General features: G+C 46.4%; 2 protein-coding genes across 12 annotated transcripts; both read right to left on the bottom strand.

Annotated features, from left to right (window-relative positions):
• Positions 1-24,910: 24,910 nt before the first annotated feature.
• Positions 24,911-30,982, bottom strand: fgf19 (fibroblast growth factor 19; the record flags this gene model as incomplete). Its single annotated transcript, XM_080518942.1, has 3 exons — positions 24,911-25,192; positions 30,594-30,697; positions 30,772-30,982. The coding sequence occupies 3 exons, from the start codon at positions 30,980-30,982 to the stop codon at positions 24,911-24,913; spliced, it is 597 nt and encodes a 198-aa protein (XP_080375068.1).
• fgf4 (fibroblast growth factor 4) lies at positions 30,903-124,546 on the bottom strand. Of its 11 annotated transcripts, none has more exons than XR_013936680.1 (6): positions 124,416-124,546; positions 123,127-123,587; positions 122,861-122,924; positions 121,715-121,818; positions 120,852-120,951; positions 30,903-30,933 (listed from the first exon to the last, which is right to left on the bottom strand). XR_013936680.1 is itself a non-coding variant. In XM_080499125.1 (5 exons), the coding sequence occupies exons 2-5, from the start codon at positions 123,569-123,571 to the stop codon at positions 120,775-120,777; spliced, it is 786 nt and encodes a 261-aa protein (XP_080355251.1). In that variant the 5' UTR covers positions 123,572-123,587; positions 124,416-124,546; the 3' UTR covers positions 114,825-120,774. The 11 variants fall into 11 exon arrangements, 3 of the variants coding, with proteins under 3 accessions (XP_080355251.1, XP_080355252.1, XP_080355253.1); XR_013936681.1 differs by lacking the exon at positions 30,903-30,933 and adding an exon at positions 107,186-107,212; XR_013936682.1 differs by lacking the exon at positions 30,903-30,933 and adding an exon at positions 111,872-111,897.
• Positions 124,547-144,179: the final 19,633 nt, after the last annotated feature.

The following is a 144,179-nucleotide window of genomic DNA, read 5'->3' as shown; positions in this document are numbered from 1 at the left end:
CCCCCCAGCCTCCATCCAGCGGCCCCCCCAGCCTCAATCCAGCAGCCCCCCAGCCTCCATCCAGCAGCCCCCCAGCCTCCATCCAGCGGCCCCCCCAGCCTCCATCCAGCAGCCCCCCAGCCTCCATCCAGCGGCCCCCCAGCCTCCATCCAGCAACCCCCCAGGCCTCCATCCAGCGGCCCCCCAGCCTCCATCCAGCGGCCCCCCCAGCCTCCATCCAGCAGCCCCCCAGCCTCCATCCAGCGGCCCCCCAGCCTCCATCCAGCAACCCCCCAGGCCTCCATCCAGCGGCCCCCCAGCCTCCATCCAGCGGCCCCCCCAGCCTCCATCCAGCAGCCCCCCAGCCTCCATCCAGCGGCCCCCCAGCCTCCATCCAGCAACCCCCCAGGCCTCCATCCAGCGGCCCCCCCCAGCCTCCATCCAGCGGCCCCCCCAGCCTCCATCCAGCGGCCCCCCAGGCCTCCATCCAGCGGCCCCCAGGCCTCCATCCAGCGGCCCCCCAGCCTCCATCCAGCGGCCCCCCAGCCTCCATCCAGCTTCTTTTCTTGTGTCCGATTCAAAATGTATACACAACATCTGTCCACTAACCTCGCCATCCTGGTTCAGTAGCCACACAGAAAAATCCAAACTAACAATGTTCCATTTGTTTTCCAGCACACATTATCAAACCGTCCACATTCAATCAAATACCTTTTGTGGCGTGAATAAATACAGAACAATATTTTATTTGTAAGTGTCTCCGAGCTGCTGTCTCCTCTCTTTGAAGCTGATGCTTTCACTTGGACCTTAGTTTAGAAAATGAACTGAAAGCTGTGACGTCCTCTGTGCCAAACTTGGTTTTCAGGACACAAGATTTATGAACTTGCCTTCACTTTGGCTTCGATCCAAATGCTACAAGGTTAACTTTTAAATGAACGCTAACAAGGGTGTTTTGTGAGTTAAACTTTGGGAAGTGACATGCTTCATGGACCCCGATGACGCAGCAGCTAAGGAAGTGTGGTGGAAACATCTGGTTAGTTCAGGGTGTCTTCCTCCATGTGGACCCGTCTCCATGATGACTGCACGCTTTTACCAGGAAACTCAGTTTGTATGAACCAGCATAGTGGCCAGCAGCTTGCCGTGTGGCGTTGAAGCAGGCTTTATCTTGAAAAACTCTCCCTCTGATGAGTCATTTCCCCGCGGCCGGAGACCTCTCAGTATTTATGTCTCCAAATGAAAGAGCACATTAAAGGGGAATTCACACTATATGTAAATATATATTCTGTATTCTATATTTGATTGGACTTGGTTTCTGAATAAAATGTATTACAATACAATATTTGACTCACATTGTGTTACTCATTGAGCAACATGAGCCTCAGATTGCATTTGGGAATACGAAGTGATGAAAACTGCTATGTTCCTGTGAACCCTGTAACATGGCAGCAGCCCCTGTGCAGTGACTCTACAGCCCCTGTGTCGTGACTCTATAGTGCAGGGGTCCTCAATAGGCGGCCACATACGACCAACGGTCTGGCTGGCAGCAGCACATCAATGTGAAATAAAGTGGAATTTGTGTGGAAAAAATGCGCTGCTCTGCCTTGTTGGTACCTCATCCCGCATCGAAGTCGGACTGCATCTGACAATTACAGCAATGCTGCTCCGCTTGGAAGTCCGTGGATTTTAATTTCACAACCCGCGAAACCACCAGTCATCCAGCAGAAAGTCTAAATTAAACAAACAGCCTGACCTGCAGCGTGAAAAACAGCAAAGTCGACCAGGAAAAGCATCAGTTCAGCTCTGACTGGTCTGAACAGTTTAGTTTGATTTTACTGGCCCGTGCTTGATTTGCATGCAGACCAGAGCTGTCAGCAAAGTGAATCCTCTGAAGACTCACTTCAACTTCCTGCATGCCGCCAGCTTTAACGCCAACTACCCTCCAAAACTCCACAGCCACAAAACAGAAAACATAACACCATACAAGCACTCGGCATTGGTACAAGAGAGCAACAGTAGCATCATCGCTTGTTTCATGGAACCTTGCCAAAGCTAAGGAACTATTTTCTGATGCTGAGTTGAATAAGAAATGTGCAGTCGGTATGGTTGATGAAGTTTTAAGTAGTTTTAAGCATAAGAAAAGCAAGAAGCTAGTTTTAGAGCCGTTAAAGGTGTGTTTAACAACGACGTGTTTGGCATGAATCTCAATTCTTGACCGTATATCACCATTTTGACCTGAATTATATGATTCAGGGCCAAGGTGTCACGAACACTCACAACCTTTTATCATGGGTTACAAGTAAGAGCAGGAAGCTGTAACGAGTCGTTACGCACCATCACCATTGTTGTTCTGCAGTGTTGCAAATTACTGCACAAAGCTGCGCACTGCGGCGTGATGCATCGTCACTTTCTATTATTAATCCGTCAGGAACGTGTCGAATCGGGAGAATTTGTTATATTCAATTGTGGATTTTGCTCAGAGAGCTGTGTCCAACCGCCCAGGACGATGAGAGGAAATGAGAATTACTGCCCCAGGGGCGTCTCGCAAACTGTGTGGGTGTTCGCCCAGGGTGTAAAATAACTGGGCATGTCTATACCAGGGGTCGGCAACCTTTAATGCTCAAAGAGCCAGTTGGTCCCGTTTCCCATTGAAGACACACACCGACTCACTCATCTGAGCAAAATCCACAATTGTCACTCACAATATCATGTGATGTTATGGTGAGTAACGTCAAAGAAGCACTCTACAGGACAAGCTTATACTGTACATCAGACGTGCACATCAGTCTTTTATTTTGACAGTCCCACAGGAAGACCATGCCAGGATGACACTACACTCAAAACCTTCTTCACTGCTGGTTGACAACTTACAACTAATAAACTCAACTACATGAACTAAGCAACACAAACACAACACAACACAATTATTACCAACACTACAAACCTAACATAACCCCCAATAATTACATTTAAAACACCACAAACAGAAGCTCCCATAATGCATTGCAGCTCTCAGCTCCTTTATTGCTACACAATATTAAAATGGAAGATAAATGTGTGAGATGTGGATTGTTAGAACCATGAGTGTGATGGTGTGTCTTTAATGTCCTGTAGTTGTTGTGTAATTCACTATAATTTGCCGTCACTCTCAACAAGTCTGGAATGAACCTCCCAGAACTGTCGGCTTTTACTGTGAAAGGTACAGGAAGCTCCCAGCTTCAGACACCAGTTGAGCCGTGGAGCTGCAGCTCCGGCTGTCATGACCTGCAGCCGCAACTCTACGTTCTTCATCCATTATTGTTGTAATGACGTTACATCGCTGCGTCGTTCACGACCCTACATTTTACCACTCTTTGTAGGGGGACTGCGCAACGCAATTGGCTCTGGGTGCGCTTTGCCTTACCTCCCATACCACCCTTTGCCTTACCTCCCATACCACCCTTTGCCTTACCTCCCATACCACCCTTTGCCTTACCTCCCATACCACCCCCCTCCGGGATGACCTGCAGTGGGACCGAGGCTCAAGGAGCCACAGTGGAGGACCAAAGAGCTACGGGTTGCCGATCCCTGGTCTATACACTGTACAAAAATATAAACGCAACACTTTTATTTTTATTCCCATTTTTCATGATCCCAACTCAAAGATGTAAATCATTTTCTATATACGCAAAAGACTTATTTCTCTCAAATACTGTTCACAAATGTGTCTAAATGTGTGTTAGTGAGCACTTCTCTGCCGAGATGATCCATCCCTCCTCACAGGTGTGGCATATCAAGAATTAGACAGCATGAATATTGTACAGGCGTGCCTTAGGGTGGCCACAATAATAGGCCATTTTGAAATGTGCACTTTGATCACACAGCACAATGCCACAGTTGTCGCAATTTTGAGGGAGCGTTCAATTGGCATGCTGACTGCAGGAATGTCCACCAGAGCTGCTGCCCGTTAACTGAATGTTGGGTTCGGGGGTGTTCGGCTCCGAGCATCCCCCCGCGAATGCGTGCGACGGCCGTTTTGTTCATCTGGTCACAAGTCAAACACCTCTAGTGGCTGCGTGGGTCATTGCAATCTCTCTCTACGCCTACCTGGTCGTCACATTGAGTCATTGCGCTCTCCCTCCGCACGCTGCGTGCTCGTCACGGTCACCGCCTCGAACCAGACGCCTGCTTCCCTCTGGCGTCCGTTTGGGATCATTACACCCACTCACACTGACCCTCCAAGGTCCACCGCCACCTGGTGGACACTCGTGGTCACTACATCCCCAGACTTTCTCTCTCTCTCTCACACACACACACACACACACACACACACACACACACACACACACACACACACACACACACACACACACACACACACACACACACACACACCACACACACACACACACTCTGAACATAGCGTTTGCTGTTTAGTGGATTATAGCTCTGTGTTAGATGACGCTTGTTACTTGATTGTGTTGGTTTAATAAATTATTTCTGAATTATTTCTGAATTAATACATTTTTGTTCATAAACACCTGTTAGCTGATTTGATTGATTCCTGGTATTATTGTGTATTTATTGTTGACCATTCACTGGTTTGTAACAGTCTGTGCTCGACTCTCACACCTTCCTTGTTATTTAACATTGTTATATTTTGCACAGGAATAGTAACTAACTTAAATAACCTTTTGACAAACCAGACTGATATTCTGGTATTAGCCATTTCCAGTGTAGTCCAGTGGTTCCCCAATTTCATTAGTATTTGATAAATAATCAATTTATTCAAATAGATTTTTCATTAATAATTTATTTTTGATAATTGATTAACTTTTGAGTAATTACTCAATTTCTCTAGGAGTTGTTAGAGCAAATGACCGTATACTTCCATTAATGATTTAAAATTGTCCAAAATTACTTCCAGTGATTTATTACTTTCAGTAATCTATTACTTACAGTAATTTTTACAGTAGTTTTTACAGTAGTTTTTTAATTTTTTTACGTCATTTTGAATACATTTTTTTTTTTTTTACTGAATTAAGGTTCTTTTATTTAATCCTAAAGGCTTTAAATAGATTAATATCTGTGTTAGGGGTATTTTAAATGTTTAATACCTGTATTAGAAGGTGTTTTAAAACAGTTTAATGTTTAATTCTCGGTATACGTAATCTTAATCAGCCTGACGTTGGAGTAGGGCTCTGAGCGGCTCGTCTGAAGAATTTGGCCCCTGTTTTACAGATTCCCTAATTAGTTTATTGGGGTTCTGACGAGACCTTCAGAGGGGGGTTGATTTGTTAACAACAACAAATGCAGCTTACAGCCTAGACTTATGATTTTAGACGGAATTTAGATAAAGTGCTTTTCTCTCGCCAATAAGGTTAGTTAATCCTTGTAACTGCTGAAGTTAACATGGCTGAGAAGCGGTCTATGAAACAACTATATTACGATGCCGCGAATCCCGGCAGCTACGGGGTGATGACAGACTCCACAGAGCCGTTCAAAACAAGACGGGTAGAAAAGTGAAAGAATTTTTATTCTATTTTATACTCTGCATAAGCCGGCCAGGACACATTTAGCTAGGAATAGAGTTATAGTGACCAGACCTCTCAGGTCATTTCAGGCAGATCTTTGCGATATGAGGGAATTGTCCAGGGAAAACGATGGCTTTAACTACCTGCTGACCGTCAGAGATGTGTTTTCAAAAAAGGCCTACGCGTGTGTTTTAAAGAAGAAGTCCGGCAGTGAGGTCGCGCAGGCTTTTGCATCAGTGTTTAGCGAAAGCCAGATACCTGAAAAACTACAGACCGATGCCAGGAAGGGATTTTTTAATAGTAAATTTGAGATTCTGATGAAGAAACACGGCATCACACATTTCTCCACGGCCAGCGATCTATAAGCCTCTGTGGTCGAAAGATTCAACCGTACGCTGAAAACCAGGATCTGGAGATATTTCACGGCTCACAACACCAGACGTTACATCGAAGTATTGCAAGATTTTGTTAGAAGTTACAACAACACTTTTCACCGAAGCATAAAGATGACCCCCATGGAGGTGACGTCTGAAAATACACGCCAGGTTTTTCGCAACCTGTACGGCGAACCGACAACACGCAAACACCGGAAAAGAAAGTTAAAATTTAAGGAGGACGACCTCGTCAGGATATCTCAAGTGAGAGGAATATTTGATCAAAAATACGAGCAGAGTTTTACGGACGAAGTATTTACCGTGTCAGAATGCATCCTGCGTACTCCCCCCGTTTATAAACTCAGAGATTACGACGGAGAACTTATCGACGGTTCGTTCTACGAGGCGGAGCTGCAAAAAGTGGAAATGGCTAAAGACAAGGCTTACCTCGTTGAGGAAATTCTTGACCGTCGTACCGTGAGGGGAGAAAAACAGGCTCTGAGGAAATGTTTTTAAACAGTCTAATGTATAATTCTCTGTATACATGGTCTTAAACAGTTAGATGTTGTAGTCGACCTTTGAACAGCTACTTTGAAGAACTTAAATTTAACTCTTAAATACAACCTCCGCACATGTAAGTGAACAGATGTGGGCTTCTAGTGTAAGGTTTTAGTTTAAATGTTTAATTCAGGGGTAGTAGGTTTTTTTTTTATTGTTTGATTCTCTGAATACAGGGTTTAATGTTAGATTTAACTTTAACGTCAAAAAACAATGACAGCCTAGACTTAGGATTTTAGACGAAATTAAATGAAGTACTTCTTTCTCCCACAGAAGACCAGGTAAACCTTGAAGATAAGTCTGTGAAACAGCAATATTACAACTCCAAATCCTGGCAGCTATGGGGTGTAGACAGACTCAAAACAAGATGCTTTCTGGCTTTTGCGATTGCCAGAAACCAGAAAAACTACTAAATTATGTCGGGGGGAAGGAATTTCTTTAACAATAAATTTGAGATTCTGATGAAGAAACACGGCATCACACATTTCTCCACGGCCAGCGATCTCAAGGCCTCCGTGGTTGAAAGATTTAACCGTACGGTAAAAACGAGGATGTGGAGATATTTCAGGGCTCACAACACCAGGCATTACCTCGAGGTTTTGCAAGGCTTGGTTAGAAGTTACAACATTTTCACCAAAGCATAAAGATGACCCCCGGAGGTGACGTCTGGAAATACACGCCAACTTTTTGGGAATCTGTACGGTGCACCGACAGCTCGCAATGGTCGGAAAAGAAAGTTTAGATTTAAAGAGGGCGACCTCGCCAGAATATCCAGAGTGAGAGGAACATTAGATAAAGAAATCCGAGCAGAGTTTTAAGAACGAAGTATTTACCATGTCAGAATGCGTCGTCGTGGGACGTGGGAGTGCTCAGGCCTCTGTCTGTCTGTATTGCTTGTCTTCAGTTAGGTCCACTTTTTGTAGCTCTGCCTCGTAGAACGAACCGTTGATAAGTTCTCTGTCATGATCTTTGAGATTGTATACGGCGGGAGTACGGGACGACGCATTCTGACATGGTAAATACTTCCATTTATTCAAAATAAGACGTTCCCACGCTGCCAAACAAACGTTTCTTCAAAAACAACCATAAACTAATTATAACCTGTCAAAATAAGACGTTCCCACGCTGCCAAACAAACGTTTCTTCAAAAACAACCATAAACTGATTAGAACCTGTCAAAATAAGACGTTCCCACGCTGCCAAACAAACGTTTCTTCAAAAACAACCATAAACTGATTAGAACCTGTTAAAAGAACAGTAAAACTGATTACAGCCCTGTAAACAGTCATTAAAAAAACCATGAAACATAACTTTATGACCTCCACCCCCCTCCATCCCCCTCGACCACGCCCCTTTTTGAGCAGGACATCAAAGGGTTTAGGGTCATAAATAGATAAATAGCTAACTGACATATAGCACATGTTTACAATACTCACTTGTGCCTGAGTGTGTGATCGTCTTCACCTGGTGACAGCGGCACGTATTGGACCTGGGGTTTGTCTCTTTCAGCCTCAGGCCAAGTTTACATGTACTCGAGTATTTATTTTCTTTTCTTTTAAAGTATATTTCTCTACATTTGGGTCTTGCATTTAAACATAAAAGCAGCTCTGAGTCTCCACAAATGATGATTTCTGAAAACTCCGGGCACAGTGGAGACCTGCAAAAACTCTGCGTCTCTGTTTGCATCTAAAAGTGGGTTTATTTGAGTCCGAACCCTGTGGGAAACAGTTTGCGATATCCATAATCTGAATAGATGCACACCGATCCCGATAATTGCACACGTTTTGATATATCTGAAGCCCGTCTATTGCCTGCAAGCAGATAGAAATAGGGCCCTGAACTCGTTAGCATAAAAACAACAATAATATTAGTTTTGGATTGAAAATTAAGAGTACCAGGAAACAATCAATGGCAGCCGATGATGGTAAGTAGAGTTCAATGTTTTGCTTTTTCACCTTTAACCTCAAAACAATTCACAGCCAACAATATGACAAAGAAATCTTAGTAAAAGTTAACAAATAAGAGGCTACTTTATTACAACCAAAAAATACATTTCAACAACAAACAAACAATCATGAAAACCTCGGCTAAGCCGGCATAAAAGTCTTTCAAAGCAAAATAACCCGTTGCCAGTTAAGTGGGAGTTCATGGGGAGAAATAAACTCAGTCTCGTTCTCCTGAACAAGTGGAATCAAATTCCATGAAATACCTTCTAGAGGTGGTGAGGTGAGTCGGTGGTACAAGTTGGAGCTGGGGGCAGGAGCAGGATGCAGGAGGTGGTGACGAGGGGCGGCTGGGGGCAGGAGCAGGATGCAGGAGGTGGTGACGAGGGGCGGCTGGGGGCAGGAGCAGGATGCAGGAGGTGGTGACGAGGGGGGGGCAGGAGCAGGATGCAGGAGGTGGTGACGAGGGGGGGGCAGGAGCAGGATGCAGGAGGTGGTGACGAGGGGGGGGCAGGAGCAGGATGCAGGAGGTGGTGACGAGGGGCCGCTGGGGGCAGGAGCAGGATGCAGGAGGTGGTGACGAGGGGCGGCTGGGGGCAGGAGCAGGATGCAGGAGGTGGTGACGAGGGGCGGCTGGGGGCAGGAGCAGGATGCAGGAGGTGGTGCAAGTTGGAGCTGGGGGCAGGAGCAGGATGCAGGAGGTGGTGCAAGTTGGAGCTGGGAGCAGGAGCAGGATGCAGGAGGTGGTGACGAGGGGCCGCTGGGGGCAGGAGCAGGATGCAGGAGGTGGTGACGAGGGGCGGCTGGGGGCAGGAGCAGGATGCAGGAGGTGGTGACGAGGGGCGGCTGGGGGCAGGAGCAGGATGCAGGAGGTGGTGCAAGTTGGAGCTGGGGGCAGGAGCAGGATGCAGGAGGTGGTGCAAGTTGGAGCTGGGGGCAGGAGCAGGATGCAGGAGGTGGTGCAAGTTGGAGCTGGGGGCAGAAGCAGGATGCAGGAGGTGGAGACGAGGGGTGGCTGGGGGCAGGAGCAGGATGCAGGAGGTGGTGACGAGGGGCGGCTGGGGGCAGGAGCAGGATGCAGGAGGTGGTGACGAGGGGCGGCTGGGGGCAGGAGCAGGATGCAGGAGGTGGTGACGAGGGGCGGCTGGGGGCAGGAGCAGGATGCAGGAGGTGGTGACGAGGGGGGGGCAGGAGCAGGATGCAGGAGGTGGTGACGAGGGGGGGGCAGGAGCAGGATGCAGGAGGTGGTGACGAGGGGCCGCTGGGGGCAGGAGCAGGATGCAGGAGGTGGTGACGAGGGGCGGCTGGGGGCAGGAGCAGGATGCAGGAGGTGGTGACGAGGGGCGGCTGGGGGCAGGAGCAGGATGCAGGAGGTGGTGACGAGGGGCCGCTGGGGGCAGGAGCAGGATGCAGGAGGTGGTGACGAGGGGCGGCTGGGGGCAGGAGCAGGATGCAGGAGGTGGTGACGAGGGGCGGCTGGGGGCAGGAGCAGGATGCAGGAGGTGGTGCAAGTTGGAGCTGGGGGCAGGAGCAGGATGCAGGAGGTGGTGCAAGTTGGAGCTGGGAGCAGGAGCAGGATGCAGGAGGTGGTGACGAGGGGCCGCTGGGGGCAGGAGCAGGATGCAGGAGGTGGTGACGAGGGGCGGCTGGGGGCAGGAGCAGGATGCAGGAGGTGGTGACGAGGGGCGGCTGGGGGCAGGAGCAGGATGCAGGAGGTGGTGCAAGTTGGAGCTGGGGGCAGGAGCAGGATGCAGGAGGTGGTGCAAGTTGGAGCTGGGGGCAGGAGCAGGATGCAGGAGGTGGTGCAAGTTGGAGCTGGGGGCAGAAGCAGGATGCAGGAGGTGGAGACGAGGGGCGGCTGGGGGCAGGAGCAGGATGCAGGAGGTGGTGACGAGGGGCGGCTGGGGGCAGGAGCAGGATGCAGGAGGTGGTGCAAGTTGGAGCTGGGGGCAGGAGCAGGATGCAGGAGGTGGTGCAAGTTGGAGCTGGGGGCAGGAGCAGGATGCAGAAGGTGGTGCAAGTTGGAGCTGGGGGCAGAAGCAGGATGCAGGAGGTGGAGACGAGGGGCGGCTGGGGGCAGGAGCAGGATGCAGGAGGTGGTGACGAGGGGCCGCTGGGGGCAGGAGCAGGATGCAGGAGGTGGTGACGAGGGGCGGCTGGGGGCAGGAGCAGGATGCAGGAGGTGGTGACGAGGGGCGGCTGGGAGCAGGAGCAGGATGCGGGAGGTGGTGACGAAGAGCAGCTGGGGGAAGGAGCAGGATGCAGGAGGTGGTGACGAGGGGCGGCTGGGGGCAGGAGCAGGATGCAGGAGGTGGTGACGAAGAGCAGCTGGGGGCAGGAGCAGGATGCAGGAGGTGGTGACGAAGAGCAGCTGGGGGCAGGAGCAGGATGCAGGAGGTGGTGACGAGGGGCGGCTGGGGGCAGGAGCAGGATGCAGGAGGTGGAGACGAGGGGCGGCTGGGGGCAGGAGCAGGATGCAGGAGGTGGAGACGAGGGGCGGCTGGGGGCAGGAGCAGGATGCAGGAGGTGGTGACGAGGGGCGGCTGGGGGCAGGAGCAGGATGCAGGAGGTGGTGACGAGGGGCGGCTGGGGGCAGGAGCAGGATGCAGGAGGTGGTGCAAGTTGGAGCTGGGGGCAGGAGCAGGATGCAGGAGGTGGTGCAAGTTGGAGCTGGGGGCAGGAGCAGGATGCAGAAGGTGGTGCAAGTTGGAGCTGGGGGCAGAAGCAGGATGCAGGAGGTGGAGACGAGGGGCGGCTGGGGGCAGGAGCAGGATGCAGGAGGTGGTGACGAGGGGCCGCTGGGGGCAGGAGCAGGATGCAGGAGGTGGTGACGAGGGGCGGCTGGGAGCAGGAGCAGGATGCAGGAGGTGGAGACGAGGGGCGGCTGGGGGCAGGAGCAGGATGCAGGAGGTGGTGACGAGGGGCCGCTGGGGGCAGGAGCAGGATGCAGGAGGTGGTGACGAGGGGCGGCTGGGGGCAGGAGCAGGATGCAGGAGGTGGTGACGAGGGGCGGCTGGGGGCAGGAGCAGGATGCAGGAGGTGGTGACGAGGGGGGGGCAGGAGCAGGATGCAGGAGGTGGTGACGAGGGGGGGGCAGGAGCAGGATGCAGGAGGTGGTGACGAGGGGCCGCTGGGGGCAGGAGCAGGATGCAGGAGGTGGTGACGAGGGGCGGCTGGGGGCAGGAGCAGGATGCAGGAGGTGGTGACGAGGGGCGGCTGGGGGCAGGAGCAGGATGCAGGAGGTGGTGCAAGTTGGAGCTGGGGGCAGGAGCAGGATGCAGGAGGTGGTGCAAGTTGGAGCTGGGAGCAGGAGCAGGATGCAGGAGGTGGTGACGAGGGGCCGCTGGGGGCAGGAGCAGGATGCAGGAGGTGGTGACGAGGGGCGGCTGGGGGCAGGAGCAGGATGCAGGAGGTGGTGACGAGGGGCGGCTGGGGGCAGGAGCAGGATGCAGGAGGTGGTGCAAGTTGGAGCTGGGGGCAGAAGCAGGATGCAGGAGGTGGAGACGAGGGGCGGCTGGGGGCAGGAGCAGGATGCAGGAGGTGGTGACGAGGGGCGGCTGGGGGCAGGAGCAGGATGCAGGAGGTGGTGCAAGTTGGAGCTGGGGGCAGGAGCAGGATGCAGGAGGTGGTGCAAGTTGGAGCTGGGGGCAGGAGCAGGATGCAGAAGGTGGTGCAAGTTGGAGCTGGGGGCAGAAGCAGGATGCAGGAGGTGGAGACGAGGGGCGGCTGGGGGCAGGAGCAGGATGCAGGAGGTGGTGACGAGGGGCCGCTGGGGGCAGGAGCAGGATGCAGGAGGTGGTGACGAGGGGCGGCTGGGGGCAGGAGCAGGATGCAGGAGGTGGTGACGAGGGGCGGCTGGGAGCAGGAGCAGGATGCGGGAGGTGGTGACGAAGAGCAGCTGGGGGCAGGAGCAGGATGCAGGAGGTGGTGACGAGGGGCGGCTGGGGGCAGGAGCAGGATGCAGGAGGTGGTGACGAAGAGCAGCTGGGGGCAGGAGCAGGATGCAGGAGGTGGTGACGAAGAGCAGCTGGGGGCAGGAGCAGGATGCAGGAGGTGGTGACGAGGGGCGGCTGGGGGCAGGAGCAGGATGCAGGAGGTGGAGACGAGGGGCGGCTGGGGGCAGGAGCAGGATGCAGGAGGTGGTGACGAGGGGCGGCTGGGGGCAGGAGCAGGATGCAGGAGGTGGTGACGAGGGGCGGCTGGGGGCAGGAGCAGGATGCAGGAGGTGGTGCAAGTTGGAGCTGGGGGCAGGAGCAGGATGCAGGAGGTGGTGCAAGTTGGAGCTGGGGGCAGGAGCAGGATGCAGAAGGTGGTGCAAGTTGGAGCTGGGGGCAGAAGCAGGATGCAGGAGGTGGAGACGAGGGGCGGCTGGGGGCAGGAGCAGGATGCAGGAGGTGGTGACGAGGGGCCGCTGGGGGCAGGAGCAGGATGCAGGAGGTGGTGACGAGGGGCGGCTGGGAGCAGGAGCAGGATGCAGGAGGTGGAGACGAGGGGCGGCTGGGGGCAGGAGCAGGATGCAGGAGGTGGTGACGAGGGGCCGCTGGGGGCAGGAGCAGGATGCAGGAGGTGGTGACGAGGGGCGGCTGGGGGCAGGAGCAGGATGCAGGAGGTGGTGACGAGGGGCGGCTGGGAGCAGGAGCAGGATGCGGGAGGTGGTGACGAAGAGCAGCTGGGGGCAGGAGCAGGATGCAGGAGGTGGTGACGAGGGGCCGCTGGGGGCAGGAGCAGGATGCAGGAGGTGGTGACGAGGGGGGGGCAGGAGCAGGATGCAGGAGGTGGTGACGAGGGGCGGCTGGGGGCAGGAGCAGGATGCAGGAGGTGGTGACGAGGGGCCGCTGGGGTCCCACGTGGCCAGAGGAACTCAGAGCGCTATCTGGTGACGGCTGGTCGTCTTCGAGGGAAAACAGTTCAGGTGCAGTTGAGAGCTCGGACACACGCTGCGAGGAGTGGACGTCTGTTCCACCACTGCTCATTGGCTGATGTCAGTATATCTACTATGAAGTTCTGGGCTCAAACTTCAGCCGTAGTTCACTCAGTCCACACTTTGCTTGGTCAGCAAAACTCTCTCCCTCTGGCTGCTGTGTCTCCTTCTCTGCTCTCTCCCCCACTGGTGCAGCCACACACTCCTCACACCTGTTTCCCTGCACCCCCTCTGCTCACCTCAGCTTCCCAATTAACCAATGAGCAGCCATCAGGCTGCAGCCACGCCCACAGCCATCTCTCCACCCAGAAATATCACATTTAAGAAATACTGTGAGAAAGTGACAGCCCTTTCTCACGTTGAACACAGCTCACCTCACGCACTTCCGGGTCCTCGGCGGAGCGCGCGCCGCTGGAGGAGCTGTATTTCAGTGGGCAGACGGCAGGTGGAACAGTCCACTGGGTGTAGGGGTGCACTGTTTGTATTTTTGGGATGTAAATATGTATAGTGGGGACTGGGTGAGGTATCACATTATCATCCTCTCTCCCAACACCCGCCGACCACATCCCGAGTCGGGGGTCCGCCTTGGAACCTCACAAATACACAACATGAAGTACACAAATAAACAGTTGAATACACAAAATGAAATACATCAAACATTCAAATAAACTTTTACATGTTGTACCTTTTTTAACAAACTAAAATATATTAAAAGGTGATTTAAATACCTTTATTTTGAACTATTTATCCCACTACCAGGGACATATATTTAGCAATGTTTTAATATGTATTAATATTTTCCACTGGGCTACATATCATTGTGTACGTACTCCAAAAGTTTATGCGGCAGAGGAAGAATAATATTAAACAAACGGCGCTTTCCCAGGATTGTAATAATTGTGCGATGCCTCTTAAAGAGGCAGGCACAATTAAATATTAAAAAAAAACGGCGTTTTCCCAGGATTGTAATAATTGTGCGACGCCTCTTAAAGAGGCAGGCACAATTAATAAGTTAATTTATATGGCAGTTTTTATAATTCAAATAGAACAGACCACAATTAAAAACAAATGGATGAAATGAGAGAACAGAAACAAATGCAGCACACAAACATCTTATGTTATTTAAAATGTAACAAACTGTACATCTCTCCCTGTATTTCTGTCTCTGTCTCTTTCAGTGTGTAAATAATTAGAGAGCTGATTTTAATGCTTGCTTTTTTTTTGTTAATGGCAGAGGCTTTTATTGTGACATATTTATATTGGAGCACTGTGGCAGGAGGACATTGAGCATACATCACTTTTCACTCACATGTAAATTTACAGGTTTTTATGGCACTATTTTAGCAGTCCGGCCCACCGGTGAACCTGCACTATATGTGGCCCCTGAAGTAACATTATTTAGTATTCCCATTGTTGGAATTCGTACCCATGTTCTCCTGAATTCCTGCATGTTCGTTTGATCCGGGAGAGGCAGAAAGAGAGCATTAATTTCTTCAATAATGTATTTAATAATCACACAAACCAGAGATAAGAAAAATGCATATCAGATTATACAATGTTACAAAATTCCATATATCAGAGATTACATTTTACGAGCTCGGACCGTTCTTCCTTGCAGACCCAAGTATATAGGCTGGATCTACAGTGAAGAAGGGACCCGTTGCAACGCGGGGTTCATATTTATACATTTGCATATGACACCTCACCCTCACATTGGTCAGTTCCTCGTGATGTATGCATTGCTATGGTGAAGTTGTTATTCCTTTGTCTCTAAAACTGCTTAAAACTGGTTTTACTCAGAGCTTGACGTTCTGTGGGACCAAAGTGACCTCTGACCTCTTATCTGTTCCAACCTTACCTTAACCATACAATGTGCAGAGTGGAGCACTGAGGAGACATCGCCAACCAACTTGGAATGTCCCTGAACATTAATTTATAGCTTTGTTGTTCCCAACTTTAGCAGGGAGAAATCCCAGCTGTGTAGGAAGATAACAATACAATGTGTTCAGTTGTCTCACAGAAATCAAATGTTTAACTTGTATATTCCTTCACCATAGTGCATTGCAGCACAACAGAAGAGTCCCTGCAACTGGCTCGATGAATGCTACACATTTAGTTGACATCAAAGAATGCCATTGTTTAGTCTTAAAAACATGGAGATTGTACCTGATACTAGAGGTTGGTCTTCTTTGTGTCATTCAGGGAAAGTCGCAGCACTTGAACCATTTTGAGTTCTAGATTTAGTTTCACTGCCATTGCAATTTAATTTGTAGAGTTGTTCCTTTCATTAAGAACAACTACTTCCAGGTCTACGTATATTCCATTGTCTTTCTTGCGATCCCAATTTCCAAAAAGTAACTGAGCAACTTTTACTGTGAGTATATTTTATATGAGCTATTTTTACTTTTACTCAGTGGAATGCAGTCAGGGGGTAAAAAATTATATATTTTTTTTTAATAACTAAGAAGTGATTCTGAAATCTGTGTCTGGAATCAATTTGTGACTTTATCCAGTCGTTAATCAATTAGTGACTTCAATTAGAAGACAACTGGTTCTAGTTTGTGGAGCTCAAATTTCCTATGTTATCTCAACACATCACAACTCCATTTGCCTTCTTATATTCTTATATTCTTTGCAAGCAGTGGAAAGCATTGCTAACCTCTGATCGAAGCTGGACACTGCTATTGGGTTAAAATAATGACAGTATCATCAGCCAATCAAATTATTATATATTTTTATTTTTTTGCTTTTCATACCCTTGTCCTGTTCGGCAGCTTGGGCTACCATTATGATGTGATTGAGAGTTTTCTGGCGTCAGAACAGTTTTTTGCTCTTGCAACAGGGAGAGACATGGGATGGGTGGGGGACAACATACAATGCCCTTGTTAGTGCTACATATATTATTTACAATTACCACACTGATCCAAATATTTTCCAACTGTTATGAGATCAATCCAGCCTGAGCAGCTCTATCTAGACAGGAACATGATTTTCTAGGTTAAACCAGCCTGAGCTGCTCAATCTGAACAATGTGATTTTTAAGATTAAACCAACCTGAGCAGCTCTATCAGGGGTCCGTTTCACGAAGCAGGTTTATCGATTACCCCAGGTTAATTAACCCCGAGTTGAGGGAAATGCTGGGTTTTCCGTTTCACGACGGGAGGTAACTCCAACCAGAGGAAGAGGGGTAACTCCAGCCTGTTTCACAAAGCAGTGTAACGTCAACTCCCGGTCAGTTACCGGGGCAACAGACGCTCTAGAACTAACCTGGTCGGGAGCAGGTTTTTGTCAGTGAACCTGGAGTTTTGCTCTGGCTCCGCCCCCTTTCAGACGGACACGGGATTTCATTTCCTCATTCAGCGGGGGAGTTTTGGCAAAACAGTTCTGCAGTGCCTTATTCCAGAGGCAAATTAGACGTCAACTTTATTCCCTCAATATGGAATGTGCTTTTGATAATGATCCGATTGATGAAGGCGCAGCGTTACTTCGCCGAGAATGTAATATTGGCACACAGATCATCATCAGACCATAGATGTACTGGCATTTCCAGACACCTTCCTTTTTGAGCAGTACCGTTTTACTGTAGAGACCATTATGTACATCCACAGTTTAATCGCTCCGTACATTAGCAACGTCACCAGCTGAGCCTTGCCCTGACGTCATAGCACATATTGTGTGTTGCGCTGCGTTTCCTCGCAAATGGCAGAGCTGTCAGAGACACCATATGCCATCATCACTTCGGGGTCTGATCACCACCACCACCACCACCACCACCACCACCACCAAATAAAGACATGATGCACAATTCATTTGGTCTTCTTTATTTCCTACAAATACAAGAGCTAGTTTAGTTAATGTAGTTAGTAGTTAGCATAATTCACCTGGGACTGTACACCCACCCTTAACTTGTGCTCCAGTAGTTCTATTTCCAGATCTGCCTTTCTAATCTGGCGGTCCAACTACTGCATTTCCTTAGCAGTTTTTTCCATCTTCTGGAGCAGGTGGAGTCTATAGATCTGTTTTACAGATAACTGGGAGGACATTGAATTATTACAGTTGGACATGAATTCCACAGAATGAACCTCTGGTGTTTACTGAACATCTGTCTCACTGTCAGTCCTTGCAGTGGATGTTGAGGGACCCTCCTGCTGCTGCCCAGCCAGGCCCTGTTAAAAATAATGTGTCAATACTTCAGTGTAGACAAAATATCACTCTTTATTCCACCACAATGTTTCAGAAATGTAAACGGGATGAGAACTATCATACCTCTATAGGCCTTTGTGGATCCTCCTCTGTAAAGGCAGCAGACAGGGTTTCCTGTACTCTTCATCCTACATGAATATGTTTCAGTATATTTAAACTACCATTTTGCAAGATCTTTGGAGTGTTGCCTACTTACAAGGTCTGTTGTGGCATGAGGGGGTCCAGCAGGCAGAGAGCACCATCACAATCTGTTGGGTGACAAAAAACAAAGACATGATGGGGAAATAAAGATGAACAGAAATAGGCTTAAAGAGATATATAGGCCTCGGCATATTCTATATTATGAAGGAAGTGGTATCTTGAGGGGTGAGCTCTGAAGAGGAGCTCCTCCAGGGATTCCCTCAGCCACTGGCCTCCCAACATTCTGGCTTAGGGCTCCTCTGCCTCTGTTAAAGGTGGAGGTGCTGGGCCACCACCCGTTTTACATCTGCCTTCTTTCTGTTGGCTGAGTAAAGTCTGTCTTAGTTTAGCCTTAGTTATTTGACAGCACATGATATGGGTGAGAAGACATTTATGTGTTTGAAAACAACATTATGTTGGAATAAAACACCTCACAGTCAAATGGCCACTTGATATTTACTGTACAATGTCACACATGATCGAAATTACGTTAAGAAATGTATTGATTAACAATTAAATGAGCAGCGGTCTTACCCGATTGGACAATGTTTTTATATTTCACTTTCAGCTGCTGCCAAGAGGCTTCTCCCCCGCGGAATTGCACCTTAAAGAAATAAATTAATAAGCTACCATCAAGCAGTATTCCCTTGCTATAATATCGCGATGACAAAGACGTTTGAACTTACGCATTCACTTGAGCAGCAATCTTCTTCCACGCCGCCTCCCTCTCTTTAGCAGCCGCTGCAACGTTGCATTTTTTTTTTTTATATGTTCATATTTACTATATGATGGGATCAATACTTCCTGCTCCACTGGCGTAAAAAACTCCGCCCTCCGCGTCTCAGTTGTCATGGTGACTGGTTGAATCGGGGCTCCATTGATGCGGTCTTTTTAGAGTCGTGGTGCACTCGCTTAACTCCAGGTGAAACTACTCTGAGTTCATCAAACTGGTCATAATCCGGTGTTGTGGAACCGAAAACTCAGTGTTTTCTGTCTCAGTGTAACTCAACTCAGAGCTCGGTGTTAAGCTCATGGCTTGTTAAACCTGCTTCGTGAAACGGACCTCTGGACAATAGCATGATTTTCAAGCAGGAGTATAAATGAGCAAGTAGGCAATTCAACAAAACAAAAACAAACAACAAAAACAAAAACATGATTTTGATAATCGAAAGAGCAGCAAATGGGGGAGGGTTGTCCACTGGGTGTGGTTAGAACTGTTGTGGGGGGCCTACAACACCACGAGGCCATCGGGCCCGGACACCGCCCCCCAGGCCCTGGTGAACCACCCCGGAGAACCACGCCCCAACCCAGAAGGCACCAGATGGAGAGTGCAGAGAAGAACCCCCCACCCAAACAAGAAGGGCCCACAAGAGAAGGATAAAGGGCACAGAGCCCCAGGCCCCGACTCAAGCCGGTTTGCTAACTTTTCTTAGAATTAACAAAAGAAATGTCGAAATGTGCATCAATCCAGTGAGCTGTTAAATTCAGCATTGCTCCATATATCAGTGGTGAAACTGAAAGAGGATGAGAGACCTTCAATGTAACAATACACTGTGTGGAGCTCTGGCAGGGCTACGTCAGTGTAATGTCTACATCCTGGTAGCACGTAGCAGGGCTCCATGTCTTCCACCACTGAGAAGGGCTGGTCATCTCGTCCCATGAATTCAATGACTTCTGACTGTCACGCTCATGAGGACGAGTGTTGCCAAACATGATGTCACGGCTGGGAGCCGGTGCGTGGAGCTTGAACCAGTGACAGAAACTGCTGAGTGACAAAAGTCACTCAGCAGTTTCCGTCTCTGAGTGAATTATTTGTGTTCAAGCAGCTTAATCAAAGGATTACCAGTTAAAAGATCCCATTTCCCAGTCTGAGACAATCACATGACCAAAACGCACAGCAGTACATTTTCTTTATTATGCACAGTCTCATCATCAGCAGGAGACAGTCTCATCGTTAGCTAAAGACAGTTTCATTGTGAGCAGGAGACGGTCTCATCGTTAGCTCAAGACAGTCTCATCATCAGCAGGAGACAGTCTCATCGTCAGCAGTAGATCGTTTCATCTTCAGCTGGAGACAGTCTCATCGTTGGCTAAAGATAGTTTGATCATCATCAAGAGACAGTCTCATTGTCAGCAGGAGACGGTCTCATCGTTAGCTAAAAACAGTTTCATTGTGAGCAGGAGACAGTCTCATCGTTAGCTAAAAACAGTTTCATTGTCAGCAGTAGACAGTCTCATCGTCAGCAGGAGACAGTTTTATCATTATCTTAAGACAGTTTCATCATCAGCAGGAGACAGTCTCATCGTCAGCAGTAGATCGTTTCATCTTCAGCTGGAGACAGTCTCATCGTTGGCTAAAGATAGTTTGATCATCATCAAGAGTCTCATTGTCAGCAGGAGACGGTCTCATCGTTAGCTAAAGACAGTTTCATTGTGAGCAGGAGACAGTCTCATCGTTAGCTAAAGACAGTCTCATTGTCAGCAGGAGACGGTCTCATCGTTAGCTAAAGACAGTTTCATTGTCAGCAGGAGACGTCTCATCATTAGCTAAAGACAGTTTCATTGTCAGCAGGAGACAGTCTCATCGTTAGCTAAAGACAGTTTCATTGTGAGCAGGAGACAGTCTCATCGTTAGCTAAAGACAGTTTCATTGTGAGCAGGAGACAGTCTCATCGTTAGCTAAAAACAGTTTCATTGTCAGCAGTAGACAGTCTCATCGTCAGCAGGAGACAGTTTTATCATTATCTTAAGACAGTTTCATCATCAGCAGGAGACAGTCTCATCGTCAGCAGTAGATCGTTTCATCTTCAGCTGGAGACAGTCTCATCGTTGACCAAAGATAGTTTGATCATCATCAAGAGTCTCATTGTCAGCAGGAGACGGTCTCATCGTTAGCTAAAGACAGTTTCATTGTGAGCAGGAGACAGTCTCATCGTTAGCTAAAGACAGTTTCATTGTCAGCAGGAGACGGTCTCATCGTTAGCTAAAGACAGTTTCATTGTCAGCAGGAGACGTCTCATCGTTAGCTAAAGACAGTTTCATTGTCAGCAGGAGACGGTCTCATCGTTAGCTAAAGACAGTTTCATTGTGAGCAGGAGACAGTCTCATCGTTAGCTAAAAACAGTTTCATTGTCAGCAGTAGACAGTCTCATCGTCAGCAGGAGACAGTTTTATCATTATCTTAAGACAGTTTCATCATCAGCAGGAGACAGTCTCCTCATTAGCTCAAGACAGTTTCATTGTCTGCAGGAGACACAGTCTCGTCATCAACAGGAGACAGTCTCAGTCTCATTGTCATCATCCCAAACATTCTCACCCGACTAAGTTCTCTTGCTTTGTTTTAGAAATTCAACGTAAAACCAACATCGAGTACTGAGGAATCCAAGACAGTCTGGAGCAGCAGGACTGTCTAGATCAGCGGTCTGGACCTGCAGGATAGTCTGGACCAGCAGGACTGTCTAGACCAGCAGGACTGTCTAGACCAGCAGTACTGTGTGAATTTCTCTTGGAGATCATTAAAGTATCTATCTATCTACTGTCTCAACCAGCAATCTGGACCAGCAGGACTGTCTGGACAAACAGAACTCTCTAGACCAGCATGACTGTATGGACCAGCAGGACTGTCTGGACCAGCAGGACTGTCTGGACCAGCAGGACTGTCTCGGTCAGCAGTCTGGACCAGCAGGACTGTCTGGACCAGCAGGATTATCGAGGCCAGCTGTCTGGACCAGCAGGATTGTCTGGACCAGCAGGAATGTCTCGATCAGCAGTCTGGACCAGCAGGATTGTTTGGACGAGCAGGACTATCTGAACCAGCAGGACTGTCTCGGCCAGCAGTCTGGACCAGCAGGATAGTCTGGACCAGCACGACTGTCTCAACCAGCAGGACTGTCTAGGCCAGCAGTTTGGACCAGCAGGACTGTCTAGACCAGCAGTCTGGACCAGGACTCTGAACCAGGAATGTCTGGGCCAGGACTCTGTTCACTGTGACTCTCAATGAGGGGACAAGAGACACAGTCTCATCGTCAGCAGGAAACACAGTCTCGTTGTCAGCAGGAGACACAGTCTTGTTGTCAGCAGGAAACACAGTCTCGTTGTCAGCAGGAAACACAGTCTTGTTGTCAGCAGGAGACAGTCTCGTTGTCAGCAGGAAACACAGTCTTGTTGTCAGCAGGAGACAGTCTCGTTGTCAGCAGGAAACACAGTCTTGTTGTCAGCAGGAAACACAGTCTCGTCATCAGCAGGAAACACAGTCTTGTTGTCAACAGGAGACACAGTCTTGTTGTCAGCAGGAGACACAGTCTCGTTGTCAGCAGGAAACAGTCTCGTTGTCAGCAGGAAACACAGTCTCGTTGTCAGCAGGAGACACAGTCTTGTTGTCAACCGGAAACACAGTCTTGTTGTCAACAGGAGACACAGTCTCGTTGTCAGCAGGAAACAGTCTCGTTGTCAGCAGGAGACAGTCTCGTCGTCAGGAGACAGTCTCGTCGTAAGCAGGAGACACAGTCTTGTTGTCAGCAGGAGACACAGTCTTGTTGTCAGCAGGAAACACAGTCTCGTTGTCAGCAGGAGACAGTCTCGTCGTCAGGAGACAGTCTCGTCATAAGCAGGAGACACAGTCTTGTTGTCAGCAGGAGACAGTCTCGTTGTCAGCAGGAGACAGTCTCGTCGTCAGGAGACAGTCTTGTCGTCAGCAGGAGACACAGTCTTGTTGTCAGCAGGAAACAGTCTCGTTGTCAGCAGGAAACACAGTCTCGTTGTCAGCAGGAGACACAGTCTTGTTGTCAGCAGGAAACACAGTCTCGTCATCAGCAGGAAACACAGTCTTGTTGTCAGCAGGAAACACAGTCTCGTTGTCAGCAGGAAACACAGTCTTGTTGTCAGCAGGAGACACAGTCTTGTTGTCAACAGGAAACACAGTCTTGTTGTCAACAGGAGACACAGTCTCGTTGTCAGCAGGAAACAGTCTCGTTGTCAGCAGGAGACAGTCTCGTCGTCAGGAGACAGTCTCGTCGTAAGCAGGAGACACAGTCTTGTTGTCAGCAGGAGACACAGTCTTGTTGTCAGCAGGAAACACAGTCTCGTTGTCAGCAGGAGACAGTCTCGTCGTCAGGAGACAGTCTCGTCATAAGCAGGAGACACAGTCTTGTTGTCAGCAGGAGACAGTCTCGTTGTCAGCAGGAGACAGTCTCGTCGTCAGGAGACAGTCTTGTCGTCAGCAGGAGACACAGTCTCGTTGTCAGCAGGAAACACAGTCTCATTGTCAGCAGGAGACAGTCTCGTTGTCAGGAGACAGTCTCGTCATAAGCAGGAGACACAGTCTTGTTGTCAGCAGGAGACACAGTCTTGTTGTCAGCAGGAAACACAGTCTCGTTGTCAGCAGGAGACAGTCTCGTTGTCAGGAGACAGTCTCGTCATAAGCAGGAGACACAGTCTTGTTGTCAGCAGGAAACACAGTCTCGTTGTCAGCAGGAAACAGTCTCGTTGTCAGCAGGAGACAGTCTCGTCATCAGGAGACAGTCTCGTCGTAAGCAGGAGACACAGTCTTGTTGTCAGCAGGAAACACAGTCTCGTTGTCAGCAGGAGACAGTCTCGTCGTAAGCAGGAGACACAGTCTTGTTGTCAGCAGGAAACACAGTCTCGTTGTCAGCAGGAGACAGTCTCGTCGTCAGGAGACAGTCTCGTCATAAGCAGGAGACACAGTCTTGTTGTCAGCAGGAGACAGTCTCGTTGTCAGCAGGAGACAGTCTCGTCGTCAGGAGACAGTCTTGTCGTCAGCAGGAGACACAGTCTCGTTGTCAGCAGGAAACACAGTCTCATTGTCAGCAGGAGACAGTCTCGTTGTCAGGAGACAGTCTCGTCATAAGCAGGAGACACAGTCTTGTTGTCAGCAGGAGACACAGTCTTGTTGTCAGCAGGAAACACAGTCTCGTTGTCAGCAGGAGACAGTCTCGTTGTCAGGAGACAGTCTCGTCATAAGCAGGAGACACAGTCTTGTTGTCAGCAGGAAACACAGTCTCGTTGTCAGCAGGAAACAGTCTCGTTGTCAGCAGGAGACAGTCTCGTCATCAGGAGACAGTCTCGTCGTAAGCAGGAGACACAGTCTTGTTGTCAGCAGGAAACACAGTCTCGTTGTCAGCAGGAGACAGTCTCGTCGTAAGCAGGAGACACAGTCTTGTTGTCAGCAGGAGACACAGTCTTGTTGTCAGCAGGAGACACAGTCTCGTTGTCAGCAGGAAACACAGTCTTGTTGTCAGCAGGAAACACAGTCTCGTTGTCAGCAGGAGACAGTCTCGTCGTAAGCAGGAGACACAGTCTTGTTGTCAGCAGGAGACACAGTCTTGTTGTCAGCAGGAGACACAGTCTCATTGTCATCATCCCAAACATTCTCACACGACTGGAAGTTCTCTTGCTTTGTTTTATCGCTTTGTTCATCAATGTAAAACCAACATCGAGTACTGAGGAATCCAAGACAGTCTGGAGCAGCAGGACTGTCTGGTCCAGCAGGACTGTCTAGACCAGCAGTCTGGACCAGCAGGATAGTCTGGACCAGCAGGACTGTCTCGACCAGAAGGAGACCAGCAGGACTGTCTAGACCAGCAGGACTGTCGAGGCCAGCAGGACTGTCAGGACCAGCAGGACTGTCGGGGCCAGCTGTCTGGACCAGCAGGACTGTCTGGACCAGCAGGACTGTCGAGGCCAGCAGGACTGTCAGGACCAGCAGGACTGTCTGGACCAGCAGGACTGTCGGGGCCAGCTGTCTGGACCAGCAGGACTGTCTGGACCAGCACGACTGTCTGGACCAGCAGGACTGTCTGGACCAGCAGGATTGTCGGGGCAAGAAGGACTGTCTGGACCAGCAGGACTGTCGAGGCCAGCTGTCTGGACCAGCAGGACTGTCTGGACCAGCAGGATAGTCTGGACCAGCAGGACTGTCTCGACCAGAAGGAGACCAGCAGGACTGTTTAGACCAGCAGCATTGTCGGGGCAAGAAGGACTGTCTGGACCAGCAGGACTGTCTGGACCAGCAGGACTGTCGAGGCCAGCAGGACTGTCTGGACCAGCAGGACTGTCGAGGCCAGCTGTCTGGACCAGCAGGACTGCCTGGACCAGCAGAACTGTCTGGACCAGCAGAACTGTCAAGACCAGCAGTCTGGACCAGGACTCTGAACCAGGAATGTCTGGACCAGGACTCTGGCAGGGGCAGCTCAGACTCGTTTGGAGCTCCAGGCTGCTGTCGTCTCATCTCTTGAGGAAACTGGGACTGTGGATGATCTGAGTCAGTCTCCCGAAGGAGTCCATGGCGTCCAATGGTTCCTGGGTCTGAGTGGTGCCGGGCAGCGGTGGAGGGATGGCAGGCCGGGGAGAGGAGGTCCGGTCCAGGGTGCTGATCCTGGGGAGGAAGTGCTGGGCGTGGCGGCGACCCAGACTCAGCAGGACTCGGTGTGCGGCGGAGGAGTAGACGTTGTGACCGTCGGGCAGGAGAAGCTCCCGGAAGGTGCAGTGGTCTCTGTTGAAAAACAACTGCAGCACATGGCTCCGTCAGCCTGGCCTGTCCAACACACACTCACATTCTGTTCACTGGGACTCTCAATGAAGTTCATCTCTGTTGTCTCTCATCGGCAAGCTGCCCAGACTCCGAAAACAACAAGTGTTCCTGGCCTGACCCGGAGGTCTGCGACCTTCACCACAACACGCTCCAGTCTCAGAAACAACATACCTCCGCTCATACAGATGATCCACATTCAAACATTGACTTCATCTTTCATTGATGACATTTTATCACTTCAGTTTGGATATTTTTCAAGTTTAATTTTGGCACCTTCACCGTTATTAAACCTTCCAGCCATTTATTGGATGAGTTTTTTTATACACAGCTGGGTGTGTCAATCAGAGAATTTTAGAGCGAGAAACTGTGTAATATGTGTGATTTTGGTTACTTTTGACCGTTTCCGAGCCTTTAGATTTTGAAATATAGAAATATCCTTTAACAATATGTTAGTTTAAAGGTTCAGTTCATATATTTTTCACTCCAGTAAAGGGTTAAAGTTGGCCTCTCTGACAATACCAGCAGCTACTACACTAGATGCTGAGTGAATATGAGTGTTTGATTGAATGTATAAACACTTGCAGTAGTTTTGTGTCACAGTGAATCTCTTCAGCCTCTGTTTTTCCACTTTGTGGATGAAAATATCGATCTGGGATTGGAATGGGAGGAGAGGAGATTGTTGGGTTGTTATTCAAAAGAAAAAAGAATGTCAGCAGAGACGACAGAGGTGAAATCTGTTTGACCCAGGTCCTGACTTTCTGTTTTTATTGACTCTGTCCCATAATTGAAACAACTCTTAACATCTGGTGAGGTTTCTGCACTAACATGGACACTGTGATGCTGAAGATGAATTTCAGAGTGATAAACAAGCATGAATATCTGCATTTTGTTAAGTGGGAGGTGCTGTTTACTCTGAGCAGTCAGAGGCCAAGGTTAGATCTTTTCATTCAGCTTCTTCTCTTTGCAAACACAGCCGACCTGCTCGCCACCGGACAAAGGTTGGTGCTTGGCTCACTCTTCAAATGAATGGCGAGGCTGCGCTGTTTTCTCACGCACATGAAACAGAAAACTTTACTTTTAGTTCTATGGTTGCGATAACAGAGCAAAATAAGCAACCCCACATGAGCAAGAATGTGCCATTTCAAAAGGACAACTCACAGAAATATAAGTTCTTATTTCATAGGAAAAACAGTCTGGTTTATGTGTTTATTTTTCAGGAACCATATACAGACAATATTCTTTGTACCAGATTGAGCCATGGCAAGTTTATATCTGCCGTCCCCATGCCCTTAGTACAAGTTCAATTGGTTTTCAAGAGAATGAAAATGAAATCTAAATGGCCTGTGAGTGTCTTTTTAATCGATCTTTATTATGAAAGTAAAATCTGCTCAAAGGCTTTTCTTCTAGTGTTTCTTCATTTAATTCTTTATGTGTGACATGTTCAATATGTTGAAGTGCAAAGTGACTGGACAGACATTTGACCACTTCTCACCACCAAAATGAAAAGAACACAGCTCATAAAGTTTATTATGCTCATAGAAATTCCATTGTGTTGCATTTCTTAAGTTTAATAGCCACAATCCAGAACAATTGATTACATTTTTTATTTTTCCTTAATAATGTAATTTTCACCTTTTTTAGTTTAGATTTTTTTCACCTAACATTTGTGTCTATTTACTCTGATTTGGCAATATCACCTGTTATAGTTTACCTATTTTTGTTTTGTGGTTTAAGATTTTTTTCTTTTCTTTAACGGCTTTAACTTAAGCCATTTATTTGTTTTGGTTATTTATTCATGTATCCACTGAACTCATTCAAGCAATTTTAATCTTTTAAGCAGTGGTGTTGCTGTTGTGATGGTGTTCCAGAAAGGAGGGTCAACAATCTCTAAAGTCACATTTCCAAGTACACGGGTATTTGAAAAAACTGTGATATTTCTCTGCGTTTGGGCTGCGTATTTACACATAAACACAGCTACGACTCACCACAAACAATGATTCCTGAAAACTCCAGCCACAGTGGAGATCTTGATCAAATCTGTGTCTCTGTTTGCATCTAAAGGGGGTAGGTGGATATTTACATCACAATTCAAAACATGTTATTTTTTGTACATGATTCTGATAGGTTATCATGGCTTCATGCTTCTTGCAAGACTGCACTTAACAGGTTTGGTATGTTTAGAGCAGCTCTGAACCAGCTGGAAATGCGGGTCTGTGTAAATTAAGACTTTTTCTTACTGTTAAATTAGCCACCGTCACTCCATAATAGCTGATAATAATAGTGCATCATCACCACCTGCCCATGGGCCAATCAGTCAAGATCATTTCAATGACGACAGCAAGACCAGCGCTGGAAACTTAGCTGGCCCTAAGGCGGTCCGTCAATAACACATCAATATCTGATTGGCTGATGATACTGTCACTCAACATTTTAACCCAATAACAGTGTCCAGCTTAGCTCAGAGGGTAGCAATGAAGCTACTGCTGCCCCCAGCAGAGGAAAGGAGTTGTGATGCATTTAGAGGACATTTGATCTCCACAAAATATAACCAGTCGTCTCCTGGATAAAGTTGCGAAAGTCACTAATTGATTCCAGACAGAAATTTCAGAATCACTTTTTAATTATTAATAAAGAAGAAAAATACTTTTTGACAGGGCGAACAGTGCTGGCCCTGCTGCCCCTGACTGGACGCCTGAGCACAAATGTAGCCTGAGCCTCCCCCTGAACTCTGAGTCAACTCACTCCAAGCAACTGATCTGAATTAGTTCAATCAACTCTGAGTATGTGATCCTTGAGTTAAGCGTGTGCACAACCACAGTAAAAAGCTTCATCAATGGAGCACCAATACCTCGAGTCACTGTGGCAACAGACCGAAAACCGAATTATTTTGCCATAGACGTCCTGGTGCTTCAGCAGTGGAGGAGAGACAGCTGGGAGAAAACTGCTGCCAGAGTCAACGCACAAGTTTGAACGCATTATTCTACTGAATTAACATTGAACTAAAGATCGCAGCAAATGGGTACAAATAATGAATAGGTAAAATCTGAATTTCATTTAGGTGCAATCCAACATGAGGAAGGCAACCTGGAAGCAGCAAAAAATGTAATATAAAACAGAATTCAGAATGAAAAGGCATACATGCAACGATTATTTAATTTTAGTATTTAAAATGATGTCAGCTTTTAAATAAAAAATAAAAAATTCAGTAGCGACTTCGAGTAGTAATTTAAACGAGAAAATTAGCACATCAGAAGCGCGACAGGAAGCTGCCAAAAAAGACGATGTAACACATGTGGGCCTAATTCCATAAAACATAACCTTTTTGACGAGAGAGAACGATGCAGTCATCCCCCCCCCCGTGATTTCAAGTAACATTTATCATTGAGTCAGATGAAGCAAAATCGTGGGTCTGCATCAAATAGCACCTCCAAATGTCTCCGGTCTGACTGCTTACAAACCCGCACACACTGAAAGACAATACATTTTCCTCTCATGTCTTTGTGTTTCCTCACTCACCAATGCCTCCACGGTGCTGCCCCACACTACCTCACAGAGCTCCCAACCCCCCCACCACCATCGGAAAGCTCCTCAGTACAGTCAGCAGACAGTCACCATCAAAACAAAGCTCCGCACCATGGGGGACAGGGCCTTCCACGCTGTGGCCCCCCGTCTCTTGAGCACCCTCCCTGAGCACCTCAGGTTCCTCAGACAGTGGACTAGTAAAAAACATCTAAAGACATTTTTATTCGCACAGTCTTATGGCTGATTTGTGGGTTCTGTGATTTTATTGTGTTTCTATCTGCTTTCTAATCAATTTTTAAATATGCTTTTATTGTAGCATTTTGGGATTTGTTTACCAAATGTAAAGTGCATTACAAATAACATTTATTATTATTATTATTATTATGGATGTTGTTGCTGTTGTAGGCATCGCAGTTATTGCGGTTATTGCATTTGTTGCTTCTGTTGTAGTTGGCATTGCAGAGGCCTGTACTACGAACCGTGATCAACATATCCAGGATCTCTCTGTTTCCTGGGTTGACTCATCCAGACATGCGCCATCCTGATAATTGTTACTACGAAGCATGAATGGGGCAGAGTGTCTTCGTGTCTGACCAATCAGACACGAAGAAACTTTGCAATGCAATTTACAGATTACTGAAGGAGCAGTTAATCTCTGAGAACATGAAGAATTAAAACACATCCAGCAGCTCAAAGCAACACTGCTGCTGCAGCAAAAGCCAGACCATTCGTGACTTGTCAATGCATGACTCAATGCGTGAGATAATAGGATATTAATTCATCAGGGATATAAACCGATGGCACTGTGATCACTCAGTTTCACTTTATTACAGCAGAAATGTGTCGGGCTGTACTTCCTCACTGCTCTTCTTTTAGGAACCATCCACACCATGAAACCAGTTCATCTAAATGAGCTCTTTTTGGCCTGTCATCCACATGAGGGGGTGTTTTAGGAGCACAAAGACAGGATCTTTTGAACTCGGATCCCAGAGTGGGGAAATTTTAAAACCCAGGCTCATGCCATCCAACCCCCCCAGGGTGTGGACGGCAAAGTCGGTGAAGACAATCATCTGGATAAAAGATGATGTAATCACCCCACCGTGGTCCGTGATGTCGTCAAATAACCACAACAATCAGGGACTACAAGCTCTGGTGGATCTGCAGAAGCTACCAACAGCACGAGCATGGCCATAGATCTATCGAACTTGAATTATATAGAGGTTTATTAGCAGGAATCTACTTCAAAATTTCTATGTGCTCTGTCTTCTGCGTTTTTGGTGTGTATGGCGAGTCACAGTGCCGCTAAAGGCCTGGCATGTGTACGACATACCCTGAAGCCTTGTGTTCATAGTGAGGTGTGGACGAAATGTTTTATTATGTCATCAATCAACAATCACTTAAGAATGGGCTGGTTATTTTCCAAGAGATCCGATTGGTCAGGAGGCAGAGCTCTGACCACTTATCGAGAATGTAACCTGCTCCGGAGCAGGTTAGACATTCAGCGTAAGTTGCTGGGTTAATTTATCCCTGTGAGAAATGAGCGAGCATCATAGTACAGAAAACCCAGGGTTAATCCTTGAAGTTATCTTGATAAAAGACATCCAGTGTCATAGTACAGGCCTCAGATATTGTTGCCATTGTTAGTTATTGATGTTGTTATTGTTTTTGTTGCTATTATTGTTTGTTTTGTTGTTGCTGCTGCTGTTGTATTTGGCATTGCAGTTATTGTTCTTATTATTGATGTTCTTATTATTGTTGTTTCTGCTGTTGCTGGTATTGGTTTTATTGCTGCTGCTTCTGCTGCAGTTGGCATTGCAGTTATTGCTGTTGTTGTTGGGGTTGTTATTTGCTTACCGTTGAGTACAACGTTCCATCTCCTTGCATGCACAGGAAGCGTGAAGTTGCCACCCCGGTGAAGACGATGGAACCTGGCTCCACTGGCCTAATCTCCAGCAGAGCTGCAGTGAAACAGGAGCTCACATGAACACGGCTGCAGCTGTCCAGCATTTGCACAGCGACAGGCCACACTTACTGTGCTCGCTCTGATCAGCCGAACCCCGTATCTGACCGTCTCCTCCGATCAGCAAGTGCAGCCCGGTCCTGGTAGCGTAGAGGTGCCTGAAGCGGACCACCTGGCCCCAGCCATGGGTGATATGGGGGGCGGAATCCGACAGGGGCATGCAAACCCCTCCGGCTGCGAAAAGCACATTGGCAATAGACACAGTGATCAGCAGCAGTCTCATCATGGTTGAAATCCCAGCGTGTGGCTCTGCCTGCCGCTGGCAACACGCAGCCTTTTAAACCAGGCTCTTATCAGCTGGAGATAAGCCTCTTCCTCCTGTCCACTTCCCAGAACCTGATCACAACACACCCCTGCACCCTCCCACCGAATCCCAGCGCCGAGCTCCAGCCCCTGGGGGGGCGTCGTCACACACCTCCAGAGATAAACCAGCTACGACTCAGGTACTACCACAGCCAAACTACTACAGGTACTACCACAGCTACTACCATAGCTGGATTACTACAGGTACTACTACAGGTACTTCCACAGTTGGACTACTACAGGTACTACCACAGCTACTACCATAGCTGGATTACTACAGGTACTACTGCAGGTACTTCCACAGTTGGACTACTACAGGTACTACCACAGCTACTACCATAGCTGGATTACTACAGGTACTACTACAGGTACTTCCACAGTTGGACTACTACAGGTACTACCACAGCTACTACCATAGCTGGATTACTACAGGTACTACTACAGGTACTTCCACAGTTGGACTACTACAGGTACTACCACAGCAAGGACTCTAGAAGTACTAGAAAGTGGCACAGCGGGCAACAGACACTTCAATTTTAATTGATTTTATTTATGCCCTGGATGTCAAGAAATAATCTCCTTTTTATTGACCTTTCAATGGCTTTTGACACTGGATTACAGTGGATCATTGATTCACTGTGGATTACTATAGATCTATGGATGATTTTGGAGCACTGGATCAGTGTGGATAATTATCTTCTTGTTAAAAGGCTAACTCAGGGGCTACCTTGGGATTAGACAAACCCTCGATGACACTATATAGGAATTGACCTCTGATTGGCTCTTTGGAACACACACTTTTTAAAAACTGAAACAAGGCAGGGAGCGAGAGAACAGATTTTCTTAATTTCTGTGACATCATTTCAGGTATGATGACGATAATTACTGTTAGAAAACCATTAGAAAGTCAATTTTGCATAGTATGACCCCCCACACTTTGTTTTATTTTGTTATTTTTGAATCAATTTTTAACTTGAGGTAGTTTTATGGTACTGTTCCAGTGCTGCTATGGCGTCTCGTGTGGCTGCAGATCTCTGTGATGGTGATGATCTGAGCAGCAGTTTCACTCTCAGTAAAGTGTTGCCTTCAAATGCCTTGTGATTCCATTAATACTCAGGTTGCATAATTAGAATACATAAAGAGCTTCCATCAAAATGCACATTTGTAATTGTGGACGGGGTAAAGTCCTGGAATCGTTCTGAATGCAGTGGTCCAGATAGACTGGGTCAGTCACACTGAAATGACAGACTCCTTTCCGCTCTTATCACATTGTGTTTCCGCCGCTGCACCATGCAAGTTAAACTGTAATCAGAGCAAATATCATCAAACTGCAACTACATTTCAAAACACCCTGTTTGAGTAAGACTTTACGTTTGTAAATTGATCGTCCACTGCCGACTGTGTGTTGTGGCTCCCAGCCACACACACACACACACACACAGAGAGACAGAGAGAGAGAGAGAGAGAGAGAGACAGAGAGACAGACAGAGAGAGAGAGAGAGAGAGACAGAGAGACAGACAGAGAGAGAGAGAGAGAGAGACCTTTGACCTTTAAACAGTCCTTTATTTTCTCTTTTTCATCTTTTCAATTTGATTTGATTTTAGAAAGAAAACTCACACAAGGATGATATGAATTGAAAGTAAAAAAATAAATACTTACAATATATACATGCAATGAAAAACCATACACATGCACACACACAAACACACTCACATAATAGAAGTGCAGCAGGAGTTCTTCCTGCTCTATGGCACACAGAACATCACCGACAGTCCAAACAGAAACAAACTCTCTCAGATTGGACACTGTTCTGTAGAAGGTGAACTCCACCCTGAGTCCTGCAGCCACCAGGCCTCTGAAAACCTGTACAGTATCATCAGATCCTGCACCCTGGCTTCTGTTGCGCCGCAATAACCAGAATACCATTTTTGCTTGTCCTATGAGGAAGTTAACCAGACAGATGTTTCTACGTTGGGCTGCAGAGTACTTTGGTCCAAATATGAAAAGGGTACTATGGAAAACATGGCCTAACTGGTCAACCACTGCTGCAGCAGAGCAAAGAGGGAGCTCAGTCTCTGACAGTGCAGCCAGAGGTGATCCAGAGGTGATCCAGAGGTGATCCAGGGTTTCCTCGGCTTGGCAGAAAACACATCGACTGTCAGTTTGGGGAGTCGTGCCACATGTCTGTTTGTGGCCACGGCCCCATGTACCACCCTCCACTGGAGGTCCCCCCATGTACCACCCTCCACTGGAGATCCACGGCCCCATGTACCACCCTCCACTGGAGATCCCCCCATGTACCACCCTCCACTGGAGATCCACGGCCCCATGTACCACCCTCCACTGGAGATCCCCCCATGTACCACCCTCCACTGGAGATCCACGGCCCCATGTACCACCCTCCACTGGAGGTCCCCCCATGTACCACCCTCCACTGGAGGTCCCCCCATGTACCACCCTCCACTGGAGATCCGCAGTGCGTTTCTCAATGGGGGCTTTGTACAGGGACCTCCAGCTGCCTCTGGGTGAGGACCCTGGTGCCAATGTCCCAGACCACCTGGACTCTTGGACTCCAGTCAGCGACACACAGTTCCTGACCTTCACTGTGACGATGTAGAGGTCCTTCTTCTTCAGTTCAGAAAACTCAGGGAGTTTTGGTGTAGCAAAGGAGAGCAGAAGTCCATGGTCCATCTCCTGCTGACTCACTGCACTGATGGACAGCTGTGGGAAGACGGAATCCATGGCTGTTTGGTGGGATGATGCTTCCTTCCCTAGGGCCTCCCTGAAGGAGCCAGGCAAAGCTCTCATCACCTCCTCCAGCAGTTTCTCTACCAATCTTTGTGATTTAAGCCTGGTCTCTTGACTCAACCTGGCTGCAGTCTTCCAGTGTCCTGCCGTCCTCAGGTCCCCCAGCTTGGTCAGACCAGCTGATGCCCTCTGTATGGTCAAGGAGTGGAGTAGCCTGGCCTGGAGCATGGTGTTATGGAACAGTGGCTCCAAGCATCTGGGAAGAGTCTCTCCGGGCAGTGTGTCACAACCCGCGCAGGTCTCCTACTGTGTTGTTGTTTTTGTGTGTGTGTGTGTGGGCGTGTGTGAGTGTAGGTGGAGCTGACGGAGCAGGACACACCTGAAGTGAATGAGGGAAGCCAGTATTTAAGGACCGGGATCCCAGGCTCTCATTGCAAGATCGTTACGTTTACTCTGCGGTACCTAGACTCTGCCTCTCGTGATTATTGTTTTGTGTTTGTTCGCTTCTTGTGTGGAAGCAGCTCAGTATTCTGACCTCCGTTTGTTCTCCCGTCCAGTCCCGGTGTGCGCCGCTCTGTCCTTCTGGGAAGACCCCGTCTCCGTGACGTCCGCCTCTGCTTCCTGATCCCTCGCCACGGACTGCTGCCCCGTTGGAGTGACTCAAATAAACTTTATTTTCAATTTACATCCCGGACTAGTTGGCGTTTGAATCCTGTTCACCACCAATCCTGACAGAACGATCTTGCCACTGTAACCCACCTGACAGGTAAGTAACACTGGGCCAGAATATTCTAGATTCGCAGGGAGGGGTGATGATGAGAATAAAATTAGACACCAATTGAGTAAGCGGAAAACACACAGAAGTCAGTTTTAACAATGTATTAACACATATGAAAATAGAACACTTTTACAAATATGGCCGGCCTTCAGTTTGCTTTCTTTTCAAATTGTCTTTGAATTGGGTGCACCCTTTAAAAAAAATAAAATGTCTCTTGTTTTCCAAGGAAGAAAATAAATAAAGATAGTCCCTTTAATCTTTCTGAGTCCTACCACACCGACAGGATGACAGATGAAGAAGAGATGGTCCTCTTCGGTCCAATCCAGACGTTCACACGGTTAGCTCGCCATCTCCCTTGTCGGGGAGAGAATCCAGAATCCAGGGTACTCAAAAAACCCAGCCTGTATAGCACAACAGGCTTAATTAAATCTATTCACTTCTTTTTAACTGTACAGTTTGTATTTTCCAAATATAATCAATGTCAATGCATAAGGTAACTTTTCGCTGTTGACTTACTGCAAGATAACTGCTGCCTTACAGTGTTAGCAAATGAAATGTCAACTTAACTGGTTTTTCTTTTATAATGAACAAAATCATTAAATGACTGATAAACAATCAAAAATCCACAAGTAATTGATCGTAAAACCACTCACAGTTCCACAATAATTACTCACACTGGATTAAAGTAAGCAAAATAATGTCATATGAATTTGTTTAAGATGACACTCAGCTTAAAGATGTCTCGTTCCATTCACACAATGTAACAAGCACATGTACTTTTTTTTCGCACATGCACGCGCACTGACTTGCACGCACACACACACACACACACACACACGTGCGCACCCACACGTGGTTTTATCTTTTATCAAATAAAGTAAACAACAAAAAAGTAAATAACACTGTGAGCTAATGCTTCGGCTCTGTGGCTAACACACTAAGAGATTATGCTAACTCGCGGAGCTAACTGCTAACTGCTAACCACCCGCACTTCACAGTAGTGATGAGAAACCCAACTCCTCGAACGGACTCACGGGTTTTTGAGTCGTTCATCCAAGTGAATCGGTTGTCTGAGTCATTTGAGTCATTTGATTCAGTTGCGCATGCGCACTATTTCCAGCCGCTCCAGGACCTGGAGGCTGAACTGTGACATGAACCAGGGGGAGAATCATGTATTCATAGTAAAATGATGAAACACTTCTGAGGAAAATAAACAATAAGTACACATTAGTTTTTAGTGATCCTGGTCTCCTTATTCTAGATTATGTGTGTTGTTTTGAGGTTTAGTTGAATCAGAAAATAAATTAGATAAGTGATTAAACTGAATAAATACCTGGCATCCAGAATGGCAGATATACAGTATATTTTAATGTATACATATGTTTTTATAGTTTTTTTTCTTCCAACATTCTGATTTTCTTTTTTTACTAGTATCAATAAATAATGTTATGTTCATAGGGCAGAACTAATTATAGGGGACAATATTAAATGTAACACAATACACGCTACAGTGGTATTTTAACATTGTTTATTGTGTATTTATCCATGTATTATTCATGTATTTATCTCTACAAGCTTTGTGAAACAAACAATGTATTATTTTTTTCTCCGCCGTCACTCGGAGATTTTCAGGTGAGGGAGGGGGGGAGGACTCACCGCTCATGAGGTGAACGACACAGCGGAAGTGCTACTGACCGATTCAGTGAACGACTCTTTCGAGTTTCGAGGGGAGTCGGTCATGTGAGCTGAACGATTGAAGGGAGGGGAGTCGGTCATGTGAGCTGAACGATTGAAGGGAGGTGAGTCGGTCATGTGAGCTGAACGATTGGAGCGAGCTGACTCGGGCATGTGAGCTGAACGATTGAAGGGAGGGGAGTCGGTCATTCGTGCTGAACTACACCGACAAGCTGACTCGAGTGTGCTGAAACTGCCGCATGTGAATGTCAAGAGCCGGAAACTGCTGTGCTTAGCGGCCCAGCTACAAGGAGGCTGTAGCAAGAATGACTCAGTGAACGAGTTAATGAACGTGAAAACTCGTGAGTCCCCGTTCAGTAAAGTGACTTGCGGGTTTTGAACGATTCGTTCAAATTTGATCATCACTACTTCACAGCACTCACCGGGAAAGAAAGGAATTAACACAGGTAAAGTTCCCAGGTCGCTTCTCCGTGGTCCACCGGACGCTGAAGCATCGGCTCAACACAGCTCCTCTTTCTCCACAATATCAAGTATTTTACGACTTCTTTCACTCCAACTTCTCTGCTCTCGTCCTGCTACAACGTGGCGCTCTGTGTGCGCATTAGTGATGATCAAATTTGAACGAATCGTTCAAAACCCGCGAGTCACTTTACTGAACGGTGACTCATGAGTTTTCACGTTCATTAACTCGTTCACTGAGTCATTTTTGCTACAGCCTCCTTGTAGCCGGGCCGCTAAGCACAGCAGCTTCCGGCTCCTGACATTCACATGAGGCTTTCAGCACACTGGAGTCAGCTTGTCGGTGTAGTTCAGCACGAATGACCGACTCACCTCCCTTCAATCGTTCAGCTCACATGCCCGACTCACCTCCCTTCAATCGTTCAGCTCACATGACCGACTCACCTCCCTTCAATCGTTCAGCTCACATGACCGACTCCCCTCGAAACTCGAAAGAGTCGTTCACTGAATCGGTCAGTAGCACTTCCGCTGTATCGTTCACCTCATCAGCGGTGAGCGGTGAGCCCTCCCCCCCTCCCTCACCTGAAAATCTGCAGCGGCGCTCCGCTCAGAAAGTTTCTGAGTGACGGCGGAGAAGAAAAAAAAATACATTGTTTGTTTCACAAAGCTTGAAGAAATAAATACACAATAAATTATGTTAAAAATACGACTTTGTTGCCTTCAATGCTGTCCCCTATAATTAGTTTCACCCTTTGAAAATCACGTTATTTATTAATAGAAGTAAAACTATTTTTGAGAGTTGTGAGAAGAAAATCAAAATGCTGGAAGTGAAAGGTTTCCTATCTGAGCAACTCCTTCCCCGAACGGCCGACCTTCTTGTGTGGTGGAGATCTGGTGCCCCAGTGTTCAAAAACACAGTGGAGGTTATGAAAACCAAACTGTGCATCGTGGCAACATCAGTGCCTTCAGAACGGATCTTTTCCATTTACTTTGGAAGATTGTTTACGAGATTTGCACTAATTCATAATTTGTGAAATGCCTTCATTTACATTTTGCACATAGTTATTTTATTCGTATTTATTCATTTAAGTGTAAGTTCCAGTTTCTGTTTACTTTCTATTCCAAATTTTCGTTTTTGACGTTTCAATTGTGATGTTTCACATTTTCACAAAACCCCCATGGATACACGCAAGAGGAGCACGGTGACGTCGCCCGGTTTGGCGCAGCCGGGGCCACACCCTGGAGCCAGGCCCGGGGTGGAGGCTCGCACGCGAGCGCCTGGTGGCCGGGTTCTTGCCCGCGGGACTCGGCCGGGCTCAGCCCGAAGGGACGACGCGGGCCCCTCTTCCTCATCCTCCTGTGGACCCACCACCCACAGAGGCTGCCGTAGGGGTCGGGTGCAGTGTGGATTGGGTGGCAGTCGACGGCAGGGGCCTCGACGACCCGATCCCCGGACACAGAATCTGGCTATTGGGACATGGAATGTGACCTCGCTGGGGGGGAAGGAGCCCGAGCTTGTGAGGGAGGTTGAGAGATACCGGCTAGATATAGTTGGGCTCACCTCCACTCACAGCTTGGACTCTGGAACCCAGCTCCTCGACAGGGGCTGGATACTCCACTTCTCTGGAGTTGCCCGCGGTGTAAGGCGGCGGGCTGGAGTGGGCTTGCTTATTGCCCCACAGCTCAGCCGCCATGTGTTGGAGTTCACCCCGGTGAACGAGAGGGTTGCGTCCCTACGCCTTCGAGTAGGGGACAGGTCTCTGACTGTTGTCTCGGCCTATGCACCGAACAGCAGCTCAGAGTACCCAACCTTCTTGGAGTCCCTGGGAGGGGTGCTGGATAGTGCTCCAACTGGGGACTCCATTGTTCTCCTGGGGGACTTCAACGCCCACGTGGGCAATGACAGCGAGACTTGGAAGGGGGTGATTGGGAGGAACGGCCTCCCCGATCTGAACCCGAGCGGTGTTCTGTTATTGGACTTCTGTGCCAGTCACAGCTTGTCCATAACGAACACCATGTTCGAGCACAGGGGTGTCCATAAGTGCACATGGCACCAGGACACCCTAGGCCGCAGGTCAATGATAGACTTTGTGGTCGTGTCATCTGATCTCTGGCCGCGTGTCTTGGACACTCGGGTAAAGAGAGGGGCAGAGCTGTCAACTGATCACCACCTGGTGGTGAGTTGGATGCGCTGGACTGGGAGGAGGCCGGATAGACTCGGCAGGCCCAAACGTGTTGTGAGGGTCTGCTGGGAACATCTGGCCGAGCCCTCCGTCCGCGCAGCCTTCAACTCCCACCTCCGGGAGAGGTTCTCACAGATCCCGAGGGAGGTTGGAGACATTGAGTCCGAGTGGACCATGTTCTCCACTTCCATTGTTGAAGCTGCTGCTCGGAGCTGTGGCCGCAGGGTCTCTGGCGCCTGTCGTGGCGACAATCCCCGAACCCGGTGGTGGACACCGGAAGTAAGGGATGCCGTCAAGCTGAAGAAGGAGTCCTACCGGGCACTGTTAGCTCATAGGACTCCCGAGGCAATCGACAGGTACCGGCAGGCCAAGTGAGCCGCAGCCCGGGCTGTGGTGGAGGCAAAAACTCGGGTCTGGGAGGAGTTCGGAGAGGCCATGGAGGAGGACTTTCGGTCGGCCTCGAGGAAATTCTGGCAAACCGTCCGGCGCCTCAGGCGGGGGAAGCAGTTCTCCACCAACACTGTCTACAGTGGAAGTGGGGAGCTGTTGACCTCAACTGGGGACATTGTTGGGCGGTGGAAGGAATACTTCGAGGACCTCCTCAATCCCACCACCACGTCTTCCATTGAGGAAGCAGAGACTGGGTTCTCAGAGGTGGACTCGTCCATCTCCCAAGCTGAAGTCACCGAGGTTGTTGTGCAGCTCCTCGGTGGCAAGGCACCGGGAGTGGATGAGATTCGCCCAGAGTTCCTTAAGTCTCTGGATGTGCAGGGACTGTCGTGGCTGACTCGTCTCTGCAACATCGCGTGGCGGGCGGGGACAGTACCTCTGGACTGGCAGACCGGGGTGGTGGTCCCTCTCTTTAAGAAGGGGGATCGGAGGGTGTGTTCCAACTACAGAGGGATCACACTCCTCAGCCTCCCCGGGAAAGTCTATTCCAGGGTACTGGAGAGGAGGGTCCGGCCGTTAGTCGAACCTCGGATCCAAGAGGAACAATGCGGTTTTCGCCCTGGTCGTGGAACACTGGACCAGCTCTATACCCTCCACCAGGTGCTTGAGGGTTCGTGGGAGTTCGCCCAACCAGTCCACATGTGTTTTGTGGATCTGGAGAAGGCGTTCGACCGCGTCCCCCGAGATGTCCTGTGGGGGGTGCTCCGGGAGTACGGAGTCCGGGGTCCCTTGTTGAGGGCTGTTCGGTCTTTGTATTCCCGGAGCAGGAGTTTGGTTCACATTGCCGGCAGTAAGTCGGACCTGTTCCCAGTGCACGTTGGCCTCCGGCAGGGGTGTCCTTTGTCACCGGTTCTGTTCATCATATATATGGACAGAATTTCTAGGCACAGCCGGGGGCCGGAGGGGGTCCGGCTTGGGGACCACAGAATCTCATCTCTGCTATTTGCGGATGATGTGGTTCTGCTGGCCCCATCAAGCCTGGATCTCCAGTGTGCACTGACACGGTTCGCAGCCGAGTGTGAAGCAGCTGGGATGAGGATCAGCACCTCTAAATCCGAGGCCATGGTTCTCGACCGGAAAAAGGTGGCTTGCCCCCTCCAGGTCGGTGGAGTGCCCTTGTCCCAAGTGGAGGAGTTTAAGTATCTTGGGGTCTTGTTCACGAGTGGGGGAAAGATGGAGCGTGAGATCGACAGGCGGATCGGTGCAGCGTCTGCAGTTATGCGGACGTTGTATCGGTCCGTCGTGGTGAAGAAGGAGCTGAGCCAAAAAGCGAAGCTCTCGATTTACCGGTCGATCTTCGTTCCTACCCTCACCTATGGTCATGAACTATGGGTCATGGCCGAAAGAACGAGATCCCGGATACAAGCGGCTGAAATGAGCTTCCTCCGTAGGGTGGCTGGGCGTACCCTTAGAGATAGGGTGAGGAGCTCAGTCACCAGGGAGGAGCTCGGAGTAGAGCCGCTGCTCCTCCACATCGAGAGGAGCCAGCTGAGGTGGCTCGGGCATCTATTTCGGATGCCCCCCGGACGCCTCCCGAGGGAGGTGTTTCGGGCATGTCCCTCCGGTAGGAGGCCTCGGGGCAGACCCAGGACACGCTGGAGGGACTATGTCTCTCGGCTGGCCTGGGAACGCCTTGGGGTGCCACCGGAGGAGCTGGAGGAAGAGTCTGGGGCGAGGGAAGTCTGGGCAACTCTGCTCAGACTGCTGCCTCCGCGACCCGGCCCCGGATAAAGCGGTAGCCAATGGATGGATGGATGGATGGATGTTTCACATTTACCTTTGAGGTTGTGACAGAAAAAAAAATAAACATTTACATTTTAAGAATGTTTTATCTTTCTGTCTTTTTTCTGCTAAAAGCAGCTTGTAGCTGTAACGTCAGCTGCTAAGCACAGCAGCTTCCGGCTCCTGACATTCACATGAGCTTGTCGGTGTAGTTCAGCACGAATGACCGACTCACCTCCCTTCAATCGTTCAGCTCACATGACCGACTCACCTCCCTTCAATCGTTCAGCTCACATGACCGACTCACCTCCCTTCAATCGTTCAGCTCACATGACCGACTCCCCTCGAAACTCGAAAGAGTCGTTCACTGAATCGGTCAGTAGCACTTCTGCTGTATCGTTCACCTCATGAGCGGTGAGCGGTGAGCCCTCCCCCCCTCACTCACCTGAAAATCTCCGAGTGACGGCGGAGAAAAAAATAATACATTGTTTGTTTCACAAAGCTTGTAGAGATAAATACATGAATAATACATGGCTAAATACACAATAAACAATGTTAAAATACCACTGTAGCGTGTATTGTGTTACATTTAATATTGTCCCCTATAATTAGTTCTGCCCTATGAACATAACATTATTTATTATTAGATTATTTATTAGATACTAGTAAAAAAAGAAAATCAGAATGTTGGAAGAAAAAAAACTATAAAAACATATGTATACATTAATATATACTGCATATCTGCCATTCTGGGTGCCAGGTATTTATTCAGTTTAATCATTTATCTAATTTATTTTCTGATTCAACTAAACCTCAGAAACAACACACATAATCTAGAATAAGGAGACCAGGATCATTAAAAACTAATGTGTACTTATTGTTTATTTTCCTCAGAAGTGTTTCATCATTTTACTATGAATACATGATTCTCCCCCTGGTTCATGTCACAGTTCAGCCTCCAGGTCCTGGAGCGGGTGGAAATAGTGCGCATGCGCAACTGAATCAAATGACTCAAATGACTCAAATGACCGATTCACTTGGGTGAACGACTCAAAAACCCGTGAGTCCGTTCGAGGAGTCGGGTTTCTCATCACTAGTGCGCATCACTGCACCTCTAACTAACCTGCACTAAGGAGGTGGGACATGAGCCGGTCCCTCCAATAGCAGGACTCTATGAGCCAATTAGATTCCTTTCCCTTCACAGAGCCACTCTTAAAGCAGAAATCTACCTCTGGGATCAAATAAATAAATACATTAAATACAGAATGAAATAAAGACTACAATTAGGAATTAAATGAAAATTATGCTCAATGAAAAATATATTAAAAAATTACATATTTCTAATTCTCTTTTTTCCAACGGGTTACACCACCATGGATTCAGCCAACCCGGTAGTCCTCCAGCGTGCCATATCCTCACACGGAAACCTCCTGTCTCAACACCAGGTATTCCTCCGGGAGATTGGGACGTAACTAAATGAACTGAGCGCCCAGATGTCGCGCTTCACCAGCCGCCTGGACGGTCTCGTCGCCGGTCAGCAACCGCTGGCTGACGCTGCCGCATCTCCTCCCTACCTTGTGCTCAACCGCACATACTTATTAGCCAAGGTACCTCAGGCAGCTAAACTGGTTTTTACATAACTTATTATCGGTCGCTTCTTTTAACTTTTTACATTACTGCACTATGTCCTTGGGTGTGTGTGTGAGCGGGTCTGTGTGTGTGAATGTTTAGGTTATTCTGTATATATGGTGTGTCTGCTGAGATGAATGAATGCTGAATGTGAGAATGGCTGCCTGTGTTTATTGTATGTCTACTGTGTGTATTTAGCTACACCGTAATTTCATTGTGCAATTTATTGTACAATGACAATAAAAGCAATCAATCAATCAATCAATCCCCCACCCGCGACAATACCGCCGACCGCCGCTAGGGAGCCCCAGATCCCCACTCCGGAACGGTATTCTGGAGAACTGGGAGGTTGTGGCCGGTTTCTCTTCCAGTGTGAACTTGTGTTTAAACAGCAGCCAGCCACCTACTCCACTAATGACTCTCGAGTTGCTTATATAGTTGGGTTACTGTCCGGTAAGGCGGCCAAGTGGGTGACAGCACTGTGGGCGCACGGGTCACCCATCTGCGGATCAAGCACACGTTTGATGACGGAGATGAGGCAGGTGTTCGATCACCCTCTCCAGGGCAAGGAGGCAGCCCGTCGTCTGATGTCTCTGTCCCAGCGATCGCGGTCGGTTGCTGAGTATGCTGTGGACTTCCGGATCTACGCAGCGGAGAGCGGCTGGAATGATCCAGCGCTCCAGGGAGTGTTTCTCCAGAGGCTGTCCGACGAGGTCCATGATGAGGTGGCCGCTCGGGACGACACGGCTGATTTGGAGGAGCTCATTGCCCTTGCGATCCGTGTCGATAATCGACTCCGGTTCCGACGCAGGAATCAGAGGACCCAGCAGCCAAAAGCCTAGGCTCATCAGGATTGGAGGTGGTCCTGATGAGCCATAGCCCCAGCACCCAGCCTTCGGCTCCCTCTCGCCTCCAACTCCCAGCATCCCTCACTGCTGAGAAAGGCAGTTTCTCGCTGCACGCACTTGTGGATTCTGGCGCGGATGACAACTTTTTGGACCGGGAGTTCGCTGTGAAAGCTGGTCTCGCATTGGAGCCTCTTCCGAAACCCTGGACTGTGAGTGCCCTGGATGGCAGGAGGTTGGCTCACATCACCCATCGCACCACTCCTCTTCATCTACTGGTCTCCGGGAACCACAGTGAGGAGATTAGGTTCCTGGTGCTGTCATCTCCTCACGTTCCGCTGATCCTGGGTCTGCCCTGGCTTCTGAGACACAACCCTCACATTGACTGGAACTTGTGCACCATTTCCAGCTGGGGAACCTACTGCCACACTCACTGTCTCCAGTCGGCTCCAGGACGCCCCCCAACACCCCCCTCCACCAACCAGGAGAAGATCGATCTGGGTTCTGTTCCTCCTGAGAATCACCACCTAAGGGAGGTATTCAGCAAGCAGCGGGCTACCTCCCTTCCCCCTCACCGACCACATGACTGCGCCATTAAGCTTCTCCTCTTCCCTCCAGTCGCTTGTATAATGTGTCGCGTCCCGAGAGAGAAACCATGGAGAAGTACATCCACGAGTCCCTCGCTGCTGGCCTGATCCATCCCTCATCGTCTCCCGTGGGGGCCGGGTTCTTTTTTGTTGCCAAGAAGGACGGTACGTTACGGCCCTGCATTGACTATAGAGGACTGAACAATATAATCAATCAATCAATCAATTTTATTTATAGAGCGCTTTTAAGCAGCCGCAGCTGAAACAAAGTGCTGTACATTGTAAATAAATAAAAATATAAGTCGCAAAATAAGAACATTAAAACAATAAAAACAATAAGATGTTAAAACAATAAACCAAACATAAGAGGTTTAAACAACAAAAAAAAAACGAAGGCACTAAAACCAGACCAGAGTCTCACGCTGAGGCAAAAGCCAAAGAATAAAAATGTGTTGTAAGACGAGTTTTAAAAACGGACAGTGAGGGGGCTTGTCTAACAGGGAGGGGGGGAGGGGGGGGGGGGGGGGGGGGGGCACCGGCAGTGGAAAAGGCTCTTTCCCCTCTGAGCTTCCGTTTGGACCTCGGTACCTCCAGGAGCAGCCGGTCAGCTGACCTGAGGCACCGAGCAGGAGCGTATGGATGAAGAAGCTCAGAGAGGGAAGGCGGGGCCAGACCATTTAAAGATTTAAAAACAAATAAAGGAACCTTAAAACGGACTCTAAAATGCACAGGCAGCCAGTGGAGGGAAGCCAGTATGGGGGTGATTTGCTCGCTCTTACGTGCCCCAGTTAAGAGGCGAGCAGCAGCGTTCTGCACCGACTGGAGGGTGAGGGAAGACTGGTGACTCCAAAGTAAAGTGAGTTGCAGTAATCCAGCCGAGATGTAATAAAAGCGTGGATTACTGCTTCTAGGTGCTTCTGTGCCAGAAAGGGCTTTACTTTCACCAGCTGCCTCAGGTCAAAGAAGCTGGACTTCACAATAGCCCCATTCTGCCGGTCCAGTTTAAAATCACTGTCCATTTTAAAGCCCAAATTGGAGACCAACGTCTTTATGTATTGTCTCAGTGGGCCGAAGTCGGCCGAGGGCGGTTCACTAGTGGCGCTCGGGCCGAACACCATCACTTCTGTCTTTTTTTCGTTGAATTTTAAAAAGTTAAGCGACATCCATGTTTTGATGTCTTCAAGGCAAGACAGAAGTAATTTCAATGAGGCATTGTCCTTTTTCAGTGGCACATAAATCTGACTGTCGTCTGCATAAAGGTGAAAAGAGATGCCGTGTTTCCTCAGAATGGCACCCAGGGGAAGCAGGTACAAGGAGAAAAGCAGTGGCCCTAAAATAGAACCCTGCGGAACCCCATATAACAGTGGCGCAGTGTGGGACTCAGAGCCACCAAGGAGTACACTCAAGGATCTTCCCCCAAGATAAGATCTGACCCAATTTAGGGCAGTACCACCTATGCCCACTATGTGCTGCAGACGAGATACTAAAATATTGTGGTCCACAGTGTCGAACGCTGCAGTCAGGTCCAGCAGGACAAGGACCACATGGTCACCGCCGTCAACCGCCACGAGGATATCATTAAAAACTCTTAAAATGGCTGACTCAGTACTATGCAATGTTTTAAAACCAGACTGGAAAACCTCCAGGATATCATGCTCATCTAGGAATGATTTCAACTGAGCATGGACAATTTTCTCCAGGATATTTAATATAAAAGGCAGCTTGGAGATAGGTCTATAGTTGGCGAGCATACCATGATCAAGACCAGGTTTCTTAAGCAGGGGTTGCACCACAGCATGTTTAAAACTTTGGGGGACAACACCAGAAGACAAACTGCTGTTAACAATGGCCAGAACTGACAGCCCTATACAAGGAAAAACCTCTTTAAAAAAGTGAGGCGGGACAATGTCACGGGGAGAGCCGGATGGCTTCATCTGGACAACCACTTTTTGCAGTGCAATCAAGGACACTGGTTCAAAGGCATCAAGCACAGCTGGGGGAGAAACGTGGTCAGAGGGGTCAGATGCAAGTGTGGCGATGAGAGCCCTCGCTGTAGCAACTTTATCAATAATAAAGTGCAGGAAGCTATCGCACATTTCTGGGGATTCCTCTGTGAACACAGGCTGAGGTGAGTCCAGAACAGATTCTATGGTTTTAAATAACACACCAGGGTTGTGAGAATTAGACTCAATAATGTTCGACAGGTACTCTGTTCTGGCCTCTCTGACGGCAGTCTGGTAGCAGCGCCAGCAGTCTTTCAGGATTTGGTGTGAAACCTGCAGCTTGTCCTTTTTCCATTTGCGCTCGGCTTTGCGGCACTCCTGTCTGGCTGCTCGAGTTCTAGCATTGAACCAGGGCTCAGGTTTAGTTTTGGGCTGCACAGTTTTAAGAGGAGCCACAGAGTCCAGTATGCCTCGGCAGGAGGAATGAAACCAAGAAATAAGTAGCTCAGTGTTTGCCGACGTTACGTCTGAGGGGACGCAGAGCTGGTTGAAGGCAGCAGAGAACTGGCCGGCAGTGGTAGAGTTCAGGATACGGCGGCGGCGAGCAGGGGCTGCAGATTTAACTGCAGCACAGCAGATGGTAGCTTCAAACAGCACCGGCAAATGGTCAGAGAACACAGTCACAGATTTCCACATTTGACACAGACAGACCATGACAGAGGACGAGATCCAGTGTGTGTCCATGTTCATGTGTGGGTCCAGACACACACTGCTCCAAATTAAAAGCATCAATAATGCTTAAAAAGTCTTTCACCAACAGCTTATCAGGACAGCACACATGGATGTTAAAATCCCCTACAAGCAGGACACGATCATACCTGGGCATAATTTCAGCCAGAAGATCGTAAAAGTCATTTAGGAAGTCTTTGTTGTATTTTGGCGGTCGGTAGATGACGGCACACAAAACCGAGTCTGAGCGACCCACCTCAAATATATTAGCTTCAAAGCTAGAGAAAGAGGATGAGACAGCACGCGGTTTACAGTTAAAATCCCTTTTAAAAGCAGTGGCCGTCCCTCCTCCACGACCAGACAACCGCGGGGAGTCAAAATAAGAGCAGCCAACCGGTAAAAGTTCGATCATCGGGCTGCAGTTGCCGGCGCCGATCCACGTCTCAGTCACAAAGAGGAAATCCAGGCAGCGGGAGTCGAAGAAATCCCTCAGGATAAACGTTTTGTTCACCAGTGATCTGGCGTTCACCAGGCCGAACCTGGCAGGAGCTGGGGGCTTCGGTTCGGCAGCTCGCGGAGCCCGGGGCAGTGACTTCAGGAGCCGGAGGTTGAGAAAGCCACAGAGGGCGGGTGCGGCGGGGCCGGAGTCCCTCAAACGAGCCGGCGACAGGTACAAGGCAGGCGTCGATCGGGTCCAGGAAACGTCGAGGCAGGGCGAGGGGATGAAATAGTCCATATCCTGTCCGGGAAATGGATGAAGATTTCACCAGCCACATTTTCAGTTTCGTCAGCCGTCCGCCGCGTCGGCAGGGACGCTTCCGCCGAGGAAGTGGAGCAGGAGCCCGGCATAGGTGAGTCGGTATCCCCGCTAGTAGCGGGGGCACCGTTCCCTGCCCACTATGGTTAAAAGCACGTAGATTTTCGAGAGGGGCGGAGCAAGCTATGGAGTAGGAAGCAGCTGGGGACCTGGCGCTGCAGAACTATTGTATTATTTACTATTATAAGGCATTTCATCTTCGCAATATTCGTGGCAAAGATTTATTAAGTGCTTCCGTGAACGCCAACGTCATTTCATGCCATCCCGTGGAGCTAGAACGCGCCAAACCGGTCAAACCACTCCGTCCACACCGGGGCCTGTTACCGCTGCTTCATCCTCGGCCTCGAGTGAGAAGGCAGCGCCCAGCCCCATGGCCCACGCGGCTGACACAGACACCTTCAAACGTGAGTTGCTTGCCTCTCTCCGGGAGGATTTTGTCACCATGATGAAAACGGAGGTTAGAGCGGTGCTCGAAAATGAGATGGCGTCTATCAGAACAGATATGCATGCTATCAGAACGGGGTTTGAAGACTTTAAGACGACGGTGAACACGGAAGTGGCTACCATACGCGTCACTCTGAACGAAACTGAGCGCAGTTTGACAGCTTGTTCTGATGATGTTGAGACACTAAAACGAGAAGTTAAACGTCTGGGGGTCCTCACTGACTCACTACAGGATAAGTGTGAGGATCTTGAGCTGAGATCAAGAAGGAATAACGTCAGGATTATAGGAGTACCAGAGGGTCCCGATAGCTGCTCTCCAGCCACTGTATCCAGCCTGCTGCAGAAAGCCTTCAGCTTGGAAGATGCGCCCCTGGTGGACAGATCTCACAGATCCTTGCAACCAGTGCCCAGACAGGGAAAGTCCCCCAGGACCATCGTGGCACGTCTTCATTACTACAGAGACTGTGCTGCAATATTACGTCTCGCTAGAGAAAAACAGAAGATGAAGGTGGATGACGTGTCCATTTCAGTCTTTCCCGACTTCACAGCCTGGGTGGCCAAGGCCAGATCAGCCTTCAACTCTGCCAGACAACAGCTCAGAGGCCTCAACGGAGTTCGTTTCGGCATACTTCACCCTGCAAAACTACGCATCACATTCAACGGCAACGAGAAGACCTTCACTGACTCCAGAGAAGCCGAAGCCTACATCACGAGCTCAATCATCCCCTTCACAACTCAGTCAGGCTGAGTATACGGTCTTAGTAAGGTTCTGAGTTGGGGGGATCATTATTATAAGTTGAATATCAGACTCATTTATTTGGACTACAATAATTGTAATGTCAAGGAGTAATAGCATTACTGTTATTATATATTATTTTATTTTATTCATTTATTTATTTTAAGGGTTTTTATTTTTCTTTTATTTTCATTTATTTATTTTTTTTAATTTTCTTTTATTATTATCGTTATTATATATATATCTCTAATTATAATTATTACTATTGTCTTATTGTGGTTCTTATATTTCCCTTTTTTATTTACCTTTATTTATTTGAATTTTAAGCGGTTTTCTCATTTGATCCTCATTATTATTTTATATTTTGTATACTTTTTTAATTTTATTTATTTACTTATTTTTATTTTATTTTATTTGTTTATTTTATTATTATGAAAAAAAAATGTTTTATATTACTCTGATCATACACTTATCACTTTTCTTTGCTTTTCTTCAATATATCTATATTTTACATCCACATTTTTTTTTTTTACTTAATTCATCTATTTATCGATATACTTTACTTTATTGTTTCTCTCTCCCTTGCAATGTGAAACTGTTTCCTTCCAAGTTTTGACTGCTCGGTTTCAAAGTTCTAGTTAATGCTACCAGCGATCACTGCACATTAAACGGACTGACTATTGTGCCTTATAACCTAAAGTGTATCAGTTCTGCTGGCCAGGCCCACCTAGGGGTTTTCTTTTGTTTTTCCTGGTTACAGCTACGGTTCATGTGCTTTTTCGTCCTTAGTTTAAGGGGAATTAGTGCGATCTCTCAGTTGGGGAGAGATCTGCATAGGCTCATCCGACACCTGTTTTATTTTATTTTCTCTTTTTGTTTTTTCTTTATCTTAACCTACCCTCTTTTTTTTCGTAACATTCTATGTCAATGGGGCTGCGTACTGCTCAAACATCACCTGATCATTTTTCCACTTTTTGATCCCTATGGCTATGTCCGGTCCTAGCTCTTTGGGTTCCATACGGCTTATCAGTTGGAATATAAAGGGAATTCAACATCCAATTAAACGTAGCCGAGTGTTTTCTCATTTGAAGTCCTTGAGTCCACAGATAGTTTTTCTACAAGAAACCCACCTGCGTACTAACGAGCAGAACAAACTTAAGAAGAATTGGATCAGTCAGATTTTTTGTTCAAAATATGGAGATAGATCTAGGGGTACAGCTATTCTAGTCCATAAAGATCTCCCTTTTGTTCCAACATCCACAATTGCAGATGTGAATGGCAGGTTTATTATTGTATCCGGTAGGCTGTTTGGCACTCAAATTGTTTTAGCTAATATCTACGGACCCAATTGGGATAACCCACAATTTTTTACAGAATTTTTTGCAAAACTGCCTGATCTACATTCACATCATTTGATTTTGGGCGGGGACCTTAACTGTGTGTTGCACCCAGATCTAGATAGATCCAAAACCAGACCCAATAGTACACCATCTAAGGCTGCCAAGATTCTTCACTCATTTATGGAATCATATAATCTGGTGGACCCATGGAGAACTTTAAATCCCACAGCTAAACAGTTTTCATTTTTCTCACCGGTTCATCGTTCCTATTCAAGAATCGACTTTTTCTTACTCAGCAATGAATGCTTTCAATATGTCACCAACTGTAAATACAATAGCATTATTATTTCGGACCATGGCCCTGTACAACTCGAATTATCCCTTCCGAATAGTGTGGCACCCAGACGTACATGGCAATTAGATCCCCTGTTGCTGACTAGTATTAAATTCATCCAGTTTATCAATAACAAAATCGATATGTTTTTAGACATAAACCAAACCCAGGTATGTCTTATGTTACAATTTGGGAATCCCTCAAGGCCTACTTGAGGGGTCAGATTATTTCATACTCCTCGTTTGAGAAAAAGAAACGCTTACAGCGTCTTTTAGAATTATCCGAACAAATAAAAGACATTGATACAAGGCAGACTACAATCCTGAACTTCACAAAGAACGACTACTCGCGCAGACTGAATACGACAATCTATCAGTTAGAAACACTGAACAGCTCTTGTTTAAATCGAAGCAAACATTCTATGAGCATGGGGAAAAGGCCAACACACTACTCTCCCACCAACTTAAAGGAGCAGCGGCTGGCAGAGTTATCTCAGAGATACGGACTGCACCTGGTGTTACATCCATCCACCCCCAAACAATAAATGATACGTTTAAAACATTCTACAGTAATCTCTACACGAGCGACAGCAATGTAGATTTGTCTGACATTGATGCATTTTTTGACAAAGTTGACTTTCCAACAGTCAGCTCTGAAGTCAAATCTCATCTGGACTCCGCAATAACAGGTCAAGAAATTTCTAGAGCTATCGGCTGTATGCAAAGTGGTAAGGCAGCGGGTCCAGATGGATTCCCTATTGAGTTTTTTAAATCCATTTTCTTCTAAATTAACTCCTATTCTCACTCTAGTTTTCCAGGAAATATTTACAAAGAAACAACTACCAGAGACAATGACTCAAGCCGTTATTTCGGTTCTGCCTAAGAAAGGGAAAGACCCCTTGGACTGCGCTTCCTATCGGCCGATTAGCATTCTTTGTTCGGACTATAAAATTCTGACCAAAATTATCTCACACCGACTTGAAGCAGTGATTCCTGACATCGTTTCCCCTGATCAAACAGGTTTTGTACCAGGTAGGCAGTCGTTTTATAATATGCGTAGACTTTTTAATGTAATCTATTCCTCTCATTCACTGCAGGATGCAGAAGTCGTGCTTTCGCTCGATGCCGAAAAAGCGTTTGATCGGATAGAGTGGAAATACCTCCTTGCTGTTCTGGATAGATTCGGATTCGGCCCAGCATTTTCCTCTTGGATTCAGCTGCTCTATAGTGCTCCCGAAGCGTCAGTACGTACCAACTCATTGGTCTCAAATTATTTCCTCCTTCATCGTGGTGTAAGACAAGGCTGCTCTTTATCACCTTACTTATTTAACTTAGCTATCGAGCCTTTGGCTATTGCCCTCAGAATGGATGAAAACATAGCCGGAATCCAAAGAGGGGGGTCTATTCATAAGACTTCTTTATATGCGGACGATCTTCTCCTCTACATATCTGATCCATTAGCTTCCTTACCTCGACTCATAGACATGCTTAATCACTTTGGAAGAATTTTGGGTTACAAACTAAATTTTTCGAAAAGTCTGCTGTTCCCTGTGAATAAAATAGCTTTAAACTTGGATTATGATAGATTCCCATTTAAAATAGAACGCCACTCCTTCACTTACTTAGGAATCTTAGTTACTCGGTCTTTCGATGATTTATATACCCACAACTTTAAGACATTATTAGATAGCACTAAAGTAGACTTAGTTAAATGGTCATCTCTACCTATTTCCCTTGCGGGCAGGATTAATTCAATTAAAATGTCTGTGTTACCTCGTTTCCTTTACCTATTCCAACAAATCCCTCTTTTCCTACCTAAATCATTTTTCCGTGATCTTAATACTCACATCTCCTCATTTATTTGGCACGGCTCCACTCCACGGGCTAAGAGATGTCTTTTGGAAATGCCTAGATCTAAGGGAGGACTGGGTCTACCCAATTTTTTATTATATTACTGGTCGGCAAACATAGCTAAATTAATTTACTGGACCTCAATGTTTGAGAGCAAGAAGGGCCCCTTGTGGGCTTATATGGAAGTCTTTTCCTGTCCTGACACCTCTCCCATTTCTCTATTGTGCTCTTCATTACCTGTAAAAACCATCAATAGCATAAAAAATCCAGTCGTAAAAGGTTCCCTTAAAATCTGGCTTCAGTTCAGGAAGCACTTCAACTTTAGTGCTGCCTGTGGTCACATGCCCCTGACTAATAATCACCTTTTTCCTGCATCACAGGGTGATGCGGGATTCCAAGTATGGTACCACAATGGTTTGATTTTTTTCAGTGATCTATTCTTAGATGGCACCTTCATGTCTTTTGAAGTCATCCAGCGGGATTATGATTTGCCAAGATCACATTTCTTTAGATACCTTCAGGCCCGGAGCTTTGCAAGAAGTTACTACTCGTTTCCACATTTTGATGTCAAAAACACCCTTGACATGATACTAGACCGGGACCCAACCACAAAAGGTAACATCGCTAAATTATATAAAACACTCCAAACTAATGATATCTCTTTTTTAGACAAAACTAAATCTGCATGGGAACAGGATCTCAATCTTGAGATTACAGCTGAGACCTGGAAACAGGCCGTACAATGCATTAGCACCTCTTCATTATGTCTAAGGCATAACCTAATCCAGTTCAAGATACTGCACAGGCTGCATTCTACGAGAGCTAAGCTGTCAAAATTTGATCCCAATACAGATCCTACTTGTATAAGATGTCGCCAAAAACCTGCAACGACCGGACATATGTTTTATGAATGCACAGAATTACAGTCTTTCTGGAGCAACATTTTCGAAGCTTTTTCCAGCATTCTCCAATCAAGAGTCAAATTTAACCCATTAACAGCTGTGTTTGGCGTACCAGAGGGAGACACAAATATAACCACCCCCCAAGCAAACTTTATAGCGTTTGCCTCACTTCAGGCGAGGAGGCTTATTCTACGTAACTGGAAATTGGTCAAACCCCCATCATTCATGTCTTGGGTAAAAGAAATGTTGTCTCTAATTCCACTGGAAAAGCTTAGATACAATAGATCTAAAGCGAGACAGAAATTTATTGATACATGGTCACCGTTTTTGGAATTCATCATCACTCTTTCTTTTTCTCCAACCGAGTGAATAAGATTTTTTTCCTTTTGCAACTTTACTTTTATCTTTTTTATGAGCATCCCCCAATACTTATGTGTGGACCTGTACACATCCTGTAATCATTATGTGTTCTCAGCTCAATATATAGGCCTCTGCTGGTGGTTAGTTGATCAGTGAGTGGCTCCCTGTGTTAAAAATTGAAATTGCACCCCCCCCCCCTTTTTTTTTTTTTTTCTCTCTCTCTTTCTTTCTCCCCCTTTCTTTCTCCTCCTCAGGTGTCGGGATGAAGGGTGGGATGGGGCTTGTTCTGTTGCACATATGTATGTCTATTAATGTTTTGTAAATTTGAAAATTTATAAATAAAGTTGTCTGGCGATCATACACCAGCAGAGACTCGATCTGGTTAGTGCTAAGTGTTAAAAACAACAGAAATATTAGCCATCGTAGGAGCAGACGGCAGCCAGCAACACACAGCGGCGCCATCTTGGTTTAGAGTTTAGAGTTCTTTGGTTAAGAACAAATACCCCCTACCTCTAATGGACTCTGCCTTCCAGCCTCTCCATGACACTACCGTGTTTTCCAAGCTTGACCTCCGGAACGCCTATCACCTCATTCGGATCCGCGAGGGAGATGAGTGGAAGACGGCGTTTAAGACTCCCCTCGGGCACTTTGAATACTTAGTGATGCCTTTTGGACTCACAAATGCCCCTGCAGTATTCCAGCACCTGGTCAATGATGTGCTGCGGGACATGTTGAACCAGTTTATATTTGTATATTTGGATGACATCTTGATCTTCTCTCGCAGCCAGGAGGAGCATGTTCTTCACGTCCGGGCAGTGCTCCAGCGTCTCCTGGAGAATCGGCTATTTGTGAAGTTGGAGAAGTGTGTCTTCCATGCGACCTCGGTGAGCTTCTTGGGGTACATCATCGAACTGGGACAGGTGAAGGCGGATCCAGCCAAGGTCCAAGCGGTGGTGGACAGGCCCAAACCCGTAAACAGCTGCAGCGGTTTCTCGGGTTTTCCAACTTCTACCGACGGTTCATCAGGAACTACAGTAAGGTCGCAGCCCCTCTCACGCAACTCACGTCCACCTCAACCTGTTTTCAGTGGACACAGGCAGCTGAACAGGCGTTCAGCACCCTGAAGCAGCTGTTCACTCAGGCCCCGGTGCTGTGCCATCCTGATCCCACCAAGCAGTTCATCGTAGAGGTCGATGCCTCGAACACCGGCGTTGGAGCTGTGTTATCCCAACGTGATACCATTCTCAATGGTGGTCTGCCGGGACAGCCATCATGTTACTGGTCCAGCCAATCAGAGGAGCCGTGTGTGTTGCCAGGCAGATTGGGAACAGCTTGTGTGATGTCATGGAGATCCTGATTGACAGGCTGCAGGTGGCAGAGACTATGAGACCTTATCTGAGGGAAGAAGGTGTTTAAGCACAAACGCAGTTCCCGAACAACTGCTTATAGTTGGAGAACCGTGACACTTGGGTGAAAAATTCCTTCACCGTGAGTGTCGGGAGAAGTTGAAGGACGTACGGTGTGGTTTTCGTGTCCTCACGAGGTTCCATCTCCCCGTGAGGACTTGAAACAAATGGCTGAACTTTGGGGATTTGGGGAGAAAATGACTCGTCAAAATGTATTGGCGCGGATGAGACAGAATCCTGCACTCCCTATCAATTAAGTCCCCTGGAGGGAGAACCGTGTCTCTCTGAGACAAAAGTGTCCCCTCGTGAGAAGCACAAGGCCTGTAGCTACATTTTGATGTATAATATGTTGAGAAAGACAAAGAAATGTGGCCGTGGCGACAAGATAAAAACTTTTTTTTCTGTAAAACGGCAGTTTCTTTCCCTCTAACTGAAATGTCCCCCTCTAACTTTTCACATACACACCCATACAAAACTGGAAAAAGGAGGGAAAAATTGATGACATTTGAAGGCTCACAGTTTAAAATTGGTGAAACTTGTGAAAAAGACGAGGACATATCTGCATAGAGGACAAGTGCGGCGACGTTTTAAGAGCAAGTTGGAGTCTGTAGCTGAAAATTTGGCGACGTGATGTGGCGGGGAAAAAGTGTGATTTTGTTTTCTGTTTTTTCTCGGCTCCCATGTAAAGCGGATGGGAAATTCTTCGCCGTTTTTTATGTGTTGTTCGGAAACCGTTTGCGATATCCATTATGTAAATGGATGCACAGGAGTCCCGAGAATTGCGCATGTTTTGATATATCACTGTGGACGTCCTCCAAACGGTGTGGGACTAGTAGGCCGTCAAACTTTGTGGGAAGAATAAAAATAAAATTAATAATAATATTTTTTTTAAAACGGCGCTTTCCCAGGATTGTAATAATTGTGCGACGCCTCTAACAGAGGCAGGCACAATTAATAACATCCTAAGCAGCAGAGATCTGCTACATTCCTGTGTGGAATTTGCACTCTCCAACAATATGCAGTTACATACAAAACAATTCACAATAAGCTGAGCACTACACGCACAAAAAAAATCATTACCTTTCTTGAGTATCCATCCACTCCACCAAAGATCACAATATTGTACGTGTGGGGGAATAACCAAGTATGTTTAAAATGTATGACAATTCCACTATTAACATTCCGTATATAGATACATGTATAAACAAGTTAATTCAGTCCACCTTATCAGTTTATGATTTGTGTCAATGTGGACTAATGAGAGACGGCCTCTCACAGAGCAACTCCTTCTGACAACACAACCAAGTTCCATGATCCGAGAGAAGATGCCTGCAGCATCAACGCGATGCATGGACGCCGCCATTCTCCACCACTGAACATGATGGCTGAGTGACACTAAATGGCCTTGAACCATTCGATAACCAGCATTTGGCATCTGGATTTTCATGGCTGAAATTATGTCATCAAGTTCTTGGTCAGTCATCTAACTATATATTCCTCTTCCAGACAATCCCAGTTCATGCATTCTCCTTGAAACACTGAGGCATTTTGCAATGCAGGAAACTGGCAGACATATGTCCAGTAAACTCTTCAATCTTTCTTCCTCCATTAGGATTTTGAGATGTCCAGGACCTGGACCAACTTCTGCTACTTGCTCCACAATAGACAGAGAACGGGCACTTAGTTCCCTCTGAACAGATTCAAGGAGGTGAAGAAGTCCTTCTGTTATCTCTGTAGGGATTTCTTACCTCATTAGGATCACTATTTATGTTGTTGTTGGCTACCGATAATGATTCATAATTATCAAAGATAGTCATTAATTATGTTATTGAAAATTTAATCTGATCTGTATCAGATACCTCAGAGCACCACCTGTCTTAACAGGAAATGATAGCCAATTTGGTTATATCAGTCTCATAAGATATACTAAACAGTTAATCAGGAACTTGAATTAATAGTTAAATTAATTCCAATTACCAGAATTAACAGTAACGATTAAAGGATTTTGGAGTTCTTGACACAGAAGAGGTCGACATTTCATTCACCTTTGTGCACATTAATAAAACAGCAAGTATGATTCCAAAAATTATATTTATTTACAATGAAAACAAATAAACACAGATTCTAACTACCTATATACAGCTGTGTGTGTGTAGGTGTGTGTGTGTGTGTGTAGAGAGAGAGAGAAAGAGAGAGAGAGGTGGAGGGACTGTGTGTGTGTGAGACGTGTGATGGAACTACAAAACAAGATGGCGGGTCACAAGAAACTACATTCAAATGGAGGTTATCAGAGAGCAGGAAGTCTGTCCTGGGTCTTGACCATGTGCTGGAGAACAATGGAACATGGAAGCTAGTCTTTAGCATCTGCTTCCTGTGTGACTCTGCTAAAGAACCATTTCTAGAATGAGTTTATGTGAATGAGACTTGTTTTGTAAAACGTCAGGAGTCGTCAGATGGTGTTCAGTTACTGTGTGATGTTGTCTTTGATGTGATATGTGTAGGATTGTGAGTTAACAAGTTAGTAAAGCAAAGATTAGCATGTGTAACCGGCGTGGTTTTTCTTCTCTGCGTTGTGATTTTATTTTTGAATGAAGAGATCTCAGAACAAGGCCTGTCTTCTGTATTACTTTTATTCCATCCCTGTTCAAATGAAAAACATGACATGAGCTGGTGTGCCTCGGCAGCAACTCTCCTCTTCCTCTCCGACAGTGCACATTCAGCTCTGCTTATAATCATACATGTATGGAAATAACTAATGTCTTACAAAAAAACACAATTATAAAACAATGATCAATATAAATTAAGACACAGATATCAATGCAAATAAATTAAATATATGAATGACAAAATAAATGAAAACATCCAGAAAACATATATGTTGCACCATAGAACAAAGCAAATAACATAACCAGCTATTCTCATACCTGTTCAAATGAAAAACATGACATGAGCTGGTGTGCCTCGGCAGCAACTCTCCTCTTCCTCTGTAAGCAAACAACACATGTCTGAACTGATGGAGGAAGCCGACTGCTAAGCTAACATAGCAGTTAGCTTTTCACCTCCCACTGCCGTGTGAGTATATTTTTAATGCACAGAACGTGACTAAACTCTAGGAACATAACTTTCACACTGGACACAATCACCCACAACACTCAACACAGCTTTGAAGACATGAATTTTAACCTATAAACTTAAACAAAGAGGAGCGCGCTCAAGCTCCGACATACCTCCGACAGTGCACATTCAGCTCTGACCGGAGTGCGCATGCTCGGAGCACCTTGCCGTGGCAACACACATGAAAAAAACTTAAAGGGACAGGCACGAGAACAGCACACATGAGCATGAAACAACACTAACAAGTTATTTTAGTGAAATACACCCGTTATTTGTGACAATCTGTTACATTCACCCATCCTGAATTTCACTAAAATCATCACACACAACAGTGTAGTACAAATGGTCTACTGTAATGCTAAGTTACAGTTACTGTACTGGACCAATCAACGTTGAAATCTCATCACACGAAATCAGTTAGAAACTATCTGCAAAACAGATCAAAAGAAGTTAAGAGGTTGATCAGGCCTCCAACCCTTTAGGAACAAAGAGGCGCAGCCTACACCTCAAAAAAACTGGTCCCCCAGACACTTATTGAGCACCGTCTCACAGACCGCATATACATACAGAACACACAGAAAACATCACTGAATTAACAACAAACTATATCACAGAAAAAGCCTCAAGTGGCTGACCCCAAACAATAGGCCTATGAACCATACTCTCAATCAGTCTATTAACAGACTTGACCACCCTGCCTGCTCTGGTAATGACCCTACCCTGAACTGCAGCAACATCAGGAACATGTGCAGGTGAGTCTTGCCATGGGTCAACATTTTGGTCAGTGGAAGCCTGGGGTAAGTTCAAGTCAAGAGCTGGGGTGGGCTTCATGTCAACGGGAGGACAGTCTAGGACAGGGGCTGTGTCAGTCTGAACCTCGCAGTCGAAAGGAGAACTGGCTGGAACAGGAGCCACAAACTGTGTCTCAACAAAGTCAACAGGAGAATCAGCAGCTACAGCGGCTGACATGGTCTGTGTCTCAGCAGTGTCAGGCGAGTCAGGGGCAAGTCCATTGTCCATCCCATCCACATGACAAGGTTGTCCATCAATCTCCTCTGTTAGCTGGGAACCAAGATCTTCAACTCTCGTAGCTTCACCAACCCTATCAGAATCGGACAGGACCCACTGAGATGTCCGCACCGAAGAAGACTCCATCATCAGATTAGTGAGCCCCTCAGTCTCGCCGTTGGTGCTGGAACAATCAGTATCGTCATCAGAAAGGTTATCCAAAGGTTGAACCTCCAGGGTATCACATACTGGGAGAAAATTGACATCCAAGAGGAGATTCCTGGGCACAACCTTGGACCGGCCTGAGACATCGCTGACCTTGTAGATGTGGTTTTTGGGGTTCCTCTCAACAACAGTGTACACCACAGGTTCCCACTTGTCAGCCGGTTTCTTCTTTCCCCGCTCCCCTTTGTTAGCGAGCAGAACCCGGTCACCAACATTTAACGAGATGCCTTTGACCTTCTTGTTGTATTGGCAGGCCTGGTGTGTCTGCTCTTTGGTGGCATGTCGCTGTGCAATCCTGGTGGCCTCAGACAAGTAGGACAGGAGAGTCCTTGAGTAACTGCTGAAATCAACAACAACTGGATCGTGCAGGACAGACTGGAACATAACGTCAACTGGGAGCCTTGGAACACGGCCAAACATCAGGTAGAATGGAGCGTAACCTGTGGTTTCATGGACAGTGGCATTGTAGGCAAATGTCAGTGTCTGGATCTGTTGAGGCCATTCTTGCTTAGTTCTCATTGGGAGGGCGCGAAGCATATTGCCGAGAGTACGGTTAAACCTTTCTGTGCCCCCATTGCCCATGGGATGATAAGCGGTGGTGTGGGATTTGGCAACACCAGACAACTGCAGCAGCTCAAACAGTAACTCACTCTCAAAGCTGGGACCCTGGTCCGAATGAATGCGTTCTGGGAACCCATGCCCACAAAAAACACAGTCCCACAACTTCCTGGCGACCTGCTTTGCAGTCTGGTTCCTACAAGGGAATGCAAATGCCATTTTTGTAAAGTGATCAGTTGCCACTAGGACGTCAACAGACTTCTTGTTTTTGTCTTCCGCCGACCAGAAGTCAATGCAGACTAGCTCCATGGGTGCTGTGGTCTTGATGCTCTCCAATGGTGCTCGTGCTGCAGGCTCTGGGGTCTTGGCGAGTACACACCTCTCACAACAGCGTACATGCTCCCTTACATCCCTCAGAATAGTAGGCCAGAAGAAGCGTTGTCTCGCCAGGTAAAGGGTTCTAGCTTGACCCTGGTGACCTGCCAAATCATGAACACCTTCCAATGCCTTGGCTCTTGAACTTGCCGGCAACACCAACTGAAGCCTCTTTATCGTGCACACAGGGTCCTTTGACGCCCTATACAGAACCCCATCATGAAACTTAAGTCTCTCCCAATGCTTCAAAAGAGTCAATGCCCCGGCACACATCGCATGTCTCTCCTGTCTCGAAGGACGTCTTTTACGGGTGATGAAAGGCAGAACACAGGAGATGACGGGATCTTTGCGTTGCTCAGCCTCCAACTCATGTAAAGAGACTGCAGGTAGAGTATCCTGACCAACTGGCTGCAGCCGCTGAATGTACTGGGCCAGATGGGCAGCCCTATGTTTGACATTGCTCTCCCAATCGCTGTGGTATAATAGGGCGGCTTTGACCTCCACGGAACTGCAGGAACCCTTTACATCTGGAGCATGCGAAGACTGCAGGAACACCTGAACACCCTGGGCACCAACTCTCAGAGCATCCTGTACCTTATCAGCCTCTGCACTAGTCGCTGCCTGCACTAAGTCGTGATAAGGCTCACGAATAAGGCGCATGCTGATCGACGAGGTAAAGGGGACACGACTAAGTGCATCGGCCACAACATTTTTTGATCCTTGGATGTACTTCAGGCCAAAGTTGTATGACGACAGTTTGGACACCCATCTTTAGCCCCGTCTCCACCGCACAAAAAGTACCAGCCTAGACCGGTCTAAACCGCTCCGGTTCGCGTGTCACGACATGGAATGCAGTCTAAACCGCTCCAGACCGCTCCAAAGGCGACCGCTTTTTCGCTACCCTTCCGTTGGGGTGCAGGGGACCATGGAACGGGTCTGAGCTTGAGCTGCTGTCTGCTGATTGGTCAGTGATTTACGTCATTCTCGGAAGTCCCGCCTTACAAACGGCAACACACGGGGTTTCATTTCACAAGATGGCGGAAGAAAATACGTGGACCGGTGCAGAGGTCCAGCTCTTCCTCTCCATTATAGGAGAGGAGGGGGTCCAGCAGGAGCTTGACGGGGCGGTGCGGAATGAAAATATATTTCGAGTGGTGGTGGAACGGATGGCGGCACATGGCTTCGTCCGCACGCCAGCGCAATGTCGCTGCAAGCTAAAGAAGCTTCGCAGCGACTAGGTGAAGGACTACCGCCGGGTGAAGGACCACAACGGGAGGACCGGATCCCAGCAGAAGCACTGGCGGTGGTACGAAGCCATGGATACTATTTATGGGCACCGACCGGCGAGTCAGGAACTCGTGGACACGGCAACGGCGCTGCTGGAGTCGCTGATGGAGGAGAATGGTGAGTTAAATGCTCCAAAATGTGCTGACAACCTCTGCTCACTGTAGTTAATAAACCCATGTGACTATGCATTCATCCGCGGCTTTCCTCAGAGCCTTTCTTTTAACAATTGCATTGAAAACAATGCCAAATGCTGTTTGTTTTGGTTAGCTTCAGCCGCTAGCGCGGTCTTAACGCTAGCCTGTCGTGTATTTAGCATGTGGGCTATGCTACATTTCAGGAAGTGGGAGTATGGGAGAGCCAGCGTCCACCTCCTCCGGCACCAGTGACGCCCGAGCCGCCCGCCATCTGTCCCCGACGCCGGCCGTTCCATCACCCTCGCCGGCCGTTCCATCCCCCTCCCCGTCTGCTCCAAATAGTGTACATAGTTGTGATTGTAAATAGTTGTTATTGTGTTGTTAATAAATATTTTGATTTTATTAACTATTATTATGTTTGTGTTCATTGAATCAATATCAGCACAGAAGTAGCAACTTTCCATATCATGCCATCAATACAGATATGGCACTGTGCCAACAGTGAAACTGACATGTCCTTTATTTGTGATGCTGAATATGTTAAGTAAAGGTAAGTGTATTAATTTAATCAAATCTTGCACTTTGCTCCATAGGATATTGCCCCCCCCCCATTATGTGAAACACATTTATTATAATTATATTGACTATACATACCAAGTCCATATGTGCAGAATGAAACGAATGCCCTTATAATGGCTCCTGAGCATGGTGTTAGCCAGTGTCAATGTAAATATTGGAATATTCTGTATAGTAGCTATAAGCTGAAATATTACAAGCTGTCTTCAGAAAGGATAAACACTTTAAATAAGGAGGGACAACAAGGAGGCAACTGTGGTTGGAACATATATTTACAGGAACTATGTACATTGCAGGAGGTCTTTATGCATTTAAATACTGCATTACAGCCTCTCTGACGTCCTGCCATCCTCATCTGCACCCGGAGCCAGTGTCTCTGCAGGCTGGTCTGCTGCAGCTGATGGTGTGTCCCACTGGTCGCTGTAGTCTCCATGGGACTCACAGGTTGTGCAGAGCACAACACACCACCTCCATCGACTTCACCAGGCTGATGTCACTGCGTTCCTCTTAAGAAGGCAGCAACAACATGAGCTGAAACACATACAGAGCACATATTTTCATATCATAACAACATATTATAAGCTGTACACACATGCAAAATGTTTGAATACACAACTACTGCAATTTGCTTTGTACAATTACAATACAACAAACACTTGGTCGAATGATGTGGAGGACAACACGCGCAATGGACAAAACACGTGAAAATGACGCTGATGCACGGACATGACTACAAAGAAACATGGAACAACAAACATGCACAACTTGTGGACGAGCCACAATGGTCATAACAACCTCATTCTTTAGATTATCAGGTAATGACTGTAAAAACAGGAGCCAACGTGCTATAATCAGGTAATGAAACTAGTCACATGTCATGAATATTTCACTTTTATGAATTGTAGCGGCAACTCTATGAACTCACTATGTTTATCACGAGGTCATATTACATTTCATAAGCTGTGTCTGGCTCACATTAAAGGTTAAACATGTATTATAGCAGCAGTTACATTGTTGGAAAGTCACAGAGAATGTTTGTTTGTCGTGAGGCTGCTTACCCTGTTGCGTCTCCTTCTTCTTCTCCTGTCCACCGCGTGCGTCGGGAACGCTATCGACCGCAATGTCATTCGTCTCCTGTGTGCGCGCAGCACTGCTTCCTCCAGCAAAACGTGTTCTTGCACGCAAAACAACAACCACGCCAGCACAACAACGACGACCACTTATCCTCCATGTTGCTCCGAGCTTCTCCCACAATCCTTTGCCGCGCTTCGTTCTTGCGTGATGACGTCACCCCCTGCGTCGTTACGCGGCGCTCAACATCCCGCCCACTTTTTACGCTCCTCTCTGCAGTGGAGACGCGATCCAAAATTTCGGTCGGGGTTAGTGCTTCCGAACTGCTCCGAACCGCTCCGCTCCGGCCCGGCACTTGTGTGCGGTGGGACGGGGCTATAGCTCATAAGCATCAAGTTGGGGCTTGGTTAGTATATGTGTTAGCGGGTTATTGTCTGTCCACACTGTGAAATCATGCCCTTTGAGCCAGTGGCTGAACTTCTCTGAGATACACCACTTCAGAGCCATAAACTCAAGGCGATATGCTGGGTGTCTCTGCTGGGACTTGCTGAGGGCTTTACTGGCGAATGCGATGGGGCGAGCTCTGTCCTCCCCAATAGGCAATTGGGACAACACAGCACCCAAGCCGTCGAGGGAAGCATCCACGGACAGGATGAAAGGTCTTGAGAAATCCGGATGAGCCAAGACAACACAGTTGAGGAGTGCACTCTTCAATCTGTGGAAGGCTGTCTCACATGCGGGGGTCCAATCAGTGGCAGTCAACCTTCTGAACATGCCAGCACCTTTATTGGCTCGGCCAGCCTTTCCATTCCTTTTCTGGCCAGCTGTCAGAGCAAATAGAGGCTTGGCGATAGCTGAACACCCAGGGATGAAACTCTGGTAGAAGAAAATCATGCCCAGAAAGGACTTGAGTTTCTTCACCGAAGGGGTGCAGCCATCCTCTTCCAATACAGCTTCCGTCGGCATTGCAGAAATCACCTCTACCTTTGCAGGATCCACAGCAACACCGCTCTGATCAATGACATGGCCAAGGAATTTGACAGACTTGCGCAACAGGTGACATTTCTTGGGGCTGAGCTTAAGGTTATTGTCGCGCAGCTTCTGAAACACAACTCTAAGCCGGCTCAGTGCCTCCTCTTCAGTTGGTGCAAAGACGAGAAGATCATCCAAATAACAAAGCAAACTGGTGAAGTTGAGGTCCCCAAAGATGTTCAACATCATACGCATGAATGACACTGGACTGTTACATAGCCCTTGTGGAATCCTGTTGTACTCGTACAAGCCAATGGGTGTTGTGAAGGCGGTGTACCTCTTGTCCTCCTCGCACATGGGGATGTTATAAAACCCGGAGGTTAGATCCATAGTACTGAAGAAGACATTGCCCCCCAGAGCTGCAAGACAATCTGCTTGATGAGGGAGTGGATGGGCGTCTTTCAGAGTCCGGGCGTTCAGCCACCTAAAGTCTGTGCAGATCCTAAGACTGCCATCTTTCTTCCACACCATGACGAGAGGAGAAGCATAATCGCTGATGGATTTGCGAATGATGCCTTGCTCCTCCATATTGGCAAGAACTTGTCGAAGTTGCTGGTAATGAGCAGGTGGCACTCTCCTGTAGGGCATGCGGAATGGACGGTCGTCTGTCAGACGAATGCGGTGGACAAATCCAGCAGCCTCTCCACAGTCAAGCGGGTGTCTTGAGAAAATGTCTTCAAACTCTTCAATGAGCTCCGCGAGTTGTATTTTGGACTGATGACTGGCATGGCATGCGTCAATGTCAAGGTCGGACAACCCCTGATTGGAGAGCCTCTGTTTGAGACCAGTTGCATCGGCAGATGGTTCACTCACATCTTCTGGCTTCTTGTCATCCAACCTACTGGAGCTCTGCTGTATGAGCAAATCCTCTACTGCAATACAGGGTGAAACATCAGCGACCTTGGCATTACGTTTCAAAGTGACTGGTTTGGGCGATAGATTGGTGATCTTCATGGGTACCCATCGGTCACCCCACATGGGCGTGATGACTCGGCCAACAAGAATATCTCTTGGTCTGGACTTGGAAGAGCAAGGTTCCACCATGATCGTGCTGCCTGGGGATACTGGAATGTTGCCGGGCAGCCTGCCCCACACCAAGTATTCACGCTGAGGGAGTAGCGTAACAGCCTTTGGTAGATTCACAGTGCCTATCTTATCCGGAACTTCAGGGCCCCTCCATCTTGTGGTGCATGACATCATATCCAAGAAATGCTCATAGTCAGGAAGTGAATGTTTACTACCTACAGACTTGAGCTTCCAATACTCGTCATTACCTTTCATGCAGCTCATAAGGTGCTTGAGAACATTAGAGCCAATAATGAGCTCATCACGCTGGCCTGAAACCACCAAAACAGGAGCAATACACTTCATGCCATAGATGGTCAATGTCAGATCATATATACACTTGGGGCGAGACTGCATTCCTCCACAGCCGACCAGCACTATCTTTTCTGCTGACTGTGATTCTCCTGAAAGGGCTCCAACATCTCTGAGTAGACTCTCAGCCTCCTCACTGAGAGTGCAAGCCATAGACCCGGAATCTATCATACCCGCTAGTGGAACCTTGTCGTTCACTGCCACCTGAGTGTAGAATAACTCACTAAAAACGGGCACCTCTGCTGGTCCCTGGACCACTACCTGGTATCCTTCTGGCATGACTGAACATGTGTTGACATAAAGAAGCTCAAGATCTGACTCATCACTGTGGAGGGTTTTAGATTCACTTCCCACACTGCCCCTCTTCAAGTGTGGGTGTGCTAGTTTTCCAGGGGCTGGCTCCGGCCGGCTGTAGCTTGGTCCTTGGGTTTTCGATTATACTTAGTGCAGTCTTTCTTCCAATGCCCAGGGGCGAAGCATGAGAAGCACAGATTCTCCTTTCTGCAGTGCATGAGGGTAGAATGCCTGGCATCACCATAGACTTGACAATTCCGTCCTTGAAATGGACCTGGGGCTAGTTGTTGAGGTGGTGCTGGTGCAGAAGCTGCAACCTGAACATTCTGATGTACCATTAGCCTGTCCAAAAGGCTAATCAGTGAATGCATACTATTCACATCAAGGGCCGGCGTGGGAGTCGGGGCTGGGATGAACTGGGCTGCTGTGGGTGAGAGTTGAGATGAGGAGACTGGATTTTGCATTGGGACTGATTCTGCGCCAAAAGTTGCTGTCGACACGGCCCGTGAATGTGAAGAGTGGCCTGGTGTAGAAGCAGGATGTGAGGTGGGACTAACCCGTAGTGGTTGTGATGGCACCAATCCCGGCACTGCAGCTGTCTGGATGTGGCAGTCAACATGTCTCTGTGGAGTCTGCGTGCGGGACCTGAGCTCACGCTGGAAGCTGTCAATGCGTTCTTGGACCTCACTCGTCGTCCACTCCTCAGCTGCTTTAAAGCTGAGTCTGTTACAGAGGACTGGGTCTGGACAGTATTTGATGAACATCATAGTCACTTCACGTCCTGGGTCTTCAATACTTTGGCCCTGCCTCTGTAAACACTCGTCAGCAATGTCAATGGCATTGTTCAGTCTGATCCAATACTCCATAACGCCCTCTTCATGCAGTGGCTTGGTGTTATAAAAGTCGGCCATCAGCATAGAGGAGTAAGCAAGGTCACTAAAGTGTTGTTTTAGGATGTCAAAGACCAGTTCAGGAGTCTGGATATGATCAATGGAGGGGTTGTGTCGTAAAGTAACCTTTACTACATCTTTCGCCTTCCCCATTAGCCTAGCCAAAATCTCACGTGACTGAAGGTTTTTTGGTGTATTTCTTTTCAGCAGATAAAGCTCCACCATTTATACCCACTCACGTACAGAGTATCTATCACTACTGTCACCTCTAAAAACTGGAGGCTCCTTAACATCAGAATGCATAACAAGCCTAACACCAGATAAGTTTAACTCAGGAGGTGTCTGCTCTGGCTTAGGGATCGCAGCTGGGACAGACTCACTGCAATTCCTGTCACCCCTCAGTTGCTCAACAATAGACTGGCCAATCTGTTTGACCAACTCAGAAATGAGTGTGCCCAACTCATTTTGTGGTGATGTCTGTGGAGTATCCATCTCACAAACAGGGGCCTGGAGACGTGTGGAACAAAACTCAGGTGTCCTCAACCCACCCACCTTAGGTGTCTGAGCATCTTCCTTATTAAACCACCCTCTCCCGAATCCCACATTTGAGTGAACCTCTCCTTCAGAAGCATCAAACCCCCCTGCACCAGATGCCGGGCGCATAATGAATTAACACAGGAATATTAACACTAAAAGTAAAAAAACAATAATCCTTTTGAACACTGAATAACAAAAATGTACACCCAAATCAATATTCAAAATTTGGGATCCCTCCAAGATTTAAAATGAGGGAGGTAACTAAACATGCACATAAAATACCCCACAAGGTTGGAGATAACAAACGTTGAAACGAAGAAGCTCTCCCGGCGATCGAGATGGCGTCGATCCTTGTAGAATCCTGATGGGTCACGGCACCAATGTAACCAGCGTGGTTTTTCTTCTCTGCATTGTGATTTTATTTTTGAATGAAGAGATCTCAGAACAAGGCCTGTCTTCTGGATTACTTTTATTCCATCCCTGTTCAAATGAAAAACATGACATGAGCTGGTGTGCCTCGGCAGCAACTCTCCTCTTCCTCTGTAAGCAAACAACACGTGTCTGAACTGATGGAGGAAGCCGACTGCTAAGCTAACATAACAGTTAGCTTTTCACCTCCCACTGCCGTATGAGTATATTTTTAATGCACAGAACGTGACTAAACTCTAGGAACATAACTTTCACACTGGACACAATCACCCACAACACTCAACACAGCTTTGAAGACATGAATTTTAACCTATAAACTTAAACAAAGAGGAGCGCGCTCAAGCTCCGACATACCTCCGACAGCATGCGCACTCCGGTCAGAGCTGAATGTGCAATTCAGCTCTGACCGGAGTGCGCATGCTCGGAGCACCTTGCCGTGGCAACACACATGAAAAAAACTTAAAGGGACAGGCACGAGAACAGCACACATGAGCATGAAACAACACTAACAAGTTATTTTAGTGAAATACATCCGTTAATCTGTTACACATGCACATCCTGTGTCTGTGGCAGAGCAAACGTTGGTTCACAGGTTGATAACTGCTCCTAATATCATTATCTATAGAACTCAATCACTGTAATAGAATCAACACATCTTCATAAAGTTAAACAGTTCTATCATAGCATCAGGTTTAACTAATCTCAGGTAAAGCCCAGTTGTTTCCACTTCCTTGAAGGAGTTCAGTTGTTGTCCTGCTGGAGGGAAGCTGGTGTCTTCTCCTGTAGTTAGCACCTCCTGCTAACTGTGGTTGCTGGTTCTGCAGGCTGAGGAGAAGAAGATGGAGTTGATGTATCAGGAGTCCTTCTTTGCAGCTCCTGGTTGTTCCTTTTGTCCAGACTGAGGAGCTGGTCGCTCAGGTCTGTGATGGTTTTCCTGCTGGTTGAGGAAAACACAAAGAAGTTCTGTGAGGCGTCGTTTCCCTGGTCCGTCCTGGAGGAACCGGTTGGTTTTCCCTGGTTGATGGGAGATCAGACTCTGGGTGCTGGTCTCTGGATCAGAGGTCTGACCCTCGTGGTCGGGTCAGCAGAGGAGTTGAGGAGTGAAGGCTCCTGGTTGCAGACCTCTGGTGTTAGCTGTATGCTAACGCTGGGTGAGCTGACCTGCTGGGAAGCAGCTCTTCCCACAGTGTTCACAGGAGAAGACTCGGGGCAAGAGTTTCTGCAAGATTGCTTTTGCAGGCTTTTTGTTGAACGTTTGTGCATTTGAAGGTGTCAAATCCTGAGAGCTTCAACCAATCAATGACTGGCTGAGTGCGTGTGGGAAGTGTCTTTTTAGCAGAAAGCGGGGGAGGATTTGCATGGATCTGCTGTGGCAAAAGCCTCCCCCCCCCCCCACTGCGTGTGATGGCCAATCACATTCCTGGGTCCAACTTCATGTCATGACTGTATCATGACAAATGAAAATTGTCTTTCCTTAGAAATGAACAAACTTTCTGTGGTCTTGTGAGATCCCAACACTCTTTAGTTCCAAAATGGAAACAGTTGAAGAGAAACACCTCCTCTGTTTACACATAAAGCAACTGACTCAAATTAAAACAGTTTTATTCATATTGTCAGTTTGTCACACTCCAAGCATGCCACTGTTCAGTCCGAGGAGGGCTCACTCTTGAATGCACCATGAAGCCCTGTGTTACATATCACAGTGACCTGTGTTTATATGTGTGTGCCATGACAGTGTGACATTGGCCAGTGTCTGCAAATTTGGACCCTTGGAAGACGAGTTTATTCGGGATCAGTTAGCCGAACACACAGCGGATCACAAACTACGTCAGAGACTGCTTATGGCACCGGATGATACGACTCTGTCTCAGGCAGTGGACATGGCTTTTCAGCTCGAGTCGGCTGCTCAGCTGACATCGCGGCTAGCGGCTACAAACGCCCCTTCCTATTCTGCTCCGCTGGCACAGACAGTGGCCCCGGCAGCTCAGGATCCCGGCCCCACTTATCCTCACAACGAGCTGGAGGTTAACGTCGCGGGACACCAGGATACCTCACCACGCCGGCCATGTGGAAACTGTGGCTCATTTTCCCACGCCACACGAGCACAGGTCTGCCCAGCCACGGGACAGAGATGTCAGCGCTGCGGTAAACTCAATCACTTTGCTAAAGTGTGCCGCTCTGCACCTTCTTCTACAAGAACCCAGCGCCGCTCATCCCGCCCATCAAGCCCAACCACCATTCACTCTGTGGGCGCCAACAACAAGCCTTTCACCTGGTGCACGGTGGAGCTGGATGATGTGTGTTTACCGCTACTATTGGACACTGCTGCCTCCAGGTCCCTTCTCACTGAGTCCACAGTCCGGCAGCTCTTTCCCAGACAGACTATCAAAACAGGAGCGGAAGTACTGTACGGCTATGGACACACTAAAATTAAAATGATCGGCACTGCTACCCTTTCTGTCCGTTATGGCTCCAGAGTCCTCCCAGCATTCACGTTCCAGGTGTCACAGCATGGCGCCAACCCCCTGGGTTTCTCCATTTCTGACAACCTCGGTGCTACCAGCCTGACAGTGAACACGTCATGGCAGCAGCGCTGGCCACCGCTTTTCACTGGGCTGGGCTGCCTCACCACCTTCAACCACCAGCCGCTTATTGACCCAGCTGTGAGAACAGTCATCCAACCTCTGCGCAGGCTACCCCTCACCCTGCGTGATGATGTCACTGCTGAGTTGCAAAAATTGATGGATGCTGGCATCATCGAAAGAGTAGACGCCTCGCCCTGGATCTCCAATCTGGTTGTAGCAAAGAAGAAGACAGGCGGCCTCGGCCCCTGTGTCGACCTCAGACAGGTTAACAAAGCGGTGGTCCCAGACAGATACCCACTACCCACAGTAGAGGAGCTCTCTGCGCAGTTTTATGGCTCGAGAGTCTTCACAAAGCTCAATCTTCGCCAGGGCTACCTGCAGGTTCCCCTACACCCTGCCAGCCGCAATCTCGCCGCCTTTGTGACCCACATGGGGGTCTTTAGGTACACCCGGATGCCCTTTGGACTCAGCTCCGCTCCCAGCTGTTTTCAGAAGATCATGGCCACCATCTTTGCAGGCATTCCCGGGGTGGTTGTGTAGCTGGACGACATTGTGGTACACGGAGCAACATCAGCCCTGCATGACGACCGCCTCTCCAGGGTGTTGGATGTGCTCGCTGGTCACAACCTCACACTGATTGGGGAGAAGTGCATCTTTGCAGCTCCTGTAATTGAGTTTGTGGGGTTTCGCCTGACCGCTGAAGGCCTGAGCCCGCTGTATTCAAATGTCGATGCCATCCTGCGCCTGCCCGAACCCTCCTGCCCGGCGCAGCTATCATCGTTTCTAGGGATGACTGCATATTACTTGCGCTTCCTTCCCCAGTACTCTGACACCACTGCACCGCTACGCGCCCTTCTGAAGCAGGATGCACCCTGGGCCTGGTCTCCTGCATGCTCTGCCGCAGTCAGCCGGCTCAAATCCCAACTCACCTCCCCACCTGTACTCGCTCACTTTGACCTCGAGAGCCCCACATTTGTGACCTGTGATGCCTCCAACACTGCAGTTGGCGCAGTCCTGTCTCAAATCCACAAAGGGACTGGACGTCCGGTGGCGTTCGCTTTTTTTTTTTTTTTTTTTTTTTTATCATTCCAATTTGCTTTTATAGAGAAAATAGAAAAGCCCAACATATCAACATGAGCAAGCAGGAGAAACCTTTGCAGAAACCAGACTCAGAGGTGGAGGAATTCTGCGGACCGGTTGGGGTGAGAGGATAGAGGAGAGGAAAGGAGAGGAGAGGAGAGGAGAGGAGAGCCAGAGAAAGACTTGGTGGGGAGAAACATACAATACCCTTGTTTGTGCTACATACATTTTTTTTTTCTTTTTAATAATACAGTAATCACAGTGATCTAAATAATTTCCAACTGCCATGAGATTAAACCAGCCTGAGCAACAACAGAGCAAAAAAACAAAATAATCACAACAATTATAACAAAAGCAAAAACAAAAGGACATAAAACAAAACAAAAATAAATAAATAAATAAATAAAAACAAACACAACAACAACAAAAGCAAACAACAACTTCATTTTGATAATTAACAGAACAATCTCGTCAATGAGGAGTGGAAGTGTGTGTGTGTGTGTGTGTGTGTGTGTGTGTGTGTGTGTGTGTGTGTGTGTGTGTGTGTGTGTGTGTGTGTGTGTTTTGTCCTCTGGATGTGAATGGAACTGTTGTGGGGGGGCCGCAGCACCACCCCGGGGCCCAAGGCCACCAGGGCCGGACGCCGCCACTCCGGGACCCAGCGACCCACCGGATCCAGGGAGGCCCCGACAAACCCCCCCGGAGAGCCACGCCCCAACAAACCCCCCCGGAGAGCCACGCCCCAACCCGGAAGGCACCAGACGGAGCGCGCAGAGAGGACCCCCCCCCCCCCCAGGCCAGAGGGGCCCACAGGAGAAGGATAAAGGGCGCAGAGCCCCAGGCCCCGACCCGAGCCGGCCAGTGCAGCGCCCCCAGGTCACGCGGGCAGGGAGCCCCCCCGGCCCCGACAGCGGAGCCCGCCGCACCCCCGGGGGCCATCCCCCCACCACCCCCCAACCCCGGCGGGACAGAGAAGGCCCTAGCCGCCGAGCCCCAGATCAGCCACCCCCTCCCAGACCAGGAAGAGCGAAGGCCCAGCCAGGCCCGGCCGGAGGACAGCCACCCTCCAACCCCCAGGAGCCCCAATCACCCCCCCCCATCACCTAATCCCAGCCTACCCACACACCCATACCCAACCATATGCATACACACACAGACACACACCAAGCATACACATACACACGCAGACGTACATACACACACACACACCAAGCACACGCATACACACACCCAGACACACATACACACACACAGACATACATACACACACACACAGACACACACACCAAGCATACACATACACACACTGACATACATATCTACACATATACAGACATACGTACATACATTTATTTGGTTGGGAGGGGGGGGGTGACCCCCACTCCCCAGGCCCCCACCAGGCCACTACGGGATCTCGTCCTCCACCAGTCCAACTGTGAATAGGGAGGGAGAACCACTACCCAGCCCCCCCGGAGGTGCCACGCCCGAGGAAGCGCACCCCCCGTACTCCAGCCGCACTCACCCCGGAACACAGCGGAACCACAGCGGAAGGTGCTGGGGGGAGCCCCCCCCCCTCCACCCTGTGGGGTGTTGGGTGCATGTGGATGTGTGTATTTGTGTTTTGAAGAGGTGGTGCAATGTGTGTGTCTAGGGTGCGGTTTAAAATTGAGGGGTAGCGGGGGCCCAGGTGTTCTACCGCTGCCCAGCGGCAGAACCCCGAAAGCCAGCTGATCCCCTCAAGACCCTGCGTGACTAAGTGTAGTTAAAATTGTGGGCGGCGCAGAGTCGGGGGAGGGGCAGACCACAGTTAAGTGGCCTGGACCCCCCACCCTAGGCCCCGTCCACTGGCCCCTATTGTTGAATGAGGTAAGGTGAGGTAAGGTATGAGGGGCTGAGAGGGAGAAGGTCCCCCCGTCGCTAGGACTTGGTCCAGCTGGACCCCCCGCGCCGCCCCGCCCCACCCCGAAGTGGCCGTCCTGGAACACGGGGACCAACACCCACTCCGACAAGGCACCACAAGAGGACCCGGACAGGAAGCCCCCCCACCCCACCCGACGGCCGAAGAGCAGAGTCTAAGACCCGCATGGCCCAGCACGAGCCCGGCTGGAGGCCAGCGGCTAGGGAGCGTAGACCCCCCCCCCCCCCCCCCCCCCCACCCTCACAAACTCACATAGGACGACACCCATACTTATATATATATTACACACCCCCACACGCACATACACCTACGCTCACATTCACCGTCCCCCCCCCCCCACACACACACACACACACACACACACATCCCCGGCCCCTCTCCCATATAAACCCCCCCCGGGGGTCATCTCCAGTCAGCTGTCCATTCAAACCCGGAGCCCCACTGCCCCCCGTCTCCCCCCGATCCAGGGGTGAGCCAGACCCGGAGCTCGGGGAGGGAGGCGGAGGGAGGACCCACCCCCGGCGCCGCAGCGGGAACCCCCACCGGGGCCGGGAGGGCACCCAGCCCCCAAGGCCCCGAAGCCCCACACCCGCCCGCTCCAGCCCGACGCCCAGCACCCCCACCCCACCCCAGCAGAATCATCCCCTACCCACAGCTGCCTTCTTTGCGACGCTTAGGGAGGGTTAGGCGCTTACTCCAACTGAGCAGAAGTACTCTGTAGGGGAAAGAGCGGCACTGGCCATGTGAGCATGTGAGCGGTGGCACATGTACCTGTACAGGCGACATTTCACCTTACGGACCGATCACCAGGCCCTCACAGCCCTCCTGGTCACAAGCGGATCGGGCCACAAACCACTGCGCCTCTATCGATGGTCTGAGAGGCTACAAGCATACAACTTCTCCACACAGTTTATCCCAGGCAGGGAGAATGTTGTAGCAGACCTCCTCTCCAGAGCCACATCCACTTCTGCACCTGACACCAACCAGGACTCCTCAGAACCAGAACTGATCCTCTTGCTGCACGCACCCCTCGAGGCAGCTGTTTCCCTGAAAGAACTTCAGGCAGCTTCTGCACAAGACCCTGTTCTCACCCAGCTGGCCTGCCAGGGTTCCTGAGGATCTAGCACCCTTTCACCGGGTCAGAACCGACCTCTCCTGCTGGAATGACATCTGCGTGGCGAGAGGGCTGTGCACGGTCCCAAGCGCTCTGAGAGAACGAGTCCTGACCATGGTCCATGACGGCCATCTCGGCATTGTAAAAGTCAAACAATGCTGCAGGGGACTGGTCTGGTGGCCAGGTATCGACAGAGACATTGAAGATCTGGTCAAAGACTGTGCAGCCTGTCTCACCAGTGGTAAAACCGGCCCTGCCCTGCCTCCACCCTTACAGCTCGTGCCATGGCCTTAGGCACCATGGACCCACATACAGGTGGACATATGTGGTGAACTTCATGGCACTCCACAGCATCAGCGCTTCCTCCTGGTGGCCTACGACCTTCACTCCAAATGGCCAGAGGTGCTTCCTGCCGGGTCTGTCACCACTGCGGTGATCATTAACTTTCTCTCCTCCTTGTTCGCCCGCTGGGGTGTCCCTGACACCATTACCACAGATAATGGGCCCCAGTTCATCTCAGCCGACTTCGCAGCTTTTGCAGAAGAGAGGGGGATAAAGCACATCAAAACTGCCCTCTACCACCCTCAGGCCAATGGGGGTGTGGAAAGGTTCAATCAGACCCTGAAGAATGGGCTCAGAGCTCACATGGCAGACGGCCTGTCATTCTCCACATCATTGCAGAGCACCTTACTCTGCAATGATGTAAGGTGCTACAGAGCCACACCCCACACTACCACTGGCAGCTCTCCAGCCCTACTGATGCTTGGGCGGGAACTACAACTTCCTTTGGACCGCCTACGCCCTCCAGTGAGAGACACTCCAGTAGCAGCGCCCTCACCAGGCGACCGAGTGGCACAACAACAACGTACCATGAAGCAGCGGTTTGACAGGAAACACCGTATGAAACCACCTGCCCTCGCTGTATCGGACTGGGTCCGAGTCCGGCGTCCCACTCGTTCTCACAAGCTGCTCTCTTTCTGGTCGGCACCAACGCAGATCACAACACAACTGGGGCCGGCCGCCTTCCGTGTGACCGATGGTTGACGCTGGCACGTCAGTCGCCTCCAACGGGTGAGGCAACCTTCTGTGTCGGCCCAGCAAGCTGCGGCTGATTATCATCACACCAATGGGGTCTGGGAGCCTCCAGACATACGGGTGGAGACTCCGGCGAGACAACCCCCTCAACCACATGTGCAGGCTGAACCCCTGCAGAACAGGCCCCGCCCACTTCGGGCCCGCCAGAGGCCCTTGTACCTCAATTACTATATTACTGACTTTTGAGATATTATCATAGTGTATAGCCTGTCATGTGGCAGAATAACCCACAGGGCTATACCAGTAAATCGGCAGTCTAGCCGGTTTACTTAGTTAAGCTGGCCGTTCGGGCCTGAATGCTATTTGGTACATTTGGGGTCTTGGTTTGCGACCATTGTTCTGATGTTTAAATGGGGGGGAGTAAATGTTACATATCACAGTGACCTGTGTTTATATGTGTGTGTCATGACAGTGTGACGTATACCTGTCATTGCTGTTTGTAGAAAAGCCTGCGCTCCTGAGGAATGCTGGGTAAAGTAGTTCTGTTAATAAAGCCGTTGTTCCTGTTCACAAAATCTATCTATCTATCTATCTATCTATCTATCTATCTATCTATCTATCTATCTATCTATCTATCTATCTATCTATCTATCTTCAGTATCTGGTAGTATGTGCCCTTTTGTTTAACTGGACAGCAGTGACATGACAGCAATGACAGCTTTCCCTCCATTTCAAGCTGCCTCACGTGTTTAATGCAGTTAGCTATGACAATGACATTTATGGAGACTTGGAACTGATAATTTACTGTAAAGTTGCTGCTGGTGTGCAAAAAAGCTTTGCCACTAAGCTCGACTGAGTGAGTTACAGTCAGGGGGTAGCATGTAGATTAGCTGCTCTGTGCAGAGCTTAGAAGGCAATGGAAAGTGCAAGTATACAATATAAGCAACATTCTCTTATCACATTAATGGCACAATGATAGCTTACAACACTTAGCTGATGTTAACTAGCAAATTACCTTTAAACATCTGACATTCAACTGGTAATTGTTAAAAGTAACTTGATGCAACTGACTGGAGGACAGAATGACTGTTGCTTGCAAGAGAAGAACTGAAAGTTTTATTAGCAGTTGTATCCAGATGCAGTCTGAAGGAGCTTGCAGCTAGCTTTTAACCGTTGTGTAAGTGCTAATGGCGGTCACACCGAGCTCGAGCTGGTAAAGTAGTAGTGTGTCACGAAGTAAGCTTCACGCCATGAACCTTTGTGGTGTGAAGATTAATTATTTTATTAGCTGATCTGCACAGCAGAGATTGCAATGGAAACTGGAAGTATACAATGTGAGCCACATTCTGTGCTTAATATTTGTTGTGGCGAGTGGAGTTAAGCCAACCCACGGCTGGCCCTGCGCACCAGATGTTTAATCAGGGTGGAAGTAGCTGCCAGGTGGAAGGTGATCAGCATGATTATTTAGGCTAAATGATTAATTGGGAAGTGGTTGATAATTTGACTCAAATAGTTTGTATTGATATATTGCATTTAATATATTGAGTACTTGCTAAATTGACTACTATAATTGTGATGTCATATTTCTGTAACTTGGTTTGATTTTGTTGATTATATTTCAGCTTGTATAGTTACACTGGTGTCTGTTTCTTTAAGGTTTTTCACCTGCATAAAATAAATGAAGGAAATACTCAAACTAAAGCCTCATCATTTGGGAGTGAATCCCAGCAGAAAATCTTCAGAAGTGTGAGAAGCGTACTTACTCAATGCCAGGACGTAACGATATTAATAATGTGAGTCCTGTCAGATTCATGCAGTGCTCATTCTTCAAGTGAATAGAAGGTCCTGTGTTTTTAGTGACCTTTAGCTAATTTTGCTGAAAGGTAATTTTTCCAGAGAGAAAGTGTCTTTTCAACCACCATTTGCTTAAAGTGATATTATGTTTACTGATTAATTGCTACCTAATCAAAAGTTTAAGACAATAATAAAAACACCGTTTTTAATGTGGTTGAGACTGATCTTGACTTAATTTCTGTATTCATTACTGTAATGTTTCTTTCAAAGAGATGATATGACTGACAGAAAGATAGCAAAATTTGTGAAGAGGAGACGGATCATTCCTCAGCAGGAGAAATTGTCATCTGATGTGAATGAGCACTGTGCTATTGACCTTGAAAAACCTCAGGTAAGGGAACGTTTTTAACTCGTTAATGTACTGAGATTTTAAGGCATTTGTTGTTGGTATAATAGGATGAAGGTATAGTCAGGGTTGATTAATTTAAATGTTATGTACTGTCAGTGCAGTATTTATTAGCTCTATGAGAATGTATTATTAATCAGGGTTTCCTGTCTCGCAGCCAAAGTGTTTATGACGTGTAAGGATTTGTCTGTATAATTATGTTGGGATGGTCTGTGTGTTTGAGCATGACATCAAAAGTAATTATTGATTGACCTACAGGCAGGGCTGCTCGATTATGGAAAAAATCATAATCACGATTATTTTGAGCAATATTAAAATCACGATTATTTACACGATTATATTTTTGAAAAAACTCTTGTTGAATATATAAACATATCTTGTGATGTAGTAGTAAAAAATAAACTGTTGTACTGCATTCAATCTTTTTAAAAACAAAAAATAAAAAACTTTAGATACTAATATAAATTACAGTAACGAATCATGTTGCTTTACATTTTATGTTGATACTTTGGCCGTCCTGTGAGGCAGCGAGGCTGAGTACTTAAAGCTAAGTAATGCTAGTAGCCACTGTTAGCATTACTTAGCTTTAAAATGAGACAGAACCTAAAGCACTGGTGTAACACAGTTATTATCATCATCAATATATGTTAGTTTACGGCAGGTATGACAACGGTGAGCACATGCAAGAAACCATACATTCACAACTTTTTCAGGAATTTTAAAAGTAGTAACTTACCGCTAAGTAGCTAGCGCCTGCGCCCACTTAGCGGTAAGTAGGGCCGAGTAGGGTAGTAAGAAAAAAGTTTGTGGCATAAACAGTTTATGCCACAAAGTTTTACATTTTTTATTTCAACAACATCCCAACAATCTTCAAGTGAAGGACGAGACTCTGACTGTTTGGACTTTTTCTTTCTTTTGCTAGCTCCCGAATCGTATTGACGTTTGGAAGCCGTCTCTCTCTCTCTCTCTCTCTCTCTCTCTCTCTCTCTCTCTCTCTCTCTCTCTCTCTCTTCTGCCTCAGGATGACTTGGTGGCGGTGTTCTACGCGCCTCTCGGCAAAATGCAGGCGCATCCTTTGCGCATTTGCAGAGAATGATGTTACTTTATTGATCCCGAGGGAAATTCAATTCACTTGCGCAAAATGGGGCCCCCATGGATCGCGGGCCCTACGCACAGCGCGTGTTCTGCGTGTAGGGAGGGGCGGGCCTGCCTGCGCATTTGTGTTAAATATGTCATCATTTCCTGTCTGACAGCCTGCAAATGTGTGTCTCACAACGCAAACACCACAAAATAATTTTTCCTCGATTATGTGAATGTTGAGATCGTCTGGAGCCAAAATCATAATTACGTTTAAAATTCGATTAATCGAGCAGCCCTACCTCCAGCTGACTAAAAGTTTTACATGACCAAAAGGCAGGGTTAGGTAGTAATGGATTACATGTAACGGCGTTACGTAATTAGGATAAAATAAATTTTTAACTGTAATCCGTTACAATACATAAAAAAAGTGTAATCTTGTTACAGGTATATTCAATAAAAAAATGGGATTACTGAGCGGGATTACAATAGAAGATCAGATGAAATAAACTAGAAATACAGTTGTCACATGCTCCATCCACTGGCATTGTGACACTTCCCGACGCTTTCAGGCTGGACGGCACTGACACGTTGCCATGGATACTGCAGCCAGCTGCTCTCATCACTATGTTTTGAAGTGGGAGGAGCCTCTTAACCTCTCTGTACAATGCTAATGACGCCTCCAGCAGTGAAAGTGTTGTGAACGTCTCACCTGAAGAAACATCTGGTAGATAAAACCTGCTGACTTTACTGAAACACACCTGGACTCTGTCAACTAGTTTTACTAGCTCATAACCTGCCAGTAACCTGCCAATACCAACTAGTTTTATTAGCTCATAACCTGTCAGTAACCTGCCAATACCAACTAGTTTTATTAGCTCATAACCTGTCAGTAACCTGCCAATACCAACTAGTTAAATTAGCTCATAACCTGTCAGTAACCTGCCAATACCTACTAGTTTTATTAGCTCAAAACCTGTCAGTAACCTGCCAATACCAACTAGTTTTATTAGCTCACAACCTGTCAGTAACCTGCCAATACCAACTAGTTAAATTAGCTCATAACCTGTCAGTAACCTGCCAATACCTACTAGTTTTATTAGCTCAAAACCTGTCAGTAACCTGCCAATACCAACTAGTTTTATTAGCTCATAACCTGCCAGTAACCTGCCAATACCAACTAGTTTTATTAGCTCATAACCTGTCAGTAACCTGCCAATACCTACTAGTTTTATTAGCTCCTAACCTGTCAGTAACCTGCCAATACCAACTAGTTTTATTAGCTCATAACCTGCCAGTAACCTGCCAATACCAACTAGTTTTATTAGCTCATAACCTGCCAATACCAACTAGTTTTATTAGCTCATAACCTGTCAGTAACCTGCCAATACCAACTAGTTTTATTAGCTCATAACCTGTCAGTAACCTGCCAATACCAACTAGTTTTATTAGCTCATAACCTGCCAGTAACCTGCCAATACCAACTAGATTTATTAGCTCATAACCTGCCTGTAACCTGCCAATACCAACTAGTTTTATTAGCTCATAACCTGTCAGTAACCTGCCAATACCAACTAGTTTTATTAGCTCATAACCTGCCAGTAACCTGCCAATACCAACTAGTTTTATTAGCTCATAACCTGCCAATACCAACTAGTTTTATTAGCTCATAACCTGCCAGTAACCTGCCAATACCAACTAGTTTTATTAGCTCATAACCTGTCAGTAACCTGCCAATACCAACTAGTTTTATTAGCTCATAACCTGCCAATACCAACTAGTTTTATTAGCTCATAACCTGCCAGAAACCTGCCAATACCAACTAGTTTTATTAGCTCATAACCTGTCAATAACCTGCCAATACCAACTAGTTTTATTAGCTCATAACCTGCCAGAAACCTGCCAATACCAACTAGTTTTATTAGCTCATAACCTGTCAATAACCTGCCAATACCAACTAGTTTCATTAGCTCATAACCTGCCAGTAACCTGCCAATACCAACTAGTTTTATTAGCTCCTAACCTGTCAGTAACCTGCCAATACCAACTAGTTTTATTAGCTCATAACCTGCCAGTAACCTGCCAATACCAACTAGTTTTATTAGCTCATAACCTGTCAGTAACCTGTCAATACCAACTAGTTTTATTAGCTCATAACCTGCCAGTAACCTGTCAATACCAACTAGTTTTATTAGCTCATAACCTGTCAGTAACCTGCCAATACCAACTAGTTTTATTAGCTCATAACCTGTCAGTAACCTGCCAATACCAACTAGTTTTATTAGCTCATAACCTGCCAGTAACCTGCCAAAACCAACTAGTTTTATTAGCTCATCACCTGCCAGTAACCTGCCAATACCAACTAGTTTTATTAGCTCATAACCTGCCAGTAACCTGCCAATACCAACTAGTTTTATTAGCTCATAACCTGCCAGTAACCTGCCAAAACCAACTAGTTTTATTAGCTCATCACCTGCCAGTAACCTGCCAATACCAACTAGTTTTATTAGCTCATAACCTGCCAGTAACCTGCCAATACCAACTAGTTTTATTAGCTCATAACCTGTCAGTAACCTGCCAATACCAACTAGTTTTATTAGCTCCTAACCTGTCAGTAACCTGCCAATACCAACTAGTTTTATTAGCTCATAACCTGTCAGTAACCTGCCAATACCAACTAGTTTTATTAGCTCATAACCTGTCAATAACCTGCCAATACCAACTAGTTTTATTAGCTCCTAACCTGTCAGTAACCTGCCAATACCAACTAGTTTTATTAGCTCATAACCTGTCAGTAACCTGTCAATACCAACTAGTTTTATTAGCTCATAACCTGCCAGTAACCTGTCAATACCAACTAGTTTTATTAGCTCATAACCTGTCAGTAACCTGCCAATACCAACTAGTTTTATTAGCTCATAACCTGTCAGTAACCTGCCAATACCAACTAGTTTTATTAGCTCATAACCTGCCAGTAACCTGCCAAAACCAACTAGTTTTATTAGCTCATCACCTGCCAGTAACCTGCCAATACCAACTAGTTTTATTAGCTCATAACCTGCCAGTAACCTGCCAATACCAACTAGTTTTATTAGCTCATAACCTGTCAGTAACCTGCCAATACCAACTAGTTTTATTAGCTCATAACCTGCCAGTAACCTGCCAAAACCAAATAGTTTTTTTAGCTCATCACCTGCCAGTAACCTGCCAATACCAACTAGTTTTATTAGCTCATAACCTGCCAGTAACCTGCCAATACCAACTAGTTTTATTAGCTCATAACCTGTCAGTAACCTGCCAATACCAACTAGTTTTATTAGCTCCTAACCTGTCAGTAACCTGCCAATACCAACTAGTTTTATTAGCTCATAACCTGTCAGTAACCTGCCAATACCAACTAGTTTTATTAGCTCATAACCTGCCAGTAACCTGCCAATACCAACTAGTTTTATTAGCTCATAACCTGTCAATAACCTGCCAATACCAACTAGTTTTATTAGCTCATAACCTGTCAATAACCTGCCAATACCAACTAGTTTTATTAGCTCCTAACCTGTCAGTAACCTGCCAATACCAACTAGTTTTATTAGCTCATAACCTGCCAGTAACCTGCCAATACCAACTAGTTTTATTAGCTCATAACCTGTCAATAACCTGCCAATACCAACTAGTTTTATTAGCTCATAACCTGTCAGTAACCTGCCAATACCAACTAGTTTTATTAGCTCCTAACCTGTCAGTAACCTGCCAATACCAACTAGTTTTATTAGCTCATAACCTGTCAGTAACCTGCCAATACCAACTAGTTTTATTAGCTCATAACCTGCCAGTAACCTGCCAATACCAACTAGTTTTATTAGCTCCTAACCTGTCAGTAACCTGCCAATACCAACTAGTTTTATTAGCTCATAACCTGTCAGTAACCTGCCAATACCAACTAGTTTTATTAGCTCATAACCTGTCAGTAACCTGCCAATACCAACTAGTTTTATTAGCTCATAACCTGCCAGTAACCTGCCAATACCAACTAGTTTTATTAGCTCATAACATGTCAGTAACCTGCCAATACCAACTAGTTTTATTAGCTCATAACCTGTCAGTAACCTGCCACTACCAACTAGTTTTATTAGCTCATAACCTGTCAGTAACCTGCCAATACCAACTAGTTTTATTAGCTCATAACCTGTCAGTAACCTGCCACTACCAACTAGTTTTATTAGCTCATAACCTGCCAGAAACCTGCCAATACCAACTAGTTTTATTAGCTCATAACCTGTCAATAACCTGCCAATACCAACTAGTTTTATTAGCTCATAACCTGCCAGTAACCTGCCAATACCAACTAGTTTTATTAGCTCCTAACCTGTCAGTAACCTGCCAATACCAACTAGTTTTATTAGCTCATAACCTGCCAGTAACCTGCCAATACCAACTAGTTTTATTAGCTCATAACCTGTCAGTAACCTGTCAATACCAACTAGTTTTATTAGCTCATAACCTGCCAGTAACCTGTCAATACCAACTAGTTTTATTAGCTCATAACCTGTCAGTAACCTGCCAATACCAACTAGTTTTATTAGCTCATAACCTGTCAGTAACCTGCCAATACCAACTAGTTTTATTAGCTCATAACCTGTCAGTAACCTGCCAATACCAACTAGTTTTATTAGCTCATAACCTGCCAGTAACCTGCCAAAACCAACTAGTTTTATTAGCTCATCACCTGCCAGTAACCTGCCAATACCAACTAGTTTTATTAGCTCATAACCTGCCAGTAACCTGCCAATACCAACTAGTTTTATTAGCTCATAACCTGTCAGTAACCTGCCAATACCAACTAGTTTTATTAGCTCATAACCTGCCAGTAACCTGCCAATACCAACTAGTTTTATTAGCTCATAACATGTCAGTAACCTGCCAATACCAACTAGTTTTATTAGCTCATAACCTGCCAGTAACCTGCCAATACCAACTAGTTTTATTAGCTCATAACATGTCAGTAACCTGCCAATACCAACTAGTTTTATTAGCTCATAACCTGTCAGTAACCTGACACTACCAACTAGTTTTATTAGCTCATAACCTGTCAGTAACCTGCCAATACCAACTAGTTTTATTAGCTCATAACCTGTCAGTAACCTGCCACTACCAACTAGTTTTATTAGCTCATAACCTGCCAGAAACCTGCCAATACCAACTAGTTTTATTAGCTCATAACCTGTCAATAACCTGCCAATACCAACTAGTTTTATTAGCTCATAACCTGCCAGTAACCTGCCAATACCAACTAGTTTTATTAGCTCCTAACCTGTCAGTAACCTGCCAATACCAACTAGTTTTATTAGCTCATAACCTGCCAGTAACCTGCCAATACCAACTAGTTTTATTAGCTCATAACCTGTCAGTAACCTGTCAATACCAACTAGTTTTATTAGCTCATAACCTGCCAGTAACCTGTCAATACCAACTAGTTTTATTAGCTCATAACCTGTCAGTAACCTGCCAATACCAACTAGTTTTATTAGCTCATAACCTGTCAGTAACCTGCCAATACCAACTAGTTTTATTAGCTCATAACCTGCCAGTAACCTGCCAAAACCAACTAGTTTTATTAGCTCATCACCTGCCAGTAACCTGCCAATACCAACTAGTTTTATTAGCTCATAACCTGCCAGTAACCTGCCAATACCAACTAGTTTTATTAGCTCATAACCTGTCAGTAACCTGCCAATACCAACTAGTTTTATTAGCTCATAACCTGCCAGTAACCTGCCAAAACCAACTAGTTTTATTAGCTCATCACCTGCCAGTAACCTGCCAATACCAACTAGTTTTATTAGCTCATAACCTGCCAGTAACCTGCCAATACCAACTAGTTTTATTAGCTCATAACCTGTCAGTAACCTGCCAATACCAACTAGTTTTATTAGCTCCTAACCTGTCAGTAACCTGCCAATACCAACTAGTTTTATTAGCTCATAACCTGTCAGTAACCTGCCAATACCAACTAGTTTTATTAGCTCATAACCTGTCAATAACCTGCCAATACCAACTAGTTTTATTAGCTCCTAACCTGTCAGTAACCTGCCAATACCAACTAGTTTTATTAGCTCATAACCTGTCAGTAACCTGTCAATACCAACTAGTTTTATTAGCTCATAACCTGCCAGTAACCTGTCAATACCAACTAGTTTTATTAGCTCATAACCTGTCAGTAACCTGCCAATACCAACTAGTTTTATTAGCTCATAACCTGTCAGTAACCTGCCAATACCAACTAGTTTTATTAGCTCATAACCTGCCAGTAACCTGCCAAAACCAACTAGTTTTATTAGCTCATCACCTGCCAGTAACCTGCCAATACCAACTAGTTTTATTAGCTCATAACCTGCCAGTAACCTGCCAATACCAACTAGTTTTATTAGCTCATAACCTGTCAGTAACCTGCCAATACCAACTAGTTTTATTAGCTCATAACCTGCCAGTAACCTGCCAAAACCAACTAGTTTTTTTTAGCTCATCACCTGCCAGTAACCTGCCAATACCAACTAGTTTTATTAGCTCATAACCTGCCAGTAACCTGCCAATACCAACTAGTTTTATTAGCTCATAACCTGTCAGTAACCTGCCAATACCAACTAGTTTTATTAGCTCCTAACCTGTCAGTAACCTGCCAATACCAACTAGTTTTATTAGCTCATAACCTGTCAGTAACCTGCCAATACCAACTAGTTTTATTAGCTCATAACCTGCCAGTAACCTGCCAATACCAACTAGTTTTATTAGCTCATAACCTGTCAATAACCTGCCAATACCAACTAGTTTTATTAGCTCATAACCTGTCAATAACCTGCCAATACCAACTAGTTTTATTAGCTCCTAACCTGTCAGTAACCTGCCAATACCAACTAGTTTTATTAGCTCATAACCTGCCAGTAACCTGCCAATACCAACTAGTTTTATTAGCTCATAACCTGTCAATAACCTGCCAATACCAACTAGTTTTATTAGCTCATAACCTGTCAGTAACCTGCCAATACCAACTAGTTTTATTAGCTCCTAACCTGTCAGTAACCTGCCAATACCAACTAGTTTTATTAGCTCATAACCTGTCAGTAACCTGCCAATACCAACTAGTTTTATTAGCTCATAACCTGCCAGTAACCTGCCAATACCAACTAGTTTTATTAGCTCCTAACCTGTCAGTAACCTGCCAATACCAACTAGTTTTATTAGCTCATAACCTGTCAGTAACCTGCCAATACCAACTAGTTTTATTAGCTCATAACCTGTCAGTAACCTGCCAATACCAACTAGTTTTATTAGCTCATAACCTGCCAGTAACCTGCCAATACCAACTAGTTTTATTAGCTCATAACATGTCAGTAACCTGCCAATACCAACTAGTTTTATTAGCTCATAACCTGTCAGTAACCTGCCACTACCAACTAGTTTTATTAGCTCATAACCTGTCAGTAACCTGCCAATACCAACTAGTTTTATTAGCTCATAACCTGTCAGTAACCTGCCACTACCAACTAGTTTTATTAGCTCATAACCTGCCAGAAACCTGCCAATACCAACTAGTTTTATTAGCTCATAACCTGTCAATAACCTGCCAATACCAACTAGTTTTATTAGCTCATAACCTGCCAGTAACCTGCCAATACCAACTAGTTTTATTAGCTCCTAACCTGTCAGTAACCTGCCAATACCAACTAGTTTTATTAGCTCATAACCTGCCAGTAACCTGCCAATACCAACTAGTTTTATTAGCTCATAACCTGTCAGTAACCTGTCAATACCAACTAGTTTTATTAGCTCATAACCTGCCAGTAACCTGTCAATACCAACTAGTTTTATTAGCTCATAACCTGTCAGTAACCTGCCAATACCAACTAGTTTTATTAGCTCATAACCTGTCAGTAACCTGCCAATACCAACTAGTTTTATTAGCTCATAACCTGTCAGTAACCTGCCAATACCAACTAGTTTTATTAGCTCATAACCTGCCAGTAACCTGCCAAAACCAACTAGTTTTATTAGCTCATCACCTGCCAGTAACCTGCCAATACCAACTAGTTTTATTAGCTCATAACCTGCCAGTAACCTGCCAATACCAACTAGTTTTATTAGCTCATAACCTGTCAGTAACCTGCCAATACCAACTAGTTTTATTAGCTCATAACCTGCCAGTAACCTGCCAAAACCAACTAGTTTTATTAGCTCATCACCTGCCAGTAACCTGCCAATACCAACTAGTTTTATTAGCTCATAACCTGCCAGTAACCTGCCAATACCAACTAGTTTTATTAGCTCATAACCTGTCAGTAACCTGCCAATACCAACTAGTTTTATTAGCTCCTAACCTGTCAGTAACCTGCCAATACCAACTAGTTTTATTAGCTCATAACCTGTCAGTAACCTGCCAATACCAACTAGTTTTATTAGCTCATAACCTGCCAGTAACCTGCCAATACCAACTAGTTTTATTAGCTCATAACCTGTCAATAACCTGCCAATACCAACTAGTTTTATTAGCTCATAACCTGTCAATAACCTGCCAATACCAACTAGTTTTATTAGCTCCTAACCTGTCAGTAACCTGCCAATACCAACTAGTTTTATTAGCTCATAACCTGCCAGTAACCTGCCAATACCAACTAGTTTTATTAGCTCATAACCTGTCAATAACCTGCCAATACCAACTAGTTTTATTAGCTCATAACCTGTCAGTAACCTGCCAATACCAACTAGTTTTATTAGCTCCTAACCTGTCAGTAACCTGCCAATACCAACTAGTTTTATTAGCTCATAACCTGTCAGTAACCTGCCAATACCAACTAGTTTTATTAGCTCATAACCTGCCAGTAACCTGCCAATACCAACTAGTTTTATTAGCTCCTAACCTGTCAGTAACCTGCCAATACCAACTAGTTTTATTAGCTCATAACCTGTCAGTAACCTGCCAATACCAACTAGTTTTATTAGCTCATAACCTGTCAGTAACCTGCCAATACCAACTAGTTTTATTAGCTCATAACCTGCCAGTAACCTGCCAATACCAACTAGTTTTATTAGCTCATAACATGTCAGTAACCTGCCAATACCAACTAGTTTTATTAGCTCATAACCTGTCAGTAACCTGCCACTACCAACTAGTTTTATTAGCTCATAACCTGTCAGTAACCTGCCAATACCAACTAGTTTTATTAGCTCATAACCTGTCAGTAACCTGCCACTACCAACTAGTTTTATTAGCTCATAACCTGCCAGAAACCTGCCAATACCAACTAGTTTTATTAGCTCATAACCTGTCAATAACCTGCCAATACCAACTAGTTTTATTAGCTCATAACCTGCCAGTAACCTGCCAATACCAACTAGTTTTATTAGCTCCTAACCTGTCAGTAACCTGCCAATACCAACTAGTTTTATTAGCTCATAACCTGCCAGTAACCTGCCACTACCAACTAGTTTTATTAGCTCATAACCTGTCAGTAACCTGTCAATACCAACTAGTTTTATTAGCTCATAACCTGCCAGTAACCTGTCAATACCAACTAGTTTTATTAGCTCATAACCTGTCAGTAACCTGCCAATACCAACTAGTTTTATTAGCTCATAACCTGTCAGTAACCTGCCAATACCAACTAGTTTTATTAGCTCATAACCTGCCAGTAACCTGCCAAAACCAACTAGTTTTATTAGCTCATCACCTGCCAGTAACCTGCCAATACCAACTAGTTTTATTAGCTCATAACCTGCCAGTAACCTGCCAATACCAACTAGTTTTATTAGCTCATAACCTGTCAGTAACCTGCCAATACCAACTAGTTTTATTAGCTCATAACCTGCCAGTAACCTGCCAAAATCAACTAGTTTTATTAGCTCATCACCTGCCAGTAACCTGCCAATACCAACTAGTTTTATTAGCTCATAACCTGCCAGTAACCTGCCAATACCAACTAGTTTTATTAGCTCATAACCTGTCAGTAACCTGCCAATACCAACTAGTTTTATTAGCTCCTAACCTGTCAGTAACCTGCCAATACCAACTAGTTTTATCAGCTCATAACCTGTCAGTAACCTTCCAATACCAACTAGTTTTATTAGCTCATAACCTGTCAATAACCTGCCAATACCAACTAGTTTTATTAGCTCCTAACCTGTCAGTAACCTGCCAATACCAACTAGTTTTATTAGCTCATAACCTGCCAGTAACCTGCCAATACCAACTAGTTTTATTAGCTCATAACCTGTCAATAACCTGCCAATACCAACTAGTTTTATTAGCTCCTAACCTGTCAGTAACCTGCCAATACCAACTAGTTTTATTAGCTCATAACCTGTCAGTAACCTGTCAATACCAACTAGTTTTATTAGCTCATAACCTGCCAGTAACCTGTCAATACCAACTAGTTTTATTAGCTCATAACCTGTCAGTAACCTGCCAATACCAACTAGTTTTATTAGCTCATAACCTGTCAGTAACCTGCCAATACCAACTAGTTTTATTAGCTCATAACCTGCCAGTAACCTGCCAAAACCAACTAGTTTTATTAGCTCATCACCTGCCAGTACCTTCCAATACCAACTAGTTTTATTAGCTCATAACCTGCCAGTAACCTGCCAATACCAACTAGTTTTATTAGCTCATAACCTGTCAGTAACCTGCCAATACCAACTAGTTTTATTAGCTCATAACCTGCCAGTAACCTGCCAAAACCAACTAGTTTTATTAGCTCATCACCTGCCAGTAACCTGCCAATACCAACTAGTTTTATTAGCTCATAACCTGCCAGTAACCTGCCAATACCAACTAGTTTTATTAGCTCATAACCTGTCAGTAACCTGCCAATACCAACTAGTTTTATTAGCTCATAACCTGTCAGTAACCTGCCAATACCAACTAGTTTTATTAGCTCATAACCTGTCAGTAACCTGCCAATACCAACTAGTTTTATTAGCTCATAACCTGTCAGTAACCTGCCAATACCAACTAGTTTTATTAGCTCATAACCTGTCAGTAACCTGCCAATACCAACTAGTTTTATTAGCTCATAACCTGCCAGTAACCTGCCAATACCAACTAGTTTTATTAGCTCATAACCTGTCAGTAACCTGCCAATACCAACTAGTTTTATTAGCTCCTAACCTGTCAGTAACCTGCCAATACCAACTAGTTTTATTAGCTCATAACCTGTCATTAACCTGCCAATACCAACTAGTTTTATTAGCTCATAACCTGCCAGTAACCTGCCAATACCAACTAGTTTTATTAGCTCATAACCTGTCAATAACCTGCCAATACCAACTAGTTTTATTAGCTCATAACCTGTCAGTAACCTGCCAATACCAACTAGTTTTATTAGCTCCTAACCTGTCAGTAACCTGCCAATACCAGTACTGGTGCTGATGGTAGGAAGACATTCTCAATATGTTTAGAGGATCTCATGTTTTAGTGATTAATTGGGGCGACACCTGCCATAACTTTTTTTTTTCTGCTCGTTGACATAGTTACAAGTGCGTTGTTCAGTTATTATCAATCAGATACAACCTCTCATAAAACATTCATATTGTGAGAGAGAGAGAGCTTTGGTAAAGATGGGCACATTTTCTTGAATAGAAATTAAAAGCTTTATTTGTATTGTGGTTTTGATTCTTTAAAAAATAAATCAGTGTTAGACACCTGATTGGTTACTGAGTTTTGTTAGTTCAAAACTTGTTAAGTGCAATTTGTGTCTGCTGTGTATAAGACGTGTCAACACACTGAGCAGACGACACATTCTACTGTTTCTTATCTTTATTTTTTAATATTTGCTGGTGAAGTAATCCAAAAGTAACTAAAAGCACTCTGGTATGTTGCTTTTTATTATAGTACTTAGAGTAAGTTACTGATTATATTTTTTGACAAGTAACTAGTAATTTTAACGGATTATAGTTTTGAAGTAACCTTCCCAACCCTGCCGAAAGGCCCCCAATTATGATTGAATGGTATAATGAATAATAGGCTTCGACCACAGGGTGTGTGTGTGTGTGTGTGTGTGTGTGTGTGTGTGTGTGTGTGTGTGTGTGTGTGTGTGTGTGTGTGTGTGTGTGTGTGTGTGTGTGTGTGTGTGTGTGTGTGTGTGTGTGTGTGTGTGTAAAATGACCCTGAAAGTATTCATAGTTGTGCTGCTGAATACACTTTCACTTTGATAAAAGTACTTTGTTAGGGTTGATTCATTCAAATGTTACCAAATATAAGAAGACACCCACTAATATACAACTGAGTGAACAAATTAAAATGTAGAATTCTTTATGTATTATCAGCTTTCAGTTGTAAACAGTTTGGCTGTACTATTTTCTGTTCAACTCATTTGTTTGGTTTTTCCAGCTCAATCAGGCACCTGATGTTAGTGAGCTGTGTGCGAACACCATTGACACAACAAAGGTAAAGGAACTTTTTGAATTACTCAATGTACTAGAATTACAAGGTATTTACGTTAGTGCAGTATTGATAAGCTCTATGAGAATACATTATTATTATTAATCAGGTTTTCCTGTCTGTTTGCCAAAGTGTTTATGACATGTAAGGATTTGTCTGTATAATTATGTTGGGATGGTCTGTGTGTTTAGCATGGCATCAAAAGTAATTATAGATTGACCTACAGATGACTAAAGGTTTTACATGACCAAAAGGTCCCCAATTAGTTGTGTCAGTGTGTGTGTGTGTGTGTGTGTGGGTGTGTGTGTGTGTGTGTGTGTGTGTGTGTGTGTGTGTGTGTGTGTGTGTGTGTGTGTGTGTGTGTGTGTGTGTGAGTGTGTGTGTGTGTGTGTGTGTGTGTGTGCGCGCGCGCGCGTGCGTGCGTGTTTAGAACGATCCAGAAAGTATTCATTGTCGTCCTGCTGAATACTCGTGGTGGTCAAATGAAGCTTCATGAACCACTATCTTTCTTTTCTGAAGCCACTAGATGTCAGTGTCTCTTCAATAAATGTTTGAAAGCACACGGTCTTTCAGCCTCTGTCTTCAAACCAACTTTGCCATCTGGTGGATTCAGATTTAGTATTTAGTAGCTCTATGAGATTGCGTCGTTATTATTCAGTGTTTCTCTTCTGGAAGGCAGGATAGTTTTAAGTATAAAAGTCCAGTGTTTCTCCCAGATTAAAACCCGGCCTGTCAACAGGATCATAACCGACGAATTGGAGTCAGCTGTTAGCTCAATGGCCCATTAGCACCTCCCCCCGATAAACGTAATTCGGTCAGTTGGGCAAGCACGGCCCTTGACTTCAGGTTTGGCTGCAAACTGTGAACTGGATTTCCTGAACGAAGGGAGGTTTCAATGAGACTTTTCATGACAACATGTCACTGTTTTGACAGATTTTACACTCAAAACACTGCAAAGCAACAGAGCAACGTGGATGTTTGCAACCAGCCAGGTGCCCACATTTTAAAACCCAGCTTTCCAGGAGAACAGCTCTGGCATCAAAACATAGCTGTTTCACACCCAATGATCAAAATGCACTTTTTTTCAAAACTCTAACATTTTTTGTCAATGTCTTGGATACAATGCACATAAACCAAAGATCATTTGTCCATTGAACTTTAATCACTGGTTCAAAATGACACAACTTCACATCACAGTACAATCATTTCAAAATGCTATTCACATATTACATTTCTAATGACTGTCTATTCATTTCATTACAACAATCTAACTATCAATTGATACAACTACTCAAAATGACAAGTAACTGTTGCATTTTAAAGCATAGTCTTGGAAACTGAGGATCATGTTCAGATCATGACATTTTCAGGATGATGACAATGATTGACACGACCTGTCACACCAATTTGTTACTGATGATTGAGCTGATCTTGTGGTATATAAGGAAGTGGCATCCACAACAACATATGTAGTGATACAACATGGAGCGGGCAGGTGGGAACCGTAGAGGTCAAGTAGGAAGAGGAAGAAGAGGAAGACGTGGTCAAAGGAATGGCAGGGGACAAGCACCCACTTTGAGAGGTGGCCATGGGCCCCGTTTGAGAGGTGTGGGGGAACGAGGTCGAGGACAAAGACCAAGACAGCAATGGCAAAGAGTCTCCCATGAGGTAAGAGCAATTGTTGTTGAGCATGTCATCAATCATGGCATGACAATGATTGAGGCAGCAAGAATGGTACAACCAAACCTCAGAAGATCAACGTGGCCTCAATCATGAGAACTTTCCGCAATGAGAACCGGTGAGTGTTCAGCATGCACTAGAGTAAACTTTACAGTATAGTACAGTAGGCTACTCTTACTGTAATTGTCAAGTTATTGTACACTGCATGACAATGTGCAGTACAAAGTAGGAAATGTGACTATTACTGTAAAATGTGTTCTACAGTATGATGATCGGTTCTTCCTGTCATATTCCCTACAGAATTGAGACTCGACCCAATAGTGGAGGTAAACTCCTCACTGAGGAACAGGAACGGGCTGTGGTCAACATGGTCCAGACAGAAATGACATGAGGCTGAGAGAAATCAGACAGAACATCCTGGACGATGAAGATCTCTTCAGGAATGTGGAAGCCATAAGTTTGCCGACCATTGCACGTGTTCTGAAAAGACACCAGGTGTCCCTCAAACAGTTGTACCATGTGCCTTTTGAAAGAAATGGAGACAGAGTGAAGCATGAGCATTGAGTATTTTCAGGTATGTTCATTCATGATCCTTGTTTGTGAAAAATTCCCCATCATTGTACTTTAATCAATACTGTACAGTAATCCTCTTTCCAACATGTCTTTTTGTACATAGAGGGTGATGACGCTGGATGCGGATGAAAACTATCACAAATTTGTGTTTGTGGGTGAGGCAGGCTGCATCCTGGCCAAGACAAGGAGGAGAGGGCGAAATTTAATTGGCCAGCGGGCCACCGTACAAGCACCTGGACGACGCGGGGCCAACATCAGTATGTGTGCCGCGATATCAGAAGATGGTGTGGTAGGGCGTAGATCTCTGATTGGCACATACAATGCAGAGCTCCTTGTTAAATTTCTTGATGAGCTCCAGTAACTCTAGTCTGCAGAGCTGTTGATGTCATTTATGTCATTGTGTGGGACTACGTCAGGTTCCACCATGCTCCTCTGCTGCAGGCATGGTTTCAGGGACTACGTCAGGTTCCACCATGCTCCTCTGGTGCAGGCATGGTTTCAGGGACTACGTCAGGTTCCACCTTGCTCCTCTGCTGCAGGCATGGTTTCAGGGACTACGTCAGGTTCCACCATGCTCCTCTGCTGCAGGCATGGTTTCAGGGACTACGTCAGGTTCCACCATGCTCCTCTGGTGCAGGCATGGTTTCAGGCCCATCCACAGTTCCTCACTGTGTACTTGTCTCCATACTCTCGTTTCCTTAAAGTAAAGTATACGATCGGCATCCACATCAACAAATGCCCCTTCTTCATGCCTGTGATGACATCACAGCAGCCCAGTGTCAGGCCTGGATTCACCAGGCACGTAGGTTCTTTCCAAGATGTTTGGCAAACGACAACATCTTTACAGATGTGGATGAGAACCTGTGGCCCAATCCACAAAACAGGGTTTATGGGGATGACGAGTGATTGTTCCTTTATTTAGCTTTTTTATTTCTTACTGTACAGTATCCAGGTGTGGAACACATCAGATTGTTTTGCAGGAGTTTTTTTTTGTTACAGTAATTGTTACTTTCATTCAACTTGTGTTGTCATTGAGTTTGTATTCATCAATACATTTCACCTTTGTTCAACTAAAACTGTGATTCCACTGTCTGTGGTATTCTCTCAACTAGTCATTTTATGTACAATGACATTACGTGGAGCACAGGATGAAACATGTATCACATATTTTGTACTACAATATTTAATGGTTGTACGAACGACTAAACAGTGACATTGTGTGTATGTTGTGTGTGTGTGATTTAAAGAAATGTCTCTATGGTATTTCAGGATAAAGTAGTTATTTGAACCAATTATTCTGTGAGTGCAAGCTTTCTTTAAAGATACGAATAAACAATGCAATGTTTTGAACATTGGACAGTCTATGATACAAGTGCTGACTGTTTTGTATCTAGAGTTGTGAAAAATGACATCAAGGTTCTGAAACTAGTCTCAAAGTGATGGACAAAAACTGTAATAATGTGATTCTGAGCTTTTAACAAGTTCATCATGAGATGATGATGTCACGCAAATCCCCACATTGTCCAAATTAAACAAAAATAGTTTGTATGTGCTTCTTTTTCTGATCTTATACCTACCTTAAGTTATCTTTTGAGAGAATACATGGATACATTCCTACATTTCATACTCACCTGAAGAGAGTTTATTACAGCCTCATATAAAATCAACAATAATGATAATAATAATATTGAAGCAAACAGCTCTGGTCTCGGAATAGTATCGGTATCGGCAGATATCCACACTCAGGTACTGGGATGGGATTGGAAGCGAAAAAACGTGGATCGGTGCTTCCCTATTTGAAAGTGCCGAGTGTTTGTCTCATAGCACTGATGTATTATTGACACCCTCTCTCTTTTCTTTCACAGACAAACGATGTAACCCAAAACGTAAGTGGGATGTCACCGAGCTATGATGTCCTTCATCTATGCAGGCTCAGTACCACAGAAGCATGACTGTGTTCTGTGTGTCAATGCAGAACTCTATGCTCTGAGAAACCGAAACTGCTGTGAAAAATTACGGTAGGAATCGGATAACAACTTTAAAGTGACAGGCTTGTTCAAAGGACTTCTAATGTATTCATTTTGCAGTATAACTATTTGAAAGTATCATTGATGTTGGTTCTGTAGATGTACATTTTCGTGGTTTCAAAAGCTATTCCATTTGAGATGTCTTGTATTTGTATATTAATCATCCCTCATTTTAGTCAAACGTGAGTTAACAGCAAACAAGGTGCATATTTCCTTTCTGATGTTTCTCTGTTTTTGTTGTCGATTTAAGCTTAGGAGTGGAAGCTTTCAAGCCTGCACCCTTCCTGTACAAAGGCTTGTAGCAGGCTGTTGGGATCTCACAAGACCACAGAACGTTTGTTCATGGGAAAGACAATTTTCATATGTCATGATACGTAGTCATGACATATGAATTCTGACCCAGGCATGTGATTGTCTTTCACACCCAGTGGCGGGGGGGGGGGGGGGCTTCTGCAGGACCCCCCCCCTTTCTGCTCACAAGACGCTTCCCCTATGCATTCAGCCAGTCACTGATTGGTTGAAGCTCTCAGGATTCAACACGTTCAAATCCACACATGTAACAAAAGGCTGCGAAACCAATCTTAAACTCTCTCCTGCAGCGAACTCTCTCCGGTGAACACCAAGAAAAAGCTGTTTCCCAGCAGCTCAACTCACCCGGCGTTAGCATACAGCTAACACCAGAAGCCTGCAACCAGGAGCTTTCACTCCTCAACTCCTCTGCTGACCCGACCACGAGGGTCAGACCTTCCCCTGGTCCAGAGACCAGCACCCAGAGTCTGATCTCCCATCAACCAGGAAAACCAACCGGTTCCTCCAGGACGGACCAGGGAAACGACGCCTCACAGAACTTCTTTGTGTTTTCCTCAACCAGCAGGAAAACCATCACAGACCTGAGCAACCAGCTCCTCAGTCTGGACAAAAGGAACAACCAGGAGCTGCAAAGAAGGACTCCTGAAACATCAACTTCATCTTCTTCTCCTCAGCCTGCAGAACCAGCAACCACAGTTAGCAGGAGGTGCTAACTACAGGAGAAGACACCAGCTTCCCTCCAGCAGGACAACAACTGAACTCCTTCAAGGAAGTGGGAACAACTGGGCTTTACCTGAGATTAGTTAAACCTGATGCTATGATAGAACTGTTTAACTTTATGAAGATGTGTTGATTCTGTTACAGTGATTGAGTTCTATAGATAATGATATTAGGAGCAGTTATCAACCTGTAAACCAACGTTAGCTCTGCCACAGACACAGGGTCTGCATGCTAATCTTTGCTTTACTAACTAGTTAACTCACAATCCTACACATATCACATCAAAGACAACATCACACAGTAACTGAACACCATCTGACGACTCCTGACGTTTTACAAAACAAGTCTCATTCACATCAACTCATTCTAGAAATGGTCCTTTAGCAGAGACACACAGGAAGCAGATGCTAAAGACTAGCTTCCATGTTCCATTGTTCTCCAGCACATGGTGGAGACCCAGGACAGACTTCCTGCTCTCTGATAACCTCCATTTGAATGTAGTTTCTTGTGACCCGCCATCTTGTTTTGTAGTTCCATCACACGTCTCACACACACACTCCCTCCACCTCTCTCTCTCTTTTACTCCCCCCCCCCCCCCCCCCCACACACACACACACACAGCTGTATATAGGTAGTTAGAATCTGTGTTTTTTTTGTTTTCATTGTAAATAAATATAATTTTTGGAATCATACTTGCTGTTTTATTAATGTGCACAAAGGTGAATGAAATGTCGACCTCTTCTGTGTCAAGAACTCCAAAATCCTTCAAGCTTTACTGTTAATTCTGGTAATTGTAATTAATTTGACTATTAATTCAAATTCCTGATTAACTGTTTAGTATATCTTATGAGACTGATAGAACTGATAGTTCCTGTTAAGACAGGTGGCGCTCCGAGGTTCTGATACAGATCAGATTACATTTCAATAGCATTATTAATAACTATCTTCGATAATTATTAATCATTATCGATAGCCAACCACAACATAAATAGTGATCCTTATGAGGTAAGAAATCCCCACAAAGCCCAGATGGGAAGGTTTGGTGGTGAGAAGTGTTGGGTAGTTCTGTGGCTCATGCCCATGGAGATGGCTTCATATTTCAAGCCATCATGAAATAATCGCGTTCAAGCCACATTTAAAATCAACCTATATGTCTTTAAGCAAAGCCCCAAGTTCCTTTAAGTCTATTCTTTGTTTGAATTCTTCTAAGTTCTTTGTCTTACCTCTTAGTTTTGCTTCAAACATTCAGTTGCTGAGAATTGATAGGAGTGAAGCGGGGCTGTTTTTTACCATCTATGAGATGATCCTATACTTCCCCATCTATTTGTTTTTTATGAGTTGAGCTAAGTCTACAGCTAGATCAGGGGTGTCCAAACCTGGTCCCGGAGGGCCCCTGTCCTGCATGTTTTAGTTCTCTCCCTGAAACTCATGATGATGTCATCACCAAGGTTGCAAAAAGCTCAATAACGAGCCCTTCATGTGAGCTCATTCCCAGGTGTGCTGCAACTGGGAATGAGCTCAAACAAATTGCATTGGTTGCATATAGCGCTTTTCTCGGCACTCAAATATGCTTTACATTGCATTCTTCATTCCATACTCAATGGCGGTAAACTACATGGGGAGCCACAGCTGCCCTGGGGCAGACTGACGGAAGTGAGGCTACCATTTTGCGCCATCCACCCCTCCGACCATCACCAGCAACCATTCACTCTCACACTGCATTCACTCAGGCAGTTCTGGGTTCAGTGTCTTGCCCAAGTACACTTCGGTATGTACACCTGCACCAACCTTCCATTTGGGAGACGACCGCTCTACCAATCGAGCCATGCCGCCCCAACATGCAGGACGCCAGCCCTCCACGGCCAAGCTTGGGCAGCCCTGAAATAGATTAATCGAGAAAGCACTTGTTGGTCATTACCAGGGTTCCTTTTGGGGACTCTAACTTTATTATTGGTGGTGGTGGTGGTGGTGGGGGGGGGGGGGGGGGGGGTGATGGCCCCAAAACCTCTGTCTTCTGTTCTCTTACAGGTCTCTGGCTGGTCAATGCCTACAATTGTCTAACCTGGGACACCTGACCAGTGTCCCTGGTTATATAACCATGCCAACCATGCTGTTACTTCTTGTACTTTGGTTTGTTTTCCTCTGAAAACATGCACCACAAATTGACTACTGCATTCATGCACCCCCACACACTACTGATGCTCACAATCACACCTTATGGCCATGTTTTGCCTTAATAAATAGTGTTTTGGTGCAGTCAGACACCTCTGGGCCTCTCCTCCTTTGTTGCAGCCTAAATCCATTGTCATACAGCTTTGAGAATGCCTGACCCTGTCAGATCTCGGAAGGTAAGCGAGATCGAGCCTGGTCAGTACCTGGATTGGGGACCAGGAAGTCTGGGTGAATGCAGTGAGAGATGAGTGGTTGGTGTGGTGGTCAGAGGGGCCGATAGCACAAATTGGCAGGGCCCAGGGCAGTTTTAATAAGCAGTTTTCTTAGTAGCGAGAAGGTGTGTTGATTACGAGTTCATGTAGTTAGGCGCCTATGTGCCCCGGAGCAGCTGTGGCTACATACGTACTTTACCACCATTGAGTATGGAGTGAATTAATAATGCAATGTTAAGCGTCTTTGAGTCTACTAGAAAAAAACACTATATTAGATATCCATGCATTATTATTTAAATCCAGTTGTAACATAAGAGAATGCTTGCGAGCCAAATTCAAATCAGCATCTAACCAATCATGAATGTGTTCTTCTCAAGGTCGTCTGTGACCTCCATGAAAGGTCACAGACCGCCTACATTAAGAACTGATTGCCTAAAGATACTAAGGTTCACACGGCAGGATTATAAAATTGTCGGCAGATTTCCCAAACCTGAGAGACCACACACACAGCGATAAATAATCACAGGTTTAACAGTTTTGGTCGTACCGTGTGTGGTGTGCAGCCACTCTGCAACATCAACACACCACACATGAACCGATTTCACTCGTGAACATCCCCAGTACAGAGGGGAAGTCTCGCAAAACCTCACGAGATCAAACGTGATTCCAGAGTCAACAAACCTGGCGGATGAAGAGGATGCAATGGCGACGGTTTGTGGTGTGTTTTATTTCCTGAATAAACACGTTTTAAAAAGAACAGATGGTTTGTTATGACAACTGTTTTGATTTTTGGATTCCCTGCCCGCTTCCAGTCCGGCGCCACTATGTCACCTCATTTTCTGATTGGCTACACGTCACAGTCAACAGGCTCGTTGCGTCGTCCCCTCGGAGGACACCACACATGGTGAGAACTCGAGCCAAAGCAATCCAACATGTTGAATATCCCCGATCTCAGATCGGAGCAATCGGAGCAATCATCCTGCCGAGCAGACGAGAGCAGTCTTAACACATCACATACAGCAGAGGTCCGTTTCACGAAGCAGGTTTATCGATTACCCCAGGTTAATTAACCCCGAGTTGAGGGAAATGCGGGGTTTTCCGTTTCACAACGGGAGGTAACTCCAACCAGAGGAAGAGGGGTAACTCCAGCCTGTTTCACAAAGTGGGGTAACGTCAACTCCCGGTCAGTTACCGGGGCAACAGACGCTCTAGAACTAACCTGGTCGGGAGCAGGTTTTTGTCAGTGAACCTGGAGTTTTGCTCTGGCTCCGCCCCCTTTCAGACGGACACGGGATTTCATTTCCTCATTCAGCGGGGGAGTTTTGGCGAAACAGTTCTGCAGTGCCTTATTCCCCAGGCAAATTAGACGTCAACTTTATTCCCTCAATATGGAATGTGCTTTTGATAATGATCCGATTGATGAAGGCGCAGCGTTACTTCGCCGAGAATTTAATATTCGCAGACAGATCATCATCAGACCATAGATGTACTGGCATTTCCAGACACCTTCCTTTTTGAGCGGTACCGTTTTACTGCAGAGACCATTATGTACATCCACAGTTTAATCGCTCTGTACATTGGCAACGTCACCAGCTGAGCCTTGCCCTGACGTCATAGCACATATTGTGTGTTGCGCTGCGTTTCCTCGCAAATGTCAGTTTTCTGCACAATATTGGAGACGCAGAGCACCTGAGTAAGGCCACTGTATGCAGCCAATCAGAAAGGTGTGCCTGGCCCTAAAAAGGTTTTTAGCAACTTTTGTTGTTTTCCCTGGAGAGAAACCTTCAAGAGTCATCAAGGAGCAATATATATTAAATAAATATTAAATAACATTCTGTTAATGATATTGTGCTGCAATCTTAGAGTGGGATTAGTAATTTTCCTGTCTTTCAGGATTCCTAAATGTGATAGGCTGCATCGATGGAACGCACATCCCCATCAAAGCTCCTTCACAAGATGAAGCAGCTTTTGACAGGGGTTACCATGCCAACCCCGGCTGCTGACCCCTTACCCAGACCCTGAACCAGGCCCCCAACAGAACTTCAACCGGGATCACTGCAGGACAAGAGCCCGGGTGGAGCTGACCATCGGCCTGCTGAAAGCCTGTTTCCAGTGCCTACGTCACCTCAGGGTGACCCTGAGAGGTCCTTCATAACACCCTGCCCTACGTAGAGAGGACCCTGCCCTACATAGAGAGGACCCTGCCCTACATAGAGAGGACCCTGCCCTACATAGAGAGGACCCTGCCCTACATAGAGAGGACCCCGGTGATGATGATGAGCCCATTGACTTGTCAGCTATGCAGGATGGCAGAGCTGTCAGAGACACCATATGCCATCATCACTTCGGGGTCTGATCACCACCACCACCACCAAATAAAGACATGATGCACAATTCATTTGGTCTTCTTTATTTCCTACAAATACAAGAGCTAGTTTAGTTAATGTAGTTAGTAGTTAGCATAATTCACCTGGGACTGTACACCCACCCTTAACTTGTGCTCCAGTAGTTCTATTTCCAGATCTGCCTTTCTAATCTGGCGGTCCAACTACTGCATTTCCTTAGCAGTTTTTTCCATCTTCTGGAGCAGGTGGAGTCTATAGATCTGTTTTACAGATAACTGGGAGGACATTGAATGATTACAGTTGGACATGAATTCCACAGAATGAACCTCTGGTGTTTACTGAACATCTGTCTCACTGTCAGTCCTTGCAGTGGATGTTGAGGGACCCTCCTGCTGCTGCCCAGCCAGGCCCTGTTAAAAATAATGTGTCAATACTTCAGTGTAGACAAAATATCACTCTTTATTCCACCACAATGTTTCAGAAATGTAAACGGGATGAGAACTATCATACCTCTATAGGCCTTTGTGGATCCTCCTCTGTAAAGGCAGCAGACAGGGTTTCCTCGTACTCTTCATCCTACATGAATATGTTTCAGTATATTTAAACTACCATTTGTTATGATTTGGTTTGTGTGCTGTCCCCCTCCCCCCTTTTTGTGTTCTTTTTGCAGCAGAGCAGTGTGTGGCAGGGGGTGTGGCTGACTCCTCCTGGTGCTGCAGACTAGACAGCTGCACGTCATTACCTAATCAACCACAGTATGAAGGCCTGGATGTCTCAGCACCACACTGCCAGATAATTCCGTCCTGTTCGATTCTCCTGGAGTCTCGTTCCTGGTGACCTGCTCCTCGTCGGCCAGCTCCCTGTCTCCACTGCCTGCCACCCTCAGTTTGTGAAATAAACTGTTCAACTTGCCTCCTGCTCCTGTCTCTGCTTTGGGGTTCTTTAGTTAAACGCAACAGAATTATCTGGCCACCATGAACCCCGCAGAGACAGAGAAGATCAAGCAGGTCCTCGCTGAGACTGAAAAATTCCAACGAGCTGTTGTTTCACAAGGAGTGCTTGTCGGACAGCAGGGCGTCGCCCTTCAGGAAGTTTTGTCCACTCTACAGGAACTCACTACGGGAATGCATCAGCTCGGTGGTCGTCTGAACGAAGTTGCTGCTCAAGTTTCCTCGCTTCAACCTCTCAACCAGGCGCAATCTCCAGACCCTGACCAAGCGGCGGATTCAAGTCTCCAGATCCCAGCTCCCACCGGTCCCCTGACATCTCAGCCTCGTGAGCCTTTCATACCCACACCTAGCAGGTACTCAGGAGAGATAGGGATGTGTAAGCAGTTCCTACATCAATGCCAGTTAGTGTTTGATCAGCAGCCACTCACCTACTCCTCTGATAGGTCTAGAGTAGCTTTTGTAATGAGTCTATTTTCTGGGAAGGCATCCGCTTGGGCGGTAGCATTATCTAACAGTGACTCTCCAGTTTGTTACACACTCAAGTCATTTACATCTGAAATGCAAAGAGTGTTTGATCATCCACTGCAGGGTAAGGAGGCTAGTAGTCGTTTGCTCTCTTTGCATCAGGGCTCTGGTTCAGTTTCGGCTTACTCCATTGACTTCCGCATTTTAGCTACGGAGTGTGGATGGGATGATAAGGCACTACAAGGCTTTTTTTTTCGCGGCCTTAGTGAGGAGGTGAAGGTAGAGCTGGCGGCCAGAGATGAGACCGCTAACCTAGAGGACTTAATTTCGCTTGCTATTAGACTGGATAACCGCCTTCGTGAGAGACACAGGGATAGAAGGGTCAGGTCCAGACACTCTGTCCCTACCTTCCAGTCCAGGACCCCTCACCCGCTGGAACTACCAGCCCCTCCTACCCAAGGGTACGCTAACACCACAGAGGAGCCCATGCAGCTCGGGAGAATGGGACTCACCCAGGAGGAGCGTCAGCGCCATTTTCGGGAGGGACTCTGCTTCTATTGTGGCCAGGCCGGCCACATCCTGCTCAACTGTTCCGCTCGGCCAAAAGACCAGGCTCATCGGCCTCGGGAGGGGCGCTGGTGAGCCACACTCCTATGGATCCCTCCGCCAAGCGCATTCAACTCAGGGGTACTGTGTCTTTCAACACCATTTCTCTCACAGTTCAAGCTTTAGTGGACTCTGGTGCAGATGAGAACTTCATAGACTCTGAATTTGTCTCCCAGGCCAACGTTCCTACTGAACCTCTCTCGGAGGCCAAGACTGTATTTGCTCTCGATGGACGAGTGCTAGCCAGTGTAACTCACCGTACAGTCCCAGTGTCCCTGTTGGTTTCCGGTAACCATTGTGAATTAATATCTCTCTACATAGTTCCCTCTCCGTCAGCTCCACTGTATTGGGCCTTCCCTGGCTTAAACTCCATAACCCACACATAGACTGGTCCACCCAATCCATTGTTAATTGGAGCTTGTTCTGCCACTCCCATTGCTTACACGCAGCTGTTCCACCCACTAGTTTCCACACGCCTTCAACTCCTAAGCCCATTGACCTGTCAGTAGTTCCGTCTATGTATCATGACCTCAAAGAGGTTTTCTCTAAGGACCGAGCGTCATCTCTGCCTCCTCACAGACCTTATGACTGTCAAATAGATCTGATACCTGGTGCTCCATTACCTACTAGTAAGTTGTCTAATCTCTCCAAACCAGAAAGGGAGTCAATGGAGACATATATTACTGAGAGTTTAGCTGCAGGACTTATTCGCCCCTCCTCTTCTCCTGTAGGAGCAGGTTTCTTTTTTGTGGATAAGAAAGACAAGTCCCTACGACCATGCATAGACTATAGGGGCCTAAACGACATAACTGTTAAGAACAAGTACCCCCTTCCACTCATTGAGTCCGCCTTCAACTCCCTTAATCAGGCCACAGTATTCACCAAGCTGGATCTTCGGAATGCTTATCATTTGATCAGAATCAAGGAGGGGGATGAGTGGAAAACGGCATTCAACACCCCCCTTGGACATTTTGAATATTCAGTCATGCCGTTTGGATTAACAAATGCACCTGCTGTCTTTCAATGCCTTATTAATGATGTTTTGCGTGACATGCTGAACAGATTTGTGTTTGTTTATATTGATGACATTTTGATTTTTTCAAGTAACCTTAAGGAGCATGTTCAGCATGTCAGACTGGTTTTGCAGTGACTCCTTGAAAATAGACTTTTTGTGAAAGCTGACAAATGCGATTTTCATGTGTCCTCTGTCAGTTTTCTTGGATTTGTGGTGGAGAAGGGGCAAATCAAGACAGACCCAGCCAAGGTAACAGCGGTGAATGAGTGGCCCACACCTACGACCAGAAAACAACTCCAAAGATTTCTGGGCTTTGCAAACTTTTACAGACGGTTTATACGCAACTATAGTAGAGTTGCGTCTCCTCTCACCAAGCTTACCTCTGTTAAGGCACCTTTTTCCTGGTCTCCCGAAGCGGATGCCGCTTTTGTAAGGTTAAAGCACCTGTTTTGTTCTGCTCCGGTTTTATGTCATGCTGATCCTTCAGCTCAGTTTGTGGTGGAGGTAGATGCCTCGGAGTCTGGAGTTGGTGCTGTGCTCTCTCAGCGGTCAGGCACCGATCAGAAGATGCACCCCTGTGCCTTTTTCTCTCAGCAACTCACTCCAGCAGAGAGGAACTATGATGTGGGCAATCGTGTGCTTTTGGCCGTCGTCATGGCTCTCAAGGAGTGGAGACACTGGCTGGAGGGGGCTTCTCAACCTTTCCTGGTATGGTCTGATCATAAAAACTTGTCCTACCTTCGCTCTGCCCGCAGGCTGAATTCCCGCCAGGCTCGGTGGGCCCTCTTCCTGGGCCGCTTTAACTTCACACTCACCTACCGTCCAGGGTCCAGAAATGTGAAGCCCGACGCCTTGTCACGCCTGTTCACTCCTGCCATCTCTGCAGATCCACCAGAGGACACATCCTACCCTCCTCATGCATAGTCGGAGCTGCCACTTGGGAAGTGGAAAAGACAGTTCAGGAGGCGCAGGGAGACCTTCCCACCCCTGCTGAGTGTCCACCAGGGCTTCTGTTTGTGCCACCTACTGCCCGGTCTGCGGTGCTTCAGTGGGGACACGGCTCCAAGGTCGCATGCCATCCCGGTGTCCACCGCACCCTGACCCTGCTTCAACAACGTTTTTGGTGGCAATCTCTGACAGCCGACACACGTGAATTTGTCTCAGCCTGTTCCGTCTGTGCCCGCAACAAGGCATCTCATCGTCCCCCTGCTGGTTTACTGCGGCCACTTCCCATACCTCATCGCCCTTGGTCCCACATAGCAGTTGATTTTGTGACCGGCCTTCCCCCGTCAGAAGGTAACTCCGTTGTTTTAACAATTTGTTGATCGTTTTTCCAAGTCAGCCCACTTTGTTCCTCTTCCCAAGCTCCCGTCTGCCTTTGAGACAGCTAATCTCCTGGTTGAGCATGTGTTCAGGCTCCATGGACTCCCTCAGGACATAGTTTCGGACAGGGGTCCCCAGTTCGTTTCACGAGTATGGCGTGCCTTTTGCCGTGCCATCGGAGCCACTGTAAGCTTATCTTCAGGTTATCACCCACAAACCAATGGCCAGACTGAGCGGACCAACCAAGATCTGGAGGCTGCCTTACGTTGTGTCACGGCCAGCCACCCTGCCTCTTGGTCCGTTCATCTCCCCTGGATCAAATACTCGCACAATACCCAGATCTCCTCGGCCACAGGTATGTCTCCATTCATGGCGTCTAACGGCTATCAGCCTCCACTCTTCCCAACACAGGAGAGGGCTGTGTCAGTGCCTTCCATTCAGGGATACCTACAGAGAGCTCGACACGTGTGGAGGGAGGCCCGGGCTGCTCTTTTGCGAACGAGGGCTCGTAACCAGATGCTGGCGGATCGGCGCCGCATCCCAGCCCCTGACTACAGCCCTGGTCAGAAGGTCTGGTTGTCCACACGTGACATTCCTCTGCGGTGCGAGTCCAGAAAGCTATCTCCCAGATTCATTGGGCCGTTTGAGATTGAGCGCGTCCTCAATCCCACGGTCGTCCGTTTGAAATTGCCTTCCTCTTTGAACATTCATCCTTCTTTCCATGTCTCCCTCCTGAAGCCTGTCTCCTCCAGTGATCTTTGCCCTCCGGCCGAGCCCCCTCCACCCCCCCGGGTTGTCGATGACCACCCGGCCTTTTCTGTTCGCCGCCTGTTGGATGTCCGGCGTCGGGGTTGCGGGCTGCAATTTTTGGTGGACTGGGAGGGGTATGGGCCCGAGGAGCGCTCGTGGGTTCCACGCTCTTTCATTTTGGACCCTGATCTCGTTAGGGATTTTTATGTTCTTCACCCGGATAGACCTGGTGGGTCGCCAGGTGGCGCCCTTTGAGGGGAGGGTACTGTTATGATTTGGTTTGTGTGCTGTCCCCCTCCCCCCTTTTTGTGTTCTTTTTGCAGCAGAGCAGTGTGTGGCAGGGGGTGTGGCTGATTCCTCCTGGTGCTGCAGACTAGACACCTGCACGTCATTACCTAATCAACCACAGTATGAAGGCCTGGATGTTTCAGCACCACACTGCCAGATAATTCCGTCCTGTTCGATTCTCCTGGAGTCTCGTTCCTGGTGACCTGCTCCTCGTCGGCCAGCTCCCTGCCTCCACTGCCTGCCACCCTCAGTTTGTGAAATAAACTGTACAACTTGCCTCCTGCTCCTGTCTCTGCTTTGGGGTTCTTTAGTTAAACGCAACACCATTTTGCAAGATCTTTGGAGTGTTGCCTACTTACAAGGTCTGTTGTGGCATGAGGGGGTCCAGCAGGCAGAGAGCACCATCACAATCTGTTGGGTGACAAAAAACAAAGACATGATGGGGAAATAAAGATGAACAGAAATAGGCTTAAAGAGATATATAGGCCTCGGCATATTCTATATTATGAAGGAAGTGGTATCTTGAGGGGTGAGGTCTGAAGAGGAGCTCCTCCAGGGATTCCCTCAGCCACTGGCCTCCCAACATTCTGGCTTAGGGCTCCTCTGCCTCTGTTAAAGGTGGAGGTGCTGGGCCTCCACCCGTTTTACATCTGCCTTCTTTCTGTTGGCTGAGTAAAGTCTGCGTTAGTTTAGCCTTAGTTATTTGACAGCACATGATGTGGGTGAGAAGACATTTATGTGTTTGAAAACAGCATTATGTTGGGAATAAAACACCTCACAGTCAAATGGCCACTTGATATTTACTGTACAATGTCACACATGATCGACATTACGTTAAGAAATGTATTGATTAACAATTAAATTAGCAGCGGTCTTACCTGATTGGACAATGTTTTTATATTTCACTTTCAGCTGCTGCCAAGAGGCTTCTCCCCCGCGGAATTGCACCTTAAAGAAATAAATTAATAAGCTACCATCAAGCAGTATTCCCTTGCTATAATATCGCGATGACAAAGACGTTTGAACTTACGCATTCACTTGAGCAGCAATCTTCTTCCACGCCGCCTCCCTCTCTTTAGCAGCCGCTGCAACGTTGCATTTTTTTTTTTTAATACGTTCATATTCGCCATATGATCGGATCAATACTTCCTGAGTATTGACCAAAATCCGGTGTTGTGGAACCGAAAACTCAGTGTTTTCTGTCTCAGTGTAACTCAACTCAGAGCTCGGTGTTAAGCTCATGGCTTGTTAAACCTGCTTCGTGAAACGGACCCCAGGAATATCTATAGAAAGAATGGAAATAGACACCCCACCCGTAAAACATATTTAAATTTTATTGGTTTAGAATCATTTAGTTCAAATACAAGCTCTTTTGAGTCAAGTGCAATTCCTATACTGTCCATTAGACGGCGCATGTCAGGAAGTAAACGGCGATCAACGCATGTGCTCTCTCTTGTCTTTATCACAGGTTGGTAAATACTTAAGATTCACAAACGTAAAGCATATTATCTGGGTTGTACCATGTTAAGGATAATATTGTGTGCGTAAGGAGTCGTAAAACTAAGTTTTACCAGAGTTTTCGAGTGAAATGTGAACCGTGTTGATGCTAACCCACATTCCTATATTTTATAGGAATGTGCCTATATGTACCTATATGTGCATATAGGTACACATATGTGCATATATGTGCATAAAATATAGGGAAACGGCCAATTTTATATATGTCACATATATTCAAAACCTATATTAAAACATATATGTTTATATAGGTTCTTTCCATGTGGGAAAGCACACATTTGTTCCATCGTCAGAACACTTTATGAATGGGCCACCATTATAACAGATGACATAGACCATATGTGTCAAACTCAAGGCCCGCGGGCCACATCCGGCCTGGCTTGCAATTACATCCGGCTCGCGAAATCATTTTATATTATTGTTACTAATGGCCCAGCGATATGAAGCACTGATAACACAATAAACTACAGATCCCATAATGCAGCGCTTCAGCTGCCTTGCCGAATGCTTCCCACGTCAATCAAGTCTAGCTTCTGTTGCTGCAAGTTATTGCAAAGCTAGCCCCTCACGATGCCAAAGAGAAAAGTTCATTCTGAAAACAGAGCCTTTCAAAACTGATGGGAGGCTGAGTATATGTTTGCTGAGATTGCTGGTAAACCCGTTTGTCTCATTTGTGGAGCTAATGTGGCTGTAATCAAAATGTTTTTATCTAAGACGGCACTATGAGACAAAACATCGGGATAACCTGAAAGAGCTGAATGCAGAGCAGAAGATACAGAAAGTAAAAGAGTTAAAGGAGAATCTGGCATTTCAGCAGACGTTTTTTACCCGTAAAAAATGACAAAGTGAAGCTGCTGTGAAAGCAAGTTTTATCGTGGCAGAGGAGATCGCCAAAGCAGCCCGGCCATTTACCGAGGGAGAATTTCTGAAGAGCTGCATGATCAAGGTGTGCGACGTCTTATGTCCAGACAAAAAGCAGATGCTGGCCTGAGCCTGAGTAGAAATACGGTTGCTGATCGAGTTTGTCAGATGGCCACTGATTTAAGAACACAGTTGAGTAAAAGAAGCAAAGACTTTATTGCATACTCTCTTGCTGCGGATGAAAGTACTGACATGACTGCGAGCCATCTTCATCCGTGGGGTGGACTCCAATTTTAGCATTACAGAGGAAATATTGGACATTAAATCGATGCTTGGGACAACGACTGGAAAAGACATTTTTGAAAACGTATGCCAAAGTGTAACCGACATGAAACTGCCCTGGGAAGAACTTATTGGACTTACAACTGATGGAGCACTGGCTATGTGCAGTGAAAAAAGTGAACTAGTGGGAAGGATGCGAGTAAAGATGCAGGAGGAGAACTGTACTGGTGAGTTAACAGCATATCACTGCATCATACACCAGGAAGTCCTGAAGATGGACCATGCAATGAGCACTGTAATGCAAACCGTAAACTTTATCCGAACTAAAGGTTTAAATCACCGGCAATTTCAGTCCTTTATGCGGGAGATAGATTCAGAGTTTGCCAACATTCCTTATCAGAGGTGCGTTGGCTAAGTCTGGGAAAAGTTCTCAATAGAGTTTTTGAGGTCAGCAACGAAATCTGTCAGTTCATGGACAGTAAAGGAAAAGATTCCACTGTTTTGTGGGATGAAAAGTGGAAATGTGAGTTGGTGTTTCTGGCTGACATAACAGCTCATCTCAATGTCTTAAACCTCCGGCTCCATGGACGTGACGGCATGATCACTGACATGTATTACACAGTGAAGGCATTTCAAGCGAAGCTGCTTTTATGGGAGACCCAAATGCACCAGTGCAACTTGCGCCACTTTCCCTGTTGCCAAGTGATGCTGAAGCAAGTCGGCAAAATGGTGTTCCCAAATACGCACTTTGCCGATGAACTGAGCGCACTGAGTTCGCACGGTGCTTTGGGACTTTGAAGAACAAAAAAAGAATTTCCAGTTGCTTCGCCACCCACTTGCTGTCGACGTGGAAACTGCACCTGTGCAGATTCAGATGGAGCTGATTGAGCTGCAGTGTAATGGGACACTAAAGGCAAAGTACGACACTGCAGGGTCCACACTTTATTCACTCCATTCCCGCAGCAATGCCCCAGCTCTGTCCACATGCGGCTCAAACCTTGTGCATGTTTGGTAGCACATATCTGTGTGAGAAGCTCTTCTCAGTGATGAAGTCGAACAAAACAGCACACAGGAGTCGTCTCACTGATGAGCACCTGCAGTCCATCCTGAGAATCTCCACAACACGGGACCTCACACCAAACATAAACCAACTTCTTGCCAAAAGAAGATGCCAAGCATCCAGCTCTGATAAAATGGCATAAGAGCAAAGAAAACTGAATGTTTTGATTTTTTTTTGTTATTTGCTGAAAAGCACAAATTGTATTTATATTTCCAGGTTTTGTTTTGTTTTTTGCAGCATGTTCATATTTTGAATTTGTATAATTTTAACAGGAGACATTTTTATGGAGAGTAAAATCTTTTGGGACATTAAAAATGTACGTTTTTTTTAAATATATAAAATGAAATAAAAGCAAAGAAATTCAAATGTTTTGATTTGTTATGTTAACGTTTACTTAAAGCACAAGCACTGTCACAATTATTTATTTTTCAGGCATTTTTTGCAGTATGTTCATATTTCTAACTTGTATAATTTTGATTGGATATATTTTTATTGAGCGCAAGATATTTTAAGTTATTTAAAGTTTAAGTTTATTTATTCCAGAATAATATTCCTGTCTGTTTTTATTCATATTTATTTAAAAAAAAAACATTTGGTTTTAGTGTGCTCAATAAATGTTTATTCTGTTCGGTCCGCGACCTAAAGTGTGTTTTAAATTTTGACATAGACAGACAAACACATCAAGAACGCACTCACACAGTGTCAATACCCCAAATGGGTCTTAAACAAAAGAAACCAACAAGTCGACAATATGGAAAAGAAGGGAAAATAAAGGAAAACAAAACACGCAGAAAAACCAGACAAGAGCAAAAACAAGATCACTATCCCATACATCCGAGGAATAACAGAATCCACACACCGGCTAATGAAAAAACACAACATCAGCACAGCAGTGAAACCACACTCAAAACTCTCACAGTTACTCGTACACCCTAAAGACAAAATAGACCCGGAGAACAATTGCAACATAATAAAGAAAATCCCATGTAAATCATGTCAAAAAACATACATTGTTGAAATGTATAGGGGTAGGGCAGCTCCTTTAATAGGAGGAAAACCGAACATGAAACAGAATGTGAAAAAGAAACAGCAGGATGACTCACACGATCAAAAAAAGGCACAGCAGAACAAGAAAATGCAAAATCAGCATCACAAACCACTGCAGAAGGAAGAACCACATCGTGAAGTGGAATGAGGGAAGGGTCATCACATCAGAGGAGAACAAGTTCAAACGGTGGATAAAGGAGGCCATCGAGATCAGGAAGCGGGACACCATGAACCAGGACAAGGGGGCCTACATCCTCTCACACCTGAGACTCCATCCTCCAGAGACCACCAGATGGTGGGGGGCGTGGCCAGACGGAATCTGACGGATCTGTCAGACCAATCACCTGATAAAGACTGGCATGTCATCACACATCAGATGAAACTGAGAAAGACTGCAGCTGCAGCTGAAACATGTCAGCAAGGTAAAAAAAACTAAAATTACTTTCCTGTATTCACCTGTCGTTTAAAAAAGAATCCATACCAATGTAGTTAGAAAACGGCAAAATGAACATAATTCAACGGATAAAAATCTGATAAAAATAATGTTGGCAGCCACAGAAATGAATAACAAGGAGATGGCTAAATAAGGAAACCCTCATGAAGGAGGAATGGATTGGAACTGTAGCAGAAATGTGGAGCATGGAAAAGCTAACATTCTCACCAAACTTTGATAGAGGCATACTCACTAAATACTAATATACAAACAGGATAAATGGATACTTTACTTTGATATAACGACCTACTAAAAAAGAGATAACAATATTTAAAAAAATGAATAATATAAATAGTAAGGATAAATACATTCCTAGAACTACATGGATATACGGCACATCAACACACACACACACACACACACACACACGTCCGAAATCCTAAAACTACACGTGTATTAATGACCACGCCATCAACACACAGAAGCACATAATAAGCAAAGTTAAAAAGTAAGAGAATTTGGCTAAGCAACTGGTGGACATCACTATATCACTGGCAACACTGGTCATCATGTGGCTCTGGAGAGTGTATGAAATTGAATATTACTCATGTATGATGTATGATTGGTGTAGTTTGACTCTTAGTTTTACATGAAAGATGTTTGCCTTGCTTATGCATCATACTGTCATGTGCTGTTGCCTGTGAACATTGACATTCTAGTGTATGAACCAGCATTTGGAAGTCTTAATAAAAACATCTTCACAAAACAACAGAACAATATATTTGAGGGATCATATTTTTATTGTCAACTCTCAAATCAGACTTCATCCATGTGCACAGCACATACACAATAACATTTTATTAAGGCCTGTATAAAACTACAGGACAACTAATAAAACTAACAAAATGATCACAAGACCACAGGACTCAGAATCATAGATAGACAGTTTCATATTGTCGCTTTCCCTGAAGGCAGACGCTTGTAAGCACATTTCCATAGACGTGCAAGAATAGTTGAGCTCAGAGATGTGGTACAGCATTTTGAACACAGAAATCCAGCCTCTTCCTTTACGTAAACACTCACTGCACTGCAACTTCAAAATGTCTGGAGAAAAATCAGAACCAGTGTGGACTGGACTCAGTTCAGAGGGACGACCAAGAACCAGAACTCTTGTTCTTTCTGACTGGACTGGACTTCAGACAGAAGTCCTGTCTTTTCTTCACCCTGTGACAGCGACGTGCCAGGACACTTGCAGGGTGTGTGTGTGTTGAAAGTGCGCCAGCAGCTCCAACAGCAGCTGGATATACAAATGAGCAGGTGGGTGGAGGCAGCTGATGGAGCCCACAGACCACTTCTCCTCAAAACATGATGCCTCCATGCAAAGCAGAGAAGCTGCAGCAGGCCAAGGCCAGCTGTGAGCACCAGACACACCTGGACACCTGAACACACCTCCAGTCTGAACACACCTCCAGTCTGAACACACCTCCAGTCTGAACACACCTGGACACCTGAACACAGCTCCAGTCTGAACACACCTGGACACCTGAACCCACCTCCAGTCTGAACACAGCTCAAGTCTGAACCCACCTCCAGTCTGAACACACCTGGACACCTGAACCCACCTCCAGTCTGAACACACCTCCAGTCTGAACACACCTGGACACCTGAACACAGCTCCAGTCTGAACACACCTGGACACCTGAACACACCTCCAGTCTGAACACAGCTCAAGTCTGAACCCACCTCCAGTCTTAACACACCTGGACACCTGAACCCACCTCCAGTCTGAACACACCTCCAGTCTGAACACACCTGGACACCTGAACACAGCTCCAGTCTGAACACACCTGGACACCTGAACACACCTCCAGTCTGAACACACCTCCAGTCTGAACACACCTCAAGTCTGAACACACCTCCAGTCTGAACACACCTCCAGTCTGAACACACCTCCAGTCTGAACACACCTCCAGTCTGAACACACCTCCAGTCTGACCACAGCTCAAGTCTGAACACACCTCCAGTCTGAACACACCTGGACACCTGAACACACCTCCAGTCTGAACACACCTCCAGTCTGAACACACCTCAAGTCTGAACACACCTCCAGTCTGAACACACCTCCAGTCTGAACACACCTCCAGTCTGAACACACCTGGACACCTGAACACACCTCCAGTCTGAACACACCTCCAGTCTGACCACAGCTCAAGTCTGAACACACCTCCAGTCTGAACACACCTGGACACCTGAACACAGCTCCAGTCTGAACACACCTGGACACCTGAACCCACCTCCAGTCTGAACCCACCTCCAGTCTGAACCCACCTCCAGTCTGAACCCACCTCCAGTCTGAACACACCTCCAGTCTGAACCCAGCTCAAGTCTGAACACAGCTCAAGTCTGAACACACCTCCAGTCTGACCACAGCTCCAGTCTGAACACACCTCCAGTCTGAACACACCTCCAGTCTGAACACAGCTCAAGTCTGAACCCACCTCCAGTCTGAACACAGCTCAAGTCTGAACACAGCTCCAGTCTGAACACAGCTCCAGTCTGAACACACCTCCAGTCTGAACACACCTCCAGTCTGAACACAGCTCCAGTCTGAACCCACCTCCAGTCTGAACACAGCTCCAGTCTGAACACAGCTCCAGTCTGAACCCACCTCCAGTCTGAACACAGCTCCAGTCTGAACCCACCTCCAGTCTGAACACAGCTCCAGTCTGAACACACCTCCAGTCTGAACACACCTCAAGTCTGAACCCACCTCCAGTCTGAACCCACCTCAAGTCTGAACACACCTCCAGTCTGAACACAGCTCCAGTCCGACCACAGCTCCAGTCTGAACACACCTCAAGTCTGAACCCACCTCCAGTCTGAACCCACCTCAAGTCTGAACCCACCTCCAGTCTGAACACACCTCCAGTCTGAACACAGCTCCAGTCTGAACCCACCTCAAGTCTGAACACAGCTCCAGTGTGAACACAGCTCCAGTCTGAACACACCTCCAGTCTGAACCCACCTCCAGTCTGAACACAGCTCCAGTCTGAACACACCTCCAGTCTGAACACAGCTCCAGTCTGAACCCAACTCAAGTCTGAACCCAACTCTAGTCTGAACACACAATCAGCCTCAACACAGCTCCCGTCTGAACCCACCTCAAGTCTGAACACAGCTCCAGTCTGAACCCAATTATAGTCTGAACCCACCTCAAGTCTGAACACACGTTAACCTGAACACAGCTCCAGTCTGAATCCACCTCTAGTCTGAACACACAATCAACCTCAACACAGCTCCTGTCTGAACACACGTAAAGCCTGAACACAGCTCCAGTCTGAACCCACCTCTAGTCTGAACACAGCTCCAGTCTGAACCCACCTCTAGTCTGAACACACGGCCAGCCTGAACACAGCTCCAGTCTGAAACCACCTCCAGTCTGAACACAGCTCCAGTCCGAACCCAACTACAGTCTGAACCCCTCTTGAGTGTGAACACACGTTCAGCCTGAACACGGCTCCAGTCTGGACCCACATCCAGTCTGAACACAGCCCTAGTCTAAACCCAACTAGTCTGAACTCACCTCAAGTCTGAACCCACCTCCAGTCTGAACCCAATTATAGTCTGAACACACAATCAGCCTCAACACAGCTCCAGTCTGAACCCACCTCCAGTCTGAACATAGCTCCAGTCTGAACCCAATTATAGTCTGAACCCACCTCAAGTCTGAACACACGTTAACCTGAACACAGCTCCAGTCTGAATCCACCTCTAGTCTGAACACACAATCCACCTCAACACAGCTCCTGTCTGAACACAGCTCCAGTATGAACCCAACTATAGTCGGAACCCACCTCAAGTCTGAACACACGTTAAGCCTGAACACAGCTCCAGTCTGAACCCACCTCAAGTCTAAACCCACCTCTAGTCTGAACACACGGTCAGCCTGAACACAGCTCCAGTCTGAAACCACCTCCAGTCTGAACACAGCTCCAGTCTGAAACCACCTCCAGTCTGAACACAGCTCCAGTCCGAACCCCTCTTGAGTCTGAACACACGTTCAGCCTGAACACGGCTCCAGTCTGGACCCACATCCAGTCTGAACACACGTTCAGCCTGAACACAGCCCCAGTCTGAACCCAACTAGTCTGAACTCACCTCAAGTCTGAACCCACCTCAAGTCTGAACCCACTTCTAGTCTGAACACAAAATCAGCCTCAACACAGCTCCAGTCTGAACCCACCTCAAGTCTAAACCCACCTCTAGTCTGAACACACGGTCAGCCTGAACACAGCTCCAGTCTGAAACCACCTCCAGTCTGAACACAGCTCCAGTCTGAAACCACCTCCAGTCTGAACACAGCTCCAGTCCGAACCCCTCTTGAGTCTGAACACACGTTCAGCCTGAACACGGCTCCAGTCTGGACCCACATCCAGTCTGAACACACGTTCAGCCTGAACACAGCCCCAGTCTGAACCCAACTAGTCTGAACTCACCTCAAGTCTGAACCCACCTCAAGTCTGAACCCACTTCTAGTCTGAACACAAAATCAGCCTCAACACAGCTCCAGTCTGAACCCACCTCAAGTCTCAACACATGTTAAGCGTGAACACATATCCACTCTGAACCCACCTCTAGTCTGAACACACGTTCAGCCTGAACACAGCTCCAGTCTGAAACCACCTCCTGTCTGAACACAGCCCCAGTCTGAACCCAGCTCGTCTGCACCCACCTTGAGTCTGAACACACGTTCAGCCTGAACACGGCTCCAGTCTGGACCCACATCCAGTCTGAACACAGCCCCAGTCTGAACCCACCTGGACACCTGAACCCACCTCAAGTCGGAACATTGCTCCTGTCTGAACCCACCTCCAGTCTGAACTTACGTCTAGTCTGAACCCACCTCCAGTCTGAACTTACGTCTAGTCTGAACCCACCTCCAGTCTGAACTTACGTCTAGTCTGAACACACCTCTAGTCTGAACTTACGTCTAGTCTGAACCCACCTCCAGTCTGAACTTACGTCTAGTCTGAACACACCTCCAGTCTGAACTTACGTCTAGTCTGAACCCACCTCCAGTCGAAACACACAATCAGCCTGAATACAGCTCCAGTCTGAAACCACATAAAGTCTGAACCCACCTCAAGTCTGAACACACATTCGGCCTGAACACAGCTCCAGTCTGAACACAAGTTCAGCCTGAACACAGCTCCAGTGTGAACCCACCTCCAGTCTGAACACAGCCCCATTCTGAAGCCAACAACAGTCTGAATCCACCTCATGTCTGAACAGAAGTTCAGCCTGAACACAGCTACAGTCTGAACACACCTCCAGTCTGAACATAACTCCAGTCTGAACGCAACTACAGTCTGAACACACCACCAGTCTGAACACAGATCCAGTCTGAACATAGCTGCAGTCTGAACGCAGCTGCAGTCTGAACGCAGTTCCAGTCTGACCCCACCTCCAGTCTGAACACAGCTCCAGTCTGAACCCACCTCTAGCCTCAACACAGCTCCAGTCTGAACCCAAATACAATCTGAACACACCTCTCATCTGAACACAGCTCCAGTCTGAACCCACCACAAGTCTGAACAGACATTCAGTCTGAACACAGCTCCAGTCTGAACACAGCTCCAGTCTGAACCCACCTCATGTCTGAACACAGCTCCTGTCTGAAAACATGTCCAGCCTGAACACAGCTCCAGTCTGAACCCACCTCCTGTCTGAACACAGCTCCTGTCTGAAAACATGTCCAGCCTGAACACAGCTCCAATCTGAACCCACCTCAAGTCTGAACACACCTGCAGTCTGAACCCAACTACAATCCAAACACACCTCTTGTCTGAACACACGTTCAGCCTGAACACAGGTCCAGTCTGAACACAGGTCCAGTCTGAACACAGGTCCAGTCTGAACACACCTCCAGTCTGAACATAGCTCCCATCTGAACACACCTCCAGTCTGAACCCAACTACAGTCTGAATCCAACTACAGTCTGAACACAGCTCCAGTCTTAACACATATCCAGTCTGAACACAAATCCAGTCTGAACACAAATCCAGTCTGAACATACCTCCTGTCTGAACGCACGTCCAGTCTGAACGCAGCTCCAGTCTGAACACAACACGATTCTGAACGCTGCTCCAGTCTTAACGGAGCGCCAGTCTTGAATGCAACTACAGTCTGAACACACATCCAGTCTGAACACACGTTCGGTCTGAACCCACCTCCCGTCTGAACACAGGTCCCGTCTGAACACAGGTCCAGTCTGAACACACCTCCAGTCTGAACACACCTCCAGTCTGAACACACATCCAGTCTGAACACACCTCCAGTCTGAACACACCTCCAGTCTGAACACACCTCCAGTCTGAACACATATCCAGTCTGAACACACCTCCAGTCTGAACACAGGTCCAGTCTGAACACAGGTCCAGTCTGAACACACGTCCAGTCTGAACACACATCCAGTCTGAACACAGGTCCAGTCTGAACACAGGTCCAGTCTGAACACACCTCCAGTCTGAACACACCTCCAGTCTGAACACACATCCAGTCTGAACACACATCCAGTCTGAACACACCTCCAGTCTGAACACAGGTCAAGTCTGAACACAGGTCCAGTCTGAACAGAACACCTGAACATTCAGAGTCAGTCTGAACAAGAACATTCAGAGGAAGACGAGACATATCTTCTGTGGGTCAGCACACAATGACTTCTGCTCTAATTCAGACTTGTGGACGAGTATGTGATTAAGAACCTACAGGACTCACATTAGGTCCAGGTTCCACGCTGATTTGCAGGGCTCAGGACATAATCCCGCCACAGAGACACTTTGCATGATATTTGCTTGACGGATTTGCAAGTGAATAGCTAGCGTGTGCACTCAGTGTGACTTGCCTCCCTGCTGATGCTTCACATGTGGTGAAGACACTTTACAGAGAATAGAGCCATTTCAAATACGGAGTAAAGCTATTTACAACATATGTGCAATGTTGAATGCTGAGATTTCAAACCTCCGAACTCAAACTCAAAAGAAAACACTTTTAAACCTAGCTTGTTGATGACTCCTGGCTTTATCCACTAAAACAAGGTGGCATGAAGCGTTTTGTGCCTTCAGATAGAAATGTGTCACCAGCTCTGTTGTTTGAAGCTGGAACACCGGCACCTTCAGTTACTGAGAGGTTATATTTACAAAATATATGAAGAAAAATATAGGGTTACTGGCCCTATCATATAGTACAGTTCAACAGCTGTCCATGAATATTTCTCCCATGATTATCCTTTCTAAAAGTAAATCATGGGGTAAAGATAGCAGGAACGTGACAAGGCGCAACTAGGACAACATGGCTGCCAGCACCGAGCTGCAGTCATCCAAAGAGACGATCGGAGGAGGAGCGAGCAGGACATGGAGCCACATCGTACCGACATCCTGACAGAGTGTGTATCCTCAGTGAAATGTCCTGAGAGCTGCTCTGCAGCCAGGCAACAAACCACTGAGCTCCTGCACACGACTCCAGGGTTTCACATGCTGACATGAGATGACTGTTTGCTTTCTGTCTGAGGGGGATTCATGTTCCATCTGAAGTCCCTCTCAATGTCTGAGTGCTAAATATGGTGCAGTTACCAGAGAGGGGAAAAGGAGACAGAGTCAGAACAACAACCTCTTGTGCTCCAGGTTCAGTCATTGGTGTGATCCAGACACACCTGGACTAATGGGTACAGCTGCTGAGTTTTATTTTCCAACTCTGCTCATCAGCTGGAGACTACATCTTCTATCCAACTTTCTATCAAAAACTACGATCAGTCCTGCTTTTTCACCACTCTGTGGTCAGTCCATCAACATGTGAGTGAGCGGTGTGTCTTCAGCTAACAGATATCTTTCTCCAACATTGAATTGGCTTGTGTCTCCATTCTGTCCATGAGTGGAATGACAAAAAATACTGCTGAGTCATGTGCAGCTGGTTTAAAAAAAAAAACATAGTCTCTGTGTCAAAGTGTGAGACTTTCACATGAGGAGCAGCAATCCCAGCACAGATCATTTGCCCTGTGACGTTTCCTGGTTCAGAAAGACTTTGGCTCACCACCTGCCGTGGACAACATTTCCTCTACTTGAAGAAACCCCCCACTGCGCCGCCGCGGGACAACTGCTAACCTCTCAGGACAGAACCCACTGGACATGAATAACGTGAGTGCAGAGGCTCTGTCCGTCGCCTCCAGCTCTCTGACTTTGACTTCAGACTCACAGATTTTTATTTCACATCACAAAAGATTCCTCTGAGTATCGACTCTGTGATCTGACTGAGATTGACAACAGCAAAGTTCAGAGTTCAGCCTCCTGGCAGAGCTATAAACAGCTCAGTGGTGTCTGAGGGCTTCACTGACTCTGCTGCTCCTCCTGCTGCTCCTCCTCATCCTCCTCTTCCTGCTCTCCCTCCTCCTCCTCTACCTCCTCCTGCTCTACCTCTTCCTTTTCCTTCTCCTGCTCAGAAAACTTCTATTCTTAGGAAACACACATCTACACTCCTGAATCACGTCCATATTTCACCTTCCGTGCGATAAAGAAGAGCTGGATTTCATTCTGTAGCAGCAAATATCTGATAAATTAGAGGATGAAACCATAAATAAGGTCAACGCTCCCACCAAGAGAGAATAACAAACCAACCTTAAAAAAACAGTAGTTAAATTAAAAATGAGTATTACATGCCATGATACACTTGCATAAAGTTTGACCTGAAGGGGTATCACGGCGTGGCGCCGCGCCACCTCTAGATTCTCGGCAAGAAATGTGTCAATGTCATAGCGGGTGACACTCGGTTTCCTCTTTTTGTTTTGCCGTTCTTACTCAGGCCAATGAACATCCTCGGGTAGGCCATGGACTCGTAGGCGTTGTAGTTGTTGGCGAGGAGGTTCTCCCTGAACTTGCACTCGTTATTGTAGTGGAGCTGAGAGAGAAAAGAGATAAGTTGTAAATGCTGATTGTTTGAACGCCCAGACAAAACAAAGATGTTGGGAACATTTCGGGGAGAATGTTCAGTCTGAATTGTTCTTACTGATAACTATCAGACAATTGCTTTATTATTGGACTGTATTATTTCTCTACCAGCTAGACTTTACAAAAATTTAATTGTGAAAGGATGAATGATGTGAGTGGGGCAGAACTCGGGACACTTGGCTGCTGTTTCCTCTTTGAATAATAGGCTTCGACCACAGGGTGTGTGTGTGTGTGTGTGTGTGTGTGTGTGTGTGTGTGCGTGTGTGTGTGTGTGTGTGTGTGTGTGCATATGCGTGTGCGTGTGTGCGTGCTTGCGTGAAGCAGTGTAAGTGATGACAGTTTTCACAATTGAGATCAAACTTCCAGGATCTAGAAAGTATTCTTCACACGACTCAAACTTCTTTACGTGTGAGCATTTCCCTTTGCTCCATGCCACTGGATATTGAAACTGTAGTTTTGTGGACGTCTCTGGTTCACATCTAAATATCATATACGACCCAGTCAGGGATAGATAGATAGATAGATAGACAGATAGATACTTTAATGATCTCCAAGAGAAATTCAGTACTGACTGTAGATGCTCATTGATTGTGTCGGCTCCAGAAAAGTCGACACTGTAATGTTGAGGTATAGATTTGTGGATATGAAAAGTGAAGAGCACCATGTGCTTGCTCATGTCTGCACAGTGAGAACGGTGTTATTGCTTCACTCACCGAGCCATACAGCTTCCCTCGTCTGTTCATCGCCACAAAGCGTCTGCTGTGGACCCCCAGCAGGGTCACCACTCCCCGCTCCACCGGGGAGATCTGCAGGAGACCTAAACACACACACACACACACACACACACACACACACACACACACACACACACACACACACACACACACACACACACACACACACACACACACACACACACACACACACACACACACAATGTTAAGTGTATAACTTCAATGTTTAAAATGCTGAGGCAGCAGTGTATCATGATGACAGGTGAGCAGTTGTCAGTGTGTATGTGTGTGTGTGTATGTGTGTGTGTGTGTGTCCTTTGTTCCTGCCTTTATGTAAATATGTCTTACAGTGTCATGAATTCCCCAAGGACGTTTTCTGTAATGAATCTCCCAGAATTTTTATGTCTTGTCTTAAAATAGTTCAGAGGCAGCAGAGAAAAAACAACAGCATGTTTCTGTCTGACTGTAGCCTCTTCAACTTGTTCTACTGCTGATCGTAGTGACATTTCAGAGAAATTAACTTGCTTATGTCTCTGGTTCAAAAACTTCTGGTGTTTTTCAAAGAATTACAGGTATTGGCTGAAGAGGAAGCCTTCTTCCAAGAATCCTGTTCAGAATTAAAGAAGCAAAGACTGATTGGACGTGTGTGTGTGTGTGTGTGTGTGTGTGTGTGTGTGTGTGTGTGTGTGTGTGTGTGTGTGTGTGTGTGTGTGTGTGTGTGTGTGTGTGTGTGTGTGTGTGTGTGTGTGTGTGTGTGTGTGTGTGTGAAAATCCAAATCTGGATATGTTTTCTAAAATGTTTAAGCGGTCAATTTCACCTCTAGATTGCTAGATTGTGTTCCAAAGCCTGTTAAAGGTTTAAACCAGATATTCGCTATATGATGTTGATTAAACGTCCCAGATTCTCAGACGCATGCTTTAGAAAAGGTTTAGATCTAAAAGGGGGCAAAGAATCATCTCCACATTAAAATTCTGACAACTTGTCCTCTGAATTCCGAGAAAGAAATGAGAATAATAGCACATCTGAAGTATTTTTAGTCTTTGTGTTTGCAGCCGGTGTGTGCGAGTTGTGTAAGTCTGTGCGCTCTGCCCTGCTTTGGCTCGTTGCGCGCGCCGGTTACGCACAAGCTACAGCGCAGCGGCTCCAGATGTGAAGTCTGTGGTGGATGGACACACATCCAGGGTCTTTCTGGTCCGGGAGTGAGGGGAAAGTGAAAGCAAAGTCGTGGATCAGGTGCTGTAGTTCAGTTACCAGCCAAACTTTCTAACTTAGAACATTCTTTGTAATTAATACCACTCATTTCTGATTTGATCAAACAGCGCCAAGCTGACAAATCTATAGAAGAAAGGCGTATGTTGCTTGTGTGTATTTTAAAAGTAGTCCAACCTACTGTAACGACTTTCGTTGTGTACTCCCGTTATTCTCCCGTCCGGGAACACCTGAATGTGAAAGCCGATCCCCACGTTGCAATAGAGCCGTCGCGACCTTTTAATGCCCATGAGGTAGTCACTACCCCTGTTGGCAACCTCCTGTTTCTCCCCTGGGATCCGCGCCAGGGACCGAGAGTAGAGGGCCTCCCAGCGATCCACGGTCCGGTTCAGGCCTGGGGCGCAGCCCACCAGTCCAGTCACAAGGCCGAGGACCAGGACGGTCCGCACGGCCGCCAGAGAGCCCATCCCGGGTCCGGGTCCGGCTCTTGACGCAGTGTCCCGGCGTGTGGCTCTCCAGAGAAATGAGAAGAGAGAGGACGCAGGCGGGGACGCTGCGCTCATTCCCAGACCCGAAGGCGCGTCGGCGCAGCAGCGACATGGATCTGCAGGACGCAGCGCAGCCATGCCTCTATATTTATACCTGCAGGCACATTACATCACAAGTCCACACTTAGAAGATCTCCACCACTTACACGCTCTCTAACCAAAAACACTTGGCACATTAGCTGGCTTATCTCGGCCAGTCCAGCAACACATATGAAGAAAATAAAGCAATAAAGGTCCTATTATCACGAAGAAAAGCTCTTTGTGTCAGATTTTCATTATCAGCTGCAGAATATCATAATTTATGTATGAGAGGATGTAAAATAGGAAACAGCCAAGTTAACAAAGCATGGTGTGGAGACAGTTCTATAAATGAACAATAACAGGAAAAAACACAGGTCCAATAGAAGCAAATAATAAAAGAGGGCTAACTTAAGACTGGTCAAGGGGAAATCGTGTCCCGGGCCCTTAAAGACAACAATGGTCAGACTAAATGCAGGGTTTGCAGTTTGATAAGTATGCTGTCAGTGCCGGCCATGACTGGAGTCGGTTCTCATGCTGAAACACTTGTTAGGTCTGCTCAATCTGTGTCCACAGGATAGATTTACCCTGGACAGGAAACCCTTCCTGTTTCTTTAACAGTCAGAATGCAGGAGCAAAGCTTCAGCCTGCCAACTCTTCATCTCCATTTGAATCATTACATTCTGTTCTTTAAGTGACATTATGATGTAAGCTGGGACTTTATTATATATATCAGTGATCAGTGGCAGGCAGTGCATTTCAGACCCAGGCGTTCACTGCTGGTCTGAGTCAATCCAACCCACAATAACTTGTTTATGGCTACAAAAACCATGTTACTGTGCAGGAATGCAGTATAAAAAGCCTTTGCATGACAGATAGATACTCGTGTAGCCAGAATAAATACCTTTACGAATGAAAAAAAATCCAAGTTCCTATCTCTTCTCCTGCTGCAGGTGCATAAAAAAGTGACTGCTTTTCCCGAAACTTCTGCGGGTCCCGGAGGGTGACAAACATCAGCTTTTCGTGGTCTTGAAAATAATGTAACGGCAAATAATCTAATCCTGAACCCTGCCATGGAGTTGGAAGTGAGCACAAGATGTGCGCTTGCAGTGCTGCAGCGTTCACTGACCTCTTGGAAAAGTCCCGTCTTCCATTTATCTATTTTTCCTCCCCTTTAGTCATTGTCGGTTGACAAAAATGCTATTAAATAAACACAACTATATTTTTGTTTCGTGCAGCTTGCTACAGATGCAGCCAGCTTGCGCTGGAGAGAGAACACTGTAAACCCGGATTTTACTTCTAATTAAAGGACCCATACTTGTCTATATTTCATGTTTCACAGTCCATCCTGTGCTCATGTGGGATAATAATTTGTGTGATACAGTATACAACACTCAAAACTTGTGAAATTATAGCTATTTCTTGGACTGAGCTGACGTCACCTCTCATGAAACGGGTGGTTCTCAGCTCCTCTGCCTCCCCCGCCCGCACGGAGACTGCAGCCCAGCTCACAGCCGCCTCCTCCCACCTCCTCAGTGACTGCAGCCCAGCTCACAGCCGCCTCCTCCCACCTCCTCAGAGACTGCAGCCCAGCTCACAGCCGCCTCCTCCCACCTCCTCGGTGACTGCAGCCCAGCCCACAGCCGCCTCCTCCCACCTCCTCGGTGACTGCAGCCCAGCTCACAGCCGCCTCCTCCCACCTCCTCGGTGACTGCAGCCCAGCTCACAGCCGCCTCCTCCCACCTCCTCGGTGACGTAGCCAGCAGCTCACGCTTGTAGTTGTAGTAATGTACTTACAGATCTCGGTGCCTCGTTAGCATCTTTTATTGTGGGAATAGCAGCAGGTTTCAAATGAGCGTCTGAGTAAGTCCAGTTTCAAAGTACCGTAGTTCTGGAAGCTTCTTTGGTGAAGAGTCGCTCACAAAACAAACACATTCTTTGTGGAAAAGAAAAAAAAGTCCAGCCACATTCGCCGCTGTGCTTCTTCTTTCAGCAAGACAAATAGTGTAGACACATACTTGCACCCGAAAACACGTTTTCTCCAAGTGGACATGAAGGTGAAAACAGTTATGGACAGCAACAAAAACAGCAGCGTTCAATGTGAAGCAGCAGAGACTGAGATAGAGCACAGAGACGAGGCTGCGCTCCTTGGCACAGATTGGTGGGCGTGTCTTGTTTTGGTTTCTACACATGTCAATCTTCCTGGAGGCGGGGCTTCTGTGCAGCAAGGTGGTGCCACATCATCAAATAGAATCAAGGTGTTGAGCCCCCCCACCAGTTAGAACAGAGAAAGATCACTGTGAACTCAAGCTGGAGGGAATCAATGAAAAAAACACTTTGGGGGTGTATATGAACCCCAAATAGCACTTTTATGATGTTTAAAGCACAGAAAAGTCGATTTAGTATAATATGGGACCTTTAAACTTCCCAGTGATCATTATTTTATGTTTTGTAAAAACCTCCTATCATTATTAAACAACATTAGTTGTTTCTACCATTTAGCTGAAAATTTCAATGCACTAATCATGTTTAGCAGAGATAACTTGGCCATGTCCACTCAGGCCAATAGCAGCCTGAGCAGTCCACGAGGAAGGACAATCGGGTGGGTGTCCATGGGATGTACACAGTCAATCTTGTAGGACGGGTGTAATTTATTTAGGATATTGGCACCTAATATCTCGCTCCCGAACATACTGGGGTGAAGTCCGTCAGGATGGAAGAAAGAGGGACGGTTCCAGAATAAGTTGAAGTTATCAATGAAATCTACAATGTGGCTTCTGCAGTCGGAAGGAAGAAACCTATTCAGGCTTAAAATTCTGCTGAAGGAAGCTGCGCCTCAGCCAAGTGTGGGAATGGGACCGGAGATAAAGACAGACTTTCCACAGTTACTTAAAACTTTAAAAAGGCTCATTAAAGTCCTTTTTGTCACTTCAGACTGCTGACGGGCCGTATCATTAAGATAAGATAAGATAAGATAAGATAAGATAAGATAAGATAAGATAAGCCTTTATTGATTTCACAGCGGAGAAATGTACTTGTAACATTCAGCTCTTAAGGACTCATGAGGAAAGGAAAGGCAAGGAATGTGCAAACAGTAAGAATAGAGGTATATATATATATATTATATACAATGACTATCAAATAGGACTAAAAAAAAGATAAAAATCACAAACTATAATAAAGTATAATAAGTTCTAAAGCAAAATATACAGTAGGATGAGATACAAGGAAATAAACTATGATGGGGGGGGCTGGCAAAGTGTAGGATAAGTACAATAAGCATACTATAGTAAAAAAAATAAAAATAATAATAATAATAATAATACCAGTGTTGGCAGTGCAGTGCCTACATGGACTATAACCGGATGGGGGAAGTGCACGTAAAAGCTCTGACAAAGGATTATTGGACTGGTTGCTCCAGGAAGACAATGTGTGATCACGTTGAAGAAGCGGATGATCCTGGTGATGAAATCTCCTATTATTAATGTTGGAGAGAAGAGAAGAGGAGCAGGTGGTGGATGAAGATAAGGAGATGACCGGGCAGGCTGGTCCTGTGGTGAGGCAGTGACAGCGACGGGAGTGGAGCGGCGTGTCATCACGGCTTCCTTCAGGAGTCTGCGGCAAGAAGCGGCGGTCTTATGACAGGAAGAGGGTCGCTGGAATGGCTGTCCAGGGGAGAGGGAGGCTGCTCCAGCGCTGTTATTCTCTGATGATGAAGATGCGGCTTTTGGGGGCCTAGAAGGAGGGAGATCCAGGTGTGAAGCTGCCGGGGCAGCAGCAGGAGAATCGGTTGGGAGGTCTGGGACATCGCCGGCCAGTGGAACGTAAAAGTTAGACAGGTTGAGTCCAGGAGGTGAGGCGGCTGCACAGGAGCATCCCTTTCGACCACGGATTACCACCTCCGACCATGGCGGTTGATGGCTGGGGGTCAAGCAGGAGGAAGAAGAGTGAGGACAGGTGGCAGGATCCCACGCAACTGTGTCCTGAAGGTCCTGGATGGTGGCGTTGAACAAGGTGAGCTGCTTGGACTGGTCCGCAGCTCCCACCATGAAGCTAGACAACATGGCGTCCTTCTTCTCCAGTTCTCTGGAAAGCGGTCGAATGTCATCTTTAAGGTCAGTGATCATCTTATTAGCCTTTTGGAGAAAGGTATAATCCTCAGAAGGCATGGTTTATTTGGATGGTGCCTACAGAAGTAAAAACAAACAATTAATAAAAAAAAAGGTAAAAATAAAAATGGTATAAAATAGTAGGGGATACAGAGCTGAAGTTGAGGGAGCCTGTCCAGGTTTGCAACCTCCCCTCCTGCCGGTTCAGGCAAAGGCTCTGCACGCCCAAGTCCGATCTAATGAGTCCAGAAAAATCAGATGAGTCCAGAAAAATCTGATGAGTCCAGAAAAATCTGATGATTCGAGAAAGATCCGATGAATCCAGAAAAATCATTCTTGTCTGTTTCCAAGATAAGCTTTAAAATGGGTGTAAGGGAAGCATAAAATATTCTTCTGTAAAAAAGATCAACGGAAACATGAAACGGCATTTGCTTAATGCTGCCCGTCAACAAACCGGAGACATGCAGAGATCTTATGGGAAATGCTGTCTTGTCCTGTTGGTAAAATTTCCAGACTCAGTCGTATCCGGGCTGCAAAAGGTTCTAGAACCAAGGCAAAAATAAAAGGGGAAATTGGGTCACCCTGACATGTCCCACAGTACAGTCAAAACTGTGTTGATACATTATTATTGGTTTAAAACAGAGGCTGTAGGTTCCTTATACAAAATTCTCATACAATTAATGAAAGAGTCGCCGGAACCAAACTTGGAAAACACAGTAAACATATGTGGCCACTCTATCTGGTTGGAGCTTTCTCAACATCCAGAGCTATAGCCACAGAGTCATCTGAGTTTATGGAAGAAATATAAATGAAATTAAATAACCATTTAAAGTATATGTATCGTTTGGGAATGAACCCAGTTTGATCTGCATGAATTACTTTTGCTATATGATCTTTGAGGCGATTTGATATTTTTGTGAGTATTTTTGTCTTAACAGAAAGAAGAGAAATAGGCCGATAAGATGAAACTGACAAAGGATCACGGTCCTTTTTAAGAATGAATGAGATTACTCCATGATTGCATGCTAAAGTAAAGTCCAGAGGTCCGTTTCACGAAGCAGGTTTATCGATTACCCCAGGTTAATTAACACCGAGTTGAGGGAAATGCGGGGTTTTCCGTTTCACGACGGGAGGTAACTCCAACCAGAGGAAGAGGGGTAACTCAAGCCTGTTTCACAAAGCAGTGTAACGTCAACTCTCGGTCAGTTACCAGGGCAACAGACGCTCCAGAACTAACCTGGTCAGGAGCAGGTTTTTGTCAGTGAACCTGGAGTTTTGCTCTGGCTCCGCCCCCTTTCAGACGGACACGGGATTTCATTTCCTCATTCAGCGGGGGAGTTTTGGTGAAACAGTTCTGCAGTGCCTTATTCCAGAGGCAAATTAGACGTCAACTTTATTCCCTCAATATGGAATGTGCTTTTGATAATGATCCGATTGATGAAGGCGCAGCATTACTTCGCCAAGAATTTAATATTCGCAGACAGATCATCATCAGACCATAGATGTACTGGCATTTCCAGACACCTTCCTTTTTGAGCGGTACCGTTTTACTGCAGAGACCATTATGTACATCCACAGTTTAATCGGTCCGTACATTAGCAACATCACCAGCTGAGCCTTGCCCTGACGTCATAGCAGATATTGTGTGTTGCGCTGCGTTTCCTCGCAAATGGCAGTTTTCTGCACAATATTGGAGACGCAGAGCACCTGAGTAAGGCCACTGTATGCAGCCAATCAGAAAGGTGTGCCTGGCCCTAAAAAGGTTTTTAGCAACTTTTGTTGTTTTCCCTGGAGAGAAACCTTCAAGAGTCATCAAGGAGCAATATATATTAAATAAATATTAAATAACATTCTGTTAATGATATTGTGCTGCAATCTTAGAGTGGGATTAGTAATTTTCCTGTCTTTCAGGATTCCTAAATGTGATAGGCTGCATCGATGGAACGCACATCCCCATCAAAGCTCCTTCACAAGATGAAGCAGATTTTGACAGGGGTTACCATGCCAACCCCGGCTGCTGACCCCTTACCCAGACCCTGAACCAGGCCCCCAACAGAACTTCAACCGGGCTCACTGCAGGACAAGAGCCCGGGTGGAGCTGACCATCGGCCTGCTGAAAGCCTGTTTCCAGTGCCTACGTCACCTCAGGGTGACCCTGAGAGGTCCTTCATAACACCCTGCCCTACGTAGAGAGGACCCTGCCCTACATAGAGAGGACCCTGCCCTACATAGAGAGGGCCCTGCCCTACATAGAGAGGACCCTGCCCTACATAGAGAGGACCCCGGTGATGATGATGAGCCCATTGACTTGTCAGCTATGCAGGATGGCAGAGCTGTCAGAGACACCATATGCCATCATCACTTCGGGGTCTGATCACCACCACCACCACCACCACCACCACCACCACCACCACCACCACCAAATAAAGACATGATGCACAATTCATTTGGTCTTCTTTATTTCCTACAAATACAAGAGCTAGTTTAGTTAATGTAGTTAGTAGTTAGCATAATTCACCTGGGACTGTACACCCACCCTTAACTTGTGCTCCAGTAGTTCTATTTCCAGATCTGCCTTTCTAATCTGGCGGTCCAAGTACTGCATTTCCTTAGCAGTTTTTTCCATCTTCTGGAGCAGGTGGAGTCTATAGATCTGTTTTACAGATAACTGGGAGGACATTGAATTATTACAGTTGGACATGAATTCCACAGAATGAACCTCTGGTGTTTACTGAACATCTGTCTCACTGTGTCAGTCCCTGCAGTGGATGTTGAGGGACCCTCCTGCTGCTGCCCAGCCAGGCCCTGTTAAAATAATGTGTCAATACTTCAGTGTAGACAAAATATCACTCTTTATTCCACCACAATGTTTCAGAAATGTAAACGGGATGAGAACTATCATACCTCTATAGGCCTTTGTGTTTTTATATTTCACTTTCAGCTGCTGCCAAGAGGCTTCTCCCCCGCGGAATTGCACCTAAAAGAAATAAATTAATAAGCTACCATCAAGCAGTATTCCCTTGCAATAATATCGCGATGACAAAGACGTTTGAACTTACACATTCACTTGAGCAGCAATCTTCTTCCACGCCGCCTCCCTCTCTTTAGCAGCCGCTGCAACGTTGCATTTTTTTTTTTTAAATGTGTTCATATATACCATATGATGGGATCAATACTTCCTGCTCCACTGGCGTAAAAAACGCCGCCCTCCGCGTCTCAGTTGTCATGGTGACTCGTTGAATCGGGGCTCCATTGATGCGGTCTTGTTAGAGTCGTGGTGCACGCGCTTAACTCCAGGTGAAACTACTCTGAGTTCATCAAACTGGTCATAATCCGGTGTTGTGGAACCGAAAACTCAGTGTTTTCTGTCTCAGTGTAACTCAACTCAGAGCTCGGTGTTAAGCTCATGGCTTCTTAAACCTGCTTTGTGAAACGGACCCCTGATCTACTGAGACTGGACTATGGTCAGAAACCAAAATAGGATAAGTTATATTGCTCATGGCCAGAAGCAGCATTAAATGTAAAAAAAATATAGTCTATAACATGAACCGTGACCGGGAGAAAAAAAAGAATATGCTCTGCTCATGGGATATAACAGTCGCCATGTATCTGCCATATTCATATTTTTCAAAGTGGTTTTTACAACCTGACTGGATTTTGACTGTTAATAATGCCTTGTTGAGTTTTTATCCAAATGAGTATCCAATACCAAATTCATATCCCCTGCTATTATGATATGAGAACCAACCAGGTTTAGTACTAATTTAAAAATATTTTGGAAGTGCTTGTGTTTGGTAGTAATGCGGCCAAACGGTGAGAGGTTGAAGTCTACTGCCATCTGCAGCTTTGGGCCCCACAGCGCGGTGCACTCTGTCCACAACAACTTTGCTGGTAAAGTTTTCATTCCCAAAGAGATTGGGAATGAGCTCTGACACAAACTCCAGTGGGGTCCCTTTTTCTGTCCCCTCTTTAATTCCCAGTATTCTGCTGTTCTGGACCTTGATCGGAATTTGTCCAGTTTTCTGTGGTGCATGTTGTATCCCTTTTGAAGCGAGTAGTAAAGCACCTCCAACTCCATTATTCTGATCTCATGGTCATTTACAGACTCCTCCATATCGCTAATCTTCCCAGATATTGAAGACAACATGGTCTACATGTCAGTGACCTTGGTAGAGATGACAGTAAATTTGTTGTCCACAGAGGACTGCAAGTTCCCAATTGCCGGCATAAGGTCAGCCCATGAAGGACTAGCACCTGCTTCTGTGTCGCCCATAAGTAGCTCATCAAGTAGCGCATGTTTATTAGCCATATTAGATCACTCATGGTCGGTCTTTTCCATCGTCTTCTCACGACTTTTAGGTGATTTCGTCTTCCTAGGCAGCATCTACTCAGTCTTTGCAGTGTTGAGGGCTAATGAGCCAGCAAAGAGTAGTTCAGTGATTCTGCAAATTAGATGAAAATTCAACTGCTGATGCGGAGCTCCACATCCTGCTCCATTGTTAGTTAACCACGCCCCATTCATTTCAGGGTTAACATGCTCTGAGTTTTCACAAAACCCACTTTCTGGACTAACCCCCTGGCCTCTGTTGTTATTGTTTCCGTTGTCGTTGTTGTTGTTGCTGTTGTCATTGTTGCAGTTGTTGTTGTTGCTGTTGTCATTGTTGCAGTTGTTGTTGTTGCAGTTTTTGCCATTGTTGTTACTGTTGTTGTTGTCATTGTAGCTGTTTCTGTTTTTGCTGTTGTTGCCATCATTGTTGGCATTTTTCTTGTAGTGTTGTGCTCTTTTAAATGTATTTTTTTTAATTTTATGTTTCCTGTATCTTGTGTCACCTGCCTAGGGACAACAGATGGAAATTTGCATTTTTGCTATAATCTGGCATATTTACACTGTTTTAGAGATGTCCCTATCAAATAAACTAATAATTAATTGAAGCACTGAGATGTGAGCGAGGGTCTGAGCTGAGGTCCGTTTCACGAAGCAGGTTTAAGAAGCCATGAGCTTAACACCGAGCTCTGAGTTGAGTTACACTGAGACAGAAAACACTGAGTTTTCGGTTCCACAACACCGGATTATGACCAGTTTGATGAACTCAGAGTAGTTTCACCTGGAGTTAAGCGCGTGCACCACGACTCTAAAAAGACCGCATCAATGGAGCCCCGATTCAACGAGTCACCATGACAACTGAGACGCGGAGGGCGGAGTTTTTGACGCCAGTGGAGCAGGAAGTATTGATCCCATCATATGGCGAACATGAACATATAAAAAAAAAAAAATGCAACGTTGCAGCGGCTGCTAAAGAGAGGGAGGCGGCGTGGAAGAAGATTGCTGCTCAAGTGAATGCGTAAGTTCAAACGTCTTTGTCATCGCGATATTATAGCAAGGGAATACTGCTTGATGGTAGCTTATTAATTTATTTCTTTAAGGTGCAATTCCGCGGGGGAGAAGCCTCTTGGCAGCAGCTGAAAGTGAAATATAAAGACATTGTCCAATCAGGTAAGACCGCTGCTAATTTAATTGTTAATCAATACATTTCTTAACGTAAGTTCGATCATGTGTGACATTGTACAGTAAATATCAAGTGGCCATTTGACTGTGAGGTGTTTTATTCCAACATAATGCTGTTTTCAAACACATAAATGTCTTCTCACCCATATCATGTGCTGTCAAATAACTAAGGCTAAACTAACGCAGACTTTACTCAGCCAACAGAAAGAAGGCAGATGTAAAACGGGTGGAGGCCCAGCACCTCCACCTTTAACAGAGGCAGAGGAGCCCTAAGCCAGAATGTTGGGAGGCCAGTGGCTGAGGGAATCCCTGGAGGAGCTCCTCTTCAGAGCTCACCCCTCAAGATACCACTTCCTTCATAATATAGAATATGCCGAGGCCTATATATCTCTTTAAGCCTATTTCTGTTCATCTTTACTTCCCCATCATGTCTTTGTTTTTTGTCACCCAACAGATTGTGATGGTGCTCTCTGCCTGCTGGACCCCCTCATGCCACAACAGACCTTGTACGTAGGCAACACTCCAAAGATCTTGCAAAATGGTAGTTTAAATATACTGAAACATATTCATCTAGGATGAAGAGTACAAGAAACCCTGTCTGCTGCCTTTACAGAGGAGGATCCACAAAGGCCTATAGAGGTATGATAGTTCTCATCCTGTTTACATTTCTGAAACATTGTGGTGGAATAAAGAGTGATATTTTGTCTACACTGAAGTATTGACACATTATTTTAACAGGGCCTGGCTGGGCAGCAGCAGGAGGGTCCCTCAACATCCACTGCAAGGACTGACACAGTGAGACAGATGTTCAGTAAACACCAGAGGTTCATTCTGTGGAATTCATGTCCAACTGTAATCATTCAATGTCCTCCCAGTTATCTGTAAAACAGATCTATAGACTCCACCTGCTCCAGAAGATGGAAAAAACTGCTAAGGAAATGCAGTACTTGGACCGCCAGATTAGAAAGGCAGATCTGGAAATAGAACTACTGGAGCACAAGTTAAGGGTGGGTGTACAGTCCCAGGTGAATTATGCTAACTACTAACTACATTAACTAAACTAGCTCTTGTATTTGTAGGAATTAAAAAAGACCAAATGAATTGTGCATCATGTCTTTATTTGGTGGTGGTGGTGGTGATCAGACCCTGAAGTGATGATGGCATATGATGTCTCTGACAGCTCTGCCATTTGCGAGGAAACGCAGCACAACACACAATATCTGCTATGACGTCAGGGCAAGGCTCAGCTGGTGATGTTGCTAATGTACAGAGCGATTAAACTGTGGATGTACATAATGGTCTCGGCAGTAAAACGGTACTGCTCAAAAAGGAAGGTGTCTGGAAATGCCAGTACATCTATGGTCTGATGATGCGAATATTATCTGCGAATATTAAATTCTCAGCAAAGTGATGCTTCACCTTCATCAATGGGATCATTGTCAAAAGCACATTCCATATTGAGGGAATAAAGTTCACGTCTAATTTGCCTCTGGAATAAGGCACTGCAGAACTGTTTCACCAAAACTCCCCCGCTGAATGAGGAAATGAAATCCCGTGTCCGTCTGAAAGGGGGCGGAGCCAGAGCAAAACTCCAGGTTCACTGACAAAAACCTGCTCCCGACCAGGTTAGTTCTGGAGCGTCTGTTCCCCCGGTAACTGACCGAGAGTTGACGTTACACTGCTTTGTGAAACAGGCTTGAGTTACCCCTCTTCCTCTGGTTGGAGTTACCTCCCGTCGTGAAACGGAAAACCCCGCATTTCCCTCAACTCGGTGTTAATTAACCTGGGGTAATCGATAAACCTGCTTCGTGAAACGGACCTCAGCTCAGCTTCAGAACCTGCGCGGACGTCAGTGAAAGAGCGCAGTAAAGTTTGAGAGTGAATTCTCTGAATGATTAGAAGTTTTGGAACCCGGCAGCTTGTCTTTGATGAATCAACCCTGACAGGCTTTCTGGTGCACTGGTGCATTTCTTTTCATTTCCAAAGTAAACAATGCTAAATGGCTCCTCCTTCTGCTCTGTCATGATGCCATGACACTTCTCCCGGCTGGATGTGTGTGCAGCATTGCCGTCCTCCGGCTTTCCGCCTTTGATCTTCAGCGTTGCTCGGCACCGCTCCTCACTCGCCCACTTCAAACACTTTCTCATGTTCACATTTGGCTAATCCTCAATGTGTTATCTGTGGATAACAGCAGGTCCAGAGAGGAGTCCCACAGCACAGAGGGCTGCAGCATAGAGGCCCTGGTGGTGGATCAGCATCCAGGAAGGAGTCCTGCAGTGTGGAGGACTGCAACATGGAGGCCCTGGTAGTGGATCAGCATCCAGGAAGGAGTCCTGCAGTGTGGAGGCCCTGATGGTGGTTCAGCATCCAGGAAGGAGTCCTGCAGTGTGGAGGCCCTGATGGTGGTTCAGCATCCAGGAAGGAGTCCTGCAGTGTGGAGGCCTGCAACATGGAGGTCCTGGTAGTGGATCAGCATCCAGGAAGGAGTCCTGCAGTGTGGACGACTGCAACATGGAGGCCCTGGTAGTGGATCAGCATCCAGGAAGGAGTCCTGCAGTGTGGAGGACTGCAACATGGAGGCCCTGGTAGTGGATCAGCATCCAGGAAGGAGTCCTGCAGTGTGGAGGCCCTGATGGTGGTTCAGCATCCAGGAAGGAGTCCTGCAGTGTGGAGGCCCTGATGGTGGTTCAGCATCCAGGAAGGAGTCCTGCAGTGTGGAGGCCTGCAACATGGAGGTCCTGGTAGTGGATCAGCATCCAGGAAGGAGTCCTGCAGTGTGGACGACTGCAACATGGAGGCCCTGGTAGTGGATCAGCATCCAGGAAGGAGTCCTGCAGTGTGGAGGCCTGCAACATGGAGGCCCTGGTGGTGGATCAGCATAGGAGTGCAGCAGTGTGGAGGCCTGCATGGTGACAGCTCTGGTGGTGGATCAGCTGGTCAACCTTCATGATGAGTGATCCATCAGTCTGTCCTCGGGTCCATCTTAGAACTGGATCCCATAAGCTGGCTTTCGGGGTTCTGCCACTTGGCAGTGGTAGAATGCACGGGCCCTCACTACCCCTCAATTTTAAACCACACCTTAGACACACACATTGCATCCACCTCTTCAAAACATAAATACACATCTCTACATGCATCCAACACCCCACGGGGGGGGGGGATTGGGGCTCCCCCCAGCACCTCCCGCTGTGGTCCCACCATGTTCCGGGGTGAGTGCGGCTGGAGTACGGGGGACACGCTCGCTCAGGCATGGGTGGCACTACCGGGGGGGCTGGGTAGTGGTTCTCCCTCCCTATTCACGGTTGGAGTGGTGGAGGATGAGATCTTGTAGTGGCCTGGTGGGGGCCTGGCTGGTGGCCTGGGGAGTTGGGGGCACCCCCCTCCCCACCAAGTAAATGTATGTATGTATGTGTATATGTGTATATGTGTGTATGTGTATATGTGTGTATGTGTATATGTGTGTATGTGTGTACATGTGTCTGTGTGTGTGTATGCGTATGCTTAGGTGTGGGTTGGGATTAGGGGATGGGGTGGTGTGTGGTGGTGGTGGGGGGGGGGGGGGGGGGGGGGGGGTATTTGGGCTCCTGGAGGTTGGAGGGTGGCTGCCCTCCGGCTGGGCCTTCGCCCTTCCTGATCTGAGGGGGGAGTGGGGGGTAGAGGGGGTGGCTGGTCTGGGGATCGGCGGCTGGGGCCTTCTCTGTCCCACCAGGTTGTGGGGGGTGGTGGGGAGGGGCTGGCCCCCCGGGGGTGCGGCAGGCTCCACTGCCGTGATCAGGGGGCAGTGGAGACCTGGGGGCCCTGCTCCAGCCGGTCCCGACTTGGCGGCTCGGGTCAGGGCCTGGGGCTCTGCGCCCTTTATCCTTCTCTTGTGGGCCCCTCTCGCCTTGGGGGGGGGGGGGGGTCCTCTCAGCACTCTCCGTCTGGTGCCTTCTGGGTTGGGATGTGGATCTCCGGGGTGGTTTTTTCAGGGCCTCCGCGGTTCCGGGGGTCTGCCGGGTGATGGAGTGGCGGCGTCTGGCCCTGGTGGCCTCGGGCCCTGGGGTGGTAACTGCGGGCCGCCCCCACAACAGTTCCAATCACACCCAGTGGACAAACCACACACACACACACACACACACAGACACACACACACACACACACACACACACACACACACACACACTTCCACTCCTCATTGATGAGATTTGCTGTTGATTTTTCTTATTTTCTGCTATTGTTCTTTCAATGATCAAAATCATGTTTTTGTTCTTTGTTTTGTGTCATTTTGTTTTAGCTTTTGCTATCATTGTTGTTGTTGTTTTGTTGTTGTTTTGTTTTTTGTTTTTTTGTCTACCTGCTAATTTATACTGTTGCTAGAAAATTATGTTACTGTCTAGATAGAACTGCTCAGGCTGGTTTATTCTAGAAAATCATGTTACTATCTAGATAGAGCTGCTCAGACTGGTTTAATCTAGAAAATCATGTTACTGTCTAGATAGTACAGCTCAGGCTGGTTTATTCTAGAAAATCATGTTACTATCTAGATAGAGCTGCTCAGACTGGTTTAATCTAGAAAATCATGTTACTGTCTAGATAGTACAGCTCAGGCTGGTTTATTCTAGAAAATCATGTTACTATCTAGATAGAGCTGCTCAGACTGGTTTAATCTAGAAAATCATGTTACTGTCTAGATAGTACAGCTCAGGCTGGTTTATTCTAGAAAATCATGTTACTATCTAGATAGAGCTGCTCAGACTGGTTTAATCTAGAAAATCATGTTACTGTCTAGATAGTACAGCTCAGGCTGGTTTATTCTAGAAAATCATGTTACTATCTAGATAGAGCTGCTCAGACTGGTTTAATCTAGAAAATCATGTTACTGTCTAGATAGTACAGCTCAGGCTGGTTTATTCTAGAAAATCATGTTACTATCTAGATAGAGCTGCTCAGGCTGGTTTATTCTAGAAAATGATGTTACTGTCTAGATAGTACAGCTCAGGCTGGTCATAACAGTTGGAAAATATTTGGATCAGTGTGATTACTGTAAAAAAAAAAAGAAGAAAGAAATATATGTAGCACTAACAAGAGTATTGTATGTTTCTCCCCACCCAGTCTATCTCTGTCTTTCCTCTCCTCTAGCCTCTCACCCCAACCGGTCCGCAGAATGGCGCCACCACTGAGTTTGGTTTCTGCAAAGGTTTCTCCCTGTTGGAGGGAGTTTTTCCTTTCCACAATTGCAAATAAACCTGCTTGCTCATGTGGATATGTTGGGCATTTTTTCTCACTATTTTCTCTGTAAAAGCACATAGGAATGACTGTATTGTATTTAAAAATGTTTTATAATTAAAAAAAAAACAAAGATCTGGACCCCAGCGAAAGAACACTGGATGTTTCACTCGTGGTCAGACACCTGCTGCCAACACGAACCTCAACATTGGCCCCCCCACCAGGGGGCTTCACTGGAAAACTTCACAGTGTTTCAGTGAGTGGACACTGGACCTGAGCTGAGGCGTCAATGAGGGTGAAGAGTGAAAACGTGTGCGCCTCAACTGCAGTTCTTCCTGCAGGTCTGAAGAGACAGAAACACAGATGAGGCCTTTATGGAGTTGAAATGATTCCCCGGAAGGTTCTCTGGGACACTTTGCTGGGTTTTGCATCTCTTACATGTGAACTTGTTGAGGTTCGTAAAAAGATGTTTTGTTCAAGGTTTCATGATGCACTTGTTGTTATTGATACTAAAACAGATCATGCGTTCTGAGTTCCTTTAATTTTGTTGCAGAGTTTGGTCCCTGGGGAACTAGTGAAACAGTGTTGGAATCCTGAAGGCAGCTGATCAAAAGTAATGATCCTGCTCTAACATTAAAGTGTTTCTCTGCACTCACTCTAACAATTATAAGTTATGTCCAGCTGTATTTTCTGTTTATGTTGTACAGCGGTCAATGTGGTTTCCGGTTGCATGCAGGCAGTGAATTATGCTGATGGAACAAGGTTTTAGGTTTCACTGGGAGACAGCTGCAATTCAGAGCTTAAAATGTCTCACCATTCAATGCAGGCATTCATTCTGTCCATGTTGATTAATCTTCTCTAAGCCTTCACATAGAATCTTATCAAGCTCACAGACTGGGTTTTTCATACATTTACTTTGGATCATTGACAATGAGAATGAGGAACTGCTTGAGCAGAAGGTTTTCTTCAACATCGCAACATGCCAGACAAATATGAGAGAAGGTTGAAAATGTGTTTGAAGGTTGTAGAAACTCCAGTGCCAAAAAGAAGACCACCACTAAAATCCTTCTACCTTGGGGGTATTCCAGAAAGCAGGTTATGTGAAAACTCAGAGTGCGTTAATCCCGGAATGAGGGAAATTCTAAGTTATCGTTTCCAGAAAGAGAGCTGGATTAAGCTCAGGGTCAGTCACCACAGTAACAGACTGTGAACGGAACCTGCTCGCTGGAAGGTTTAGTTGAGGAAACCCTGAGTGTCTACTGGTTCCTCCTACCTAAAGCAGGTTTAGTAGAGGAAACCCTGAGTTTCTACTGGTTCCTCCTACCTGAAGCAGGTTTAGTAGAGGAAACCCTGAGTTTCTACTGGTTCCTCCTACCTGAAGCAGGTTTAGTAGAGGAAACCCTGAGTTTCTACTGGTTCCTCCTACCTGAAGCAGGTTTAGTAGAGGAAACCCTGAGTTTCTACTGGTTACTCCAACCTGAAGCAGGTTTTCTCGAGGAAACCCTGAGTTTCTACTGACTCCTCCCACCTGAAGCAGGTTTAGTAGAGGAAACCCTGAGTTTCTACTGGTTACTCCAACCTGAAGCAGGTTTTCTCGAGGAAACCCTGAGTTTCTACTGACTCCTCCCACCTGAAGCAGGTTTAGTAGAGGAAACCCTGAGTTTCTCCTGGTTCCTCCCACCTGAAGCAGGTTTTGTAGAGGAAACCCTGAGTTTCTACTGGTTCCTCCTACCTGAAGCAGGTTTAGTAGAGGAAACCCTGAGTTTCTACTGGTTCCTCCTACCTAAAGCAGGTTTAGTAGAGGAAACCCTGAGTTTCTACTGGTTCCTCCTACCTGAAGCAGGTTTAGTAGAGGAAACCCTGAGTTTCTACTGGTTCCTCCTACCTGAAGCAGGTTTAGTAGAGGAAACCCTGAGTTTCTACTGGTTCCTCCTACCTGAAGCAGGTTTAGTAGAGGAAACCCTGAGTTTCTACTGGTTACTCCAACCTGAAGCAGGTTTTCTCGAGGAAACCCTGAGTTTCTACTGACTCCTCCCACCTGAAGCAGGTTTAGTAGAGGAAACCCTGAGTTTCTACTGGTTACTCCAACCTGAAGCAGGTTTTCTCGAGGAAACCCTGAGTTTCTACTGACTCCTCCCACCTGAAGCAGGTTTAGTAGAGGAAACCCTGAGTTTCTCCTGGTTCCTCCCACCTGAAGCAGGTTTTGTAGAGGAAACCCTGAGTTTCTACTGGTTCCTCCTACCTGAAGCAGGTTTAGTAGAGGAAACCCTGAGTTTCTACTGGTTCCTCCTACCTAAAGCAGGTTTAGTAGAGGAAACCCTGAGTTTCTACTGGTTCCTCCTACCTGAAGCAGGTTTAGTAGAGGAAACCCTGAGTTTCTACTGGTTCCTCCTACCTGAAGCAGGTTTAGTAGAGGAAACCCTGAGTTTCTACTGGTTCCTCCTACCTGAAGCAGGTTTAGTAGAGGAAACCCTGAGTTTCTACTGGTTACTCCAACCTGAAGCAGGTTTTCTAGAGGAAACCCTGAGTTTCTACTGACTCCTCCCACCTGAAGCAGGTTTAGTAGAGGAAACCCTGAGTTTCTACTGGTTACTCCAACCTGAAGCAGGTTTTCTCGAGGAAACCCTGAGTTTCTACTGACTCCTCCCACCTGAAGCAGGTTTAGTAGAGGAAACCCTGAGTTTCTCCTGGTTCCTCCCACCTGAAGCAGGTTTTGTAGAGGAAACCCTGAGTTTCTACTGGTTCCTCCTACCTGAAGCAGGTTTAGTAGAGGAAACCCTGAGTTTCTACTGGTTCCTCCTACCTAAAGCAGGTTTAGTAGAGGAAACCCTGAGTTTCTACTGGTTCCTCCTACCTGAAGCAGGTTTAGTAGAGGAAACCCTGAGTTTCTACTGGTTCCTCCTACCTGAAGCAGGTTTAGTAGAGGAAACCCTGAGTTTCTACTGGTTCCTCCTACCTGAAGCAGGTTTAGTAGAGGAAACCCTGAGTTTCTACTGGTTACTCCAACCTGAAGCAGGTTTTCTCGAGGAAACTCTGAGTTTCTACTGACTCCTCCCACCTGAAGCAGGTTTAGTAGAGGAAACCCTGAGTTTCTACTGGTTACTCCAACCTGAAGCAGGTTTTCTCGAGGAAACCCTGAGTTTCTACTGACTCCTCCCACCTGAAGCAGGTTTAGTAGAGGAAACCCTGAGTTTCTCCTGGTTCCTCCCACCTGAAGCAGGTTTTGTAGAGGAAACCCTGAGTTTCTACTGGTTCATCCTACCTGAAGCAGGTTTAGTAGAGGAAACCCTGGGTTTCTACTGGTTCCTCCTACCTGAAGCAGGTTTAGTAGAGGAAACCCTGAGTTTCTACTGGTTCCTCCTACCTGAAGCAGGTTTACTAGAGGAAACCCTGGGTTTCTACTGGTTCCTCCTACCTGAAGCAGGTTTAGTAGGGGAAACCCTGAGTTTCTACTGGTTCCTCCCACCTGAAGCAGGTTTACTAGAGGAAACCCTGGGTTTCTACTGGTTCCTCCTACCTGAAGCAGGTTTAGTAGAGGAAACCCTGAGTTTCTACTGGTTACTCCAACCTAAAGCAGGTTTTCTCGAGGAAACCCTGAGTTTCTACTGACTCCTCCCACCTGAAGCAGGTTTAGTAGAGGAAACCCTGAGTTTCTACTGGTTACTCCAACCTGAAGCAGGTTTTCTCGAGGAAACCCTGAGTTTCTACTGACTCCTCCCACCTGAAGCAGGTTTAGTAGAGGAAACCTGAGTTTCTCCTGGTTCCTCCCACCTGAAGCAGGTTTTGTAGAGGAAACCCTGAGTTTCTACTGGCTCCTCCCACCTGAAGCAGGTTTTGTAGAGCAAACCCTGAGTTTCTACTGGCTCCTCCCACCTGAAGCTCCCACAAATGATTTGAGATAATTTAAGTCATCAGGGGAAATTCCTTCCTGAATTTCCCTGTGCCTCTCATCAGAGCACATTTTATGCACTGCACTATGATGTTTTGTGAAATGGTAGTTTTCTTTATAATATTGGTAAATCAATGGCATGTAGAGCGGATAGAGAAGACAACCTCACACTTTTTAATTATATTTATTTATTTTTTTGTATTTTTTAATGGCAGGGGGTAATTTAAATAAAGAAAAAAAATCTATTTTTTCAGTTCAGCATTAGAACAAATTTATAGCACTTTGTGTGTGTGTGTGTGTGTGTGTGTGTGTGTGTGTGTGTGTGTGTGTGTGTGTGTGTGTGTGTGTGTGTGTGTGTGTGTGTGTGTGTGTGTGTGTGTGTGTGTTGTCCACATGGTCACATTCTAAATGGCTCTACTCTAATAAAATGTATATAGTTTGAGTTAATCTCTGAATTGGATATTAACAGAGGACAAGTTCAATCTACATCTTGTTAATGGTTTAAATTACTACTACTGCATTAATATTTTGTTTTATTTAATAGCTTAGATCAATTTAAATTCTGAAATTAAAATCAAAGTGAGGTACAATCAGAGCATATATACATAAAAGCCTTTTCATTCTAAATGATGGTTATGTATTTCATTTTTAGCTGCTTCCAAGTTGCCTTATTCGTGTTGGATTGCACCTGAGTGAAATTCAGATTTGACCCATTTATTGTTTCTACATGTACAGTATGCTGCCATCTTCAGTTAAATGTTCAGTCAATGGAGTCGAGCATTCAAACTGATGTGTTGATTCTGGCAGCAACTTCCTCCCAGTCCATCTTTCTCCTCCACTGCTGCAGCGCTGGGATTTTTACTGAAAGAACTGGGTTTTTGGTTTTTGGTCCCCAGTGGTATCGGGGTTCCATTGATGAAGCTTTTTATTCTGGTTGTTCAGGTGATTAACTCAAGGTTCACATACTCAGAGTTGATTGAACTGCATAGGATCAGGGTGGTATTCCAGGAAGGAGGTTCAACAATCTTTAACAATCTTTCACTGAACTGTGAGTCAACTGACTTAGATGGGAGATTCAGAGTTTTCGGTTCCAGAAAAGCTGATCTGAATTAGTTCAATCAACTTTCAGTATGTGAACATTAAGCGTGTGCACGGCCAGAATAAAAATCCATCATCAATGGAGCCCTGATACCACGAGTCACTAAGGCAACAAACCAAAAATCAAGTTATTTTGGTGTAACCAATTTTTTTTAGAACAGTTGAGGAAATTAAAGAATCTTTATCTTTCCCCCCACATATGAACTGTGCAAATATCAATCTTCTTCTTAAACCGGATAAAGATCCTACACTACCATCTAGCTATCGCCCAATATCACTAATCAATGTAGATCTTAAAATAATCAGTAAAACCTTAGCAAGCAGAATAGAAAAAATTACACCCCACACAATACACCCTGATCAAACTGGGTTCATTAAAGGACGACACTCCACTAACAACACACGCAGATTAATTAATCTTATAGACCACTCCACTAACAACACACGCAGATTAATTAATCTTATAGACCACTCCACTAACAACACACACAGATTAATTAATCTTATAGACCACTCCACTAACAACACACACAGATTAATTAATCTTATAGACCACTCCACTAACAACACACACAGATTAATTAATCTTATAGACCACTGCCACCAGAATAAACAAAAGGCCATTATCACCTCCTTAGATGCAGAAAAAGCTTTTGATAGGGTAAATTGGAAATTTCTACTCGCTACACTACGGAAATTTGGATTTGAACAAAATGACCTCTCCTGGATTAAAACATTGTACACCTCACCCAGTGCCTGGGTTCAAACAAATGATCAAATTTCCTCAAGGTTCAATCTCAAGAGAGGTACCAGGCAGGGGTGTCCACTCTCACCATCTCTCTTTGCAATTTTTATTGAACC

The sequence above is a fragment of the Blennius ocellaris genome (assembly GCF_963422515.1).
Source record: "Blennius ocellaris genome assembly, chromosome: 1".
NCBI lineage: Eukaryota > Metazoa > Chordata > Actinopteri > Blenniiformes > Blenniidae > Blennius > Blennius ocellaris.
Note: the sequence above shows the minus strand (reverse complement) of the source record. Positions and strands in the feature narration are given on the sequence as shown.

What these genes read in the sequence shown, in the direction of transcription:
- fgf4 (XM_080499125.1), bottom strand. Translation starts at nt 123,571, where the DNA reads ATGGCTGCGCTGCGTCCTGCAGATCCATGTCGCTGCTGCGCCGACGCG. An exon ending in ACACAACGAAAGTCGTTACA is followed by an intron (nt 122,921 to 123,126) that starts GTAGGTTGGACT and finishes CGGACCAGAAAG; the next exon opens with ACCCTGGATGTGTGTCCATC. An exon ending in GAGCCGCTGCGCTGTAGCTT is followed by an intron (nt 121,819 to 122,860) that starts GTGCGTAACCGG and finishes GTGTGTGTTTAG; the next exon opens with GTCTCCTGCAGATCTCCCCG.